General features: G+C 42.6%; 5 protein-coding genes across 12 annotated transcripts in view; 4 read left to right on the top strand and 1 right to left on the bottom strand.

The window, feature by feature from the left end:
• FRMD4B (FERM domain containing 4B) overlaps window positions 1-2,451 on the top strand; it is a 336,244-nt gene extending 333,793 nt beyond the window's left edge. For 4 of the 5 annotated variants that reach the window (XM_079795693.1, XM_079795691.1, XM_079795692.1 and 1 more), the window contains one exon: window positions 1,089-2,451. In XM_079795693.1, the coding sequence (XP_079651819.1) occupies window positions 1,089-1,209 (121 nt within the window). In that variant the 3' untranslated portion in view covers window positions 1,210-2,451. The other variant, XM_079795695.1, reaches the window with a different exon arrangement.
• A 31,362-nt stretch (window positions 2,452-33,813) lies between these two features.
• LMOD3 (leiomodin 3) lies at window positions 33,814-51,705 on the top strand (the record flags this gene model as incomplete). The annotated part of the gene is made up of 3 exons (XM_079795775.1): window positions 33,814-34,107; window positions 36,562-37,971; window positions 47,800-51,705. 3 exons carry the CDS (start codon window positions 33,814-33,816, stop codon window positions 47,824-47,826), a joined length of 1,731 nt encoding a protein of 576 aa, XP_079651901.1. The 3' UTR covers window positions 47,827-51,705.
• Window positions 51,706-52,671: 966 nt separating this feature from the next.
• On the bottom strand, window positions 52,672-70,992 carry ARL6IP5 (ARF like GTPase 6 interacting protein 5). The gene is made up of 3 exons (XM_079794845.1): window positions 70,509-70,992; window positions 55,924-56,141; window positions 52,672-53,560 (listed from the first exon to the last, which is right to left on the bottom strand). Exons 1-3 carry the CDS (start codon window positions 70,682-70,684, stop codon window positions 53,388-53,390), a joined length of 567 nt encoding a protein of 188 aa, XP_079650971.1. The 5' UTR covers window positions 70,685-70,992; the 3' UTR covers window positions 52,672-53,387.
• A 3,714-nt stretch (window positions 70,993-74,706) lies between these two features.
• Window positions 74,707-100,357, top strand: UBA3 (ubiquitin like modifier activating enzyme 3). Of its 4 annotated transcripts, XM_079794735.1 has the most exons (18): window positions 74,707-74,765; window positions 74,948-74,989; window positions 76,644-76,764; window positions 78,294-78,374; window positions 83,112-83,194; window positions 85,443-85,523; window positions 89,214-89,257; window positions 89,877-89,941; window positions 90,235-90,390; window positions 91,108-91,210; window positions 91,348-91,461; window positions 97,678-97,731; window positions 98,235-98,271; window positions 98,357-98,438; window positions 98,773-98,873; window positions 98,993-99,056; window positions 99,150-99,204; window positions 99,583-100,357. In XM_079794735.1, the coding sequence occupies exons 1-18, from the start codon at window positions 74,746-74,748 to the stop codon at window positions 99,669-99,671; spliced, it is 1,392 nt and encodes a 463-aa protein (XP_079650861.1). In that variant the 5' UTR covers window positions 74,707-74,745; the 3' UTR covers window positions 99,672-100,357. The 4 variants fall into 4 exon arrangements, with proteins under 4 accessions (XP_079650861.1, XP_079650858.1, XP_079650859.1 ...); XM_079794732.1 differs by lacking the exon at window positions 74,948-74,989 and having other exon boundaries at window positions 74,717-74,765; XM_079794733.1 differs by lacking the exons at window positions 74,707-74,765; window positions 74,948-74,989 and adding an exon at window positions 75,025-75,306.
• A 2,221-nt stretch (window positions 100,358-102,578) lies between these two features.
• TMF1 (TATA element modulatory factor 1) lies at window positions 102,579-137,242 on the top strand. Its single transcript, XM_079795690.1, has 17 exons — window positions 102,579-102,894; window positions 105,329-106,539; window positions 108,216-108,319; window positions 109,107-109,233; window positions 111,644-111,749; window positions 118,731-118,873; window positions 119,111-119,277; window positions 119,969-120,125; window positions 123,073-123,165; window positions 123,791-123,947; window positions 127,072-127,264; window positions 128,117-128,186; window positions 128,396-128,488; window positions 130,632-130,733; window positions 130,996-131,148; window positions 132,502-132,627; window positions 136,218-137,242. The coding sequence occupies exons 1-17, from the start codon at window positions 102,753-102,755 to the stop codon at window positions 136,359-136,361; spliced, it is 3,288 nt and encodes a 1,095-aa protein (XP_079651816.1). The 5' UTR covers window positions 102,579-102,752; the 3' UTR covers window positions 136,362-137,242.
• The last annotated feature ends 6,937 nt before the right edge of the window (window positions 137,243-144,179 follow it).

Genomic DNA, 144,179 nt, shown 5'->3' with positions numbered 1-144,179 from the left:
CTTCCCTTCCTCTTCCCTGTTTCACTCTGCCTGTCACTAGGCAAAACCAAGGGCTTCTGTCCCAGAGAGCAGCTGTGTCTGCAGACGTGAGAGCAGTGGTCAGTGCTCTCTTGCTAGGGGTAGCCAGCTGTAAGTACCGCCCGTCTGCACGTGCCTCTCGCATCACGGGCGTTCTGCTTGCTCTGGCTGATGTGTGGAGTTACGGAAACCCGACTTTGTTCTTGATTATATGAAACCACTAAATGCCTGGATTCGCATCGTATTTATATCCAAAGCTCTTTCTCCAAAGGTTTTTTATTCCCTTTAGTAAAAGGCATTGAGATTTCAGATAAAAGGAAATCTACTAACTACCTTGCCTCTTCTAACCTGCTACTACAGAATGAGGTTCTGCTTATTGGAATGGTTTGTGTAATAGGATGCTCTCATTTGGATATACCATCCAAATGTGCCTGTAATTTGTATATATGATGATGTTTCCAATTTACACTTGACCCATAAACCCTAGGGATCTAAAATATGTCCCAAGATGCTGCTGCCTCCCTCTAAATATATTCCTTTATCTTTGAGGAAAGCATCTGGTATATCCCTTAATTGGAAGAATACTTAAAATGTGGCTGTCAATACCTTTTAAAAAGTTTAAAATATGACTCTCACATAAATGGAAAATGGACATGTGTCAAAGATTTATTTAACTCATTACTGACAGAACTAACATAATGGTAAAGCTGGTTCCAAGAGAATTCAAGAGACTATTCAACACACGGAGAGAGAAAGCACCAGGCACAGACCAGTGGGCGGCCCACGGGCCGTTAGACAGGAGTCATTTCCATCTCCTCCAGGCAAATAGCTCTAAGTTGCCATGGAATTTAGCACCGTCTGGGTCTCAGTCGTGGTAAGTGTGAGTTAGACAAACGTGTGTGCTTCTAGAGAACTAACACTCCCGCATGGACTGCAGGACCACAGCCATCCTTATTTCCAAGTTGTGGGTACTTTTCTTAACAGCGCTTTCTTCTAACGGCTTTGAGTGGTGGTGTGTGTCCTGTGGGAACCAAGATGCCCGGTGGTGACTGTTGTGCTTTCCTCCCCAGGCAGTACGCAGAGGCCGGGGCCCTGGACGGCGCGGCCGGGGGCCGGCGGGCGGGCGGCCTGGAGGCGGCCGAGCAGGGGCTCCTCTGGCACGAAGACTCCAAGCCCGGGACCTTAGTCTGAGCTGAGCGGCTCCCCTGCCCGCGATCTCACTGTGTGCCTTGGAATGCGTTCCTCTTCCCAGAGGCTGTTTGGCATCAGAGGATGAAAAGAGGACTCCCCTCGCCCCAAAGTGGACCCCACCCTCCGCCGCACAAAGCCCCCGGACACCTGCCTTCCACGTCCAGGCCTCCCTGGCGGAGCGGCAGGGCCACCAGCCCTCCGTGGCCCAGGGCGGCTCGGCCTTCCCCAAAGCGAGCACTTGGAAAGGGAGAAAAGCTGCGAGGGCAACCCCAGAACTGTGAAAAGCGCTGCCAGCATCCCCCAGGGCAGCGAGGGGGGCTTGCAGGGCACAGTTCCCAATGGATGGCGGGAGCCGCGGCCAGCTGCCCCGGAGGCGGCTCCAGAGCCGCCGGGGAGGACGCTGCTCCCCCCAGGAACAAGGAGACAGTATTGGAGAATTACTTGAAGAGGAGCTGGGTTTTCATGAAGTTCTGAACGAGTGGACACGTCTTTAGATTTTATAGAGTGACGGTCTTCATAAGCACCAGACAGTGGGTTCCACACAGACTTGCTGCGTGGCGCCCTGCAATGACCCCAGGGCCCGGGACCGCAGCCCTGGGAGCTGGCCACCTGCTGGGGGGCATCCAGGTCCCAGCCCCCCTCTCCCCCCCTTTCCTTCCTGCACCAGTCCAGGAGGAGCTGTTATTCAGGCTGTTAACGCTCCAACGTGGCTGTCATTTGAAATGGCAGACTTGATATGGAAAGTTTATAATCAAGAATTTGAAATAGTATTTTGAGGTGATACAGAAAGGACCCAAAACAAAATAAAGAAAAAAAAAAGCACATCATGTTAGATGAATTGTGTGCCTTAAAATGGTGACTTGTTAGAAAAGTGAGCTATTGCCTGAATTCCACAGGGAGTTCTAAGTCACCAAGTGACACAAACCAGATTAGTCATTGAAAGTACAGAAACTCCAAGCTGCGGGAGATTTAATTATGAGGCTAAAACTACCTCATACTTTCCGTGGAAGAACTAATTAGCTATGGTTATGGTTGAGTTTTTTAAACAAGTATTTCCATATTCCAGATCTTTGTCGTCTTTACTCTGCTTCAGAATTCCCTAACAGGTGCTCCTCCCCCCTTTTATACAGGTTTCTTGTTCATATTGTGACTAGAGCAGTTTCTGAACAACTTTTTGGAACATTTTCTATCTATATTCCAAAGCATGTAGTATTTACATAAAGTGGATTTGTTAAACTGGTCCTTAGTCATTTGTATCATTAAAAATGAAGTTTGGGGGGGAGGGGCGTTGGAACAAAAAAAGACATGCAAAAAATAACATTCCTTTTGCATACTTGTATAGCCTTCTAGAAACAGGAATACCCTTTTGCATATTCTTTTACTGTTCTGACTTTTTAAGACCTATTATTTTTACATAGGTCAATAAACTGAAGTGTGCTACTGAAAATGTTTCCGTATCCCTCCATTTAAGTTCATGGCTCACACAAGCAGTTTAAGGTGCTCTACTTCAAGTAATCATGTTGGACAAGATTGCAGATTCTCAGTTACATAAGTATTACCGTATTTTATTGATTTCAAGATGCAAGTTTTTTATATTCACATCCATGAAAGCAAGGTGGCTCTTGATTGATGGCATGTTCTAGTTGAATTGGTAGTTTTTTCTTTCTTAGGATGCATAAAATAACGCTGTGTCTTACAAGAACTTGTTTTAGAATTGATGAAATACAGTAGTGTACTGCCTCACTGACGTGAATGCTTAGGCTTTTTAATCTTGAGGATGTTTTCTTATAACATGTAATTCATCCTAGTCTTGCTGACTAGCAAACCGGTCTTTAAAACTCAAGAAAACATTTCGCCTGACATTTTTTATCCTGCACAATGGGAAGAGGGAGTGGGAAATGAAATAAAGGGAGATGTTAATATTTCCAAGCAAGTGCCTTTCATGGAAATGACCTTTTCCTGTTCAAGACATGGTATACTCAGAATGGCCAGTGTACCTTGCAGGAACAAGTAGAACTTGGCTCCCAGATGGGCAAAGATGGTGTGGAAATGGGAGCAGAGTGGGCCCACTATATGATGACTCCCTCTGCCCCCGTCTTTTTTGAAAAACATCTCTAAATCACTTCATTGTTAGGTTTATTAGTAATCAAAAGTGAAAAGGTGGCAGGTAAGTTTTTCAACATGAAATTTCCTTTTCTATTACGAAATGTACTCATGGTAAAAATGTTAAATGCACACACAAAGCAGATATATAACAAAAACATAATTGTGCCCTATAAGCCGAACATTACCAGATATAACAATTATTTATTGTATTTTAATTCATATTTTTTTCATGCACATAGTTTTTTTGTTTAAAATACAGCATCATATTCCAAGTACAGTTTTACAACTTTTTTTTCACCTAACACATCGTGGTCCTCACTCTGTATCAATATATATCAATATATATGAAGATTTGTGCCGTGTTTCACAAGGTGGATTTAAAAATTGACTTACTTTCCTTGATGTTTAATTTTTCCCTATATTTGAGAAAATTCTTCAAAATTCTTCCTTCTATTTATAAAAGCTTAATATTATGCACAATAATAATTCCAGAATTTTCTCAAATGAGTAGTTTGGCCTGTTCTTAGGAACAGAGATTCGAACTAAAGAATGTCCTCAAATGCCTGCCTTGAAGGGCTGTCAGACTTAGAGCAATGGCTTCGTCCCGGAGGAAAGTCTGGGTCGGGTCGTTGTCTGGGCGGTGCTGTTCTCAGCTCAGTGGTGAATGACCACTGTTTTAATTTTCAACCATGTGGTCCATAGTTTCTTAAAGCAAAATAAAAGTGAGTCACTAAAGTAAAAGGTTAATTTTTTAAAAAAATTAATTGCTAAATAGGGGAAATAATAAACATACAAAAATACACATTTTTGCTTATTATTAGATTTATTTGACTTAAAAGTACTCGGTCAGGTTTCAATCAGTTCCTAACCGCTGACTCGCAGTTTCTGTGCTTACCTTGTCCCACGTCCCATAAGGAACTTGCTCGATGCCTGCTGAGCAGCCCTGGCCCGGGTTAGATCGGAGGAGGTGCTGTTACCCATGTTGGGAACGAGGCGAATCCCTGGTCGTCCCTGTGATCTCACAGGGCACAAAGACAGTCATTTCCAAAGAGAAAACTCTTAGAAGACGATGCAAAACTGCCATCTTTCCGCTCCAAGTTTGTGAGTCCCGGGCTCATGCGTCTCTCTCCATCCCTGCCCCTGAGTTCCCGTGGTCTTTCCGGGCATTCCGCCTTCTCTCCACCCCCCCCTGGGCCACCCGCAGGAGAAGAGAGGAGCACGCCCTGCGGAAGTGAGCCAGCACTTGTTGCCTTATGTCCGGTGTGGGCCCGGCCACCGCTGAAGGGCTTCACGTGTAATATTCATTTAATCCCCACAACAGCCCCATGAGGAATATAGTGCTACTAGAGGCCCAGTGCACGACATTCATGCACTGGTGGGGGGTCCCTCAGCCCGGCCTGCACCCTCTCACAGTCTGGGACCCCTTGGGGGATGTCCGCCTGCCAGCTTAGGCCCGGTCTCCCTGGGGAGCAGGCCTAAGCTGGCAGGCGGACTTCCCATGAGAGGTCCTTAGCACTGCTGCGGAGGCGGGAGAGGCTCCTGCCACCACCGTTGCGCTCGCTAGCCATGAGCCTGGCTCTGGCTGAGTGGTGCTCCCCCTGTGGGAGCACACTGACCACCAGGGGGTAGCTCCTGCATTGAGCGTCTGCCCCCTGGTGGTCAGTGCTCATCATAGCGACCGGTCATTCCACCATTTGGTTGATTTGTATATTAGATTTATTATATAGGATTATCTCCATTTTACAGATAAAGAATCTGAGAATTAGGCAGGTCAAGTAATTAGCCAAACGTCATAGGGCTATTAGGAGAAAAGCAGGAAACAGGTCCTAACTCCAAATTCTAAACTACCTTGCTCCGTAACCATTTTTCTGCAGTAAGGGTAGCAAACAGTACTTTTAAAGTATATTAATGAAAATTTGAGCGAATAAATGCCAAGTTCAGCTTCCCTTGCTCATTACTCCAAAGATAATGGACCTATTTGCTCCCATTACCAGAGGCAGAAAGGCCTCTGTCCAAACACAGGTCAGGATAACCCTTATTTAGGACACTGCCGAGTCTTGGGTGGCTGCCCACAAGGCCACACTATTTACTGCCACGTGGGCTCATCAGTGGACCAAGAACATTTTTTAACTGTTTCTCATCAATAAAATGTCTCACACCAGTGGCCATACTTGCCACGAGCACAGCCAGCAGAGAGGACTGAAGATCGGTCAGTGGCACGGACACTGTGATGCAGCCCCATTTCTGATTGCTCGGGGCGGTGTGACAGCACGAAGTCCAAAGGCCCTTCCCTGTGCCCTAAAGCTAGGAGACACTTAGCCAGTCTTAGAACTAAAAAAAAAAAAAAGGACAGCTTACACCAGGAGTGAAGAAAAACAGGGAATCAGAAAGAAGGGAGGGCGTCGTCTGTGAGCTCTCACTGCAGTCCCAACAATGGGGTACGTGCTGTCATCCGGCACTTCATTTCATCCTCCCCACAACTGTGCGCGGAGGTGGCCCTTGTCCCAGAAAAGAATCTCGGGAGAGAGGATCAAAGGCTCCCTGACCTCAGTTACCCGGCCTTGCAGTAAGGTGTAAAGCTAATATTCACGCCTCTGTCCGCCTGACTCCAAATCTCAGGCTTTTTATTAACCATGGCATTATAAAAGCAATTGCTCACCAAGCACCTCTTGGAAACCAGGGAAAACGCAAAGGGAAGAAGCAAACAAAAGGGTTGGCCTGGGAGGAAGGAAGAGGGAGGGCCGAGGGCGGTGGGAAACCACATTGGCCTGTGCAAACTCCCGGGGAAAGGCAGCCGAGCAGCCTGCGTCTGCGGCTCCGCTGAGCAGTTCGGCCTCTGGCCCGGGCCGTGGCTTGAAGGGCCGCCAGCAGCCGGCCAGGCCGTTACCTCTGCACGGAGGGAGGAGGAGCAGAGGCATCTGGGGAAGCGCTCTCCAGAGGGCAGGGCAGCTTCCCACCGACACATCCCTTTCCAGAAAACCCTTCTTTGTGGGGTCTTCTCCTCACGTCCAGAGGAAAATGGCTCCATAGGAAAGGAGATCAAAGAGGGGGGAGCCAGAGTGAGAAAGATCTCATTAAGGACACGGCCAGGCCAGGCCTGGGAAGGGCATCCCGCCCTTCAGGTACCCGGGAGGAGCCTTTGTGGGGCTGATGGTGTGTCTGGGCGGACACCACGGTCTCGTAACGCAGGGGTAAGCGTGTGGGCTTTGAAGTCAGGTCCGTCCGCCTGGAGACAGGCTGCCAGGCGGATCCCTCCCTGCCGCCCTGCTGTGGTTATATAGACTCCTCCCCTCCGGGCCTCAGTGTCCTCTCCAGTGCACGTCACACAAAGGTATTTTCTGGGCTAAACAAGAGAGTGCACACACACAGCTCAGCTCAGCATCGAGTCCCCAACATGTACTTCATTTCTTTCCATTTCCTGGAAAGAAAGCTGGTAAGGGACGTTGAATAGTGATGGAGACCTAGAAAGCTGGGGTTCTGAGTGGCACTGCCTTCGTTTAGCCACTGAAATGGCAACACTATGGAAACAGCTCGTCATTGTCACGGGCTGATTATGTCTCGGGCCCTGTTGTGGGCACTTGGAATTTGTTTTTGTTATTTAATCCTTACAGCAACTGGGCGATCATTCCCAGAGGAGAGCTCACGGAGGAGCAGCAGTTTGCTCAGGTTACATATCTGGAAGGGCCCCAGGTCTGGGGTGCAATTCACAAACGCATAACGCAGAAGTCCCATAAAGTATGAATTTGGCCACTCTGGGGTCCACTGTGGAGGGAGGCTGCACTGAGGTTTAACCTGAGGAGTCAAGCCAGCTAGGTGTGCTCCTGAGCTCTCCTGCAAGGCGGGGACTCAGGGCGAGGTGCACCCCAGAGCCCAAAAGTAGGCACCCCACTTGCTCCACCCTGAACTTGGCCCTAATGCTGGCCCAAAGCCTGGTATCTGCCTTGTTGTGTGCCTAAAAATGCAAGCCAGCCAGCCAGTAGGTGGCCAGATTTAGCAAATTAAAATTCAGAATGTCCAATTACATTTGTAAAATAGCTGCAATGTTACATTTTTGTAATTTCTTATACAGAACACTTAGGGCACCCTGGAAAAAAAAATCAGTAAGCACACCAAACACAATCCATAAATTCAAAACCTGTCCTATAGACACAGGACACCGGGCAGCCCTATTTGCTAGACCTCTGTCAGGGGCGCGTGGGGCATAGATGCTTGAGCCAGTCTTAGTCACAGCACTAGGGAGGGCCTGTCACACCCATTGCGTCCGAGGAGAGACTGGCCCTGCTCAGTCCAGAGCCTTCAAACCAGGAACCTGCCGGTCGGGCCCGTTTGGTCTGGAAGCGCGCACAGATGTTCCCGTTTGGTCTGGAAGCGCGCACAGATGTTCCAGTTTGGTCTGTAAGCACAGACGTGCGGGAGAGCTGGAAGAGCGTGCCTGCCTAAGCTTTCTTTCCTGAAACGTGGTTTTCTCTGGCCTGGAATCCGGTCTTTACAAAATTGGTCAACGAGGTCACCTAGAGGCCAGGTTGGGTTATTGCAGGCAGGAGGTTTCTGATACCGAGTTCAAATACCGTGTACAGCGAGCATGTCCAACTCAAAGGCTAACAACTCAAAGGCATGTCAAACTCAAAGGTTTATGTAGGCTGCAAAAAAACAAAAGCTTCAATTTTCATAGGTTTATTTCAATAGAGACATGCTGAATACAAAGGGCTGAAGTAAAATTAGTAATCGTTAACATAAAATAACAGAACATTTTAACAAAAATTAATATATTTTTCTTGAACATTAACTTATCAGACACTGAATAACCACACAAATTAATAAGCGTAACGCAAATAAACCTATTTTTCTTGTTCTCCGAAAGCGAAATATTTCCTGTTGTGCACACCAAACAAGTCAGTCCAAGACTAATGACGTGGCGATCGACTGCTAAAATATTCGCTGCTGGTATTAGTGGAGAGAAATGGTGCGCCTGCATGTAAGGTGCGTAAGGGAAATGAATGCAACACGATTGTAGTAATCAGCCATTAGCGAAGGTTGTAGTTTGTTATTAATAATTATGTATAGCAGGATATTGTAAAAATTAAGTTACGAAATTTTTATTAAAACATTTTTTACCGTTATATTGGCTGGGCCACAAAAATATTTGTTGTGGGCCGCATGCAGCCCGGGCCGTGAGTTTGGCACGCTTGGTGTACAGTTTCAAGAACCTGCAAAAAAAAAAAATTAATTTTGAATGCCAGATATCTTGATTGATGATTTGTGTCTTCTTGGGGAAGTTGTTTAAATTTTTTTAAATATCACTTTTCTATAAAATAGAAATATTAATTATAACAATCTCACAGAATCATAAAATCCAGCTGCACACTTACGGAGCTAGTACAATGCCTGGGAGACAGTAAGACCTTTAAATGTTGGTTGTCATTGTTGTTTCTAATGTGACACTGTGAAAATGTGGGATATGAGAGAGTTTTTATGAATAGTATTTAACATTATTACTAAATATGAATAACAGTAAAATAGTAATAATAATATTTAACACTCACTGAGTGCCAGGGTTGAAACTGGGGTGAAATGAGTGAGTTATTTATTCAGGTACAAAACTTAAGGGGACACCGGGAAACCCAGGTGACGAGTAATACTTTAGTGCAGTCTTCTAAACAATTAAACCTTACGCCAAAAAAGTCTATGATGAACAAAACATCAAAAATGTAAATGAAGACTGTATTGCTACCACGATATTTCCTTTTGCCTCAGACTGCAGTGTGGCTTGGCACGCACTGTGCTGACACTGACTCCCAACAGGCAGAGGGACAAGTGTCACGCACACCCGTTTCACAGACGCGCGAAAGGACGCTGAGAGGAACTGCTGAGCAGCACCGCCGGGGCCATCGGGATAGGACCGAGCTCTCCCCACCTGCAAACCATCCTAACACTATGTCCGGCCCTTTCTCTCCGCTCATGCTTCACATTCACCAAGTGCATAAGCTTCACTGTCCTGCCTCCGGGTGTAATTTAAACACTTGGGCTGTGTGTACAGTTGTCAGATTTACCAAGTAAGCGAAGAATACTCAATTAAGTTTGAAGTTGAGAAAACAACAAATAATGTTTAACACGTGCATGTCTCATGCATATTCTTCATTTTATCGGACCGTCCTCCTGCCCGTCCCATCACCAAGGCAACCAGACACTGTAATAACGAGAGCTCACAATTTCAAAACGAAACAGACCTGCTGGACTAAGCCTGCTGTTTCTGGCCTGAGCACAGACCAGGAAGAGTAAGTGGCTTTAGCAGAGTAACAAGGGCCAAGACCATACAGAAAACTGGCTTAGGTTTTAGGCTTAAAGGCAAAAGGACAGTGTGAGCTTCATCCTGAGAGGCTTTGGGATAACAAATTACAAGCCCGCGTTGGGATATAATGAAGAAAATGCTGTAGGTGTTCTGTGTTGCATGTCCTGCAACACCTACTTTGAGATCTCCAACTCTGGGCAATATAATTGTTTCCTTGGCAGAATAATATTCTGAACCTCACAGATTTGCTTTCATTCACAGTGCTATGAAAAAGATTGCGAGTATATGAAATTCATCCTTTAAAGTTACTGGTATCATGCTGCCCACCTAGAATTGAAACTTTAGCGAGTCTGAGCTCCTTGGAGCTGGGGAAATTAAATATATTGTCAGCAGTTATTTCTCCTAATAACGCTGCTGCCTGCAGATGAGAAGGGGAAATATTTCGAGGCTCACCCGGCTTCAAGTACTATGTGAGGAATTTGGTTTTTAATTATATGAGTGAATCACTAAAGCATGTCAATGGGTTTTTAGGAAATTGCATGATTTGAACAACCATTTCAATTTCAAATTCATACCCTACCTACCCAGTGAAACTTCTCTAGACCTCTCTGAGGCAAATGGATCTTTCTCAGAGTACTACCTGATACTTCCCAAAATCCCCCGTTTCTGGATTGCTGGTGTGTGTGTGTGTGTGTGTGTGTGTGTGTGTGTGTGTGCGCGCGCTTACTCCGCCTTAAGCTCTTAGAAATCAGGGAACATGTTTATTTAAATACTAGAGGCCCGTTGCATGAAATTCGTGCATGGGGGGGGGGGGGTGTCCCTCAGCCCAGCCTGCACCCTCTCCAATCTGGGATCCCCTTGAGGGATGTCCGACTGCCCGTTTAGGCCCGATCCTACCAGGACTGCTGGCTCCCAATTGCTCGCCTGCCTGCCTTCCTGATTGCCCCTAACCGCTTCTGCCTGCCAGCCTGATCACCCCCTAACCACTCCCCTGCCAGCCTGATTGATGCCTAAATGCTCCCCTGCCAGCCTGTTTGCCCCTAACTGCCCTTCCCAGCAGGCCTGGTCACACCTAACTGCCCTCCCCTGCAGGCTTGATTGCCCCCAACTGCCCTCCCTTGCAGGCCTGGTCCCTCCCAACTTCCCTCCCCTGCTGGCCTGATTGCCCACAACTGTCCTCCCTTTCAGACCTGGTTCCTCCCAACTGCCTTCCCCTGCTGGCAATCTTGTGGTGGCCATCTTGTGTCCACATGGGGGCAGGATCTTTGACCACATGGGGGCAGCCATCTTGTGTTGGAGTGATGGTCTATTTGCATATTACTCTTTTTTTAAAATATATTTTATTGATTTTTTACAGAGAGGAAGAGAGAGGGATAGAGAGTTAGAAACATCGATGAGAGAGAAACATTGATCAGCTGCCTCTTGCACACCCCCTACTGGGGATGTGTCCGCAACCAAGGTACATGCCCTTGACCGGAATCGAACCCGGGACCCTTGAGTCCGCAGGCCGATGCTCTATCCACTGAGCCAAACCGGTTTTGGCTGCATATTACTCTTTTATTAGATAGGATAGAGGCCTGGTGCACGGGTGGGAGCCGGCTGGTTTGCCCTGAAGGGTGTCCCAGATCAGGGTGGGGGTTCCCTTGGGGCATGGGTGGCCTGGGCAAGGGACCTGTGGTGGTTTGCAGGCCAGCCACACACCCCGGCGACCCAAGCGGAGGCCCTGGTATCTGGGATTTATTTATCTTCTATAATTGAAACTTTGTAGCCTTGAGCGAAGCCAAGCCTCCTGCTCGCTCCATGGCTGCAGCCATTTTTGTTGGGATTTATCTATCTTCTATAATTGAAACTTTGTAGCCTTGAGTGAAGTCCAGGGCCGGCCAGAATGTGCACAAAGCTTGGCTTCCTCCATTGCCAGGGATACCCAAGCCTCCTGCACGCTCTGTGGCTGCAGCCTTCTTAGTTGGGTTAATTTGCATACTTGCTCCTGATTGACTGGTGGGCGTGGCATGTTGGTGCAGTGGAAGTATGGCCAATTTGCATATTACTCTTTTATTAGATAGGATGTGTTCCATTTTCTATCTAAAACCAATTGCTTGTCTGGCAAGTGCTGGTGGAATTGCATAGCATATACACAGTGTGTTGGTTTTCTAGGGCAGCTGTAAAGAAAGAAAACACACACTATGTGACTCACACAGACATGGATTGTCTCAGTTCGGAGTCTGAGTGAGACAGAGTGACGCCTCCGAGGCTGAAGGAGTCTGTTCCCTGCCACCACCTGGCTTCCGCGTGGCCCCGGCTCCCTGGGCGTGCAGAGCATTGCCGGCCCTCTCCGGCCTCTCCAAGGGCACCTCCCCAGGTGCGCGGTGCTGTGTCCGCATCCCTTTCTTCTCGGGAGGCGAGCATGTTGACTTATCCCGCCTGAACCTGATTACACCTATACAGTGAAGATCTGACTTCCAAGCAAGGCTACACTCCCAGCTACTGCGGTTAGGATTTCAACATGCCTTTTTTGGGAGGCACAGTTCAACACATATAACACATACCAAATCAAGAAGAAGAATACCCAAATCCAAAAGAGGTGTTTTTGAGGTTCAAATAAAATTAAATTATAGACTAACAGACTCAAAAACCTCTACTCGGCAAAAATACATCAACCAGAACGGGATGTTGAGAACAGATTATTGATCAGCACAAATGTACGGAGTCCGGTCGGCTGGAGCCTCAGCTGCTGCTTAGGCACATGGGAGTGGGGGAGGCCTGCTCTGCTGTTTCGCCTTGTTTCACCCGAAACAGACAGTACTCGTTAAGAAGGCACCTCATTCCCACTCCCGATGTTCCCAGGGGAGTTGAGCTAGACTGAGTCAGCTACATCCACCCAGGGAGCTTTAAACACACAGACGCCTCAGGCCTAGTGGACCAGCTAAAGCAGAGCATCTCGGCTAAACCCATTGATTGTTTTAAGTCCTCAGCACGGGGAGTGAGAACCGCTGAACCAGATCTGGCCTCTTCCCGCTCTCCCCTTCCTTACCAGGGAGCCTCCCCCTCCTTCTGCAGGATGCCAGCCTGTGGGGGGGCCTGGGGTCAGCGCCCGGCCTGGGGGAGGAGCGTGGTTGTTCTACAAGCAAAATGCAGAGCGCCCTGCGCCTGTGCCGAGCTGCCTGAGCTCCCGCAGTGCGGGCCAGCCCAGCCTGTGCATCACCTTCCCCCGGGACGACATGGGGTTCTGACTCAGGAGGGCACCTGCCTGTGGAATAGATCCCAGGGCATGTCTATGATCGTGTCGGTGGCTCACACGTTAAGCAGCAAGGAGCTGGCATCTAAACCATCCCTCCGCCCCAGCTCTGTCCATGTACATGCCGTGCACTCGGCCTTCCTACGACATCTGAGTCCTTTCCTGAACTTGTGAAAAGAGGCATCTTACTTATTGGAGAAACGATAAAATCCCAGCACACAAGCTGGTCGCCACCTCTGTGCCGACACACAAATACTAGTGCAAGGCTGCGTAGTACATCTTCCTGGGCACAGCCGCCCAGGGGACAGCGATTCTTCCAGAAACTTCTCCCTCACAGTGACAAGGGCCCCAGTCTCCACGGCCAAATCTCAAGGCTGATGGGCCACAGGGGATCTGGAGTCCGTCCGTGTGGGCTCACATCCTGGCTCGGACCCCTCCTAGCCGTGTGACCTTGGGAAGGTCACTGGGGGCCTCCAAGCCTTCATTTTATCCTCTCACTTCAAAGGGTTGGTTTGCAGGTTAGAGGCGGTAATGTGTCTAGAATGCACAGCACAGCGAGTGACAGGTTCAGAGAAAACATTTGCTAAAACGCCAGTTGTGGTTTTGCAATTTCATGACCTGACCCATTAGGTATAGCTGAATCCAGGAATGTGTGTCTGACCCAAGCTAGGCAATCACACTGGCTCTGAAGACTTTGGAACTGGGAAGGGAGAGCTTCCGAGACCCGCAGGGCCCAAGTAGCAGCGTAGCTGTCAGGGGACAGCAGCATCAATGTGACCTGGGAGCTTGTTACACGAGACCATCTCAGGCTTCGTCCCAGACCCACTGAATAAGGTTGCGTTTCTTACAAGGTGCACGTTACAGCTTGAGAGACGTCAGAGGAAACGCTGCTGTCTTCTTAGACAGCACCCTAAGCATCTTCATACCTGCAGGTACAAATGCAGATTCTTATAAAATTTCCTCGACAAATGCCTTACGGCAAATTTTATGTAATACATCTTTTGCCACAATAAAAAACGTGGGGGGAAATGGTTCTCTACTGTCCAGGTCACCAGCCAGGTCTGAATACTTAAGATCTACCATATTCTAGCTCACCTCACTGTTTAATTCAGCTCCAAGGACCATTGTCCACTCTATTCAAAACTTTCCCCATTCTTTCCTCATTCTCTCCAATGCCACCATGCAAGCATGTACAAACACATATGTATTCATTCCTATTTCCTTGTTTTTGACATGCTCTTCATTTATTTATTAAATTACTTGTTTAAAAATTATTGCCTATAATGTGCTCGGCAATGGGAATACCACAGCCTCAGACAGGGGCTCCATCCCTTAGAAGTTTGCTAAATTTGAAGTCTGTCAAGCTCATAGATAATTGGAATGTAGTGCAAAGTGATGTGATCGGGGACCCAAAGGGAACTGGGTGAGGGCAGGCAGTCTCTGTGTGTGTGTGTGTGTGTGTGTGTGTGTGTGTGTGTGTGTATTCAAGATTGCTATTATCTTGTGAAACCAAAAGAAGAAGAAGGGGGCAGAGAGGAAGAGGAGATGTGTTACTTTTGTAGCCATCAAGGATCAGAAGATACTGAGTAGTCGCTGTCCAAGAGCAGAGTCAGCCGTGAGCAATTTGTGGTACTAACCAGCCAACTAATGGGTTTCTGTCCAGGAACCGTCGCTAAGAACCATCCTGACTGTAATGGATTCATTATCTTCCTGTAATCCATGCACACCAGGCTAAAGTAATCATGGTTTTCTCCAACTGGAAGGAAAGGCTACCTTAAGACTAGGGGAAAGCACTCACAAGTTGCTTGGTCTATGGGTTTTTTCCTTCTTTGGGGGAGGCTATGGTGGGAGGGGGTGTTCTGAGAAATGAATAATAACTTTAACTTATTATTATTATTTTCTGAGACAGAAAAAGGACCATTTCTCTAAGATTACATGTAAATAACTGAAAACATTGTGGCTCCTGTGATTTGGCGGTCATGTGGACAGAACAGACTTTGGGTCCACTTTCGTGCACTGTGCTCATATTAGTAGGAATAATAACAATAAGACCTAACAGTGGTTAAGCTCTTGTCATGTAGTTAGGTTCCACATGTTACCCAATTGAACCCTCACAACATACGCATGAAGTAAGGAGGATCACCACTCCCATTTTATAAATAAACAAGCTGATGCTTTACTAGGTTATATGCCCAAGGTCATTTTCCTCATCCCTCAAAGGGGAATGAGGAGGCTGGTCTGTTGTTGAGATGTGGATAGGAAATACACATGTACAGCACCTAACAGAGATGATGAGCTACACAGTGCCTCTCCCTGGGGTTTGACCACTTTAGATATCTGAGCTCTCTCTGTAAAGAGCCCATTTGCTTATTCAAGTAACCAATACCTTCTGGCTGCAGGCCCTTTTGGAAAAGCCTCATGGAATTCATGTCTTAATACGTTTAAAATTCTGGTTTCAGCTAACACAAGCTTCTCGATAATCAAGTGGTGATGTACACATTTGATGCATAAATAATGCTAGACGAGCAACGATGGTCCAATCTATCCTTCAGAAGCTGTTGGCTTGACATATACTGCAGACCGGGCACAGTCTCAACAAAGCAAGGTTGGGGCTGGAGATCTACCAAGAATCTCAAGGGATGCAGACATCTTGAGCCCGGTGTCTGTGTTGGGGCAGTATCAAGAGTTACTATGCCATGAGGCTAGTGAGGTAATCAGATAAACCCTGGAGGGGAAAGAAAATAGTTCCAAACTCAGAGCCCCTAGATTCTGATCAACAAGGTATTTTTAACAAGTGGAGCAATGCCCCAGCACGGGAGCTCAGAGCAGGTGGGTCCGTCAGTGAGTAAATCCATGCGCGGGCCCTTCGAGAGGAAGGCCTGGACCCCAGCAGCTCCATCTCCCTCAGCCACAATCCCAGCTGGCTTTCACAGTCAGAAGTTATGGGGACTTCTTTTCCCAGCCCGTGAACCTGGGCTGGGAGGCTCAGTGAGATATTCCTCCCAATTTTTATCCAACACTCGTGGGTGTGGGACCAGCCCATTCCACATCTCTGCTCCTCCGACCAGTCTCGAGGATGTGGTTTCTTCTTTATATCCTTTGTGGTAGGACTTCTGTTCAGCTAGACCTCATGTGGTTCTCCATGATGGTTGTTCTACACTGAGTGGCCAGATTATTATGATCTCTGAACGCATAATAATCTGGCCACTCAGTATTAGAGGCCCAGTGCATGAATTCGTGCATGGGTGGGGTCCGGCCAGCCTGGCCAGAGGGAGGGGACATGGGCGGTTGGCTGGCCTGCCTGCTGGTCGAACTCCTGGTCGAGGGGACAATTTGCATATTAGTCTTTTATTATATAGGATATACACTGAGTGGCCAGATTATTATACGTTCAGAGATAATAATCTGACCACTCAGTGTATAGTTTAATTGTAACTTTAATATGATCATGGAGGAGGCAAGCACAGCGCTTACCTACTCCACCGTCTTGTCTGGAAGTCTAATATTAACTTCTATGAAATAAGATTTGGAAAATTTTTTTTCCCATTTCATAGGTTGCCTCTTTATTTGTTGCTTGTTTCTTTTCCTGTGCATGACATTTTTAGTTTGATGTAGTTCCACTTGTTTGTTTTTGATGTTTGGTACCTGCGATTTTGGTGTCATATCCCAAAAATCGTTGGCAAGGCCAAAGTCAAGGAGCTCTTCCCTATGTTTTCTTCTTGGAGTTTTACAGTTTCAGTCATACACTAAGTCTTTAATACATTTCAAGTGACTTTTTGTGAGTGGTGTAAGATAGGGCTCCAATTTCTTTCTTTTGTATGTGAATTTATTCAGTTTTGCCAGAACCATATATTGAAGAGGCTATCTGTTCCCCATTGCATATTCTTGAATCCCCTGTCAAATATTAGTTAACCTTATAAATATATAAATTTATTTCTGGGCTCTCAATTCTGTCCATTGGTCTGTGTGTCTATTTTTATGCTAGTACCATATTGTTTTGATTACTATAGGTTCCAGGTTGTTTTGATTACTTATAGATTTGTCATATAGTTTGAAATCAGAAAGTATGATACCTTGAGCTTTGTTCTTCTTTCTCAAGATGTCTTTGCCTATTCAAGGTCTTTTATAGTTCTATACAAATTTTAGGATTGTTTTTTTTTTTATTTGTGTAAGAAATGCCATTGGAATTTTGGTAGGGATTGCATTGAGTCTATACAAGGCTTTGGATAATACAAACATGTTAACTACATTTATTCTTCTGATCTACAAACATGAGATATCTTTCCATTTATTTCTGTCTTAAATTTATTTTGTCAGTATCTTATAGTTTTCAGTGTATAGACCTTCCATTACCTTGGTTAAATTTATTCCTAAAAATTGTATTGTTTTTTATGGGATTTTTTAAAGATGTTTTTAAGTGTATAGAGACACAACTGATTTCTGTATGTTGAATTTGTATTCTGCAACAGTTTTTTTGTGGAATTTTTAAGGATTTTCTATGTATAAGTATATATTATCTGCAAACAGAGACAACTTTACTTCTACTTTCCAATTTGAATACCTTTTTTTTCCTTATCTAATTGTCTGGCTAAAACTTCCAGTTCTATGTTGAATAGGAGTAGTGAGAGAAGGCATCCTTGTCTTGTTCCTAATTTGGGAGGAAAAACTTTTAGCTTTTTACCACTGAGTATGATGTTAGAAGTGGTTTTGTCATATATGGACTTCATTATGTTGAGGTATGTACCCCATTTGTTTAGAGCTTTTACCATAAAAGGGGGTTGAATTTTGTCAGATGCTGTTTCCGTATCTATTGAGAGGATCATATAACTTTTATCCATTATTCTATGTGGTATATCACATTTATTGATTTGTATATGCTGAACCATCTGGTATCCCAGGAATAAATCCCATTTGATCATGGTATACGACCCTTTTAATGTTCTCTTAAATTGGGTTTTCTAATATTTTGTTGAGGAGTTTTACATTTTTATTCTTCAGGGCTAATCATCTATAGTTTTCTTTTCTTGTAGTGTCCTAATATGGCTTGGGTATCAGGGTAATGCAGGTCTTGTGAAATGAGTTTGAGAGTGGCTCCTTCTCCAGATTCATGGAAAAGTTTAAGAAGGATTGGTATTAATTCTTTAAAAGTTGAGTGGAATTCACCAGGCTTTTCTTTGATGGGAGGCTTTTGATTACTTATTCAATCTCCTTACTAGTTATTAATTTGTTCAGATTTTTTATTTCTTTATGATTCAGTCTTAGCAGGTTGTATGCTTCCATTTCTTTTAGGTTACCCAATTTGTTGGTGAACAATTGTTTATAGTAGTATCTTATGCTGCTTTGTATTTCTGTGCTATCACATAACGTAGCCGTCCTCTTTCATTTATCATGTTATTTGAGTCCTCATGTACAATTTTGCTTACTCTGGGCTTTGTTTGTTCTTATTTTTCTAACTCCTTGAGGTGTAAAGTTAGAATGTTTACTTGAGATCTTCCTTTTTTCTTGATGTACGTCTTTTTCACTAGCAACGTCCCTCTTAAAACTGTTTTTACTGCACCCAATAAGTTTTGATAAGCTGCATTTTCATTTTGATATGCTGCCTCAAGATACTTTCTGATTTCCTTCTTGATTTATTCTTTGACCCATCTGTTGGTGAGGTGTGTGTTGTTTAATTTACATGTATTTGTGATTTTTTTCAGTTTTCTCTTTGTTATTCATTTCTAATTTCATGCCATTGTGGTTAGAAAAGGTCTTTGATGTGACTTCAATATTCTTAAATTTGTGAAGATTTGCTTTGCAGCCCCACATATGTTCTGTCCCGAGGAGTGTTCCATGTGTGCTCGAGAGCAATGTGTACTCTGGCGCTGTTGGAGGAAATGTTCTCCGTACCTCTGAGGTCTCACAGGGTTTGTCAGGGTCACTTCCGGAGGCTCAAAGACTGCAGCCAAGAAAGGATGGAGCCAGGTCAGGGTGTACTGCATGGTCCACAGCTGGGATCAAAGTCTGTATGACTATTACCTGACATATGGGTCCCTTAGCATATGGTGCCAGCGATAGAACGAAAGCCAACTGGGGTTGTAGCTAAGTTCTCAGGGATATTGAGCAATTTCTGGCTCTGCAGCTGAGACCATGGTTAGCCACCTCAGGGTGAGCTTGCCTTCCAACTAGCTCTCCTCAGTCTCAAACTGTGGGCTTCACAATCTCCTACCTCAATTCCAAAGCTCCAACAACAGGACTTTTGTCCATGGATGGAGGCCAACTTATTGTTGTTGAGGGGGATACAAATGAGGGACATCTGAGGCTTTCCTGGGCTTAGAGAGTGCTGGGGTCTGGCCAGCAGCCCCTGTTACTCTAACACGTGTTTCTGGGAAAAACAGGGTTAAGGCACTACTTGGCTATGGCCGCCAAGTAGCCATGTTCTCCTGCCTTCTTAGGCTTTTATTGTCATAACAGCTTGAACTAAAATTAACCTCTAGATACAGTCAGCAGGTAAGCATGCTTGAGAAAGCACATGCTTCTACAAGGTCGGGTCTTTAAAGACCAAACATAGACATTCCAGTAAAACACCCGGGGCTCGGACTCGTTTGGAAAAGTTAAGGCAGGGGCTGCCGCCTTCCGCAAGGTCCCCCCAGAGGCCCCCGGCCTTTCGGGGAATCCTCCTTACAGACATTCCAACCAAGTCCCGTGCTTCCCCTCAGGAGAGAATGCCATGATCCATTAGCAATGTCTGCCATGGACATGACCCAGGGGGTTGGCACTGCAAGGGCCATGAACCTGCCTTCCCTGCCCTGTAACATGAGCCTGCGCCCGTGGGAACAGTTGTGATTTTCTGCGGGGTCATGCCCTGACATGGCCTCGACAAGCTGTTCAGGTGCCTTGGTAGCAATTGGGGAGTTTTGCTGTTTACTTATCTTGCCTAATATACAAGAACCAATTTTGCACTGATTAAAATTGTATTTTCATTTAAATTACTGCTTAATGAGCATATTATACACACATATTTGAGCTCTTGAGAGGTGTTTAAGCTTTCAAAATATATTCTGATGCCAAAAAGGATGGAAAATCTATTAGGATGAATGCAAAAATTAATTGGCTTTAGATCAAAATATTCTAGTGATCACCCAATTTTTATTTCTTCTTGAAACTTTGAAATGTTATTTCTCTTCATTCTAGAAATATACATTTTGGAAAGGGAGAAGATCGTGTTAATAGAAATTATACATGCCATGACATATAAAAAGCCTCACAATTATTTTAGTGAAAACAAGATAATTTCTTCCCAAAAATTAGTGCTACACTAACTGTTAGACATGCAAGCCCCACCTCTCCATGGCCTGCCTCTTCAGAGCCTTGCACTCAATTCCTCCGTTACTGGGCGGTTGTTATTTTAAAGGCACCATCTGACCCTCTCTAATCCCCAGATTGCATTTCAGTGGATTTCAGTTGGACAGAGGCAGATAAATATTTTTTTCAACTTTAGAAGCTTCCATCATACCTACAAGTATTTTTTAAAGTGATGTTAGTTTGTGTTACATGCAAACATTGGCTGAGCAAACTCAGGGCATGTCTAGCAATCAAAGACAGCGAGCCCTCGGTGGGATTTATCAGGGTGAAAGACTGGAGCCCACAATGCGAAGTTTGTTCTGAAGCATTTAGCACATGATACGGTTCATTAATTTTACAATAGAACCCATGAGACATGTGAAATAGGTGAAGCATGACGGTGGTCACAGGATTAGGGAGACAACCTCACTGTGCCTAAAAAAATGGTGGTCCTGGCCAGGTAGCTCAGTTGGTTAGAGCGTCGTCCTGATACGCCAAGGTTGCAGATTGGATCCCCTGTCAGGGCATGTGTACTAATCAACCAATGAATGCATCAATAAGTGGAACAACAAATCTCTCTTTCTCTCTCTCCCTCCCTCTTCCCTCTCAAATCTATGAACTAAGGGGGTACACACTTAGACAATGACTTGGTCTCCCTTCTGGTCGTCTACGGCACGTTCTCGCCTCTAATACCACGTTTCTATCTAAAACAACAAGAGCTCACCCAGTGAACAGATTGTGACTTTCAACTGCAAGTTGAAGACCAGCTACAGTATGGTTGGCTATTTTGAACTACTCTGGGTTATTTTTGGTTCAAGTTGCTGTAAAAGTTGTCACACAACCTCCAAGGCCTCACTATGTAAGCCGACACTCTGGTTGCTCTCCAGGCTGATACAATCGCAAGGTGGCAATGTCTGTGCTCTGACGGAGGAGGGGGCCAGGTCCCAGGGGTGCTCTCTCGCACAGTAGAAACCCTGATGGGAAGACCAGGTTCTAAACATCAGGGCAGAGAAGGCCACACATGAGTTATGGCTTCCTCTGTTCCTATTGACTTCATAAATTCATCGCATTATTTTTGACAAGTATTTTTGATACTTTTCTCCCCAACCATTTATTCATTCAACCGAAATACTAGATAACTTTTTGTGTGCACTGAACCATTGAGACATAGAAACAGATGTGCTCCCTGTCCTTACAAAGCTGTCTGATGTCTGAGACATTGGCAAACCTTTTGCTGTAAAGAATGCGAGGAATAACCAAGTAAACTTGAGATCATTTAGGCAATAGTTATCTTTTATATGTTAGAATGTCATCTCTTCTCCCTTTTACACAGTGAGGAAAGGGGGAAATACGTTAATTGAAAACACTTCCATTTGAAGAACTAGCTACATCCTGTTCAGCAGCAGGCCCCGCCCTTATTCGTAATCGCTGTAGTCTGGCTTGAGGGAGCAGATATTAGCATTCAGGACTGGCTAACAATTCACCTCAAATGCAAGGTGAGCGCCTACACACACACACACACACACACACACACACACACACACACACATCATCATCATCATCATCATCATCATCATCATCAAGCAGATGAAAAATCTGCCATCAGCGGAAGACAACCAGGCTGTGTCATAGAGGAGCAAGGCACCAGGAGGCAGAGGTAGTAAGAGGGCACCTCACATCCACAGAATGGCCATGTGACTGGAGGTGGGGCTTGGGGTGGGAGGGAATGGGGAGGGAGGGGGAGGGAGGGTTGTCCCAAGAGGAAGCCTCCTCCACAGCCAGGGGAAGAATGGATGAGGGCTGTTGGAAGAGGTGATATTTGAGCCGTTTTGGAAATTTAGGGTGAGGTCAGCTAGGAAAATAGGGCGCAGGTGATATTCCAAGTCAAATGTATAAGCAAGGGAGGCCAAGACAGAGGACTTGGTAGGAAGCACAAGCCCAGGATTCCTAGGCGGAACGGCCGGCAGTGATCATCACAAGGCGCATTTGTACCGCTCTCACGACTGCCTAAGCACCTCCACAGGCATCCTCAGGGGGTCCAAAGCCTGTCAGGTGCACATGTTTTGTAATGTCTCGCAGACTGTAAGCCTCACTAGAAGGGTACGTGATTCGCCCACAGGAAAGAGCTGATGAGACCGGCTGCAGCTTCGGACACCCAGCTCCGGTTTTCTCCTCCCTGCCAGCTGCCTGGGCTCCGAGTCCGGGGGAACACAGTGCCCTGCACCGCCTCAGCCAGCCCAGCAGCAAGCAGACAGCGAGCTAGGGACACGACTCCTGGGCCGCTCTCCACAGGGGAGTGTGTGCTGGTCCTGGAGTGTTCACCTGAGCTCCGGAAAGCGTATTAGAAGCCAAGTGCAATAGGGTTTGACTTCCACCAAGGGCACATGCCTGGGTTGCGGGCTTGATCCCCAGTAGGGGGCGTGCAGGAGGCAGCTGATCAATGATTCTCCCTCATCATATTTTTTTTTTCAGTCTTTATGGTTGAAAGTATTACATTTGTCCCCTTTTCCCCCACTGACCCCCCTCCAGCCTGCCTCCACCCCCCACCCCAGACCTTCACCACCCTATTGTCTGTTTCAATCTCTCTCTCTCTCCCTTCCTCTTGGAAATCAATAAAAATATTTTTAAGTGCAATGGGAAAAAATGCAATGGAAGGGACTTAAATTTTATGAATTAATATAGCAAAGTTTTGCCAGGTTGAACCTGATTTTGAGGCAGTTTAGGTATGGAGAAAATATTAGGGATAAATATCTTCAATTTTTATGCTGCTATTTTACTTATATAAATTTAATCTATTAACTAGTATTAACATGTTCAATAAAATGATACGCTATGATTTTTTTTCTACAAAAATCAATGATGTGATTATAAACTTGGCATGTAGGTAGGGGATATGCATTGTATCTTTACTAACCCAGCAACCATTTCTTCTTCTCCTGAGAGCAGCATCCCAACAATTCTTCCCACCGCAGGAGTGTGTGTGGGGCGGTCCTGGTGCCCGCCCTGCCCAGGCCACCCACGCTGAGGCCCAGCTGTTCTCCGCAGTTGGAATCTGAACCGAGCAATGTGGAGACCGAAATGGTGGGTGTGTGTCTGTCTCTGAGGCCTCACCGGATGCCCCCCTTAGCTCCTGCCGTTCCACTACCCAAACCCATTCAGAAACAATCCACCTTCACTGACTGAAACATAAACCTTAACACAAGAAAAAAGAAAGAAGCCAGACACTGGTCACCATTGCTGTTTGATCGCTCCATCCTCCCTCAGTGCTTCTGCAGCAGCTTCCTAAGTGTCCCCTGCTTCCACCGCTGTCCCCCTCCCCACCCCTCCCCACCCCCAAACCCGTTCTCCTCCTGCAGTCAGAGGGATCTTTTAACGCCACAAATTATCTTAGTCCCTTGCAACTCTTTTGCAGTGGCTTCCAATTGCATTTAAATTTAGAATAAAATATGGACCCCTTACCATCTGTACATTATCTGACCCGTGCCTATCCCTCAGACCTAACTTTCTGTCACTCTCACCCTCACTCATTAACCCCCAACCACGCTGGAAAGAGAGAGGGGAGGTGGGAGGGGCGCCAGGGGATAGTCATCCTGGAAACTCTAAGTATTTCAGCAATCAACTGACCCTCAGCACATGAAAATGTATAATCGTTCACTCCACACGTCAGTCCCAGCCCCGCTCCATCTCTTCTAGGCGCGGGGATCACAAAGTCCAGGGGACCGACGGGCTCCGATCTTGCGTTGCTCTTGTTCTAGAGGAGAATGGTCCAACTGAGAGACCTACCAGAACCCGCCGCCGCCCAGAGGCGCTCAGAGGCCTCACTGAGGTGCTTTCATGAATGGCAGAACCGGACACTACCGAGGGGAACAGGCTCGCTGGATTTGTCAACTCCGGTGTATTCGTTTATAAAAATCATGTTTACAGCCATTTGTAGCCATGTTTTCTACACAGGGTTAGGTAATGGTGTCACTACATTAGTAGGAAGAGATCATTCATGGAGAAATGTTACTACTTTGAAGTTACAGAACAAATTTCATAAATGCTAACATTTAAAAGACAAATTTAGCTCAGTGGATAGAGTGTCAGCCTACGGACCGAAGGGTCTCAGGTTCGATTCCGGTCAAGGGCACGTACCTCAGTTGCAGGCTCCTCCCCAGCCTGGGCCCTGCTCAGGGCACCTGCAGGAGGCAACCAGTTGATGTGTTTCTCTCTCGTCGATATTTCTCTGTCTTTCCCTCTCTCTCCCACTCTCTCTAAAAATCAATGGAAAAATATCCTTGGGGGAGGATTTTTTAAAAAGACAAATTTAAGTCTGGCCTGTGTGGTTCAGTGATTGAACGTCAACCCATGAACCAAGAGGTCACTGGTTCAATTCCCCATCAGGGCACATGCCCGGGTTGCGGGCAGGATCCCCAGGAGAGGGTGTGCAGGAGGCAGCTGATCAGTGTGTCTCCCATCGATGTTTCTCTCTATATATATCTCTCCTTCCTCTCTCTATAATCAATAAAAACATGTTTTTAAAAAAGACAAATTTAGGTGCCTGTACAATGGGACAGACGTCGCTCTCGAGGGTGTGTTAAAGGTCTCATTTTCACTATAAAAAGAAAAAAGAAAAATTTAATTTCTCTCATCTTTAGAAAAAGAGAAACTGAGGAAAGCATTTGAAGACCACCCCATGAGTCTGGGGTCAAACAGGATTAATTACATGATCAGCAAAGACAGCCACAGGTTTCTGCAAAGTGAGATTTGCAGAGTCGCACTAACGTAATAGAAAAGACTGAAACAGCCTTAAAAGGAAAAGTTACTGCATTGAACAAACACCTCGTGTTAGGAGTGGTTATAGTTTAACTGATTTCAATTTGTTCTTTCTGCTTAGCTGTAGTTTCTATTTTTTCTATAATAAACATTTACCATTTATATAAACTAAAATCAAGTCATTTTAAAGAGAGAAAAAGAATTAACTTATCTCCAGTGACCATGTTTTTCAGCCCTCTCTTTGGAAAGGCACCAAAGAGGCTTGCTCATACCTTCGTGAGATTTGATAAAATTCCTGAGACACCAGACATGGTTTCAGGTTATGCTTCTAACGTTTCTTGAAGCTCCGGCCTTTTCTCTGATGCCCTGATGCTTCTTGAGTAACAGGATTGTGATACCTACGTTTCTCCTAGCGTTTCAATCAGCTGCAGTGCCCTCGCCTCGTATCCTCAGGCAGTGGTGCCGCCCGCGCTGCGTGCTTTGGCCACTCCTGCGTTCCTTCCCAGCTTTACCTTCTGTTTCCAATTCCGTTCAGACAGTGAGGTGAAGCGTGCGTTGAGGGAAAGGCCGACGTCCGAGGTGTCCACACAGATGACTTGGGCACAGGCACCCACCTATGTAACCCACACCCCAATCAAGATACCGCTGTCACCCCAGAGGCCTCCCAGCGCCAGCTTTCCAGCCAATCCCACCCCGAGAAGCCAGTGCTCTTTGATTTCTATCTCCGGGCTTTCTGGGCCTGTTCTCGATCCTCGTTTAAATAGAATCTTGCTTCTCATATTCTTTTGTGTTTGGGTTCCTTCATTCAACCCCGTGTCCATGAGTTCAGTCCTGCTGCTGTGTCTCTCCGGGTTCGTTGTTACTGTTGAGCAGGCTTCCCTCGACGCCTCTCCCACAATTCTTTCACCCGTTCTTCTGTTGACTGAACCATCCATTTTTTTAAAGTGGCCTTTTATTCAGATAAATTAATAGAATCTCATATAGTAAATACTAGTGGGAACATCTTTATTATCTAATTATTTGCTTCTAATATTTTTATCCAACATTTTTCGAGTATTTTTAAATTGTGGTAAAAAGCATGTAACATAAAATTCATCATGTTGATCATTTTAAAGTGTACAATTCAGTAAAGTTAAGTATATTTACATTGCTGGGCAATGGATCTCCAGAACTTTCTCATCTTGCAAAACTGGAAGTCTGCACCCCCAAACAGCACCCCATATCTCCCTCCCCTCCCCGCTGGCAGCCACCATTCCTGACTGAATCTGACCACGGCAGGCACCTCCTGCAAGTGGAACCACACAGCGTTCGTCTTTCTGTGACTGGCTTACTCCACCTCACATAGCGTCCTCCAGCTTCGTTCCTGCTGTGCTCGTGACAGAACTGCCTTCTATTTTAAGGCTGAATAACATTCCACTGGGTGTGCACACCACGTGGTGCTTATCTATGTATTTGATGACGGATATTTGAGTTGCTTTCACCTCTTGGCTATTGTGAATAATGCTGCCATGAACACGGATGTACAAATATTTCTTTGAGATCCCACTTTTAACTATTTTGGATGTAAACCCAGAAGTGGGATTGCTGAATCATGAGGCAGCCACATTTTTAATGTTTTGAGAACCTGGCAGCCTTTCTCACAGTCGCTTGTGCCACTTTACATTCTCGCCAGCGGTGGTGCTTCGAGTGGTTTTTGAAGGAGCCAAGTATCAGAGTCACATTGGCGGCCCTGGGCCACCTTCTCCTTTCCTCCCTCTCTCTCTGCCCAGAGAGCCGCTGTCCTGCGTTTGCTCTCTGCTTCCCCGTCGTGTTTTTATGTCCTGCTCCTGACTTATTGCATCTGCCACTCAGAGAAATGTCTACAGCCAAGCAGGCTCTGACTTTGTCACTCTCTCGCTAATGCCTTTCCTCTCTCTGGTAGCTGCTTGGCGTCCTGCAGTGTTGCTACCAGTTCTCCAAGGGTGGCCAGGTATTCCGAATGGTTTTAAATGTCATAAACTTACATTGCTCAGTGGCAGAAAACACGTTCATTCCGAAGACCTGGGTCCTTCTTCAGTTCGGGAAAATCAGCACTAATTTCTCTTCGGAAATTGCTTCTTCGCCGTTCTCTGCACTCCTTATTCTGGAATCTCTATCCAGCAGAGCCGGGGCCTTGGAATCGCCCTGCGCACCTCCATCGCCCTCCCAGCCTCGGCTCCTCCGCCTGCCGACGCCTCGGTGCTGAGTCCCCGGCACACGCACTCCGCATCCAGCTCCACTTCATCCCGCTCACGCGTGGCTTATTTCCACAACTACACCATTTCTTTCCAAGGTTTTTAATTTACATTTTTACATTTTCCTGTTTAGTGATTTATAATTATTTCTTTTTAAAATCTTTATTACAGTTGACATACAATATTAGTTTCAGGTGTACAGCATATTATTACTGCTTAAAGGGAAGTTGTTTTTAATTTCTCTGAACGGCTTTAAATATTATTATGTTAAAGTCTATCAAAATCTATAAATTAATTTATTCCACGATGAACAAATATTCAAAATACTGATTCTGTTGGTTATGATTTTTCCACATAATTTGTCTCCCTGACCTATTTACTTGTCTTCTTTAAAGATATATTGTCTTAATTCTTATACTTTTATTTAAAAATAGTAAAACAGAGGGAAATGCTAGCCTCCCCTGATAATGCTATTATAAGTAGTACGCACAAGGATATTCCCTATATATTAACACACACTTAGAATATGGTTTCAGCCCAGCCAGTGTTGCTCAGTGGTTGAACATTGACCCATGAACCAAGAGGTCACAGTTCGATTCTTGGTCAGGGCACATGCCCAGGTTGCGGGCTCGACCCCCAGTAAGGGGCATGTAAGAGGCAGTCAATCAATTTTCTCTTCATTGATGTTTCTCTCTCTCCCTCTCTCTGAAATCAAATATATATATATATATATATATATATATATATATATATATATATATATATATTAAAGAATATGGATTTAGGCTTTTCTGCTTATAAAATTATATATACTAGTGAAATATTGAAATTATATATACTTGGAAATATTGAAAGAAGAAAAGAGGATCTGTTTCGTGTTGATATAGATGCTATCAGACTTTTTTTTGTGCTTATATACAAAAGAAATTATGTTTCAAAATTTTTTAACAAAATGTGCTATTTAATAAGAAGCAGTTTTGTGGTGTTAGTAGTAGGACTAGAATATAGTTTACCTTATTAATCCCCCATTGTTGAACATTTGGGTTGTTTCCAGGTCTCTGTAATAAACAACGCTATAAACACACTTTTAAATATCTAAAGTTGTGAGGAAATTTCAAAATAAAATACGCACCTAAATCTATTTCATTATCCCTGCTTTTTGTTATGTAGTAAAATATACATAACATAAACTTTACCAGATTAACCATTTTAAATGTACAGTTCGGTGGCATTAAGTACATTCACACAGCTGCGCGCTCACCCTTGCTTTAATTGTGAATTCACAGGTTAGTTAAAGAAATCTCTGTGACAAAACGCGCCGCTGACAACTCTCAAGAAACCTGAGGCTCGCTGTCAGTTTTTAAGCATTTTCCTATCTCTGCCTTTGAGACGTGGACTTTTGTCACAGTCGCTGGGAAATGTCCTCACTGTGAGGGATCCAAAAAGAAAGACTTGGCGTTTGCCTGTTACATTTACAAATGTCGTGGGAGATTATAAATTGGCTGTTGTTGATGCTGGACATTGAAGGGTAACGTGTCTTGTCCTGAAAACTGATCAGGCCTGTGTTTATTTTTCACCTGTTTTAGGGGGTCTGAGCCCATGCTAGTGAGGAGATTAAAGCAGCTATTCTAAAATTGACTTAAAAATCATCTGGAGTTATTGTCTCTGTTTTAAAAAGAAAGCAGCACTTACTTGCTTTTCTGGAACCAAAAAAACACACCCCTGGATAATGAATCAAAGTAAAAATCATTGGTAATCCCTCCACTTGGAGTTGTACCATTTTAGAGTATTTTCTTCCATTCTTCTTTTCTACGTTAACATATAATATATAGTTTGCTTTCTTTATTTTATTTGGCTTGCTTAGATCAACATTTCACAATATGTGTTCTGAGGAATATTAATCTTATAGTATGTACTAATGTAAAAGTTTTCTGTGCTCACCAGTTCAGAAAAAATGTTTTCTCAATTTAGACATTCACAATTCTCATTGGCATGTTCAAAGCTCTTGGGTTAAGAGACATCTCTAACTGCTGTAACCCAGCGTTCTCCAGACGGATTTTGATCCCGGAATCTTTCTCTCAATGTCTTCCTGTTCTCAGTGGGTGTTTGAAGATGACCGTGCTGCTGTTGCTGATTCCAGCACCTGCAACCTGCTGGTTTTTTCACCGTGTTTCACTCCCACCAGAAGCAGGCCTGGGACTGCTCTCTGCTGGCCTGGCGGGTGGGCGGGACACTGAGGGAGAGCCGCACGCAGGCCGCCAGCCGTGGGCTCAAAGGCCTGTCTCAGCTTTAATATCTGCAAAAGGAGGTCAATAGAAGTGATGAAGCATTGCAAGATTGCTGTGTGAAGAGACTGATATATCCTATTGGGCTCCAGGGGAGCGATTGCCTCATAAATCCGGAGGCCACGCCGCCACGGGCCAGGGGGTTGGAGGAGAGGGCCAGGCATTTGTTTCAAACTCACGAAGCCGTCTGGAAACTTGGAGCCAGTGAGCAGAGTCTTGGTGACCCAAGTGGAATGGCTAAGTGAGTAGGACGCCACAACCAGGACAGAACTGACTCCTGTGGGAACATTGGGGAAGCATTCGGAGAAACCCCGCCCAGGTCCAGCCCGGGCGCGGGCTGGAGAAGGTGGCAGAGCCAGGCTTGCCCACTGTGGCTGGGGTGGATCAGCGGAGCATGGAGGCAGCATTCCTCTCACCAGCGGGACTTCTCATAAACGTATCCAAGCTGCACACGCTTCTTTCACATGGATTCTACGTGCTCTTTGGAAAGAATGAAAAGCCATTTATTTTTTCAGTCTTGAACAATATTTGTTAGGAACCAGACACTTTCTAGGCAGAGAGTCACACAAATTATTTGTGCTGTTATAATAATAGCTAAGTGTTGACCATGGATTATGCCATTTGGATTTTTCAAAACTCCTATGAGGTAGGTCCCTTTATCATCCCACCTTCACCGATGAAGTAATGCAGCGAGAGGTTGACTTGCTCAACGCAGAGAAGGAAAACGTTCTTGTTCTTTTCCCTCCTGCTCTCCGCCCTTGTCCAGCTGGCCCGTAGATTGGACTCACTGAGACAGACCGGTGAGCGGAAAGCGTGCACATTCACTTCATGTACGTTTCTCACCACACGGAGCCTTCGTGAGGAACCGGAGACTCCCAGGAAGGTGAAACAGTTTTTATACGGCGTCACACGAAGAGCAAGTTATGGGAAAATGTGACAGGACCGGGGTGTGAGCGGCAGTAGAGGTCAGAGAGTCCTTCCTGCACCTGCTGTTTCTCAGATGCCTCCAGCCTGACATATTCGGTTGCCAGGTGCCATACCGGGGGCAGAGAGTCTCGTAAGCTCGGGCTGTAAAATCAGTGACCTGCACTAGCGCTGGGACTTTCACACCTATTTGCACCTCAGACTCACCTGAAGAGCTTTCAAAACTACAGATTCCTGGGCCCAAACCTGAGCATTCTGACTCTGTGGCCTCTGGGTGGGGCCCGGGGTGTCTATGCACTTCAGGGCCTCCGCTGGGGACTCTGACCTGTGATGCCCGTCGGGCCCTAACGGTGGTCAGTTACCCCCAGTTAGCTACGCCCGCCGCTGTGGTATCGGAGCAGCCTTCGGACGTGAGAAGCTGCTGAGGTGGCAGCCGCAGCAACTCCTTAAGAGAAAGCGCAGCTAGATCATCTGTGTGCCAAGTGAGGCTCATTACACCACGAAACCCTCCCTGTCAGCATGCGGGCAGATGCACAATGCAAGCAGCTGGGCGGATGTGCCCACTCCACAAACTGAGTCAGAAGATGGGGGGGGGGGGGGGCATTCACTGAAGGCGCGTCTCTTACAGATATTCCAAAATCTGCTTGATCATCCAACACATTTGGTCGCATCAAATCAAGTGGAATTCATCGGAATAGAATTTGAATCTGAAAGCTCACTAGCAACAGTTCAGATCATTTTCTGGGGAGAGCTTCATATTTATACATAAGATGTTTTTCTATTTTCTTTATAAACAATTTCTTCTAAAAGCCTCAGAGTTACTTTCTGTAAAAGCAAGATTTTTTTAAGTTCTTTTGTTTATTGTCATTAATATAATGGTTTCAATTGTGGAAATGGTTTATAAAATGCATTACATTTTACAATTGGCTTTGTTTCTCTTCAGATGTTTCTGTGGTTATCCATGCAATACAAGAATAGTAATACTTAACATTTATTGAAGATTTACTCTATTATGCACCATCCCACTTAATTTATATCTCTCTCTATATATAACCTCCTTTAGTTCTCCCAATAGTTGCATATATAAAATCTTATTCTCCGCCCCTTTTATATGATGAGAAAACTGGGATAGGTCGCCCAAGGTCACTCGGGTGGAGCTAAAGCTTGAATCTCTCAGACTGATTCCAGACCTTCCTCTCTCATATTTAGGTCAGTATTTTCCAAAGTATGAATTTTGGGAAATTAATTGCACAAGATATTATTAAGGAATTTTTGGAAGAAAAAAGCGTGGATTAACTAAATAAGGTTGGGGAATTTGGGCTAAACAAATGGGTTTCTTTCCTGTCTGATTTTTCAGAGTATCTAAAAGGTCATAAACTTTACAAATCTCTACAAGACAAATGCAGAATGTAACATTCCCCGGTCCTCCTTGAACACAAAACTCTTTTTGGCCGAGTCCTTTTAGACCCCCGGCCTGCAGACTGAGTCTATGGAATAATTGCCTGCAGATCAGTGATGGGCAAAGTGGTTCACAAATCTCCCCGCCCAGGCCAAGCTTCTACTTCCCTCTTACGGGGCATAGGGAAGACCTGACTGGTGTTCAACGCAAGTTGCCACTGTGTACCTGTGCGCTTCGCTTTAAAATGATTGTGCAGGTAAATTGGTAACACTTTTCTGGGGAATCATTTGCCTGTATAAATGAAAAGCCTTCCAACCTTGGGGAGTTCAAGGTCAACCACTGGGGTAGGAAGAAAATATTAAAACATCAATTTAAAACTCACTTTTGACTTTTTTCACATATGTTTTGCTAGATATGTGTGTGTATAAAACATGTGTCAAAATTATAAATTTTATTTATAATTGTTTATTATTATTATAACTATAATATTTAAGAATATATTATTTGAGCCCTGGCCAGTATGGTTCAGTTGGCTGAACATCATCCCATGTACAAGAGGTTACAGGTTCTATTCCTGGTCAGAGTACAAGCCCAGGTTACAGGCTCTATCCCCAGTATGGGGCAGGCAGGAAGCAGACAATCAACATTTCTCTCTCATTGATGTTTCTCTCTATCCCTTACTCTCTCTCAAAAATAAATAAAAAGCATATTTTAAAATATATACATTATTTGATTATGTATTATATTAAATATATATTACATACTATAAATATTTATAAATAATATATTAGAATAGTAAAATTTATATACTTTGCAAATAATTTTGTATCTATATATACATTTATATATGATGGGTTGCAATAATATTGTAATAGTAAAATATACAATAGCCTAGAGAAAAGCCCTGTAAGTAAAAAAAAAAAGTACAAAAGATGTTGAGTTTATATGCCTAGCAGAAAGGACTACAATGACAAACAAAAATGTTAATAGTGATGGCCCTTAGTAGAGGGATAAGGGGAAATTTCCATTTTCTTTGTGCTTCCTTGTATTGTCCTAGTGTTTGTACAATAAATGTATATTTTTAATAAGTATTATACTCACAGAGTTCAAGTTTTTAAAGGACACACAGAAACAAAGTCTTTTCCCAGACAGCCCGTTGCCTTACAATTATCCAAGGGTGTTGGTGTCTCGTGCATCTTTCTAAGGATGCATTATGTTGACAAAATGTGTTCAATTACATATATTCTTTTTACCTTTCATCACACACACAACACAGTGTTTCACTGCGGTGTTAAATAATCTTAAAGTAGAATGGCTAGTTCAAAAACACACCTTTGCTACTTCCATGTTCGGGCTTTTGGTTGTTGTTTTTACACTTCAGTTTAGATCCCTTTACATTTATCCTGGCTTCACGGCCGCTCGAGAAAAACAAATTACTTAAAGCGTTCCAAGTGCCCCTCACAGTGGCAATTCAAGGGCTGTCCGTCCCACCTGTCAGGTCACAGGATCCGGCCGCAGATGAGAGCGAGCGCTGTCGCTGAGGCTCGGCTTACACCCAGAGGGACAGCGGCCCGGCCCCCGCGGGTCACCTGCGTCCGGGGCCACGTCGCAGTGAAGAGGCGCGCTTCACTTCAGTAGACCCCAAGGCGCTGGCTGGATTTGCATCCCCAAATACTGTAAGTTGCTTTAACCGTTTAAATAAAAAGAAGGGCTGGGGGGCGGGGGGGGGGGGGGCGGTCAGCGTGAGAGGCTGGAAAGGAGCTCCCACTCCCCCAGCCGTTCTGCAGACGAGCCTTGCCTCCGGGCCCAGCAGCTGCTGAAATGTCAGACGGATTTGCACAGCTGACTCAAGCTGCCGAAAAGAGAGCAGCTCGGTGGCTCCGTAAACTGCGCTCCAGCCAAGCCCGGCTTAATATAGCCGCTGCGGCCCAGCCAGCCTGGTCCTCGCGGGGAATCTCTCCGAGGGTGTTGACCTGGGACGCTTGTCAACCAGGGAGACTTCTTGAGAGCTTTTTAAATCCTCTCTGATTGTTTCTCCTTTCCTAGGAAGATAGAAAAAAACACAGAAGAGAATCATGTCCGAGCACAGCAGGAATTCAGATCCAGAAGAACTCTTGGATGAAGAGATTGATGAAGATAAAATCTTGGCCAACTTGTCCCCCGAAGAGCTGTTAGAGCTGCAATCGGAAATCGAAGTCATGGCCCCGGACCCCAGGCTTCCCGTGGGAATGATTCAGAAAGATCAAACCGACAAGCCGCCCACGGGCACCTTCGACCACAAGTCCCTGGTGGATTACATGTACTGGCAGAAGGCGTCCCAGCGCCTGCTGGAGGACGAGCGGGTCCCTGTCACCTTCGTGCCCTCCCAGGTAACCAGGCGCTGTGTGCCCAGCAGTGGCGCTGGCCTGCCAGGGGTCCGCGTGGCAACCGTTATTTCTCAAGATTTCATGTCTTGAGTTGTTTTGTTGCCACTTAAAGATTAAATCATACTCTTTAAGGTTGGAACTCTCTGAAACACTTATATGGTATAGCTGTGAGGGGAAAGTTGGTCATTTCTTATAATTGCCTCTCTTTTTAAAAAATGGCTATTGAGTTTGCTGTATAGGAAAGCTTGTAGTCTATAGGCATGATATTTAATGAATTAACTCACAGCCCAGGAAGAGTTGTTTTTAGTCATTTTTTGGCTCACAAGCCCCTTTAAGATGCTGATGAAAGTTCGGTGCCTTCACTTCAGGCACGTACACACACACGCCGTCTTCCACATACAGCTTCCAGGGCACAGACCCCTGAAGTCCATCCCATACCCTGCAACTGGACCAGTCAAGTAACTGAGAGTATCCAATATTCCCACAGGCCACTGATAACAGTGATTAGTTTAGAGATTAATTCCTATTAAGCTGTTTTAAATGTTTTCCTATGAAAAGTAGAATTGTGGTTGAATCTATAAACGGATTGTATTTAGCAGATTTTTTCTAATAGAGATCCCCCAAGTAAAGTCTCTTTTCATTATCCCTAATAATACCGATAGACTTTGTCACAATAACTGTCACACAGGCCGCAGGTGGACAAGTTATAAACTGTTCGGGTCAGGAGAATGTAAACATGTTCTGAACTCAAGAAAACAAATTGCTGGCTTGATAAGGTTAGAAGTTTAAGATTCAATTTTCATACATTTTACAATTGGAGTAAAAGCCAATTCTATATGAATTATTCCAGAAGAAAACTGGATACCTTTCCCATCCTTCCTTCTCTTGATAGAATGTAAACAGCTTGATGGCTGCTCCCCCTGCTGGGGAAGGTGACAATTGCTAAGGGACTGTCAACTGTCACTCCCAACCTACCGTTTGTTAAGTGCAAAAAGATCAAGTTCTTGTTCGGATGAACCTGTGACTCAAACTGCTAAAACCGGCTTTCAAAATGATACCTATGAGACCTACTGGGCAACAATCTAATAGACAGTATTGATAAAGACGGCCACGTTCCTTCCCAGACTAAGCGATTTTTCCTAAAGCTCTGCATAATCCTGCCCCCTCTGCAGCTGGAAATATTTGGTTTCTCCTAGAGACCTCCTTCGAAAGGAATGGGACCGGTGAACCTGTTCTGGAGTGGCCAGGGCAGTTTTCACAGAGCCAAGGGGACAAAGCCGAGGCTTTCGGTATATTCCACAATATCAAACTGCTCCCATTGCCCCCACAATATGTTATTTTTAGGGAAACTTGTTTAGTAGATTAGCAAGCATATGAGGAATGTAAATATTGGTTATGATAATAAGGAAATTATTGTGTAACTCTGGGTTATTGAATACAAAGATATCTATTCAGCTATATACAAAACAGTGTGTTGGTAGATAACTCCATAAGGTTTCAAAAGAAATAATTGTTAGCTGCTTCTGAAATTGTTCAGCATTTTAAAAACAATACAGAGTCTGAACACTAAATCTACTAGGTTTCATTTTAATATATGGAATGAAGTAAAACACAGCCCCCCAAAATGTGTGTTTATCCTAACTAATAAAGAGGGAATATGCAAATTGACCGTCGCACCATCACAAATATGGTGGCACCCATAGCCACAAGATGGCGGCACCCAGTCCCCTCAGCCCTGCCGGAGTCCCACAGTCCTTTCAGCCTAGCCGAGGGGTGGGGGGCAGCAGGTGCATGGTGCAGCCAGATCCTCCCTCAAACCCCAGCCCCCCAGGGCTGGACCAAGGCACAGGCAAGCCTCAGATGATGGCTGCCCAACCGCCCAGGGCTGCCCGAGGCTCAGGTAACCAGGGCCAGCTGAGGCTTGTGCTGCCGGCAGTGGCAGCAGCAGAGGTGTGATGGGGGCATCACCTTCCCCTGATCGCCGGGTCACCTCCCGCCCGTGAGGGCTCCCGGACTGTGAGAGGGGGCAGGCCGGGCTGAGGGACCCCCTCCAGTGCATGAATTTTCATGCACCAGGCCTCTAGTGTGTCTATAAAAAATTAAACTTTATTTTGGTTGTATTTGTGTTTTAAACTTTGATTAAAACACACAAACACTCCTGAATGACACACTGTAACAAGTGAATAAGCCCCAAATGCTTCCCCTCCTCACTTACCTTAATGGTTACCTCTCTTCCTAAAAGATAACTACTAATTTGGTGAACAATACAACAGACTTTTTTCCTATACATTTATAAACTTTTCTATGCTGTGTGTGACCCACAAATGGAATACTATACATAGTTTGTTAGCTTAGTTTTTCTCAATAATAAATCTTTTTATTATCTCCAGTAGATATTGCTCTACTTCATATTTCTGCACTTCTATGTATTCTAACCCTTATAAACCTCTCTTTCAGGAAAACACTCAAGAGCAGAATGAAGAAATGGACAAAGGTAATAAAAAAGTGACCCAGTATTTAAGGGAAAATCTCAATAATGAAATCGCTGCATGTAAAAGAGAATCAAAGGGCAGCAACAATGTCCAAGAAACAGATAGTGAGGATAACAATGACGAGGAGGATGAGGAGGAGGAGGGTGATGAAGAGGAGGAGGAAGACGAAGATGACGAAGAGGAGGAGGATGAAGGAGAAGATGAGAGTGAAGGGAGTGATGAAGAAACAAAAAGAGAAGAGAAAGGCAAAATAAAGGAGCCAATCAGAAATGGCGAGAGCAACTGCCAGCAGAAAACTAGCAAAGCCTTTGAAGAACAGAAAGACAGACCAGAGGCCCAAGAAAAAAGTGAGAAAAAAATATCAAAATTAGACCCTAAAAAGTTAGCTCTAGATACCAGTTTCTTGAAGGTAAGTGCAAGGCCTTCAGGAAACCAAACCGACCTAGACATTAGCTTGAGGCGAGTCAGACAAAACGATCCTGACATGAAGGAACTCAACCTGAACAACATTGAAAACATCCCCAAAGAAATGTTACTGGACTTTGTCAACGCGATGAAGAAAAACAAGCACATCAAGACCTTCAGCTTAGCCAACGTGGGTGCGGATGAGAACGTGGCCTTCGCCTTGGCGAACATGCTGCGTGAAAACAGGAGCATCACCACGCTCAACATCGAGTCCAACTTCATCACCGGCAAAGGGATCGTGGCCATCATGAGGTGCCTCCAGTTTAATGAGACGCTCACCGAATTGCGGTTCCACAATCAAAGGCACATGCTGGGCCACCAGGCCGAAATGGAAATATCCAGGCTTTTGAAGGCAAACAACACTCTCCTGAAGATGGGCTACCATTTCGAGCTCCCGGGCCCCAGGATGGTGGTGACCAATCTGCTCACCAGAAATCAAGATAAACAAAGGCAGAAAAGGCAAGAAGAACAAAAGCAGCAGCAGCTCAAAGAGCAGAGGAGGTTGATAGCCATGTTGGAGAACGGGCTGGGACTGCCGCCAGGGATGTGGGAGATGCTGGGAGGACCGATGCCAGACTCCAGTCTGCAGGAGCTCCTCCAGCCTCCTTCTCGTCCTCCCAACCCCCCAGCAGTCCCCTTCGGTCGGCGAAATGAAGCGATGAGAAAGCCGTCGCAGTCCCCTCCATACAGGACGGACCCTGACTCCTTCCGGGGCGTGAAGCTCAAGAGGACCCAGCGCAAATCTCGGATGCCAGAAGCCAGAGAAAGCCCTGAGAAAACCAACCTCAAAGATGTGATCAAGACACTGAAACCCGTGCCCAAAAACAGGCCACCCCCGTTGGTGGAAATCACTCCCAGAGATCAGCTCTTGAACGACATTCGTCACAGCAACGTGGCCTACCTTAAACCTGTAAGTAGAAGGAGGGAGAAGCGGTGAACCAGCGCCACGCCGCGTCTCAGCTGGTCCTGCCCATTTAGCGTCAGGACGGTCTCACTAGCTGTGGCTCCCGGGAGGTCAGGATTGCTGGTTACCCCCAAGGACATACACCTGCGTAGCTTCTGTAACAATAATACTAACATCTAACACGCACTAGCACTTACTATAGGTGAGATTCATTATATGAACCAACTCACACGATCACCTTAACACCCCCATAAGGTAGGTATCAGGATTCTCCCCATTTCATTGAAAGGAAGCTGAGGCTTAGAGAAGTTAAGTCACTCACCTGGGAGGTACAGGTAGGAAGCGCTACACTTGACATTGAAATTCAGCTCTGAGTCCAGGGTCAGGCTTTAATTCACGCCAGCGGCTCCGAGCTGACATGGAGGTCTGGGGGAGCCTGCTGCGGGAATCAGAATGGCGCCCCGCGAGGCCAGTCCTTTGTGGATGCCTGGTGTGGATGCCCGCGGAAAGCTGGGTTCATTGTCCGTAGACGATTTCTGCGTTTGTCCTCCTCACTGTGTAGCAAACGGTAAACTTCAGGTTAGTGTCACCACAAATTAGTAGTTTTAAGTATTTTACTACTATTTCCGTTTGAATATTTACTATGATTCACTATTACTGCTGCTGATATATGAAAATGTTCTATTATTTGCAGTTCAGTTACAGGAGTAAAATTCTTCTGTCATTACTAAGATAGCTTTTATGGAGGCAGAAAGGTGTATGTCCAAGGGTCCCGGGTGGGCGATAATTCGCTATTATTTTAAATCTAGTGTGTAATTTTAGTCAAGAGATGACATTGACAAAACAGTTAATATATTATTCATCACAGAGAGTCACCATTTTGTTGTTGTTAATCCTCACCAGGGAATATTTTTCCATTGATTTTTTTTTAGAGAGAGTGGAGGGGAGAAGGAGAGACAGAGAGAGAAACATCGATGTGAGAGAGACACATCTATTGGTTGCCTCCCTCATGCGCCCTGACCAGAGCTAGGGATTGAACCTGCCACCGAGGTCATACCCTTGACTGGAATTGAACCTGGGACCCTTCAGTCCATAAGCCGATGCTCCATCTACTGAGCCAAACTGGCTAGAGCTGGAGAATCACCATTTTTTCAAGGTGCTTTAAACAAATTTTCATGTAAGCTTGTGCTTTTTCTGCTTCAAAAAGCTATACATTGTCAATGAAGATAGCTGTTACTTATTCACACACACACACACACACACACACACACACACACACACACACCCCTAGATCCCTACTCTCATTCACCCCAATGCCTGGGCAGGGCCCGCCCAAATGATTTCACAGGCCTCATACCGCCTGTAGGCCGGCCACTCCCCACCCTGACCTGCCTTGGGGGACTCTGACTCTTGCTGGAGGTCACATGAGGTCAGGTGGGAGTTCTTTGCCCACGCTTGGGCACAACATCAAGATTCCCTGCACCTGCTCTCCTGGCAGCCAGCCCTCTGAGGGGGTGGTGAGGGGTTGTTTTGAGAGAAACTATCACTTCTGTAACCAGTCACCAGTAAAGCATAGCCAAGCTGCCTTGGTGGTGATACGGTCTGGAAATAACATGAGTCTGAAAAGAATGAAGAGAACTCTTTTTAAAACAGAAGAGAGAATGAAGTTCCAATGATCATCTGACCCAGCTCCCTGCCTTTTGCGGGAATATTCTACTGAGCAAACCTGCCTCCCCAAATCTGTTCCACTCCAACTGACCACGCACTCGTTAATGCAACAAATATTTACATGGTGCCCCCCACCCTGTCAGGCCCCCTCCGAGGGGTCAGGGATGCCACAAGGGGTAAGACAGGTCCAGTCTCAACGGCATGGAGCATACAGTGCAGGTGTTGCCATCTTCAGAGTCAAAACACTGCCTTTTAGTCAACTGAGAGCACTTGTTTTAAGTCTAGATCCTCAAGCACAGGCACCCTCCATGTACCATCCCCTAAGTACTACATTTTACATTCCCACTCAATTCTACAAGGTGGTCACTTTTAAGTTGTGTTTTTTTCATGTCGACTAAGAAAGAAAAGCCTGCTTCAAAGTGCACTCAAGGGCCTCTGCTTGGAAATGCCTTTCATGTGTGCAAGGCGTGCAATTCCCGCTGCTGTCAGGGCCGGCTTGGCCTGCGGTAGGCGCCTCTGCATGTGCCGCAGGGACAACATGTCCCGCAGCTTCGTCTGCGGGATCCTGTAAGACGCCGCTGGGGGGGAGGGGGGGACATGCATCGCCCCTGATGAAAATGCCCGTGGCTGCTGTCTGTCTGCTCCCGCTGCCCTGTTTTGTGCCCGCTACACACACAATAAATGTCTGCTTTAATGCCGAATCATGGTGTAATCTGTAAAAGACTTTTTAAATCTATTTATTCTGAAATCATTGTAGACTTACAGAAGCTCAAAAATAGTACAAAGAATTCCTACAGACGCATCACATTTCGCCACATTTGCCTTATTGTTGTTTAAAAGGTGTTTTAAGTGGCCGTACACCTGCGCATGTGCAGTCAGCAGGGCCTGCGGCTCCATGGAGGCGGCGAACAGTAAGAGAGTCTCTGGCGTGTGTGTGGGCACACGCAGCCGACCATGGTGAACCCCACAACTCTATTCAGGGCGCTTCAACCGTCACAAAATGTGCATCTTGGACTCGATGAAAAGCTGTAGATGCCATCAGCGAGGCTATCTCAGGCCCCTGCACGAAGGGTTGCCTCTGGCAGTCCGAGGAGGCGTGCCTGCGCTCACTTGGAGAGGTGAAACTAAAGGCTTTGGGGTCCCCCCTCTTGTGCTGGAGGACAGAGATGCCCTCCTAACCCCTGGATTTTCAAGGATGCGGTTAAAATTGAAATACAATTTTGAAGTTCTGTGATTTTTCTTTTTACTGAGGTTCCTAACTAGATTACTGAATACCAAAAATGTACTTAGAAATTACTTACTCCTAGAAAACTTAAAAAAAGAAAAAGATTATTTTCCTCTCAAGGACTTAGAAATATGATTTTTGTATTTTCTAGAATATATCTTAAGTAGTCCATTTATATCTTAAGATTGTATTTTTTCATTTTAATGTTTACTCTCTATCCCATGCTTCTGGCCCAAGACCCTGAAACGAAGTTGGCAGCAGAGAATAAAAGAAAATCTGTTCAACTTGCTGGGCTAAAGGTTACCTCCTCCGAGGAACTGCCCTTGTAACCAGCTTAAAGGAGAGCTAGTGTGAAGGCCAGGTATTGAAAACTGCAGGACTGCAGGCCAGCTCTGAAAGCCTGTTTTATCTGGCTCACATAGCCTACATAATAAAAGCCTAATATGCTAAGTGTCGCTGGTTCAACCAATCAAAGCACAATATGCTAATGATATGCTAAGGCTGCTCAACCGCTTGCTATGACGTGCACTGACCACCAGGGGGCAGATGCTCTGACTGGTAGGTTAGCTTGCTGCTGGGGTCTGGCCGATCGGGACTGAGTGAGACGGGCCGGACACACCCTGGAGCCCTCCCACGGTCCCTCCCCGGCTGGCCAACCTCCCATGTCCTTCCCGGGCCCCAATTGTGTGCTGGCGGGGTCCCTTGGCCTGGCCTGCACCCTCTCGCAATCTGTGACCCCTCGTGGGATGTTGGACTGCGGGTTTCAGCCTGATCCTCCGAGGGATATAGCAGTGCACCAAGTGACAGGCAGCCGGGAAGGAGCTTTCCCACTCATCCCGGCCCTGCTGTGCCTGCCACAGCCACCGCTTGGTAGCACTGCTGCAGAGGTGGGAGAGGCTCCCGCCACCGCTGCTGCACTAGCCAGCCGTGAGCCTGGCTTCTGGCTGAGCAGCGCTCCCACTGTGGGAGCGCACTGACCACCAGGGGGCAGCTCCTGTGTTGAGCGTCTGCCCCCTGGTGGTCAGTGCGCATCATAGCGACCAGTCGAGTGGTCGGCTGGTTGTTAAGGTCACTTAGGGTTTTATATATATACAGATAGTAGTCCAAAACAAAGACATTAGGCTTGTACAGACTTATCCCTCAAAGCAAATGCATGGTTTCCTTTCGTTAGAAAGTTCTGTGGTCCGTTTACTGCTCACCATCTGAGATGAGTATTTACACTCTTCTTGGAGGCCACCTGCGCGTAAGTTACATGCAAGCTGCTGAGCCAAACAAGGCACCTTCAACATTCTCTCATCCCCTTCGGGCTTGCCTCTGTGCGTCCCTGCGCTGCTTCCAGCCGGCCGGCGCCTGCAGACACTGCCCAGTGTCTCCTTGGGAAAGACTTGGTGTAACCGTGTGAGCAGCTGCCGTAGTCAAAACAGTCCTTATGATCACAGAATGTAAGATTCTAGACTCTCGAGCCTCATCGCCATCTCTGGCCATTTCTCCCATGTCTCATTTATAAGACCTTCTCTCTCTATAACACGGCTCTCCAGATCCTCTCCTTCTGTGATTTTTCTCCTCTTTCCCATCTTACCTTCTCCCCTTGTTTCAATGACCACATAATCCAGGACAACCCCCGAGTCCCCTTTCCCTTAGATCACCCAGGGTTTTCTTGGTCCTTCATTCGGCCTGTCCCCCAGGTCAAGCTCTTTCTAGGTAGGCCTGTCATTGTTCCTGCTCCCATTTCCCCGCTGTCTCCATTCCTGCACACCTTCAGGTCTAAGGCACAGAGTTCTCTTTTTTAAAGTTTAATATATTTTTATTGGTTACAGAGAGGACAGGAGAGGGAAAGCGAGATAGAAACATCAATGATGAGGGAGAATCATTGATCGGCTGCCTCCTGCATGCCCAACACTAGGGATGGAGCCTGCAACCCGGGCATGTGTCCTGACCGGGAATCGAACCGTGACCTCCTGGTTCAGAAGTCGACACTCAGGCACTGAGCCCACACCGGCTGGGCAACCCCAGTTTTGTTTTTAACTCCTTTTTTTCGGCTCCTTTTTCTTGCCTCCAAAAAAAAAAAAAAAAAAAACCCAGGAGAATCTACAAGCCCCAACACCTACCCTGGGTCATTGCTTTGGAAATGTTAGGCTCTTGTACAGGGAATCTCCATGGAAGAAAGCAAGGTAATGTTTCAAACTCATCTCACAAGAGCAAATAGTCACCAGAAATTAAGTAGACCATAAATTGCCTTTCCCTAATAGCTAGAGGGAAAAAGAGTTTTTTATACAGGGTGAGGCTACAGAAGGTCTAGAGTTGTGAGTATGAGAGACAGAGTTTATTCTTGTATTATTATGTATTAACTAGAGGCCCAGTGCATGAATTCATGCTCTGGTGGGGTCCAGCTGGCCCAGCCCCAATCAGGGTGGATCAGGGGCCAGGCCTGTGGGGAGGAGGAGATGGCGGGAGGTTGGCCAACCGGCCCGCCCCGATGGGGCCTGATCAGGGCTGGGCCAGCTAGAGGGAGGGGCCGCGGGCGATTGGCCAGCGGGCCCCACCCCTAATTGGAGTGGGAGGGCCAATTGGGGGAGGGGCTGTGGGTGGTGGGCCAGCCAGCCCTGCCCTCAAATGCGGTGGGCGGGGTCGATTGGGGGTCAATGGCTGGGGGAGGGGCTGGGGGAGGTTGGCCAGCCAGCCCCACCCCTGATTGGTGTGGGGGGAGACGATCCTGGGTGGAGCTGGCTGGGGGAGGGGCTGCAGGCTGATCGGGATGGTGGAGGCCCATCAAGGGCGGAGCCGGCGAGGGAGAGGAGCCTCAGGCAGTTGGGCGGCCAGCCCTGCCCCTGATCGGGGTGGGGGGGCCCATCTGAGGTGGGGCCAGGCAGGGGGAGGGGCTGCAGGAGGTTGGCCGGCCTACCCCATCCCCTATTGGGGTAGGGGGGACGATCAGGGGCGGGGCCAATTGGGGGCGGTGCCGCCCAGGGGGAAGGGCTGCTGGGGGGTTGGCTGGCTACCCTGCCCTCGATTGGGGTTGGAGAGGCCAATCAGGGGCAGGGCTGCTTTGGGGGAGGGGCCGCAGGAGGCTGGCCAGCCAGCCCCACCTCCTAGGTTCGCTGGCCTGGGCATCATAGCAACCGGTCATTCCAGTCATTCTGGCGTTCCAGTTGCTGGCTTTTTATATATATAGACTAGAGGCCCGGTGCACAAAATTCATGCATGGGGGGGTCCTCAGCCTGGCCTGCACCCTCTCGCAATCCAGGACCCCTTGGGGGATGTCTGACTGCCAGTTTAGGCCCAATCCCACAGTTGGACATCCCTCTCACAATCTGGGACTGCTGGCTCCTAACTGCTCAACTGCCTGCCTGCCTGATCATCCCTAACCACTCTGCTGCCTGCCTGATCACCCCTAATTGCTCACCTGCCTGCCTGATCGCCCCTAACTGCTTCTGCCTCGGCCCCCGCCACAGCAGCTTCATCTAGATTCTAGGCGACCCTACTAGTGGTTCTCAACCTGTGGGTCGCGATCCACAAATTGAGAACTGCTGCTGTAGAGCCTAAGACCATCGGAAAACACAGATATTTACATTACAATTCATAACAGTAGCAAAATTACAGTTATGAAGTAGCAACGAAAATAATTTTATGGTTGGGGGTCACCACAACATGAGGAACTGTATTAAAGGGTCATGGCATTAGAAAGGTTGAGAACCACTGATCTAGAAGGACATCCAGAATGACGTCCAGAAGGTCATATGGCTTTCTGGACTGATTAGCATATTATGCTTTTATTATTATAGATTATTGTATTATCTTCCTATGTAAACCTCCTTTTGCCCCTCCCGGTACTTTGCTTTTCTAACGTCCATGGGAGTGATTCTCACATTTTAGCATGCCTCAACACCACCCAGAAGCCCACAGGCAGAGGCCTGAGCCCACCCCAGAGCTTCTGAGCCAGTAGGTCTCAGAGGGGCCTGAGAATGCATGTCTGACAGGTTTTTGGGTGCTGCTGCTTAATTGGTGTCTATACTTTGACCACCACGGTTCTGTGACATCCAATGGAATCCATATTCCTGAGAATTCCCCTGAGAGGCATCTTTCCTATCTCCACATCTATATTCAAATTGACCCAACAGGTCTGGTTCGAAGAAAGCACATGGCATATCAGGAATGAGTGTTCTCCCTTCTTGGTCCACTGTCCACTATCTGCATCTTTCCCCCTCTCTCTCCCTTTCTCCCTCTCTCTCTCTCTCCCCCTTCCTCTCTCTCCCCGCTCTCTTTCTCTCTCTCTCTCCATTCCCTCTCTCTCTCTCTTCCTTTCTCTCTCTCTCTCTTTTCTTTTCTCTCTCTCTCTCTCTCTCTCTCTCTCTCTCTCTCTCTCTTCTTTTTTCTCTCTCTCTCTCTTTCTTTCTCTCTCACTGTCCCCCTCCCTTTCTCTCTCTCTTTATCCCTTCCCCACATTCCACTTCAGGGTGAGAGCCCTATGGACACTGTAGGTCTCCTGGTGGATTCCAGTTCCTCCAGCAGGTCTTCCCCTCCTCCATCCTGGACACCCCCCGAGGTGCCGGCAGGAGCAGGAACTCGCCCAGGTGTGAGGAATTTAAGAGCCTCCCGCCCTGCCCAGCCAGGCTGTGTGCACTGGTGAGGCACTGCACACACGTGTGCATGCAACACGCTGTTCTTAGACGGATTTTAAACAAGTGAAGGGAGAACAGAGCCTAACAATACTGCAGGTTGCTTCTCAGCTGTTTATAAGTTGTATATCTTTATAACTGCACATCTAGCTGTCTCTTCCTTTATGGTTTCTGTCTTCTATCTTCTGCTTAGAATGTCTTCTATGGAAGATTATTAAAATACTAGAGGCCTGGTGCACGAAATTCATGCACGGGTAGGGTCCCTAGGCCTAGCTGGCAGTCAGGGCTGATCAGGCCTTCTGGCTGCTGGCTGGGGCCTCCTTCCCTGGCTGTCAGCTGCTGGCCAGGGCCTTCCTTCATTCCACGCCACCCCCTAGTGGTCAGCACACGTCATAGCGAGCGATCCAACTCCCAGCACCCCGATTGAACTCCCAAGGGGACACTTTGCATATTAGCCGTTTACAGATATATATAGATTTGCCTATATTTTCTTGCTGCTTTTATAGTTTTTAATATCCCATATCACAGGCAAATCAAAGGGGCAGTGTTGAAGTAGGAAGTAAGAAGTTTGCTTTGCTATTTCTTCCCCAAGCAGCCAGCCACCGGTCGTGTCGTGGCTCGCTCCCGCTGTTGTCAGGACCTGGACCGCCAGCCTGGTCCTATTTTAAAGTCAATGGCTCTGGCTTACTACTGGGTTGGTGCCACATTTTGCTTTTTAAAATATTTTTTATTAATTTGGAGCCCTGTTGTGCATATGAACAGATATTGAGAATAGTGCTGTATAAAATGTGTTCTTATTTCCACTCAACAATACAGAGAACACACTGTCTTGCTCGTTTATTGCAGCTTTGCGGCTATTCTTGCTCCTTGGCTCCTCACTGTTGGTGTTCTCCCCGTAAGCCCTGCCGAGTGCAGTCACGGCTCCCTCCACAAGCCGGGCGCTGGGAGGGAGAGGCCAGGCCACAGAAGGGGCCGCGGTCTCAAGGTTGCGAGACAGCAGCACATCAGAGTCCTCTCTGCGGGCAGGATGTGGGGAAACTTTTCTAGTCAAAGGTCCTGGGCGAGAACCAGCTGCAAGAGGGGCCCTAGCCGATGGCCAAGATGGGTCATCACCTGGGCAGGTGGGCATGGGCAACACAGGAGAAACAGCCTCGGTCGTTATTATTCAAACTCTGTGGGTCCCCTGGACCCCTCCAGCATCCTCTGGAAGGTGGCGTGTGCGTGATGGGTGAGTCACCCTCTGAAGATATAACTCCACATGGAGCCCCTGAAGAACTGGCCTTAAGTCATTCCTATGAAGCAAAGCTACAAGTTCACTTGCAGCCAGACTTAAGCTTCTCTTTTGTGAATAACATTTTGTTTTTAAACTTTAGTGAGCACCAAAGTAGGAACATGCTTCACACAGAAAAGATGGGTTGTTATTGCTGTGGTGGTATTTTTTGGTGGTTGACACATAAGTACTGAAATCAGACTGACCTGGGTTCAAACCCTGCTCTGCCGCTTCCCGCTGTGTGACCTGAAGCAAACTGTAGCACTTACCCTGTCTGAGCCTGTACCTCTTTACAAGGAAGAAATGAGAAAATGTTTTAAAAATAAGTGTTACAAAATAAACAAACAAGCAAAATGGAAACAGACTCGTAGATACAGAGAAGAGGGGAGGGTTGAGGGACTGGGTGGAAAAAGTGAAGGGATTAGGAAGTACAAATTGGTGGTTACAGAACAGTCACAGGGATGAGAAGTCCACAGAGGGAATGTGGTCAATAACATCTTAATAGCTGTGTTCAGGTGGGCACTTGAAATATCCAGGGGGAAACACTCTGTCAAGTCCTTGATTGTCTAACCACTCTGCTGGACATCTGAAACTAACGCAGAGTAATATTGAATGTAAACTGCAATTAATAAGAAAGGGGGGAAATAACTGTGAGCATTAATTACTAATCTGTAGTATATTGTTCGATCCTTAAAATAGCCTTGTGAGTTAGATGCTGCTATCGTCATCTTACACCTGAGAAAGCTGATGCCCAGGCCACACAGCCACTAAGCGCTGGTCCCGGGGCTGACCCAGGTGACGCCGGCACGTGGCCTCGTTTCCATGCTGTCTCCACGGTGTGCTCAGAGCCCCTGGATCGGCTCCCAGCATCAGCAAATGTCCAGTGGAGGGTGCCTGTGGTCGTTGTTTTGTCATGATTCAGGGGCTCGCTGGCCAGAATTTCTACTCCATTACTATCATACATCCTTTGAGGCATGCAAATGTCATTTTTGCTGTAAAGCTCTTGAATTTCCAGGACTAATTCTTCCCCTTTCCTTCAAATGCTTAAATCACAGGTGCAACTGCCAAAAGAACTGGAATAAGAGGCCACAGACGAACCTAGAAGAACAGGAATTGGAATAGGACTTGGACTAGAGCTTGAGGCTGTATGAGCAGCATGGTTCTGGATCCAGGTGGAACTGGGAACAACGCTCACGTCTGATGGGAGAATTTTATAAAAGGCAAAATGCTTGGCACATGGCAATATGTGGCTGACGAGGAAGAGGAAGGAGATTAAATAGTAATATTCGGGGGCAACATTTTCTACTTCCCATCAGTTTAAGTAACTATGGTGAAATTTAGTCATGCTCCCAGCACAAAAGTTAAAAAAAAAAAAAACGCACACATTTTTTGTAAACATTTGCTTTACTATTGCTTTCTTCTGCTAAGTAACAATAAATACTATAGAAGTGTTAACTAGTATAGTTCCGTTTTTTTCACCTTCCATTTCCTGTGCTGTAATTCACCACACAGTATCTTAAAGGAACAGCTCACGTTTCATCTCCGGAAATGTGAGGGTGACTTGAGCTCCAGGCCCTTCTGCTGCTTTGAAACGGAAGGAAGAATGGTTAATTAGCTCCCCTCTCGGATCCACTGAGGGTTCCAGTTTCCAGCCCTGCCTGGCGCTCTCCCGTGGCCATCCTCCTGGGACTTTGGGATACACTTCTGACAGAAGTATCTGTGAGGAGCAGAACAGTTAAGCCACAGGACCCGGAGAAAACCAAGTGTTCCCAGAAAAACTAATGGAGAAAGTAAACCCTTTACGTACACAAAAACTTCCCTATTTCCAAACACACAGGGACAGCTATTGTCTCAATGCACAGGTTTTGTCGAGAGACGGATGAAATTGTTCACATTATGCTTTTTTCTATTGACCCATTCCCTTGCTAAAAATCTCTAAATTGAAGATTTTAATTTGTTTTTAAAATGTAATAATTTCTCCCAAAATGTTTGTTTCTTGCCTGATTGAGAGGGGGGTCATGAGGTATCACCCTGCCTGTTTAGATAGGTGATGTGAAGTGGGCATGGAGGCCCCGGGGCTACTACTCGCCACCCGTGGGTCCAGCCTTAACGTTTTATGACATGTTAGTGATAGCAGACCCTGCAGAAAGTGGGTAGCCAAGCTACTACTGTGAAGAGACAAAATACTGAGAATAGTTTTTCCAAAGATAATAATCACATGGTGCCTGCATTTTACCATGGATCTGAATGCATCCTCAAAAAATGGAATGTAACAAAAACCCAGGGCATTTTTAGAAATTGTATGCTATCTAGCAACTTTGTGTACTTACAGAAAATGTTATAAAAATAGAAAAAAAATGTTAATAGTTTAGAGCATTCACATGCTACTTTTCTAGAATTGACACTGTTACTAATTAAAATGAGTACATTTTCAAATTTCAACTCGTCACTTTCTCCAAGTTTATTGTGTTTGGTCAGCAGAAAACATCATGTAGAAAATGGAAGTGGCTAAAATGTGTATAAACCCATGTCAAGTTTTAAAAAGGACCTCATTGGGACATCAAAATTATAACTAAACTATAGAACAACCATCATTCAGAACCACCTGAAATCGAGCTGAATGGAAGTCCTCCAAGTAAGGATATATAGAAGAAGCCACATCAAGACTGGTAGGAGAGATGGAAACATGGACTAAACTGGGCCCATGTCCACATGTGGCAGATAAAAATCGGGAGGGATATCTCAGCTGCAAAAGTCCCATATCAGGCTCCCCGGCCCAGGGTTCCAATGCCAGGAAGAAAAGTCCCCATAACTTCTGGCTGTAAAAACCAGCAGGGATTGTGGCTGAGGGAGACAGAGGGCTGCTGGAGTCCCAGATGTTCCTCTTAAAGGGCCCACACACAGACTTACTCAGACTCACTCATTCTGAGCTCCAGCACTGGGGCAGCAGCTTGATGGGTACCCAGGTACAGACAGGGAGGAACTGAATTCTCTGGCTTCAGGGCCAGGGCTGGAGGGGTGGCTTTCTCAGACAAAAGTGCAGGCAGAGGCCATTGTTCCTTTGATGGGCCCTTTCTCCACAGAGCTGGTGGGCAGCTGCCATATCTGAGACTCCATCAACCTGGCTCACACTGTTTGCCTCACCCTGGTGATTCCCCAATACCCAGCCCCAGCCAACTTGTGGGCCCACTCAAGCTGTTTCCAGTGGCTTTTCCATACGAATGGACTGTCTTGGCTCATGCCTCAGACGTTCCTAAAATCTCTCAAACAAGAAACATCTGGCCTGAGAGTACCTCTCACTAAGTGGCTCCAGGCCCAGCACTAGCAGCAGCCAGCCTTGGTTCACAGCTTGGCCTCTCCTGGGCACCTCTAAGCCCAGCAGAAGTAGCAGCCATCTGCAGATCGCTTTGTAGTTCATGCCAGGAGGCCCCAGGCAGAACACAGGCAGTGACTAAACTTGGCCTGCACCTCCCAGGAGGCCCCAAAGCCATTGCATCTGGTTAACAGCTTCAGACCACATCAAAGCACCACCCAACTACCTCCACAAGAGAACGCTCAAGGGTGGACTCGTGGACTCAGCAGTCACCAGAGCCCAGCTGAAGTAGGTCCTGCTCCTTGGGGTGGGCCCCTGCACTGCTGATCCTCCACAGTGCTCACAGCCAGTGCTCTAAGCCAGTCCTTGCAACTTATTGGCCTGGGGCTAAATCCCTGCTATTGACATGCCAACAGCAATCAAGGCTTAACTACGACAGGAGGGTATACACAGCCCCCACAGGGGTTGGGACACACACCTGGAGTGTCCAGCTCAGATGAACAGGGAGGCCCTGCCACTGGGCCCTACAGGACACCTACTACATTAGGCCAGTCTACCAAGCCAGGGAGACTGAGCAGCTCTACCTAACACATAGAAGCAAACTAGGGAGGCTGCCAAATGAGGAGACGAAGAGCCACCAAATGAAAGGACAGAACAAAACTCCAAAAAAGAACTAAACAAAATGGAAACAAGCAATCTACTGGATGCAGAGTTCAAAACACTGGTTATAAGGATGCTCAGTGAACTTAGTGAGAACTTCAACAGCATAAAAAAGGATATGGAACCATAAAAAAGAACGAGTCAGAAATAAAGGATATACTAACTGAAATAAAGAGTAATTTATAGGGAGTTGATGAAACCGAGAATCAAATCAGTGATTTGGAATATGAGGAAGCAAAAAATATCCAATCAGAACAGCAAATAGGAAAAAGAATCTCCCCAAAAATGAGGATACTGAAAGGAGACTCTGGGACAACTTCAAGCGCACCAACATTCACATCATGGGGGTGCCAGAGGAGAAGAGAGCAAGAAATTGAAAAACTATTTGAAAACATAATGACAGAAAACTTTCCTAAACTGGTGAAGGAAACAGACATACAAGTCCAGGAAGCACAGAGAGTTCCAGTCAAAGAGGCCACACCAAGACACATCATAATTAAAATGCAAAAAGTTACAAAGAATTTTTAAAAATATGAACAATAAAATGACAATAAATACATATCTACCAACAATTGAATCTGAAAAACAGGATAAATGAACAAGCAGAACAGAAACAGACTCATAGATACAGAGAACATTTGGACGGTTGCTAGATGAGAGGGTTGGGGGATGGGTAAAAAGGTGAAGGGATGAAAAAGTATAAATTGGTAGTTACAGAATGTCATAGGGATGTGAAGTACAGCATAGGGAATATAGCAATAATATTATAATAACTATGTATGGTGTCGGATGGGTATGAGATATATCAGAATGATCACTTAATAAATTATGGAATGTCTAATCACTGGGGTGTACACCTAAAATAATATAATGTAAACTTTAATTGAAAAATGAAAAAATTATTAAAAAATTTTAAAAGGATCCCATTGGAATTCAATTTTATTCAGACTGGAAATTTATAATAAAGTACTAAGGTTTTATTAAATAGTATTTGAGGCCGAAACCGGTTTGGCACAGTGGATAGAGCGTCGGCCTGCGGACTGAAAGGTCCCAGGTTCGATTCCGGTCAAGGGCATGTACCTTGGTTGCGGGCACATCCCCAGTAGAGGGTGTGCAAGAGGCAGCTGGTCGATGTTTCTCTCTCATCGATGTTTCTAACTCTCTATCCCTCTCTCTTCCTCACTGTAATAAATCAATAAAATATATTTTAAAAAAAACAAAAAACAGTATTTGAAATGCAATATGAGTGTTTACTGTGTAGTATATCATTTATAAAACCAAGTTGTCACCGAGTTTCTTAGACATTTAACATAGATGTGCATTAAATAAAGTCTCACAAAGAAACCTTTGAAACATTTTATTCTTCATATTCGGGTCAGGGTACAATTCCTAGACCATGTCTGTGAAGGCGGGATGCCGTCACTGTGCTAGAGATGAAGGCTGCAGGCTGGCTGACAAATTAAAGTGCAAGGGAAGTCAGGAGCACGTGCTGTGGCCTCTTATTCTGGGTCACAGCGCCCCCTCATGGAGCGCTGCTCCACTGTCTTCCCGATTCAGCCGGAGGGAAAACAAAGTGTCCTATTCACCTATGAAATCACTTTGTATCATCTATTTCTAAACACAACACATGGGAAAGGAGAGGAAGAAAGGAACAGAATATATGAACACATGCTATCTTAATTCGATGTCTATCTATAAAAATACATGGTTGTAACAATTGCTGCTTAAAGTTTCTATGAACTGCCAATGCTGGTGATCACTCCCACTTTCATTCCCATTTTAAAGTCTTTTCCTGGATCATCTAAAGATGCTTTTCAGATTTCAGACAACCAGCTGTTAAGTGTCCTCGCTGTGCCCCTAAGAAATTAAAACACACATTCCTTTTAAAGTTGAAACGAAAAATATAGGAAACGTTATCTTAGACACCTTTCTGTTATTATGACAACAAAAAATGTGGGATATAAACATGTTTTGTTTATTACTTTTTAAAGAAGAAGACGGTACACAGCTGTGAGTGCCTTAAGGAAGATGACATTCAGTTTGCAGCAAATACCTGCTAGTAAAAACACATGACTAGCATTTCAAAAATTACAAAAATTCGACAAAATATTCTCCTAAACAGCTATCTTTATATTTGTAAACAAAATATAAACAACTGGTTTGTCCAGTTTCCTCTGCATGTCAAACAGGAGGCAAAGTGATAGAGATCATTTTTTATTTTAAAACAATAAACACTAAACTAATTTATAGCCCACATATGATCCTGGGGAATACATTTGGAGGATGCTGGGGGACTGAACAGGCTAATGCATGACATTATCTACATGAACAGTCTTTCCATTACTCATTGCCTTAAACTCTACCGTTACTTTTTTTCCTATGACTGTATTGTGGCTGTATAATCAATTCCTATATTTTCTTTTATTCCCCTACAGACATAAGTGTGCTCCATTTCCTATCAGTTTTCATAAACATAGTTGAAAGTTCAGACAGACGGTTCCTGGGCCTTCTCTCTGTAACATCAGAGGTGTTAACAGTTTGGCCTACAGATGCATGCGGCCATCGACTGTTGGGTGGTATGTCCCCCTCATCTCAAAAATACAAACAGAAAGTGGGTCTGGACGAGCAACTGCACCTGGCGCTCTGCGGCAGCCCTGGCCAGGCGCCGGCTCACTCCTTCGCTTTGCTGAGATAGTCAGTGAGCTTGCCCAGGCTTTCCTCCTGCTGCTCCAGGGCGTCCAGCACGATGCCCATGGGCGTCCTCTTCAGGCCGATTCCCTCCATCTTATTCTCCAGCTTGTTCTTGAGGTTCCGAAGTCTGAGCGAGGCATGGATGAACATCACTGCGGAGAGGGGAGACATGGAGACACGGTGAGCTGCCTCCCTCCCATCCACAGCACACCCTCTCCTCCCCTCAGTCCCCGCCTTCCTTAGCTGGAGTCCACCCGGTTCTCTAACCGGTCCAAACCCTCACTTGCCACTCGGACCGCACAGAGGCCTTATAGGCGTTTTCTTTTCGTGAGAAGGAATTGCCTTCAGCAGGAAGGATGCGGCCCAGTAGCCACTCTTCCCACCTGCACGGATGCCGCCACCTTCTAGCTGCTACTGCAATGCCGACGTTCAAAGCCACCAACATGCTCCGGCCACAGCCGAGCCCGCCTCGCACTGGGTGTCCAGAGAGGAACTCGAGCTCAGCTCTGAGAAAACCAGGGGCGTGTGGCGAAGCCCAGCCAACAGGCAGCTTTCTGAAGTGTTGGATATAGATTTATAGACAGAAACTAACAGTTCTGTCGATTTTTAAAAATAGCTTATTGATTTTTAGAGAGAGGAAGGAGAAGAGAGAAACATCCATGTGAGAGCATAACATTGATGGGCTGCCTCCTGCACGCCCCGAATGGGATAGAGCCCATAACCTTTCGGTGCATGGATGCCCAACCACCTGAGCTGACAGCTTTATAGATTTAATGTGCCTCATGTTCCCCAAATTTGCTTCATCGTTGAGAATTACCAAAGTTTGTTTATTAAGAAAGAGATTTGCCCGACCAGCATGGCTTAGTGGCTGAACCAGGAGGCTAAACCTATGAACCAGGAGGTCAGGGCACATGCCTGGGTTGTAGGCTCAATCCCCAGTTGGAGCATGCAGGAGGCAGCTGATTAGTGATTCTCTCTCATCATTGATGTTTCTCTCTCTCTCTCTCTCTCTCTCTCTCTCTCTCTCTCTCCCTCTTCCTCTCTGAAATCAATAAAAATATATATTTTTTTTAAATATATGGTTGGAAATTTTATATTTTTATTTCTATAAGCATCCTGGGTGATCCTCACAATCATCGAAGTTTGGGAATCACTTATCTTGTGTAATTTTCCATGGTTTCTAGAATGTGTGAACTATGGCCCATATAGTGTACCTGGTCCAAATCACATGGCTGCTTTCCATAAGGTCCAGGAATAGAAATCAGACCCTTTGTGACTCCCTACCTGTGATGCCCCTCGCTACACTGCCTGTCTCGGGCTCTGAGGTGAAAAGGTGCTCAAGGTAACAAGCCGTGTGCCAAGCAGAATCACTGAACTACTGACCAAGCCGCTAGCACACAAGGACAGCTTGAAGAATACTTCAAAAAGTCTGAATGTGCTGGCTTAAGTATTTTGTCAAATATTGTGTGGGATTCATCTATAAATATTCTTAATCTAACGCAACACCAATTGGTTTTTACTTAATGGAATACTGCACATGTGAAATGCTATTAAAAGTTAAAGGGGCCCTAACTGGTTTGGCTCAGTGGATAGAGCATCGGCCTGCGGACTCAAGGGTCCCAGGTTTGATTCCAGTCAAGGGCATGTACCTTGGTTGTGGGCACATACCCAGTAGGGAGTGTGCAGGAGGCAGCCGATCGATGTTTCTAACTCTCTATCCCTCTCCCTTCCTTTCTGTAAAAAATCAATAAAATATATATTTTTTAAAAAAGTTAAAGGGATGTTCCTGCCACGTAATACACTAGGATTTTAATCAGATTTCTGCCAGTGAGACTGAATTTGATATATTCTCTATTTCAGGCTTCCTGTGCCTGGAATCTCAGTTTAAAAAAAAAACAAAGCATGTAAAACTTACAAACTATCTGCTCCTCACAAGAACCGGAGGACTTGGTATCGATTTCTGGGCCAATTATTTCTATAGGCTTATAAAACTTTTGACAGCAATAACGATCTTCTTTGTGTCCCTCTTGCTAGAAAAAATTAATTGAGAAAGTACACTCGAGGAGAAACTTGCCGTGGGCAGCTCCAGGCGCTGCCTCGTGGTCTCCTGAGCAGCACAGAGTAAGTGGTTGCTTCCCAATGACATGCACTCGCCCCGGAGTGAGGACTGTGAGTGGCACGTGAAGACTGACCGCAGACCCACTCTCAGACGGAGCTGCACCCAGTGCGGCTGGGCCCCTGGCCGGCCGTGGCTGGGGAGCCGTATTTCTTTTGTTCACCTTGTGTCCCCAGAAGAGGGCTGGCACTGAGCAGGTGCCCAGTACATATTTGTAGAATGAATGTACTACGGGCCTGGATCTGCTATTTCAGAACATTCTGGTAATTTTGCAGACATGCCAACACACATAAGAAACAGGTGATGATGTAATACCTTCAACAATAAATAATTTAAATTTAAAAAAGAAACAGGTTATGTAATTCCCACTGAACAATCACTCCCACGTGGCTTACTTACACAACAAAGGGAACGTGATGCCAAACACGAAGACCATGACGCCCCCGAACATGGATATGAGGAAGTAGCTCGCCACCATGACCACCATGACGAAGGTCGTGGGGTACCGCTTCTTCATGCGGCGGAGGACGTCCTTGTTGTGGGCGGCCCACACAAACCCTGTGAACACGAGCACCACCACAATCCCCCCGAGGATCATGTTGAAGGGGCTCAGGAACCTGGAACGTGAGAAAAGGGGGGCTGGGTCAGCAGTGGCAGCAGCGGGAAGAGGAAGATGAGGACAGGAGGCTCAAAACAAGTGGGCAGCATTTACTGAGCATTTGATCTGAATTGCTTCATGTAATCCTTAGAACCGGAGAGAGTGGACACCACTCAGCATTTCTCGAAAGAAGAAACTTAGGTGCAGAGGTGAGAAATGGTGGAGGTAAGAGTCACTCCCACCACACTCGTCATGACGTTCATCTCATTAGAGGCCCACGGGGTTGAGCCTTGTCAAATCTAGGAGACCCCTTGTTTGGAGGGGCTGTGTTTAGCGTTCATTCTTTGGGCTCTAGGACATGAAATCGTATTTTCTGAGGGCTTACTTAAATCCTTATAGAAATGGCCATGACAGGCGGATGTAGCATGAGCAGTGGTCACCAACGGCGGTCCGCGGACCACTGTGGTCCGTGAGGTCCGAAAGGCTGGCGACCGCCGGCATAGAGGCCACACAATAGCCTCCACGGGCCAGATCTAGTCTGCAGTCAAATTTGTGTCTGAAATGGACAGTGCATTAAAAAAAACTTTTACTCAAGTCCCAGAGTTTAAAAAGTCCATAAAACTTGGGATTTCTTGCTTCTCAGGAAACATGAAAATCTAACAAGACCGGGTCCACTTTCCCACATGTCCACAAGGGCTGGAGTTGCCTCCCTGCTCAGAGAGAACAAATATCTCCCTCGTGCCCGGTCTCCACACCACCGCCGGCATCTCTGACACAGAGGCCCCAGGCAGCCGGCATTACTCATCGTTCACCTAACAGTTAGCCTGCATCGTCCTCTTACGTGACCAGCCCAGCCATGGAGGCATTATGATTCCTGGCACAGAGAGTCCATTGTAGTTCTTTAAAAGGGCCCAGAGCCTCACTGGGAGATGGGAAATCAACTGGAATTTCCAAATACAGAGCTCGGATTCACTGGCCCCTGAGTCAGAGGTTACACTACTGTTGATAACGGGAGAACGCACTGTGCAGAGGAAATTTAGACCAAGTAAAATGACTGGGCGCTGCACCCCACCTCCACCCCACCCACTGTGCATACAAAGCCCTAACAAGGCAGTGTGGTCAGCAAGTGCACAGTCATTAGCATTTTACCCTCCCAAGAGGCTAAGAGCATTTCACTGGGGAAGGGCACAGAGGGCCAGTGTGTTTTCATCACGCTCTGGACGACCCCAGGAGGGACTGCGGAGGACCGGGGAGACAGGAGAATGACAGGTGAGGCCAGCAGCTTCCTCCCTCTGAAACAGAGGAGGCTTCATATTCGTGCTGGGACTCATATGTAGGATAACTAAGAAACTTTTAAAAAATCCCTTTCAACTTTAGCTCCGATTCTACCTCTTAAAACACAAAAGAAAAGCTATTTTAAATAGTTTCAAATAGGAGTGAACAAAATGCATACCTTAATGGGTGAAATCAAGGACATAATCAATGTCAAAATGTTTAAGAAGGTATTCTATTAAAAGGTATGGAATTAAACAGTGGTACCTAATTTAAAATTAAACCCTACAATAATAAATTGCTCATTTCATTCAAAACTCTTGCAAATACTTAAATCCCTCCCTAGAATAGAGTCTAAAGAAATAAATAAAAATGCAAAGATTGAGTTGTAATTTGAGTGGTATTTATGATTAAAAACTTTTAGAAATAACCTATAGGGACCAAAACGTACTAGATGGTGATAATACAGCAGTTTTTTAAAAGTTGAAGTATAATTAATAATATGGAAGATATTAATAATATATTGCGTGGGTAAAATCAACTGGAACACAGTCTCTCTGTTAGGTAGATTTATCGTATTTGTTATACAGCTCAGAAGTAGAAATTATTACAATTAGTATATTATTTTGTGATCAGAAATAATATGAACAGATAAAAAAAGAAAATACAAAAATATATAATCAGCTGCTCCCAGCTCCACACCCAGGCGTGGCACAGCCAATGCCCATGAACTTCCACTCCTATGCACAGTGAGGCGTCCCTTCTCTCACTCCAACCGTGGCTCCTGCCCCCAAGCTTCCCCGCATCCAGCCCACGCGCTAGTCTGTCTGTCCTCTTCTCTAGTTTTACCTGGATTTAACTAGTCTCTGTACTTTTTTCATTTCTTTTCTTTTTAGAATTTTATGTGGTTTTACCCTACCTCCTGACTTAACCTGGTAACTGGTCTGAGAAAGACACACATTTCCTTATAGGCCTCAGGAAGAAAAGAAATGGACAGGGCAAAAGCAAAATCCTCTTTAGCAGGCGGTGGGGAGACTCCGTGGAGAGGCCCAGAGACGCTCACGGGTCAGTAGATCTCACCCTAACACCAAAAGGAATCGGAGAGAAATTACACTCAAGACTATAGTCGTTACACTGGGTACTAGGATCATGGGCAGTTTATTTCCACTTGCTTATTTCTATTCTCATGTTTTTCTCAATAGCCAAGTATTACTTAAATATTTTTTTTAAAAATTGATATTTAAAAACAAACAAATGAAAGCGAGAAAAGGTACCTGAGAGAAACAAACCCTTTTACGTAGCCTTGACGTGGACCTAGAACTCACCCAAATGTTTCTGAGCTGTAAAGAGGAGACCAACACTAACGCAAAGAACTAGAGTGGAGGGTTCAAGTTTCGGGAGGTGCTTTGCATGAAATGTAAATTGAAGATGGCTGGTTGGCAGTAAAGTGTCAAAGGTCTCTTACTCAGTTCTTTCTAGAATACCTATTAGAATAATTCATGAAGCGAGCACGTAATAAAATGCATGCCGAGCTTTTTTTATTTTCCTCTGGACAAGTGAAGTAGATACCGGGGTTGAATGTCTAAATAAAGCCAAGGACAAAAGAACAATGAACAATCCAGGCCTGACTCCGGCAACTCCAGATCTGCTCTCCACCTGTTCCCGTTGCTCATGTTCAAGGGGAAGGGACAGAGCAAACAGACAGAACTGATGGGAGTTTACAACATGCCCAGCCACAATCTATAATTAGAAAGTAACGAAGTTTCTAAGCTGGAAAAAATGAACAAAATTACTCAGAGCAGAAATGACTTCCTGCTTTATTCGGATTACAGGCAACTCCCTTCTAAGAAACGTGAAATGCACACCACTTCCAGTAGAGCAAGTAAGTGCACACACCAGCCAGAGGGAGAGAGAGGGAGAGCAGCAGAGAGGGAGGGAGAGAACGTGGATTTTCTGTCTTTGGCGGAAACAGTACATAGTTTCACAAATCAAAAGCAGAACAAAATCTTCAAAGAGGAATCATTTCAGTCCCATTACACAGATGAATAAGCTGAGGCCCAGAGAAGTGAAGAAATATATTCAGAGGGATACAGGGGAGAAAAAGGGTGTAAATTGATGTAATTGTGATAGCAACTCACAATATAAGCCATTCTGTGTTGCTAACCAGCCTCAGAAATCTCTCCCCCAGCCCAACATCCTAAGAAACCCCATTCTTCTAGTTGGGATAAGCAACTCCGGATCATTCTGGGAAGTCCCTAGCACTCTCATTCCCTCTGAAGGAAGGCAGCTATTACTAGGTGTGGACACATGCCTTGAACACGCAATGTGATTCTGCTAACTGTAGCCACAGTGCCAGCACAGCTGCTGAAGGGGAAAATCTTGGCCAATCGCAGAATTTGAGAGCTGGGGGACCTTGAAAACTCACCTCATTCTACATAAAATAAAAGCAAGCTAAGGAACAGACCAGTTACTGAAACGGAGACCCTCAGATCAGTTCAAGGGCATACTGAGTCACTTGTTTCAGGCTGCAACGCCAAGAACCAAAGAGGCAGCGGACTGTCTCCTGAGCAGTAGAAGCAGCTTTTATAACGAATCACAACGTTCTAACCCAAAAGCTATCTTTGCAGTTTGGCTCCTGCGGAAGCCTGACTCACCAGGAAGGGGAACAGTCCTCACAGTGAACTTCTCTAAACTGCTAACGTGTTTTCACAGCCCTCAACAGCCAGAGGGATCATGGCAACTATGTAGCCACCCCTCCCTCTCCTTGCTCCTCACTGCTTTCAGAGTAGGAACAGAACTCCTCCCACATCTACCAGGCCTGCAGAGTCCGGCCGCCTGCCTCCAGGGCCAAGGCCACGGCTGCTGATACCGGCACCGGCTGCTGATACCGGCACCGACACCGCTGTGTAGTTGTACCCCCAACAGGCGACCTCGGCTGGAGGAGGAAGAGGAGCCTGAAATCCGGCCACACGGCCATGGCCGAGCCTCCGTTTGGCTGAGGCTGCATCTGCAAGCCGCAGGTTAGGGGCTCTTCATACAGCAGGAGGGAGCCAAGGCCACAGCCTTCTGGCAGGCGCCTTCACACACCACCTCCTCCGGCTTCGGCCCCACCCGCTTCCGGAGCTCACCGGGCGCTGGCCTTGCCCTGGCACAGCCGTCCGCCCCCTGACTCCTCCCGCCCTCACATCTCCGCTCAGTCCCTCTGACCGGGCCCAGCACGGCACCTGGCAGGGGCTTTATCTGCGTGAGTACTTTGCACTGGTGAGTACTGGATGAGTACTTTGTCTCCCACTGCAGACCGGGCTCCATCAGGGCAAGCACCATGACATTTTCTCCCCAGCACCTAGCACAGAGCAAGTACTATTCAATAAATATTTGCGGAAAGAAAGAAAGAAAAAAGCTAAGTAAGAATCTAGCATACATTCATGTTATTGAAACAAGCCCAGCCCTTTCTATGGCCACAGATGAATGGACGTGCGTTGGATCTTGGAGAAATCACTGTTGTTCTCATTGGACACCGTTACCGGAGAAACAGTCCCTGTCTCTGTGCCTTCACTGAGCTGTGATGAAAAAACAAAGAAAGAAGCAAAAGTAAGAAAAATCACCCAACCTCCCATGCGAACGTAAGCAACAATGAGGTCTGATGAGTGAGGTTTGGAAGCGCTATCACCCGTGCAGGTGGGGCCAGGGGAGGTCCAGCCCCCGACCTGCCCAGATGGGCCCGCTGGCTCTGATCGCGCCCATAGCCCCCGCCGCCTCCTGTGGTGACGTGCGTTTCTTTCTTTCTTTCTTTTTAAGAAGTGGGGCAAGCAGAAGTGTTTTCTCTTTCAATCCTCACCTGAGGATATGCTTATTGATTTTTAAAAAAATTTTTTTTTGCCGAAGCTGGTTTGGCTCAGTGGATGGAGCGTCGGTCTGCAGACTGAAAGGTCCCAGATTCGATTCCGGTCAAGGGCATGTACATTGGTTGCGGGCACATCCCCCGGTGGGGGGTGTGCAGAAGGCAGCTGGTTGATGTCTCTCTCTCATCGATGTTTCTAGCTCTCTATCCCTCTTCCTTCCTCTCTGTGAAAAATCAATAAAATATATTTTTAAAAAAATTAAAAAAAAAATTTTTTTTGGAGAAAGGGAGGGAGAGAGAGAGAGAGAGAGAGAGAAACTCAATGTGAGAGAGAAACATTGATCCCCTGCCTCCTCCGGTATGAGCCCCAATAGGGCACTGAACCTGAAACCTTTCGGTTTACCGGACGATGCTCCAACCAACTGAGCCACACTGGCCAGGGCAATGTTGGTTTCACACGGGCTTCCGTCCTGGCAAGAACTATTTCCACTGTAAAGTATAAATGTAAATACACAAGCCGCTTTGAGTAATGGGAGCAGACTTTCCTGGCCCAATGGCCAGAGCAGTTAAGACAAGACTGGAGCCTGTCTCTTTGGTCCCAGTAACCTGCCCGGGAGATGTTCCCACCAGTGACTGGGAAGCCCATGGTGCTCACTGCACACTCGCCGTGTACTGAAATGTGTTGCAACCCTGGTAACCGGCAGCCACTGGCAGGCTAAAGGTATTCACAGTGAGACACCTGATGAACCGCCATGTTTGTTTGTTTGTTTGTTTGTGTTTGCACTTATCCAACGAATTGCTTGTTTTATTTCTAACATACAGCGGGTTGGATCTGTTAGAAGTCACTATCTCCTACTCCCCTCCGCAGGGAGCTTCCAATAACCGTCAGTTAAAGGCTCGGATCAGACTGCAACAAACCCTTTAGGAACTTTTTATTCCGGCAAATGTCTAACTAACACAGAGGTAGAGAGAATGGTACAATGAAGCCTCACGCACGTGCCTTCAACAATAAGGAACAAATGTTCACTCACAACAAGTAACGCTTTAGAACTGAAGTGGGAAGATACTCGTTTATAAACTGTTCTTTCCGAATGCTTTTAGTAGAATAAATTAAGTTGTCACACGGCACATTCTTACAGAGTGGGAGCGAGGACAGGTTGGCCAAATGCTAAAGAGCCCAGTGACACATGAGTTCCCTTCGGGTGAGCGTTTCCTGCCTGTTGCCGCCCACCCTTCCGCTCCTCGGGGGCGAGGGGCCGCTGCGTGAGGACATGAAGTAGGCGCTGGAGAACCAGAGCCCCCGTTTGCCGCCTCAGATGGGCTTTCTGCCGTGTGCTCCGGGGCCGGAGGGCCGGGAGACCTTACACATTTGTGGTCAAAGCCCACAGGATGGAGAAGCGCCTGCAGGTTTTGTCTCAGATCACGGCATGGAGGTGCTCCCTGAAACAAAGAGCCACCCTCTGCAGGAGACAGGGGAGGGTGTTCTGGGTAAATAGTCTGAAGCCGCGTGATCAACAGCAGAATTCATCTGTCCAAAAGCAGCATAGTAAGAAATTTCCAACAGTGCTACTCCATTTGGTGTTAAATGGATAGGTCAAGTTTATCTTTTAGAATTGGATTTCCTGTACAGAGATCTCGTCCTCTAATAAGTTGAGAGCTTTTGCCCTCTAAAAAATCCAACACATGCTCACTTATTTTGCACACTTACCCGGAACCACTGTTAATCCTTATGGAAATAAATGGATAGAAACTACCAACCGTGCTGACAGTGGCAGGGGACATTAAAAAAAAAGTGTGTGGAGAGATGTCAAGAAGAACAAGGTTACATAGTGTCAGAAGATGATTTAGAGAAAGACAATCCTTATTAGATGACACATTTTGCAAATTATTTGAGGTCAAAATTGTAGTGTGTATAGACCTTTTAAAGTCCTGTGATCAGAAGAAACACACAATGCACTGGGAAGACAGGCCAGCATGCCGGGCTCTGCCTCACCAGCATGAGGGCTCTGCGAGCGAGGACAGGAAGAGGAATTCTGGGAGGACTCGGGAGGGCTGTGTGGACTTGTATTCCTGCCTGTATCCGCAGGGCTCACATGGTGTCTGGCACAAAGTAAGTGCTTAGTAAAAGGTCTCTTTTTTGTTTATAAATATTTTTTTATTGATTTCAAAGAGGAAGAGAGAGGGAAATATAGAAATATCAATGATGAGAGAGAATCATTGATCAGCTGCCTCCTGCACGGCCCCTACTGGGGATCAAGCCCACAACCCAGGCATGTGCCCTGACCAGGAATCGAACAGTAACCTCCTGGTTCATAGGTCAAGGCTCAACCACTGAACCACACCGGCCAGAGAGTAAAATATTTCTTGAACCAAATAGAAGGGGAAGGATGAATAAAATTTAATAACCCTTTCGCCTGTCCACATACTAAATGCCTCTCCCATTTTCAACATCTGCGAGTTTGGGAATTTAGAATCATAATGTACAGAGGAAATAAAATAAGGCAGACTGAAAGCGATGTATGTTTACGGAGATGTGTGTTTCTGAATGCTTGCTTTGCCTGAACTTGCAGAGTGATGAATTCGTACGTGTTCAGTGTTGTCCAGTTGCCCCTCTAGATTCTAAACACAGCGAAGGCAGGAGCACAGCTGTTTCACTCTCCACGGTATCTCCTGGCAGTGTCTGAGCAGTTGGTAAGGCTTCATCCACTTTGTGGAGTAAACGAATGAAGCGACACAAATAATAGTAATATCATACAATTGGTGTTGAAGCTGATTAATCTTCAAAAACATTTCTACTACGTGTTAGCATGAACAGGCTGCAATCAATTTCATATGCGAACGTTTTAATACATTCCTATCCTAAGCATCCCCAGGCTCTCTTATTGCTTTCTTCCTCTACTAACTGGAAACTTGGTTTTCCATTCCTGTGGCATTGAAAGGTCCAAATAACCAAACCATTTCTTAATACCAGATGCTGGTAGCCACAGTCCTAGATCATTTTATGGGACCGCACTCATTCTGAAAAGATTATAGCAATGCTCTTTTAAATTGAATTACCAACCCTCCAAAAAGTCCTTTACATTTCAAGCAACTGAAAGCATGAAGGGGTAACTCTAGTTTTCACCTGGTAACAGGCCACAAGGTGATGACATACTTTCTACGAAAATAATGGGCTTTTCCATTTATCAGCTGCATTGTGCTTTCTTAAAGGGAAGGCGTGAATGTACACAATTGACCATAAATGTGCCTTTCTAATTGGAGGTGCAGTGGAGGCACTTATGTGTTTGAAACTCTGTGTGTGGTTGATCTTCTGATACACCAGGAAATACGGTTCTGCTAGCAGGGCGGAATTTGTGAGAATAAGACTTGCAAATAGTCTTGGCCTGCTTGGCTCAGTGGTTGAGCATGGTCCCATGCCCCAAGAGGTTGCAGGTTTGATTCCCAGTCAGGGCACATGCCCAGGTTGCGGGCTCGATCCCCAGTAGAGGGCATGCAGGAGGCAGCCGATGAATGTTGTTCTCTCCCTCTTCTTCTCTCTGTCTTTAAAAATCAATAAAAACCTTTTAAAAAAAAGACTTGCAAAAATACAGATGTTGTGAAAATCATGTAACTATTCAGGAGGAATTGGTTAATCAGGAGCTTTAGGATATCTGCAATATGATTAAATGGGAAAAGCATTTCACTTTCTATCAATAAAAGCAGCTGCTATTGGCAGCTTTGGTTCCGATTAGCCACATGACCTCAAGCGTTTATATTTGTGAATGCTGGGGAGTTGGAGGGGGTCAGTAGCTCTCAACTTCAACTTGGTGGTGTATACCAGAATAACTTGGGGAGTTCAGATAAGACTACGGTTGCTTGGATCCAGTCAAGAAGTATATATTGAGAATCTCTGAAGGTGACACCGGGGCATATAGGTATAGTTATTTAAATTTTCTCAATGTTTCTTTTGAACCAGACCAGACTTATCCTTCTTAAATTTTCATGTGCCTGTGAGTCATCTGAGAGTCTTGTTAGAATGCAGATTCTGCCCCAATAGGTCTGGGCCTGAGATTCTGCGTCTCTCACAAGCTCCCAGAGTGAAAGATGCAGTTCCATGGTAGAGTTCTCGGGCTCGAAGCTTCTGACATTCTACTAAGCACATAGACATTCCTGTTCACAACCAGAATGGCTCACATGCTTAGTGCTTCCACTGCAAGTGCTATTAGATGCTGCCTTCGCTTTTCACTTTAAACATAGAGGCATAGGCTTCTATCGCTGCGTGTGTGCTCAAAAGAATATCCAGTGCCGAGCTGTCTCCTGACAAGGGTGGAGAAGATAAGCCATGTCCTCTTCATCTTAGACATCTTTCCTTTCTGGATTTAAAGGAACACAGCCATTTTCAGCAACACACACTTTTCCCAGCTCATGGTTCATGTTTTTCCTTTAAGTCATTTAGTCTCTTCTGAAGTGACGCCTGAATCTCAAAAGGAAACTCAAGTCTTCAAGGGAAGCAAAGTTCTATAAGAAACACAAGCTGCAATTATGACAAAACCACTAAAGTTTCCATCCAGTACTTCTGCCTAAAGAACAAACAAGTTGTGAGAATTTTAAATATGCCTGTAACCTAGGATTCACTAGAATAAACTCCTAACATTTCAGTGTTGGCATTTGCGAGGCCTTGATGAGCTTTGTTTTAAGTCATTTAATTCCTATTTTATAACAGTAGAACTCAAGAGAAAGTGAACTTTCAATCAGAAAGCTAATAAAAGCAACTGCCAGAATTCTGTTAAAAAATAAATAAAAAGAACAAGACTGTGGAACTAGTAGTCTTCTAGGCAGATGGAGAACGATAGCATAACAATTGAATAAATTAAGGAAAATGATCAAAGCTATGTAAAGCTTCAAATACACTCCACTCTTATATTTGAAAAGTCAGGAGCTAAGTCAAAATGCTTCCCTCTGTAATTGCCAAGAACTCATTTTGTAACTTGTTATAAAGCCACTTGCCTTTAGTGATGATGTTGAAGAATCATCACCATTTTCTTGGCAGTGCAGCAGAGGTTCTCAGGCTGGGGGGGGAGGGGGGTGCGGGGAGGGCGGGGGGTGCTCCCCAGGGCACATGGGCAACGTCTGGAGACAGATCTGATTGTCACAGCCTAAGCGGAGGGTGCTACTGACAGCCAGTGAGTCGAGAGCAGGGATGCTGCTCAGCGCCCTACGACACATAGGACAGCCCCACAACAGAGCCGCGCGAGCCAAATCCAGCAGTGCCGAGGACAGACACCGTGCAGGAGAGTCGTTCATCAAAAGACGACAAGGGCAGCATGCATTAGTCTGAATTATAACGCTTTTTAAAATTGAGTTTTTACACGATAGTAGTCCTAACCAATATGTAGCAAGTGCTGTCAGCAATGAGCCAGTTAGGATCACTTTAGGGCATGTTGTTGTTATGAACTGGCATGCTGCCATGTGTTTCATGATCATTTGTTCCATTAAGGAGGTTAAAAGTGACCCTGTGATCATGTTGAGGCCTTACGTTCATTATTTACTCCGTGCACTTACCAACTAAGCATCCGCTATAGAGTAGGTCTCAGAGATACAGAGAATAAAAGTAAAGATAACTACAATAACAAGAAAAAAATAACAGTCACAAATAAAACCCATAGTCTCTGGCCTCGAGAAGTCCACAGTCCAAGAGTGGAGGCAACTTAAAAGCCAGGAAAGATACAGGCAAAGGTGAGGGACCCAACTCACACAGGGAGTGAGGGACAAAACACAATATTTCTTCACAGAATGGTACCAAAGTTGAGTCTTGTGGGAGAAGCAGGAGGAGGTGAGTAAGATGGGGACTAGAGTTTGGATGGAGAGAGCTGCTGGGAAAAAGAAGCTGTCTATATTTCTCAGTAATCTCTATGATAACACCAACAATGATGAAAATTAAGAAGTAACATTTGTAGCCCTAGCCAGTTTGGCTCAGTGAATAGTCAGCCTGTGGACTGAAGGGTCCCAGGTTCCATTCCAGTCAAGGTCATATACCTTGGTTGCAGGCCCGATTCCAGGCCCTGGTTGGGGTGCATACGGGAGGCAACCAATCGATGTGTCTCTCTCACACCAATGTTTCTCTCCCTCTGTCTCTCCCCCTCCCTTCCACTGTCTCTAAAAATCAGTGGAAAAATATCCTCAAGTGAGGATTAAGAAAAACAAAACAAAACAGAAGTAACATTTGTGGACCAAAAACTCAGAGCACTGTTCTAGACTTGCCTGTATTAACTCAGGAATCCTCCTAGAAGGCCTGGGAGGCAGGTCTACACTTAGCCTCACTGCACAGAGGAGGGTGCTGAGGCACAGGGTGGCTCAGGTGACCTGCCCAGGGTCACATGGCTGCCGACTGGCAGTTGGGATTCAAAATGTTCTTAATCTGGCTCTGGCGCCTAAACTCTCCCCCACTCCCTTCTACTACGTGAAGACTCAGGAGGTCTGACGATGTCTTCCACAAGGGCTATCAGGTAAGAGACTTAGAGTTAACGTAAGCGGCATAGGAGACCTAGTGAGTGGAAGTCACGTGGCTGGTAAACGATGCTTTTAGGAAGACCAAGTTTGTAAACATGGTTCCCAGGCCCTGTCTGATCAGGCCCTAATCCCTCTTAACTTTACCTTGGCATAGGCAGTCCTTTCCAGTGCTTTTGGAGCTAGATGATATCCTCTTAGTCTTCCCTCCCCCTTCCTGCAAAATTGAAGAGCGGGCCCTCTCTATCCTCATTCAAGTGGGTTCCAACCCAAGAGCATTCAGAGCTGAGACTAGAACCCTCCCCAATGCCCTGGAAGCCCTTCCTCCCAGCAGGGATGGAACCCGGCAGGACACCCTGGGAAGAGTCTGTCCCCCAGGGAGCAGACAGGCCACATTCCATACAGCTCGCCCAGGGTATCCAGAACTATCAGATGCCAGCAGAGGATCCAGATCACAGCCTCCAGCACTGCTCTGGCCCCGCCCATCTACTGACTTCATCAAGAGAGTTCTCTGTAGGAGAAATGTTCCAGAATCACCTTAGCTCCCTGACCCTGAAGATATTTGGTTCCTTCCAGCTTTAAGAGACTATAATTCTAAACCTCATGACTAACAGGAAGATGGCACAGTAGCTAAGAGTACAACTCTGGGGCTGAGACTTTGAGCAAGTCATTTAAGCTCTTGGAGCCTCAAGTACAGTAACAGTAATATCACATCTCATTGGGTTGTATGAGGGAATGCAGGTAAATTACTTTATTATAGACCAGAGGCCCGATGCACGAAATTCGTGCAAGAGTAGGCCTTCCTTCCCCCGGCTGCCAGCACTGGCTTCCCTCTGGCACCCGGGAACTGGGCTTCCCTCCTGTGCCGCCAGCAGGTATCTGGGTCCCCGGCTTCCCTCGCAGCCCCAGCTTCGTCCAGAAGGACATCTGGTCTAATTAGCATATTACACTTTTATTATTATAGATTATAAAGAAAAAAAAGGGCAATTTGTGGGGAAAAAACTATAGGCTGTGTATGTTTGTAGACATACAGAAAACAGTTGAAGATCATACAGTAAGTTTTTACTGGGCTACAAAGGAAATCTCACATTTTCTACAGTTTCGAAACAGCTTACAGCCTATATATTTTCTACGTTTTTAAAAATAAGAATAATAAAAAATAAACATGGCTATTTTTTATCTTCAAAAATTTCACTGCCAACCGACATCTCCCACTTGAAAAGGGAATGAGAAGGGCAACCGCTCAAACTGTCTGAGTTAGTGAGCTCAGACACCACAAGGAGGGAGCTTCCTTCAGTCAAGGAAGGACCTGCCTCCCAGGGAGAAGGAATTCCAGCCAGGCTGCCTGGCGTGTCAAGCCTGGGCAGTGCATCTCTTTGAAAAGCAATGTTTTTGTTTTTGTTTTGGGAGGGGGCACTGTTACATTTGCTTGGTCTGTGTCAAGCCGTGCCCCAAATCTAAGTTTGTGAGATTATCTCAAAACAAACAACAACAAAAATCCATAACTGGATCACCCGATAACATGCCTCGCTCGCTTCTTTACAAAAAGAAACAAAGATGAAATCAAAACGACAGATACAATCCTACTTACTACTTTGTTTTTTAAAGCATTTTGAGTGTTCTAGGAAATACGCCTCAAGCATCAAGACCGGGCAGCTGCCTCAGGCCTGCTCTACCCCAACTAACGTTAACGTGGCTGCCGCTGACTCAGCCTTGGCGGGGCGCCGGCCCCCGCACCCAGCCCTTCTCGGAGGGCAGGTCCTTAGGCAACGCGGGAGGACCCAGGTCACTGTCCACCGAACCCACAAACGAGCGTTCGCTTCTGCGTCGGGGTGCCTGTTCCGCACCACCCCCGGGGACCGTGGGCTCCCCGCCGTGCGGTTTGGCCCCACAGCTGGGCACGACGCCCGGCCCCGGGGCCAGCATTCCCGCGGCCGGTCTCGCTGGCTCCGAGCTTGGCACAGAGGAGCGCCCGATCCCGCGGCCGGTCTCGCTGGCTCCGAGCTTGGCACAGAGGAGCGCCCCGATGAGTAAGTCAAAGAGCAGCAGGCGGCTGAAGAGACCGCCCGGCGCCCTTCCCACCCCGCCTGGCCTGCCCCTTCCCCGGGCCGGCGTGCTCTCCCTCCGCGCCCCGGACAGCCGGGCTCCCTTCGCGGCCGTGACTCCCTCTGGTTCCCGGGAGCGCACGGGGCCCGCGGAGCCCGCGGAGGGAGAGACGCCCCTTCCAGGGCGACCCCGCGGAAAGCAGGGCTCCAGCCGCCCCGGCGAGTGCGTGTGTGAACCTGCAGGTGACACGGGGCACTTCTGGGCCTCCATACAGACCGCGGGCTGGCAGGGGAGACCGAGATGGGGGCCACGCCTGGACCCCAACGAAAGGGCCCCATTCCTGGAGGCGGGGAGGTCGGCCGTCACCCCGCGCTGGGCGATGCGACCCCAGGGAGCAACCCCAACCCCCACCCGCACCCGCACCCGCGCCCCAAGTTCGGCTTCGGAGCAGAGCGCAGGCGCGGCAGACACGTCCACGGCGCGTCGCCCCCTCCGTGCCCTTCCGACACCTGCCGCCCCCGGGCCGGGCCGGGCCGGGTCCAGCCCGGGTCGGGCTTCCACCACCTTCCTCCCTCTAGTTCTTAAAAGACGGGGGCACTACGCCATCACCCCAGCGAGATCCTAATCGGAGCCCCGGAGAGAAGCCTTTGCTCTGGCCCGAGGCTGGCAGCGTTTCCGCCCGCCCCGGCCCCCGCCTGGCCCCGGCCGGCCCCCGCGAGCGGCCCGAGCGGACCCACTTACCCCACCACGGAAATCATCATGGCAGCCACCACCAGGTAGTTGGTCTGGTAGTAGAGCAGGTTGCTCACCACGCGGTTGTTCCATTTGGAAATGTCCCTGAAGTCCGGCCGGGCGAAGCGGTCGGAGCCCGGGAAGAAGTCGTCCCAGGCTCGGAGCGGGGCGAGGTTCACGTCCATGTCTGCTCGGGGCCGGGGCTCTCCGCCTCTGGAATCCGGAGGCGGCGGCGACGGCAAGCGCCCCCGAGCGGTGCGCGGTGGCTCTGCGGTTGGCGGCGGCAGAACCGGGGGAGTCGGAGGCGGGCGGGCGTTTTTCCTCCGCTCACTTCCTGCTGGCGCTGCTTGGTCGGTCGGTCACCGGACGACTGGGATCCTGCGGCGGAGCCCGCGGCAGCGTTCCGGAGAGAGACGAAAGGACCGGAAGGAGCCCGCGGGAATCCCGGCTGGGCGAGGTGGCAGCACCTTCCCCGGAAGTCCAAGCACAGCTCCGTTAACACACCCCTTGGGCGTGTGAGGAATGCGTGGCCTTTGGGGGAAGGTTTTGCAGCTGTTCCGACGCCAGCCTAAGTGAAACGGAATGGAGGCAACTGTAGTGTTACTGGAGGCTGAGCTGGTTTTGGAAGCGAAGTCCTTACTAACTTCTGCACATCTGAATGTGATGATCGTGTTTCCTCACGCGTCACTAGGAGTGAAATCAGATGGGCAAAATCGGGAAGAAGACTGTAGAACTGAAGGGTTGGTGCGTTCTCTTCTTTGTTCTCCATGTCTGTTCTCTCCGGGCAAAATTATTCCACGACTGTGCCATTCTGATCAAGTGGGCACTCTGGGCACTCCAGCCCGATCTGGGCACGCTGTTTGCCTTTGGAAGCAAACAACGGTTTGCAGTGAACTATTGTTCTGCACTCAGTACTTACTGGGCAGAAACATGGATTCCTCTCAAAAAGACCTTTCTTGGTTTTATCCTAATATTTGGGGACAACTTTCACTAAGGGAGCAAGCACAGTGCTTCTGATGCCGGACATAACCGGTCCAAGGCCACCTGTCACTACTTGAGCCAAATTAATCAGAGACCGGGTTGAATCATGTATGAGTGTTTACTTATTTTTTAAAAATATATTTTATTGATTTTTTACAGAGAGAAACATTGATGAGAGAGAAACATCGATCAGCTGCCTCCTGCACACTCCCCACTGGGGATGTGCCCGCAACCAAGGTACATGCCCTTGACCGGGATCGAACCTGGAACCCTTGAGTCCGCAGGCTGACGCTCTATCCACTGAGCCAAACCGGTTAGGGCCATGTATGAGTGTTTATTCCAATAATGCTGGCAGTATGGGAGAGCAGCAGGTCATCCTGGAAATTCTGCTCTAACCTCTCCTACTAATTCTCTATGATGTTAAAACCCAGCTCAGTCCGTTCCAGGACCGGAGAATGGTCAGCATTGCGGAGGCAAACTCCCGGAGGGGGTCAGGGGTCCAGGCACAGCAACCAAATCAAAGCTTGTGCTGTTCTTCCTTTGTTCTCAAAAGGTATTTTCCTTTCTGAGTCATGGACTAACCGGGCTTAGAGGTGTCTCTTATCTTTTTAAAGCCCTGATTTTCCCCTTGCAGAATGTCCTCCAGAGTCCCAGGGTCTGTAAGAAAACCTCTTATCTATAGGTAGTAAGGTGAGTAATCATAAACACCTGTGGTCCTATTCTTATTACATGCCTTCCCCCTATCGCTTTAATAGATAATGGTAGTTTTGTATCCCAGCCCAAACAATTTAGTTGTACATTCCCTGCTACAGCTTCCAAAGGGTCCCCCCCCCCCCCCCCGCCCCCAGTTAAGGGGCTGGTTGATATAGTAAACCTCCTTTTATCTCAAATGCATGAGGAAAAGTATTTTAGTTAACTTCATGGTGTGGTAGGGAAAATTCTAAGATTCTAGTGTATGAGGATAACAGTCTCTAAACATGCAAATGGTGCTGTTACTAAAAGCTGAATTCACTATCCACATGCCACCACTTTTCAAAAAAGTCAGAAAACAATAAAATATACCTAAAGCAAAGTCTAGAAGGCATAATTTGATTTTCCTTGATGATTTACAAGGAAGTTAAGGAACCTACAATGACTCTTAAGGAATACTCCAGCCCGACCGGTGTGGCTCAGTGGTTGAGCATCGACCTATGAACCGCGAGGTCACAGGTTTGATTCTTGGTCAGGGCACATGCCCAGGTTTCGGCTTCGATCCTCAGTGAGGGACGTGCAGAAGGCAGCTGATCAATGATTCTCTCTCATCATTGAAGTTTCTATCTCTCTCTTCCTCTCCCTCCCCCTCTAAAATCAATAAAAATATTATTTAAAAAAAGAAAAGAGCCCTAGCTGGTTTGGCTCAGTGGATAGAGCATCGGCCTGCGGACTAAGGGGTCCCGGGTTCGATTCCAGTCAAGGGCATATACCTTGGTTTCGAGCACATCCCCAATGGGAGGTGTGCAGGAGGCAGCTGATCGATGTTTCTCTCCCATCGATGTTTCTAACTCTCTATCCCTCTCCCTTTCTCTCTGTAAAAAATCAATAAAATATAATTAAAAAAAGAAAATACTGCTGTCATTGGTGTTAAATAAAGTTTAAAATGTGAAAATACTAGTATTCCTGAGCTCTCACATTTTCTTGATTCTAGAAAAATGGGAAGATTTAAAATCAGAGCAAAATTAGTCCCAACTCCTCCATTTCTTGCTGGTGACTTTGAGAACTTACTTAGTTTCATTCAGCCTCAGTTTCTTCATGTGTAAAGTGGCTATACTAAGAACTTCTGCCATGAAGTTGAGTAAGAGTGAATGGGAAGTGTATTAGTAATTGCTCACAGTTAGATATTACTGTTATTGCTATTAATAACAACACAGCCCATGGTTCATTTGGTATCATGGTATTAATAGTGCTTTAACCTGATTTGTTTTCTATGATTTCAAAATGAACACCCACTGACTTTGCTCTGTTTTGTTGCACTTTTATTGTTGTAGTTGTAGCTGGTAGACTTGGTAGGGTACAAGAGGTGGAAAATTTTTAGTGTGATGTCAAAGGTATTTTGTATCCCTTCAAGTCTCCACGAAAACATTCTGAGAGACAAACAAGTTGAGAAGAATGCAGCCTTGCCCTGCTTTCAAGAATCTTGCAATGTAGTGAACACACTAACTTAAATACCAAAGACTGAGAGGACTACTATCTATAGATGTGCCAGGCCTTGGTGCTGAGTTACAGGAAGTCAGAGGGTGTGGAAGAGTTCCCTGGGGTTTACAAATTTCAAGAAGCTGCACTGTGGGTAAGCTGAATAAATGATCTTGGTCAAGACCAACATAGCAGCCCCAGTAGGGCCCACATTTGTTGGAGAGATCAGTGACCTTTAGGAACTGTGATCAAGAACTGTTACCTTTCAATTGCTCAGTATCGCATGACCATAAGCCATCAGTGCGTGTTAATAATAATGTGATTACTCATTGATCATAAGTAATTAATATTCAGTAAACATTTGTTCAGTGTAATTTTATTTATTTGTCCAAACACCCAAAAAGGTTTAAAAATAACAAAAGAGCTCTGGCCAGTGTGGCTCAATCATGGAAAGGTCGCTGGTTCAATTCCTGGTCAGGGCACATACCCAGGTTGCAGGTTCGATCCCCAGTTAGAGTGAGAGTAGGGGGCAACTGATGGATGTTTCTCTCTCTCTCTTCTCCCTCTCCCTTCCTCTCTCTCTAAAATAATCAATAAAGACATATTTTAAAAATAATGTAAAGATAACAAAAGAAATGGGGAAAAAAGCCAGGTATAGTGGTACAGAGCAAGAACTGCTTCTCCCTCTCCCAAAACGTTAAATACGCTTCTCTTTCTAGTTGGATTATAATTACAAAGCCCACTGGGGTATCAGCGAAGTCGGCCCCGCCCACCCCGCCCTCCGGCCCAGCCAACCCCGCTGTCCGGCCCCACGCATTGCCCGCCTCTGCCCCACAGGCCCCGCCCTCAGCCCCGCCCACCCCCGCCCATGCCAGCCCCGCCCTCTGGCTCCCACCGACCCCGCCCTCCGGCCTCCGCCCCCACGCATTGCCCGCCGCTGCCCCACAGGCCCCGCCCTCCGGCCCCCATCAAACCCCGTTGTCCGCTCCGCCCCCACGCATTGCCCGCCTCTATCAGGCAGGCCCCGCCCTCCGGCCCCGCCCCCACGCCTGGCCCCGCCCGCCGTGGGGGTACCTGGGAAGAGGCGGAGAACAATATGGCGGATGGCGAGGAGCCGTAAGTACCCGGGCAATTCGGGCACCGGCCGGGCTGGGTTGTGACCGAGCGCGGCGGTGGGCGGTCGCCGCCGCCACCCGGGGTCCCCCCACCCCCCGCTCCGTCTCCTCGCCCCCCGTCCTCTCGCGGCGCCCAGTGTGTAGCGTGATGCTGACCCTTCTTTTATTCTCTCTTTCTTTTAGGGAGAAGAAAAGAAGGAGAATAGAGGAGCTGCTGGCTGAGAAGTTAGTGCTGCCGGGAGGCCGGGGCCCTCTCCGGGGACCCCCGCCTCCCCTCTCCCCAGGCCTAGGGGACCAGCCGCAGCGGGCCCGGGGGGCTGGGAGGGGGGCACCCGGAGCACAGGCCGCGCGGTCTCGGTCCCCGCCCGGGCCCGGCCGGTGCTTGACCGCAGGTCTGGGGACCACCTGGCGCCCCTCTTCCAGCGTCCCCGTGGTCAGAGACGTGACCTTGGGAAAGGGGATCTTACTTGCACACGAAACGAATACTGGCCGTTCGTAAACATGGAGACAGTCTTAATTGCAGACTTTGAGAACTTTCTATGGTATCGGACTAAGCACTCGTGTCATTTTTGCAGAATAATTGGCTCCTAAAGGGGTGCTGACTCCAGAGAACTTGCTTTGCCCGTTTACCACACGCCCTGCTGCTTGTCAGGTGCTCAGTTTTGTCGGTGAGACGGGGTAAACAGCGCCCACCTGGCCCGCGCTGCCCGGCGCCGCTCCTGCTGCGCGGCGGTGGGTGTGGCGAGGCCGGCCTGTCGGGGCCAGTCCCCCGGCGGAGCTTTAGGCTGCGGGTGTCGCCCTCGAGGTGGAATTGCGATTGCAAGGGGACAGGCCTGGCAAGCTTCTGTTCACTCTTCTTCCCGCCTTTCCTTCCCACTTTTGCTTAAAACGATAAAGTTTGAATCCTTACACTGTTATATGCCAAGTATTGTACTAAGGCCTTTTATGTGGATTCCCTCATTCTTACCCTAAGTAGCTATAAAAATCTATAGGTGAGTTTTATGGCTGTTAAGTAATCTGCTCAAGGTCACAATGCTATTAATTATGGAACCAAATGAGCTGTAATATCAAAACCCAAGGTCTTTATTGCCAGGCCATACTTATTGGTCCCTTTTGTAAAAATTGGATATAAATAATATATTTGAATGTAGAAGTTGTGGAGTTACAGGAAATTAGAAAACTAAAAATCATTACAAAGTAGATAGAGGAGTCCAGTCTTAGAACACACCCAGTTGTGTGATATAAAAGATTTCAAATGCTTATATGTGGCGTAATTGTAACCTAAAACTTTTTGTGTTCAGTGGCAACAAAAACCATCTCATAGTTTTAAAAGAGATTCTTTTTTTGAAAATTGGGACCTCTGTTTCAGATAAAAATGTATGAAAAATTCCTTTCATCAAAGATCTTTAAATCACATCTTTCAAACTTGGAAAGGACACAGGAGTTATATTAGATATGAACCATCACAATTCTGAAAGTGGAGTTACATATTTATTTTCCTCTTATAACATATTTCCTGACCCAAGTGTGTTGAAGGAACAGATTGGGGAAGTTTGCATTGACCTTTTATAAATTCTAAATGTATAAAAGCCCATTTCTCACTGATTAAACAATATCCTACATTTGATTTTTGGCTTGCTTTAGGAACCCAGAAACAGGTAGACTGATTTATTTAATCAAACACATGCAGTTCTTACCTTTAAATAAATTATAATAGCCAAGAAAAAAATTAAAAGCATAAGCATAATCTCATTAAATAATTCCTTTTTTATTTGAGCAGGTCTGGTGTTACCTTTTCTCTTGGGGAAGCCATAATAGTTGTAGGTGTGGTTTTTTTTCATACTGATCTATGCAGCTGAATTTACTGTGTTCTGTGCAGAATGGCTGTTGATGGTGGGTGTGGGGACACTGGAGACTGGGAAGGTCGCTGGAACCATGTAAAGAAGTTCCTCGAGCGATCTGGACCCTTCACACACCCTGATTTCGAACCGAGCACTGAAGTGAGAAACATTTATTTTTATTTTTAAATAACTCCTCTAATAGTTTTGTTTGAAAAATAAGATGCTTTCTTTTTCACTTGCTCTAATAGTAAAAATACTAATAAAATTGTGTAAGTTATCTTGAAATACTAAGTTGAATATTTGCAACTGATTTTATTTGAGTGGCTAATATTTAAGTCATTTTTACATTTTTCATGTAATACGTTGATTTTTTTTTAGTAAAATAACTATAATCTCATTTAAAATTCTAACTTATACTTCGCTTTAAATTTTAGTTTAAAATGATTTCTGAGACATACTCCCCTTTTTAGTTTTGCTCTTAGAAATTGCTTTTGATAGGAAGATAGGTATGCTTGTTTAAATTTTGGAATTTAATTCAACTGAGCATCTTTACTTAGGATTGAGTATAACTAATTGCATGTTAAAAATTATATGAGTTCTGTAAAACAGGAATGGAATTTTGGACAGATGGTGTCTGACTTAAAGCAAATGTTCAATTAGATAAGACTTTTTTTTATTACAAGGTAGAAAAAGTATCCTTTTTAGTAAACTTTTATGTCATTTCGTGTGTGTAAAGGGGATACTGTTTTGAAATAAAAATATTGTGCTCCTCCTAGAATTAAGGTACAAACTCTTGGATTTGACCAGTGTCTCATCTGAATTACTTTTCTCTCCTATAGTCTTTGGACAGAATTGACAGTGTTCTGCCTTTTGTTGGATCTATCTTTCCTGTGCTTTTTATTTTTATTTATTTATTTTTTGCCTAATTATTTAAGATACTTTCGTTAAGTGATTGTTTCGAATTGTATTTCTGTTGATATACAACTTTCTAAGAATTTTATCTGTTTTTGTTTTTTTTTTAATTCCTGAGACCTTTAAACACCTTGTGCAGTGTTTGATCCCAGTTCTTAAGATTTTTATAATTTTCTCTTTTTAGGAAGCCAGTTAAATAATGAATTTGATGCTTTCCATCCCCTTTCAAGATGAAAAAAAAAAAAAAGATAACCTTTAACTAGCCATAGTTTTTCTTTTTTCTTTTATTTTTATTATTATTTAATATATTTTTATTGATTTCAGAGAAGAAGGAAGAGAGAGATAGAAACATCAATGATGAGAGAGAATCATTGATCGGCTGCCTCTTGTATGCCGCCTACTGGGGATCAAGCCTGCAGCCTGGGACATGCACTTGGCTGGAATTTAACCTGGGACCCATCAGTCCCCAGGCTGACGCTCTATCCACTGAGCCAAACCGGCTAAGGCCATAGTTTTTCTTTTTAGAAATAACCTTTAATTTCAAACAATAAGAGTCAATGTAAACACATTGAAGTTGAAATGCTCTGAAATCATTAGGGTTATAGAATTTCTGATTCTACCTTGCTCATAAATTTAAAAGAGTTTATTAAATAGAAAGTCTCCTCTTGATCCTCATTTGCATTTTTCATGGGAACATCAGAAATTATGGCTTGTTGTGTTAATGGTACTTATGTTTTTTATAACTAGGTTTTAATATGCCTTTTCATTCTTTACAGTCTCTCCAGTTTTTGTTAGATACATGTAAAGTTCTAGTCATTGGAGCTGGCGGCTTAGGATGTGAGCTCCTGAAAAATCTGGTAATATATATATGTAAATATATATATACATGCATGTGTATATAATATGTGTTTTTTCTCCTTCGTGGTAATTTTCCTTTTCTGTCATACTAGGAAATTTATTTATTACGATTATTAACCTCTGTCTTGAGCCTTTGTTAGATAAGTTTAGCAAGTCAGCTTCCAGACAGTCTTAAATTATAAAGTGCTCAACATAAAGTCATGGATAGACATTCTTCTGTTTTCTTCTCTGCTCTTTATCAAAGAAATCTTTGTGCATCCTCTTGCAAAGCACTCATTAATTTCAAATAACAAAACTGGAAATTCATATTTTAACATGCAATTTGCAAGTATTGATTATTTCTTTTGCTCTTTAAGATAACCCACTTAGATAGATAGGGCATTGGCTCATGTTATATACTAGTAGATGGAGATGTGGTTCTGAGAGGTTACATGGTTTACCTTGCTGTTTTGGATGATAGTGATGGGCCTGGAATCTAATCCAGATGATCAGTTCTTAGGTGTTCACTGAACCATGTTTAATTTGTTTTTAACGACTATCATTTTAAGAGAGGGTACTGTTTAGTAAACTATTTCGTATACTGGTTTGGAATCCATAATTTGTGATTTAATTAATTAGTTTCATTGACTTCCGATAACCACAAAGTAGCTTTTTTTTTTTTTTTTGACAAGTATCAGTTTATTTAACAAAGATGGATAGTAGTAGAATTGAGAGCTGACATATGCCAGGCTTCTACTGATGTGTAGAAAAGTGGAAATACTTGAGTAGACTCCTTAGAAAATGAAGTGAGTAAAAGAACCAGATAAAATACCTAAAAAGTCAGCCATGTTGCTAAAGTTTAAATATAAACAGCCATGTTAATTTTGCTAGGAAGCACTAACATCACTCCTAGCGAAACTGCCAAAAACTTAATACACTTCATGGTACTTAGTGCTGTGCTGGTTCTGTGGGGATTGTAGATCATCATGGTCTCTGTCCTTAATGAATATGAAGTTTCATTGGGGAGACAACTCACACAAAATAAATAGCAATATGTATGATGTACTCTGTGGGGTACCCAAATGTCAGTACCTTATCAGATATAAATACTCGAGCAGTGTGAGAACCAGAGTTCTAGAAGGGAAGGGTGGGTAGTGGTTTTGATAGGCATTGCATGCACATATTCCCTAATTTTTAACCTTTTCCATTTTGAAGCTGTTATTTGAAAAGGAGATATATACTCATTTTAAATGTAAAGTAATTGGAGATTAGATCTGAAGACTAGTCATCAAGCAACTTTAGGTGGCCATGTTATTTATTGCATTGTAATACACTCTTACACAAAAGAAGAAAATAGGATTTTTAATTTTACCACTTGTTACTTTGCTTATTTCAGTACGTAAGAGATACACATTTTTTTTTAATACATTTTATTGATTTTTTACAGAGAGGAAGGGAGAGGGAGAGAGAGTTAGAAACACTGATGAGAGAGAAACATCAATCAGCTGCCTCCTGCACACCCCCTACTGGGGATGTGCCCGCAACCAAGGTACATGCCCTTGGCCGGAATCGAACCCGGGACCCCTGAGTCCGCAGGCCGACACTCTGTCCACTGAGCCAAACCGGTCAGGGCATATCTTTTTATAAATTGATTGTAAGCCCCCCAAGGCTCATTGTTAAAAAAAGAGTATGACAATATTAATATTATTTAATTGCTACTTAGAGAGGAAGAGGGAGAGAGAGAGAGAGAGAGAGAGAGAGAGAGAGAGAGAGAAACATCTATGTGAGAGTGAAACATCAGTCTTCTGCCTCTTGCATGCCGTCTACCGGGATCAAGCCCACAAACCAGGCAGGTATAGCATTGAACAATATAGACAGGTATTTGTGGGGCTTACATTTTAATGGAAGGAGAAAGATAAGTAAAATACATAGTATGTCAGATGATAATAAATGTTTTGGAGCAAGGAAAGATGAAATATAGGTAGCCTGGTAGAAAGGGAAAGGGTTTATGAGGTGCTATTTGAGCAAAGAGGTGAACAAGAACATTCTAGACAGAGGGAACAGCAGGTGCAAAAGCAGTGAAGTGGGAGCATGACTGTCCTGTTCAAGGACAGCAAGGAGGTCCTTATAGCTAAAGCAGAAGTAGGTAAGGGAAGTATTTTCGGAGAGGATATAGAGGTAATGGGAGATGGAGATGTTTGAAATTAATACCACAAGAGGCATTGGAGGTTACTATAAGAACTTAGTCTTTTACTCTGAGTCAGAATGTCATTGGGGAGAGATTTAGGCAGATGAGTTGACTTGATCTGACTTTTAACCTGGATCACTGTGGCTGATGTATTTAGAAAAGACTGAAGGAAGAATAGAGGAGGAAGCTGAGAGGCTAGGTAAAAGGTGGTCGCAGTCATCTAGGCCAGAGATGACTGACTTAGGACAGGGTGGTAGCGTTGGAGGTAGTGAGAGGCAGTCAGAAGATGAGTCAACAGGATTTGCTAATGGTTTGGTTGTGGGACAGGAGAGAAAGGGAGGAGTCAAGGATGACACAAGGGTTTTGCCCTGAGCAACTGGAAAGATGGATTTAGCATTCACTGACATGAGGCTGGGAGAAGGACAGATTTGGTGGGGTTGGTGAAAAAGATGGTTGAGTTTGGAAACTGTTAAGTTGAGATGTCTGTTGGATATGCTTATATGATTGTCTGAAGAAGAAGAAGAAAAAAAAGATTGTCTGAGATCACCAGAACTAAGCACAAGGGCTCTCAAGAATCTAGCCAGTAAAGCAGGAGGAAAACTGAATGCGGTAAAGTGTACAAATTCTCATGCGTGTAGTGACCAAGTGAAGAATGTGTTCTTAGGAATTGATCCACACAGTGCCAAATACTAGTACTTGACAGGTCAGGTCACTGGAGGTGGCAACATGTTTAACCAAATATAGCAGGCTAATTTTTAAAATAAATATATTTTTATTGATTTCAGAGAGGAAGGGAAAGGGAGAGAGAGAAACATCAATGATGAGAGAGAATCATTGACTGGCTGCCTCCTGCACGCCCCACACTGGGGATTGAGCCCGCAACCTGGGCATGTACCCAGACTGGGAATTGAACTGCAACCTCCTGGTTCATAGGTCAACACTCAACCACCGAGCTACGCTGGCTGGGCTAGCAGGCTAATTTTTAAGTTGATAATTTTGTATGGCCTGCAAATGATGTTGTAAATATCCAAACGGCCCTTGGCAGAAAAACGGTTCCTCACCCCTGGTTAGAGTATAAGCACCAGAGGGAGTTTGAGAAAGCAAGTATAGACTTGTTTGGTTATAGACTAAAACAACTCTTTTGAGGACTTCTTGTAACCATAGGGGAAGAAAAATGGGAAAATTATTAACAAGTGATTTAATTCGATCACTTACACTGACCAAGACCAGAAAAGTATAATTAATTAATGAAACTTATTTTTTTTCCATCTTTTGCTTCTGGTAAATTTGAGCAGTGGTTGTACTGTTAGAATGCAGGACATTATCACTGACACACAAAAGTTTTTTTCTAGCTGTTTTGATTGCTTATTCTTTTTAAAAATATATATTTTTATTGATTTCAGAGAGGAAGGAAGAGGGATAGAGAAATAGAAACATCAATGGTGAGAATCATTGATTGGCTGCCTCCTGCATGCCCCCTACTGGGGATCGAACCTGAAACCTAGGCATGTGCCCTTGGCTGGAATCGAACCTAGGACCCTTCAGTCCGCAGGCCAACGCTCTATCCACTGAGCCAAACCGGCTAGGGCTGATTGCTTATTCTTGACTTAATACTTTTGTTGTTGTTAATCCTTATCCAAGGATTTTTTTTAAATTGAATTTTAGAGAAGAAGGGAGAGAGTGAGGGGTGGGGAGAGAGAGAAACATTGATTGGTTGCCTCTCACACCCGAGCAGGGCAGATCAAACCTGCAATTCAGGTACATGCCCTTGATCAGGAATAGAGCCCGAGACCCTTTGGTGTGCGGGATGACGCTCTAACCCTGGAGCCACAGTGGCCAGAGCTTGACTCAATACTTTTAAGATGTTTCTTTTACATGTGCAATGTATCTGTGTGTGTGTGTATGACCTATGTACCTTATAATAGTTATTTCTGAATGGTGCATGCTTAATGTTATGTAAACTAAGATAAAGCTTATATGAATTGCTTATAACAATATTCTGAAAAAAGACTAGTAAGTGCAATTAATTAGTAAGATTAGTAAAATTAAAGTATTGAGCAGTAGCAAAGCAATAAACTTTACAGATGTGTTTATGAGATTATAAAACAACTGTAGAAATTTTGAATTGTTCTCTTTTGGTTATAGACCAGTGTTCGGCAAACTCATTAGTCAACAAGAGCCAAATACCAACAGTACAACGATTGAAATTTCTTTTGAGAGCCAAATTTTTTAAACTTAAACTTCTTCAAATACCACTTCTTCAAAATAGACTCGCCCAGGCCGTGGTATTTTGTGGAAGAGCCACACTCAAGGGGCCAAAGAGCCGCATGTGGCTCGTGAGCCGCAGTTTGCCGACCACGGTTATAGACTAAAACTGAGCAGTTACACATTTTGACATTTCCAAGAACATAAATGTTATATATACTTTGCAAGTCTATTTAACAATTGAATATGATTATGCAGAATTTATTATTGAGAATTTGTAGATTTAGGACTACCTTGAAAATAAATGTCAAATTTTTCAAATGTGAGGGAATTTCTGCTTAATTGGATTTTTTTATTCCCACAGGCTTTGTCTGGTTTTAGACAGATTCATGTTATAGACATGGACACTATAGATGTTTCCAATTTAAATAGGCAGTTTTTATTTAGGTAAGTTTTAATGTCCTAACAGAAATTTCCAACAGGTTTATGTGATTTGGGGGTGATTGTGCTCTGAAGACACCAAGTTCAGCCTCCTCCTACTGGTGATTTCATAAGAGAACAGCAGCTGGAATATTAGGCCCTAGTGAGATACATTGGTGGGGACACCGAGCCAAAATCTGAGTGGTGACTCTGGGACAATGAAGTTGTGATGGAATTGGAACTTTTTACAGAAGGGGAAAGGAAATGAAGAATGAAGTAGAAAAGGCCAGGAGCAATTGAAATGGAAGAAAGGGATAATTACCTTAGAGTCTAAGGCTTGGACATACATGAAATACAGAATCCTCTAGGAATGGTTTGTTAGAGATAATTTTGAGAACTGGAAGTGGCACACACATGTAGTTCTGAGGAAAAGTTCATTAATAAATTTTAGTATGTAACATTTAGGGGTTTGAGTGGCTAGATAAAAGTGTCTGTTAACTAAAGAAGTATAGATGTGGAGAGATAATGAGCTACTTTTCTTTCTCCAGTGATTAGGTTACTGACAGAAAGCAATCACTTAGTCCTGGGTATACAGGGTGAAGTTAGGTTAGCAGAAAAGATAAAGATTTAGGATAGGCATAAAACCTCTAACTTACCTTTGTGGAAGTTCTTAAAGAGATTGAAGAATGGGTTAAACTAAGTCAAGTTATTGAAATGTTGTTACAATGTGAACTCTTCATTTAACTTTTATTTCTTTATATTTTAACCCTTGAAATTTCCCTTCACTATAGAAAAGTGTTTTTTTTTTAATAAATATGTTACTCACCTCTTTGATGCATATTATTTTATTTTCTAAATATATTTTATTGTTTGTTTTTTTTTTAATTAAAAAAATCTTTTACAGAGAGGAAGGGAGAGGGATAGAGAGTTAGAAACATCAATGAGAGAGAAACATCGATCAGCTGCCTCCTGCACACTCCCTACTGGGGATGTGCCCGCAACCAAGGTACATGCCCTTGACCGAAATCGAACCTGGGACCCTTCAGTCCGCAGGCTGACTCTCTATCCACTGAGCCAAACCAATCAGGGCTCTATAGAAAAGTTCTGGTGTCCTTGCCAGTCTAACTAACTTTGGTGTATAAATGTTCTAAAAAAAACTACTATTGAATTAATTGGTTATCATAATAATGGCCATGCCCGTCAATTTGTGGCTAAAATAATGAATGAAGATTTTTAAAAATGTATATATGAGAGAAACATCAACGATGAGAGAGAATCATTGATCAGCTGCCTCTTGCATGCCGTACACTGGGGATCGAGCTGTAACCTGGGCATGTGCCCTGACCGGGAATTAAACCATGACCTCCTGGTTATAGGTCGACGCTCAACCACTGAGCCTGCTGGCCGGGTTCTTTAATATTCCAATTTTAAATAAAATATTTCTAATCACATTGATTTTTAAAAATTTTTATTATTTTTAAAGTGTTTATTCTGTACTTACATATGAAGGAGATAAGAATATGGTCATTTTTTCCCAGGTGTTCAGTCCAGTGGGTATGATAGACCTATGTATATAACAAAAATAGGTTGTAAAAAAGTAGTAACGAAGCACTTACTATGTATATATTTGGGAATGATTTCTGTGAGGAGAATGAGGAAGTACTAGGAAAGAATATGTCATATGCATTGAGATTAGAAGAGAGATTGTGGTTATTATCTAGGAGTGATCTTTTGAGGCCTTGTATTTTTAGCTTCATGAAAATATTAGTGACATTTAAATTTTAGATAATGCCTTCGGAATTATTACTTTTTCAAAAATGGGATTTCAGCTTATTACAGGACACAAAATTTATTACTTACTTGTGGTAAGTGAAGGTTCCTGCATCCCTAGAATGAATCTCATTATGTATATTTCAGCCAAGACCTGCATAGTAACATCTTGAAGTTCTGGGATTCAGGGTAGATACTTAGAAGGCCCTAGGCCTGGGATAATTATTTTTTTACTTTGAGAAATGGCCAGGAAACATGCCATTATTATGCTTTACCTGAGGGAATAAAACTCTCTTTTTCATCTAAATTCTTAGACTTGTCAGTACTTAATTTGGAACATTAACAAGGTTTGACATTTTGATTGTTCATCCCAAATACTTAGATACAAATATTTCTTCTAAATGTCCTCTAATTAAACTCAACATGGATATTTTTATGTTTGAAATTATGTAGCTCATCTAGATTTATATCATGAATAATAATTGAAATATAATTTTTCCTATAGGCCTAAAGATGTTGGAAGACCTAAAGCTGAAGTTGCTGCAGAATTTCTAAATGACAGAGTTCCTAATTGCACTGTAGTTCCGTATCCTTTTCACACACAAAAAAATTACTTGATTTTGTGAAGCTTTTGTGAGTTTTTCTGTACTATGAAAGACATATGTAACACAGAGAATACAGATAAGCAAGAAGAATATCAGTAGCAGTAAGTTATTACCGAGCTATCTGCTGATAACATTTTGCTCTATCTTCCAGTGTTTTTTGTAAGGTTGTATACATTTTTTATACTAATTTTTAAATTAAGCTTCTTTTAACCAGTTCTGTTGTTTATTCTGCATTATTGTCCTTATGTTCAGTATCAGCTCCATATCTCCTCTCCTAGACTCTAAGCCCCTAGGCTGGATCCAATTAATCTTTGTGTCTCCTTAAAGTAGCAGACAAAAGAGAGAGTCAGTATATTATTAACCAAATGGAAGTGTGTCAGAGTCAGTTTATTTTTATAAGAAGTATGTTTTTAAAAAGTATTCACTCTCTTGGTTTTCATACCTTTAGATCGGGAATTTTTAGTATTTTATAGAAATTCAGGAGATGGGATTTGCTGTATAGAAAATCCTACAGGATACAAAGTCAGCATACAAAATTCAATTATATTTCTGTGAACTAGCGGTGAACATGTGAAAACTGAAATTTAAAATACAATGCCATTTATAACCACATAAAGAAAAACACCTTAGTTGTGAATATAGTAAGTATATGATTTATATGCTGAAAACAATGAAATGCTGATGAAAGAAATCAAAGAAGATCTAAATAAATAAAGATTTCATGTTTAGGAATTGGACAGTTCAACATAGTAAAGATGTCACTTATCCCCAAATTTGTATCTAAGTTTAACACAATCTGCCAAAATCCCAGGAAAATTTTTGTCAGTACAAACCAGATTATTCTAAAATTGATATAGAAAGACAAAGGAATACCTAAAATGCTGGGGGGAAAAAGTGGGAGGGGTTACTATCTAATTTTAAGACTTATTATGTAGTTACAATAATCAAGACTGTAGAATTGCCAGAGAGACACAGATCAGTAAAACAGAGTAGACAAGATAGACATAGCCCTATGCAAGTATGGCCAATTGATATTTGACAAAGGCTCAAAAACAATTTAACAGAAGAAGGATAATCTCTAACAAATTGTGGGCCAGTGGATAGCCATAGATAAAAAAAATGAATCTCGACCTAACCTCAAAAAGTAACTCAAAATGGATTAAAGGTTTAAGTGTCAAACGTAAAACTGCAAAACTTTGGAAGATAACAGGAGAAAATCTTTGGGATCTAGGGTTTGGTGACATGTTCTTTGACCACATGAAAGGCATGATACATAAAAAATTTGATAAATTGAACATCAAAATTAAAAACTTTTACTTTGTGAAGGAGGATGAAAAGACAAGCTGCAGATTGGAGGATACTTATGAAGCAGGTATCTGACAAAGGACTCTTGGATTTGTAAAGAAGTTTCAAAACTCAACAGTAAAAATAATGCAATTAGAAAATAGACAACAAAGAAAGATGTTACACTAAAGATGGTAAAAAGCACATGAAAAGATGTTCAACATCACTACCTATGAGAAATCCAAATTATGGCCAAATTGAAATATTACCATTCAACTATGAGACTATCTAAAATTAAAAATTATAATAATTTTAATTATTTAAATATTGAATAATTTAAAAAATGCTGGCAAAAGTACAGAAGAACTGGATTGCTCGTTGCTGGTGGGAAATGTAAAATACTGTAGCCATCTGGAAAGTAGTTTGTTTCTGAAAAATCTAAACATACACTTTCCATATCACCCAGCAGTTTCATTCCTGGGCATTTAGCCTGCATAAAAACTTGTTCTCGATTGTTCAAAACAGCTTTATTTGTAGTAGCCCAAAACTGTAAACACCAAAACATCCGTCAATAAATGAATTGTTTAATGTGATACAGCCATACTATGGAATAATACTCAATATAAAAATATACCAACTATGAAACATAATAGTTTGGATGGATATCAAGGCCATTATGCGGTATGAAAAATGCCAATCTCAAAAGGTCATCTGTTGTATGATTCTATTTATATAACACTTCAAATGACAAAATTATAGAGATGTAATAAATGGGTGATTGTCAGAGGTTAGGCATGGTGGGGGCAGGGAAGGTGTGACTCCGAACAGGTAGCAGGAGGGAGATCTTTGTGCTGATTGATTGTGTGTCTAGACTGGTGGTTACACAAGTCTACACATGACAGAATGATACACACTTGTACCAATGTCCCATTCACGGTTTTGAGGTTGTACTAATGTAAGAAATAACCGGTGGGGGAAACCTGGTGAAAGATGCAGGTTGTACTCTTTACAAATCCCTGTGAATCTGTTATTTCTAAGTAAAAGGTATAAAGATGCAAATACAGGCCCCGGTTAAGGAGAAAGAAAAAAACATGTACACTTTGTTACCCCCATTATTTAGATCTGGGAAACGGGGCATTTTCTAGAAATCCAGGAGATGGGCTTTTTTGGTCTGGCTCCTTGGGTCCCTCCCTCATTGCTGCTCCTCCAGTGTTTGCTCGGGTACTCTTGATCTTTCTGTTCTAGTGGTCACTTATGTCCTGTTTGCCTAGCTTCAAGAAACAGATCTGAATGGGTGAGGGCTTGTATTGAATTTATTTTTTATAGCTTTGTTTGTAGGCCACATTTTTATTCCTCTTTTTCCATTTTGCTTTAAAAACATGAATAATGAATTACTATAATTTTAGAGAAGTATAACATATATTATTAAACAAAATTGCTCCATTAGGACAGTTAAATGCTTTGCATGCATATGGGTTGTTACAATGGTAAGTGCTATGATTGGTTGATGCCCAGCCAGTTTTGAAGGGGTTCCTATTGCACCCCCAGGCAGGAGGAGACTGCTGGTAGGGTTTTGTTGGATTAAAGAAAGAGACTTAGAAAACTAGTAAACTGAGAGAGGAAGAAAGAATTCTCTCTCCCCACCCCCCACCTCCACTCCCCCAAAAAACAATAATAACAAATCATTGACAACTGAAAAAGTTGTTTTTTGGGATCTTCTGTGTGTTTTTTTAAAATATTTTTTTATTAATTTCAGAGAGAAAGGGGGAGAGAGATAGAAACATCAGTGATGAGAGAATCATTGATCAGCTGCCTCCTGCACCCCCCCCCCCCCCCCCCCTTGGAGACTGAGTCAGGCATGTGCTCTGACTAGAAAACAAACCATGACCTCCTGGTTCATAGGTTGACACTCAACCACAGAGCCACACCAGCCGGGGTGTGTGTTTGTTTTTTATTAGTTTTGCAGTAACTCTTAAAACCACCCAGTTAAATAGGAACTATGATGTGCTTGATCCCATCGCTAAATGTTTATGGTTTCTTGGCTTGATGCTGATGGTTGAGGATACACACATTCTGCTTTCCCAGGGCTCAGGATTTGATATAAAAACAAGTAGAACATATTACAGAGTCATAAATATAATTAAATGTTATAGGGGTTCAGGGATGTGAGGGAGACTAAGTAGTTAGGGAGAGGAGTGTTATAAAAGCGGTTTTGTCAGGAAGTGGCTTGTGTTCATTTTGTCATCTTCCTTGAATTCCAATACTTTGAACATTTATGATCTATTTCTTGTTTTAAATATACATTTATAAGTTTTTCCTTATGGTATTTTCAAATTCACTTTATAAATTACAAACTTAGCAGTTCAAGTTCCTTTACTTATATTCAGACATTTTAACAAGATCCAGGATTTTAATGACACTTTCTATCGACGTAAGTTGTTCTCTTTGAAATTCATCTCTCACTAAATTCTAACTATTACTTGGTTGGTAGCTATTTGAAGGCTATTTAGTTGTTTTCATCTCTTGGTGTTGCTTTTCAGTAAAGTTGTTGGCTGGTTGAAAAGAGCACAGTGCCATTGTTTTAATTCTTACTTGACACCATTAACTGCATTTTGCTGCACTGACTTGAGTAAGGATTATTCAAGGATTAGGAGATGTTTGTATATGTGTGTGTTATAATAAAAAGTGGATTTTGTTTTTTTGTTGTTGCTGTTAATCCTCACCTGAGGATGTTTTTTCCATTGATTTTTTTTTTTTTTTTTTTAGATAGAGTGAAGGAAGGGGGAGAGACAGAGAAACATTGATGTGAGAGAGACACATCGATTGGTTGCCTCCTGCATGTGCCCCAACCAGGGCTGGGGATTGAGCCTACAACCAAGGTACGTGTCCTTGACTGGAATGGAACCTGCCCTCAGGCCTGTGCTCTAACCACTGAACAACCCAGCGAGGGCTAAAAGTGATTTTTGTGTGTGTGTGTGTTTTCTTAGAAGGTGTAAATTATGTTGTACCTTGGCACTTTTAAAAACTAAACTTGCATTTTTTTCTTACAGAATTTCATATAATTGTATGTGGACTGGACTCTATCATAGCCAGAAGATGGATAAATGGCATGCTGGTAAAGACTTCAGTGTTGCAGTTCTCTGAAGTTCTTGCTATTGCTCTTAACACACTGAAAATTAGAATTGCATATCATATTTTTTAAAAATCAGAGTTTAATTTCAGTTAAGTTTATGTACTTGTTTACTGCTATCATTAATTTTTAGGTGAGGACCAATATTGCTAATATCCCTTGATTTGATATATTAATATTCAGTCATGCTATTAATTTGTGGAATTACTTGACAGCATGTTCTATCTTTTGAATTCTTATCCCCTTCTCCTTTTAAACCCTTCAAATAATTTTCCTAGATATCGCTTCTCAATTATGAAGATGGTGTATTAGATCCAAGCTCCATTGTCCCTTTGATAGATGGGGGGACAGAAGGTTTTAAAGGAAATGCCCGGGTAATTCTGCCTGGAATGACTGCTTGTATTGAATGCACACTGGAGCTGTATCCACCACAGGTAACCCTAAAAAGCACCTGCATTTGTTTTACAGTATCTTGGGATGGAATTATGTTGAAATATTAAGTCTATTCAATATTTAGGATTTTTAATTAGGGGTAACCATATTTTCAAAATCATGCTGAGAAGAAAAATGATAAAATATGAAACTTGCTCTATTTGAGGGAAAAATATAGCTTTGATACTATTGTTTTCATAATTTATTTGTATTAATTTTTTATTTGGGAAGTAGGGATTAAGGGATCAGTTTTAAAATTGTATGTTGGATAGAGCTACCATCTATTTTCCTTGCCTATGATTGTTTCTGGGAAATAAAGATTCCAGGGATGAGAATGATCTTTCCAAAGATGAGGCTCTTTCATCTATATATCCACTTTAGAGGACAGTTAGAATTTTGATCTATTTATGAGTATTCACTTGGAATTAATTTCATTCTGTGAATTTGCTTCTGTTTTATACCTTCAGATTTAGATCATAACAAATTTGAGAATTTATTCAGCATATTTTTTACACAGTCTAACAAAGTTAAATTTACATAGGGAAAACCTGAGTGAAGTGACTCAGATAATTTTAGAAATCTTAATGGTATAAAAGTTTTGTTTCTGTAAGTGGAGGGTTAAGGTGAATTAAAACAAACTGTTACAAATAAATCATGTACAAGTTAAATTTTAAAATAAGTCATTGTTTTAAATCCACTAAAAAGGGCTTGGTTTTTAGGTTAATTTTCCCATGTGCACCATTGCATCTATGCCCAGGCTACCAGAACACTGTATTGAGTATGTAAGGCTATTGCAGTGGCCTAAGGAGCATCCTTTTGGAGGTAAGGAACCTAATTTCATAATCCAGAGTTACATGAAGTATTTATTCGTCTATATTATTCATTTGGATAATGACATAAAAACCAAGTTGATTCATGTTTATGTTTCTGTTTTTCTCTCCTCTGTTTTCCCCTAACAGAAGGGGTTCCATTAGATGGAGATGATCCTGATCATATTCAGTGGATTTTCCAAAAATCCCTAGAGAGAGCATCACACTATAACATTAGGGGTGTTACATATAGACTCACTCAAGGTAAGTTAGCAAATTGCCATGAATAATGATTTGGGACGATCCTTTTTTACTGGCTGGGGATACTTTGGAGGAAATAAATGATAAGTTATTTGAGACTCTACCACGCATTTGAAGTTCAGTAAAGGTACCGTGGGAATAAAGTTTTCAGATGCCCCACAGTTGGAAATGAGTTCAGCAGAATCCATACTACTACTTAGCTAGAAGACTTTGATAAAATCATTGGATCTTATCTACTTAGTATTGGAAATTGACTCATTCACTTTATCATTCAGTGAAGAGCAATTTATCACCTCCTGGGGCAGTCTGTTTCACACTTGGACAAGACTGTTAGAAAATCACTCTATATATTGAGCAGAAATCTCCATCTTTAGTTTGGTCTGAGTATTGTCCCAGTGTATACCATATATGTATAAACCTAGCTCCCTTAAGTAATAGCACTTAACACATTGAGAACCGTGGTCACATTCCCTCCAAATCTTTATCACTGCCATGAACCTCCCTAGTTCCTTTAACCCTTTGATATGCGCCTGACTTTTAAGTCCCCATCATGTTGTTTTTCTATAACCATATTTCAGTTATCCATAGTTCTCTTAACTAGGTTAGAATCTACATAGAATATATAAAATATTCTTATTTAAGATAACAGCCTTCTGATAATTCTGATAATTGATGTAGCCTTAGAGGAGAGTAGGGTTTTCTGTTGTTTACATTGGTCCTATATTTTCAACTTTTTGAGGTAATTGCCCACTAAAATCTAGAAGTTTTTTCATATATGCAATTGCTAAGCCTCATCTATAAGACTAAATTGGCAGAGAATTGACGTCTGAATTACACTTCTGATCTGGCCCTAGATTTTAGGTTTTATCTCATTCTATTGGTCAGGCCTTCTTGAGTACTTCCTATTTCTTTGTCTTGTTCACAAGGATGTCATGAAAGACCTTTCCAGATGTTCTAAGCTAGTCAGAGTGACTAAATGAGACTAGTCCAAGAAGACTTGTCTCAGTGAACAATCATAGTGTTCAATCTTAGGGATCAATGCTTCCTGATCTAGGAACTCACAGTTCATCCTTTATAGAATTTTTCCAAGGTCATTTGAAAATTCCATTCTTACTGCTTTTTGCTTCCTGAACTCCCCCTATTCTGACCTGCTTTGTGTTCCTTGACCACAGCAAGCTTATTCCTATGTTAGAGCTCTGATATCCTCCTGATCCTTATGCCTGCACTGCTCTTCCTTGGACCCCCTCGAGCCTGGCTGCTTATCCCTCAGGTACCAACCAGTTCTCCTGATCATTCAACTGAAAATGACTTCTTAACCATTCAGTATTTTACCTTTCTGTAATTGCTCAGAACTAATGCTAATCTCATTTTCCTGCAAAGAATATTGCATACTCGCACACTCATATACATCCCTGCTCTGGGGCCTTTGCCCTTGCTGTTTACTCTACAGAAATGCTCTTTCCCTAGGTCATTGTATGGCGTCTTTCTCAGGGTTTAGGTTTCAGCTCAAACTATCACCTCCTGAAAAAGGTCTTACCTGATCATCCCAACTATAACATATACCTCATTTTACTTTTCTTCATAGAACTCTTCAGTATCTGAACTTTGCTAATGTACTTACTTGAATGTTAATCCCCCACATCAGCATGAGAGCTCTATGAGAGCAGGTGTTTTTTTTGTTTTGTTTTGTTTTTTTGTGTAACACCTAGAACAGTGTCTGGCATATGGTACACATTTGGTAATGGTCTGAATTAATAAATGAATTCAGTTAGTCCTGATGAGGAACTGGAAACTCTTTTTCATATGTATTCTCATTCATCCCTCTGTACCTTTGAGCAGGGTGCATGCTTTGCAGCCTGGTGATTAAGGTTCTTCACAAGGAGTACAAAGTAAAATGAGAAGTGAAGTCCAGCTTTTTTGAGGGGTAGAGGGTACGGGGTGTCCTTATCATTTTGGCAGTTAGGGGCGACCAGGCCGGCAGAGGGGGGCAATTGGGGGCGACCAGGCCGGCGGGGGGGGGGGGGCGCAGCAGTAAGGGGTGACCAGGCCGGCGGGGGGGGGGGGGGGCAGTTGGGGGCAACCTGGCCGGCAGCAAGGGGCAGTTAGGGGTGATCAGGCCAGCAGGGTGGGGCAGTTAGGGGCGACCAGGCAGGCAGGCAGGTGAGCGATTAGGAGCCAGCAGTCCAGGATTGTGAGAGGGATCCTGGATTGGAGAGGGTCCAGGCTGGGCTGAGGGGAATTTCGTGCACTGGGTCTCTAGTATGCATATAAGATTTTTGGCTAATCTCTTCTTGGCCCCCTTCCCTCCTACCCTCTGAGATTTGTCTATTCCATGTTTCCATGCCTCAGGTTCTATTTTATTCATCAGTTTATTTTATTCATTAGGATCCTTGTTCATTTATTTTGATTTTTAGATGCAATTGTTGATAGATATGTATTTATTGCCTTTTCATTGTTCATATTTTTGGCCTTTTTTTACTTTTCTTCTTCCTCTTAAAGAAAATCCTTCAACATTTCAAGTAATGCTGGTTTGGTGGTGATGAACTCCTTTAACTTTTCCTTATCTGTGAAGCTCTTTATCTGACCTTCAATTCTAAATGATAGCTTTGCTGGGTAGAGTAATCTTGGTTGTAGGTCCTTGCTATTCATCACTTTGAATATTACTTGCCACTCCTTTCTGGCCTGCATAGTTTCTGTTGAGAAATCAGCTGACAGTCATATGGGCGCCCCCCTGTAGGTAACTAACTGCTTTTCTCTTGCTGCTTTTAAGATTCTCTCTTTGTTGGGTGTGAAGAGAGCAGAGCGCCTGAAGAATGGCTCCTCTGTGAATAACACATCCAACAGCAACTTGGGCTTATTCTTCACAGGTGGCTGGATACTATGACTTTCCTGTGACATTACGCCCTATATATGAAAAAAAAAAAAAAAAGATTCTCTCTTTGTCTCTAACCTTTGGCATTTTAATTATGATGTGTCTTGGTGTGGGCCTCTTTGGGTTCCTCTTGTTTGGGACTCTGCACTTCCTGGACTTGTAAGTCTATTTCTTTCACCAGGTAGGGTAAGTTTTCTGTCATTATTTCTTCAAATAGGTTTTCAGTATCTTGCTCTCTTCTTCTGGCATCTCCATAATGCAAATGTTGGTACCCTTGAAGTTGTCTGAGAGGCTCCTTACACTATCTTCATATTTTGGGATTCTTTTTTTTTTTTGCTCTTCTGATTGGGTTTTTTACTTCCTCATATTCCAAATCGTTGATTTGATTCTTAGCATCCTCAACTCTACTGTTGAGTTCCTGTAAATTATTCTTTATTTCAGTTAGTGTATCCTTTATTTCTGACTGGACCTTTTTCATGTCTTTGAAATTCTCAATAACATCCTTGAAAGTCTCACTAAGTCCATTGAAGCTCTCATTAAGTCATTAAGCAATGTTATAACCATTGTTTTGAACTTTGTATCTAATAGTTTGCTTGCTTCCATTTCATTTAGGTCTTTTTCTGGAGATTTCTTCTGTTCTTTCATTTGTGATATGTTTCTTTTTGTCTCTGCATTTTGGCTACTTCCCTGTGTTTGTTTCTATGTACTGGTAAAGCTGGTATGTCTCCTGGAATTGGTAGAGTGGCCTTGTATAGTAGGTGTCCTGTAGGGCCAGTGACTCAGCCTCCCCAGTCACCTGAGCTGGACAATTTAGGTGCGCCCCTGTGTGGGCTGTGTGCACACTCTTTATGTAGTTGAACCTTGATTGCTGTTGGCGTCACTGGGAGGAATTGACCTCCCTGCCAATTGGCTGTGAGGACCAGCTATGACTACAGCGTGAGAGCTGCTGTGCAGGAAACACCCCTATGGAGCAGGACTTGCTTAAGTGGGGTGTTTGTGATCACTGGGTCTGCTCCTTGAGTGTGTCACTTGTGAATGTATAGAGTTGTAATCTGGTATGGTCTGATGCTGTCCACCGGGTGCAGTGGCTCTGGAGCCTCCCAGGAGGTGCAGAGTCAGCCACTACCTGGGTCTGCCCGGCAAGAGTTACAGAGAGATCCAGATTTCTCCTATTTGTATTGGGCTTGGAGGTGCCCAGGTGAGGCCAAGCTGTGAAGCAAGGCAGGCTGTTCCTAATGCTGAGTCTTGTGCCTCTTATTAATAGGTTTGGGGCACGCTGATGGCAGTTGCTGCTTGTTTGAGAGATTTTAGGAAAGTCTGAAGCCTGAGCCAGGATAGGCCATTCATATGGAAAAGCCACTGCAAACAGCCTGGGTGGGCCTGCAAGTTGGTTGGGGTGGGGTCTCAGGAAATCACCAGCGTGGAGCCAACAGTGTGAGCCATGCTGATGGGAACTCAGATATGGCTGCCAGTCAGCTCTGTGACGGGTAGGGGAGGGAGGTTTCAGCATAGGAACAATGACCCCTTTGAGTACCCTTGCTTGGGAGAAAGCTGCCCCTGAGTTCTTGCTCCAATGACAATCCAGTTCCTCCCTGTATGTCCCGGAATCCCTCCTGAGTTGTTGCCCCAGGGCTGGAGCTCAGTGGAAGCAGGACTGTGTAAGTTTGTGTGGTGGCCCTTTAAGAGGAGTTGCCTGGGTCTCCAGCATCTTCCCTGTCACTCAGCATCAATCCCGACTGTTTTTTACAGTCCAAAGTTTTGGGGATTTCTCTTCCCATCTCTGGAACCCTGGGCTGGGGCGTCTGGTGTAGGCCTAGGAACCATGGCTTCTCATGTAATGCCTCTGCAGGGGAGATATCCCAATTGAAAACACACCACACTGCCCGGCTGGTGTGGCTCAGTGGTTGAGCATCGACCTATGAACCAGGAGGTCATGGGTTCGATTCCTGGTCAGGGCACATGCCCAGGTTGTGGGCTTGATCCCCAGTGCAGGAGGCAGCCAATCGATGTTTCTCGCTCATCATTGATGTTTCTGTCTTTCTCCCTCTCCCTTCCTTTCTGAAATCAATAAAAATATTTTAAAACAACAACAAAAAACCACACCACACATTGGTGTAGGACCAGCTCGTTCTGCGCCTCTGCCCCTCCTACTAGTCTTGATATACTTTCTTTATTTCTCTAGTTGTAAGACTTCCATTTAGCCAGATTTCAGGTGGTTCTGACTGATGATTGTACTGCATTTTAAATGTAATTTTGATGTGGTTATGGGAGGCGGCGAGTACTGGTGTTTACCTATGCTGCCATTCTGGTTCTTGCTGGGCAATGTCTCTTCTTCTTACTGTTTGTGACTACCTGCTCTTCCTTTCACTACGTCCTGCTATATGTGGCTCACTGGAGAATATCCAGTTTAACTGTCATCAGGTTAGCTTCTCCCTACTTCTGCCTGGAATTATACGTAATCATATGGTCAGAATTAACTTTTTAGAAACAGTTTTCCAGACTTAACTGACTTCGTGTCTTCTAAGAAATTTGCCTTTTTTTGAAGTTTTTGAATCCTGCCTACACCAGAAGTCCCAATTTCAGGACTCCCTCATACTCTAATTAACATAGGTACTTGCCTTTGTGGGTTTTTTTTCTAAAGTGAACAATTCAAATGTCATAAAATAGAATATTTTCTACTTAAAAAATTGTTTAAGGTAGAGCTTTGTTCATTGCTAATCTGAGTGTTGATATAAAAAGTAGGGTAGAAATAGAGAACTATGCAATAGAGGAGTGCAAGCTGTAGAGTTAAATGAAGATAAGGTAATTCCTGTTCTTCATAGTTTACCCAAACCTTCCTGAGTATAGTGTTATTTCATGTATCAGTTAAGATTATGCCCTTTGGGGTGATCTGGGTTTCATATACCACCCCAATCACTTACTAGGTGTATAGCTGTAGATGTGATATAATTTCTCTCAACCTCGTTTTCCTTGTCCTTAAAATCAGAGTAAGAAGATTAACATAAGGATGTTAGGAAAAATCAGTAATATCTATTTAATTTTCACAATGTTCTTGGAACAAAATAAACACCCTAATTGTTAGCTGTTATATCATGGTCTCATCTATGAAGCTTAGTGAAGAGTTAACTTTTCTTTGCTACTGTAACTTCCTTAAGAATCTGAACATGCTACAAAATGATGGGAATGTGGAAGAAGATTGCTTCATGCTTCAACTTAAGTCTATTTTGTCACTTGAAAGCCTGACACATCAAGTTGTGGAAAATGTTATTTAATAAATCGTATTGCCTAACTTAAGATACCTACTTTTTGAAAGAAATGATCGTGTTTTAATCCGTATGTTTTTTCAGGGGTAGTAAAACGAATCATTCCTGCAGTAGCTTCCACAAATGCAGTCATTGCAGGTGAGGAAAAAAGGCCATCACTTACTGTTTTCTTGCCTTTAGTTTTTGATTCGATATCTAAATTGACATTTCTGCAGCTTCTTGATCTCAGAAAACTGGTGTGATAGGAATGTGATATCTTTTAGGGTGGGTGGTATAATTAAGCTGTCCAAAAAAGAATTAGCTATTAGGCCTTGCATATAATTTGTTTTACATTATATCACATAGTGGTCTGTAGTAAGCAGACATTTTCATACCATTTCTGTTTAATCATTATAACAGGCTGCTCATTAATCTGAAGAGGAAGGAAAACATTACTCTATTACTTGGACTGTCCAAAACAAATATAAAATGTTACTTTTTCAGTGTTTTAAAAATAAGAGCATATAAATTTTAATCTATTTTTAATCAATAGCCTTGTAAATTTATCTGTTCTGATTTACAACTTACTTTCTAAAAAACATCTAATTTTAAATGTTTAATTTTCATTGAGTTAAAGCAACTTTATTTTCTCCCCTTTTCAGCTGTGTGTGCCACTGAAGTTTTTAAAATAGCCACAAGGTAATGAGTTTTATTTTTAATATGGATGTAAATTTCTGTTTTGATCTGGTTCAGTTATATAAATGTGGACATCTTTTCATTACAGCGCATATATTCCCCTTAATAATTACTTGGTGTTCAATGATGTAGATGGACTGTACACATACACATTTGAAGCAGAGAGAAAGGTTAGTAGTATTATACTAATGGGAACTTTTTTTGATCATGCATACTTTGATTTTTAAATATTAATAAATGAAATTGCCCATACTCTAAGTATTATCTAGCTTTTAGAACCTTAGTTACTATATATCTTTTGTAGTGTAGCCTGAAAGAAATAGTATATAGCAAAGTAATTTAGGAAAAATGGCCTATTATGAAAAGCATAGATTTTTCAAGCATAAACATTCGCTCATAGGAAATATGCATGGTTATAAAACAGCTTCATTTTTATTTCATTATTATAAAGAGACTATTATTGGTGCATGTGCCACTGTGATTTATTGTGTTTCATATATGTAGGAAAACTGTCCAGCTTGTAGCCAGCTTCCGCAAAATATTCAGTTTTCTTCATCAGCAAAACTACAGGAGGTTTTGGACTATCTAACCAATAGTGCTTCTCTGTAAGTGTTCTGGACTTCTGTTATGTTGTAGAAATAATTTTTGAGATTTTAAAACTTTAAAACTAGAATTGTTTTTTAAAAAGTGATCTTTGATTTTTTCCCCTCACACTTATATTTAGACAGATGAAATCTCCAGCCATCACAGCAACATTAGAGGGAAAAAATAGAACCCTTTACTTACAGGTGAGAAGTGTTCAGTTTTTATTTCTTTCACAATTACATTAAAAGTCTAATTTCATTTAATGTGTTTTACATTAAAATAATTTTGTTTTCTAGTCAGTAACCTCTATTGAAGAACGAACAAGGCCAAATCTCTCCAAGACATTGAAAGGTATTTTAAATGAGTATATTTAATAATCAACTTCTTTTTTTGGTAAAAGTAACAATTCCTTTTAGATTTGCTGTTAATACCTTCATATAATGATATCATCTTAAATACTTATATCTTTAGAAATAATAGATTTAATTGCTCTTTTAGTAGAATACACGAAAATTTCTAAAGAAATCAAATATATTACTTCCTTTAAACAATATATTTTACTGATGTTTATCTTAACCATAATATTCTATAGTTTGTGTTCCTTTAAACAATATATTTTACTGATGTTTATCTCAACCATAATATTCTATAGTTTGTGTATCTGTGTGTCGTTATCGTTTTTGTTGAGTTTTTTTCCCCCTTGGGTTAATGATGCTTTTTCCGTTTTAGAATTGGGACTTGTTGATGGACAAGAACTGGCAGTTGCTGATGTCACCACACCACAGACAGTACTATTCAAACTTCATTTTACTTCTTAAGGAAAATAAATCTGCACATAATATAAAATGTATGGAAATACTGTACTTTGTGGATGCTAAGAAATTTATTTTTAGCATTAGTATTGCTGAAATTTGACCTTTTTTCCTTTTTAAATGTAATGAGCCACTCTTTTTTAATAACGTTCCCTTGAAGACAGAATTTGGGGTTGGTGCTTGTAAGCATTTTCATTAATAATATGGGAAATGATGCTTAGAGATTATGAGCAAAAAATGTATTGCTTCTTTTAGAGGAGACAAACACCCTCTTGTGTGTGAATTTTGTTATTATGGTCAAAGAGTGCATTCCTCAGTTTTCATTTGAGCACCCACATATACAAAAGATGTCCCTTTAAAGAAAATAAGAAAATTATTTAATGTTACAACTTGACATCTGGTGCATATGGAACATAGTCTGTATCTTGCTTGTTTTAATATTCATTTAATCGTGGCTGTTCAAATGAATATTAACTTTTGCAAAGGTTACCTTGCCCATGATAATTTGTAAATGGTGTTAGAGCTGTGCATGGAAATGAGAAATATTTTCATGTGTTTATTTGAGGTGCCATAGAGGCCAGTATATGCAACATTAAAGTCAAGATATGGTTGTTTAAAAGAAAAGTTATCATTGATGCTTTCACACTATTTATTAATAAAATCATATGTTGTCTACTTTTTTCACTGAATCTTTTAAAAATATATTAAGGGTAATAAGTAGTTCTGTAGTATTGTAGGAATAATTTTTAAATGTATAGCAGAATTACTAATATAGAATTTTTATGGCACCTGCATTAATATTTTTGCCACAGTAAATATCTACTGTTTTAATTTAATTTGCTCTCACATAAATATTGTAATGAAGTAGAATAACTATATTTTTATATTAAGGTTTCTTAAAATGCTCCTCCTAACCCCCCCCCCCAAAAAATACTGAGGCTTAAAACAAAATCAAGCATAAGTTCTGAAAAATGAGTTTTAGTATCTCAGTGTGGAAACATGTATATGTTCTCACTGTGTCTTTGACTTAGATGGCAATCTTCTCTTCACAAGCTTTGTGACTAATTATCACTGGGCTAAATATTCACTTTTTTTTTTTTAGCTCCACATTGACAAATAATTTGTTTCATTATAAAATCATACGGGATAGACTTCTTCTACTTAAAAAGTTACAGGGTTAGTATAAATGTTTGAAAGTGAAGGAACTAACATTTAGCACTTCTTTTATACAGGTGCAATAATAATTCTCAAAGTAGACATGTAAGGGCTCACCTGGGAGCATGCCCCTACCTTTTTCTTTTCCTTCCCCACCTCCCTGCCCCAGGCACATTACCATTGGCTTCGTCACTCCCAAGCTCCAGGGGCCCTTCCTTTACCTCCGTAACATGCAAATAAATGTTCTCTCACAGAAAAAAGTAGACTTGTAAGACGGTGACAATATCTCCATCTAAGAGCTCAATAGTTTTAGAGAGTTTAGGTCATTTATCCAAAAATGTACAATTAGAGGTATTGGAAGGGATTTTCAAAGAAAAATAGTTCCTTGTAGTGGGGTAAAATCCTCAAATATAGGGAAGGGGAAGGTAAGGTAAAGAACCACAGCAAGGGAGGGTGTAATAGAATACAATAAGATTAGTTAGGGTCTGTGGCAAACTGGAGTGAAAAGTATTTTTCTATAATCCTATATAATAAAAGGCTAATAGTCAAATTGACCAAATGGCAAAACGACCGGTCGCTATGACACACACTGACCACCAGGGAGCAGACACTCAACGCAGGAGCTGCCCCTTGGTGGTCAGTGCGCTCCCACAGGGGGAGCGCCAGCCGGGCTCACAGCTGGCCTGCGCAGTGGCGGTGGCAGGAACCTCTCCCGCCTCCGTGGCAGTGCTAAGGATGTCCGACTGACGGCTTAGGCCCGCTCCCCCAAGGGCTCCTGGACTGCAAGAGGGCGCAGGCCGGGCTGAGGGACCTCCACCGCCCCCCACACCAGTGCACAAATTTTGTGCACCGGGCCTCTGGTACATTCTATAATACATCATCTGTATATTGTATTGTGTGTTCATTGACCCAAGTCAAGTTTCCTTACATAAACACATCTCACCGCCACCCTCTCTCACCTCCCCCAACCCCGGAGTGAAAAGCACTTGTTAAAAGGGTTATTTATTTGAGTTTTCCATGTTGGAATACTTATTTTTCAACTGGAAATTTGGAATTTTGTATGAAATCTGGCTTTTAAATGTTGGTAGAATTTTACCTTTAACTACACTATAGGGGCCAAACCAAACAGCCTGGTTAGATTAGGAAGGGCACCAATTAGATTTCTTCATATAGCTAGATGTTTGAGGAGTGCTTGCAGAAAAAAGTGGCATTTTAAATAATATGCACAGTACACAACAGAGGAATAAGCTTAGTGCTTCCCAGGTTTGTTTTGACAGGGGCGGCGGGAGGATCTGTATTTAAGGGAGAGATGGTGTCTTCTATACCCTTGTTCCAGCCTGTAATTCATTGTGGAAGATGGCTTTTTCTCTCAGGTGGGCTGGGTCAGGTTTTTTAATAGAAAGCCCAGTATTTCTAGGTATACCCCCAAACCCAGGGTTTCTTCTTACGACCAAGTGACACAGAAAGAAGTAAATATTTGAGACAAAGCGCTAAGTAGAAGTGCGCTTCCCAAACTTCATTTGTTTGCAATTATTGTTGGCAGGGCGCTAGTTCTTAGTATAGCGAGCGATTTTCCAGGAAGGAACTCAACGGGAAAACACGTGAATTCCTGCTCTACCCCTGGAATCGCTGTCAATGGAAACCGTTCCGCGATCCTCGGTAACTAATGGCAACTCTGGGCTCCGGATGTGACGTCAGCGTTCCTCCGCTTCCGCCCACCGTCGGAACTCCGAGGTCTGGTTGTTGTGGACGTGGAAGTAGCCGGCGCATGCGCAGTGCGCCCCGTCGGCTGCGGTGGGAAGGGCTGAGGGGAGCCCGCGGGTCGGGAGCCGGTCATGGGCGCCCGCTGACGGCCCGCCGAGTGCCGGAGGGGCGAGGCCGGTCCCGCACGCTGCCGGGCCCGCGCCTGTGGGCTGGCCGGCCGGCGGGAGGATGAGCTGGTTCAACGCGTCGCAGCTCTCCAGCTTCGCCAAGCAGGCCCTGTCCCAGGCGCAGAAGTCCATCGACAGGGTCCTGGACATCCAGGAGGAGGAGCCGGGCGCCTGGGCCGAGACCATTCCCTACGGGGAGCCGGGTACGGCGGGCCGGGTCGGGTCGGGTCGGCTCTGCCCCTTCCCGCGGGAGCGCCGCCCGCCGGCCTCCCCGCCGCGGCCTGGGGGCGGGCCTGCGGGCCTGGTCCCCGCGCTCCGAGCTCGGCCTCCGGGGAAAGCGGGGGCGCCCCGGTCCGCGGTCCTGTTTCCCCCGGGAAACCGGCTCAGACAGGCCGCTGGGCGGCGGGCGGGCGGCGGGTCTGTCCCAGGGAGCCCTCCCGCACTCGGCGGGGTCTTTGGTTGCTCTGGGTTCCTATTCTCCGAAACGTTTCGCCTGTGTTGGGGGTAAAGATGTGCAGATTTGGGGGGTGTGGCCTCTGTGGGAAGGATAAGTTATTCTTAACGACTCCGTTCTGGGTTTTGTTCGTAATTTTACATCGTTGAAAAGTCAGGACCTGAATTTGAGGTACCACATTTTGAGATTTTTTTGGCCCATGTCTGCCGTCATGATCCTGTTACTTTTTTACAGGATGTTAGACCTTGTTGGAGTAGCCCAACTACCCTTTTCATAGGTACCCCACATTTTTAATTACTGAACTTTAAAGGAGGCAATAAGTTTTAAATATAAGAATACTCGTTTTATGAAACCTGGGGCTTGAATTGTGCTTTATAATTCGTTTTAATTTTTTATTGTTTTAAAAATATTTTTTTATTGAGTTTTAGAGAGAAAGGAAGGGAAAGAGAGAAAAAAACATCCATGTGAGAGAAAAACAATTAATTGGTTGCCTCCTGCGCACACCCGGACCAGGGATCGAACCTGCAACCTGGGCACGTGCCCTGACCAGGATTGGAACTGGCAACCTTTTGGTGCACGGGATGCAGCCCAACCAAGTGAGCTACACCAGCCAGAGCTATATAATCATTTTAAAAAAAATGTTATCCAGAATAGACTCAGATTTTAGTGAAATGCCATTAATGTTTATTGATCACCTATTTTTATTTTACATTGCCATGATTACAATATGACCAGTCTTCAGAAAGTAGTATTTAAAAATATATTTTTATTCATTTCAGAGAGGAGGGGAGAAGGAGAGAGAGAGAGAAACATCAATGAAGATAGAATCATTGATCTGCTGCCTCCCGCAGGCTCCACACTGGTATTGAGCTGCAACCTGGGCATGTGCCCTGGCCGGAATCGAACCGTGAGCCATGCTGGCTGGGCCAGAAAGGAGTACTTTAAATGGATATCAGATAACCTGGGCTTTATATAAAACATTTTCCAAGAGGCAAATTTTACTTCTATAATTCATTAAGATGACTTAATAAACTAATTAGACTTATTCTTGCTTGTTCATTTGCATCTTAAATTTTGGTTTTCACCTTTTTACATTGTTTTCATATGCTGAACAAGTGGATATAAACTATGTCCTTAAACTGAAGTTTTCTATATGCCGCCAAAGTCATATTAAAGGATAGACTTTAATATAGGACTTGGCAGTTTGTAGGAGTTTTTAGGTATTTGTGTTCTGGCCACCAACTTCTAATTGTGCATAATTTGTGATAATTCTCAGCCACTTTTGAATATAGAAAAGGCATAATTAAAAAAAATTCTTTAAACATTGGAATATGCCATTTTTGATTTATCACTAGTCATACATGTCTTTGACTAATACAATTACCTCTTTTTTACCCAGCGATATTTTCTCCTGTTTTTAAAAAATTCTAGTAAGTTACCATCTATATCAAAGAGCAGTAATTTTAATAAAAATGCACATTTATGAAATTCATATGACCTAATTGCTGACATAATTTAGAAATTAGAACAAAACTTTCTCATGGAGTGGATTTGGAAAGTGGGACTTGGAGAATGAGCTTGTTATTAAGTGAATGAAAATGAATTTCAAGTTACTGTCCCCATCAGTTTACTTTGATCTTTTGAAAAAAGGACATCTGTCACCAGTATTTTGGTTTAGTTTTTTAGTGTTGCTCTCTTGTCTAGCTCATAACTATGTTTTATTCTTGATATTACAAGAATAAAATTAATATGAAGCTAACTTAGTAGAAGGTAAAATCAATTTGCCATGACTGCATATGACCTAAAAGTGAAGATACTGCCAATTATCATGAAATACATCATATGTGTCTTGGTCTTAGCATCTTTTAGAACATACCATTATTTTCTTGATTTCTTGTGGGAGGGGATAATATATTTGCTTCGGTAGTCCAGGCCCCGTCTAGTCTTTTATCTTTGTTCTTAGTTTCTCTTGGGCAGATGCACATCATTTTTCCCCTTTAAAGTCCAAAGTTAACCCACTAACTAATTAATTATATAGTAGGCAAGGAGTTTAACAGACAAATTATAGATTGTATTCCATTGACTTTCTTTTTTTAACATATTAATATTGACTAACAATAATGATTATTGTATAATATATATAATTTTTATTTTTAAATATGTATATATATTTTTTGTCAAAGGAATAAATCCCCCTGTCAGTGGAGGATGGGATACTTCAACCTGGGGAATGAAATCAAATGCAGAGCCTCAGAGTCAACCAGCAGCCTCTCCTAAAGCAATTACAAAGCCAGTTCGGAGAACGGTGGTAGATGAGTCTGAAAGTTTCTTCAGTGCCTTTCTCTCGCCAGCGGATGTCCAGACCATTCAGAAGAGTCCAGTGGTCTCCAAACCGCCAGCTAAATCCCAGAGACCAGAAGAAGAAGTGAAAAGCACCTTACAGGAAACCGTGCACACTGGAGGGTCAAGAACACCTGAAACAACTGAGTCAAAAGTGACAGGCTCTTTTCCCTGTGCATCCCCAGGGGAAACTCTGGCAGTAGCCACTCTGTCACCTCAAACTGAAGGCGAGCATGGAGAAACCGTTAATAAAGATTCTGATATGAAGGTGTCCACCATAAGTTTGAAAGTATCTGAGAGTGTAATTAATGTGAAAACAACTAGGGAAAGTGTATCTAACGTGTCTATGCAGTCTCCCACAGCAGAAACAAAGGACGTAGCTTCAGAAGCAAAGGAACAGAAACACGAAGACAGACAGAGCAATACACCTTCTCCTCCCGTTAGTACCTTCTCATCAGGTACTTCTACTACCAGTGATATTGAAGTTTTAGATCATGAAAGTGTAATAAGTGAGAGCTCAGCAAGTTCGAGACAAGAGACTACAGATTCCAAATCAAGTCTTCACTTGATGCAGACATCTTTTCAGCTTCTCTCAGCATCTACTTGTCCTGAGTATAATCGTTTAGATGACTTCCCCAAACTCACTGAGAGTTGCTGCTCATCTGATGCTTTTGAAAGAATAGACTCATTTAGTGTACAGTCATTAGATAGCCGAAGTGTAAGTGAAATCAATTCAGACGATGAATTGTCAGGCAAGGGTTATGCTTTAGTACCTATTATAGTTAATCCTTCCACCCCAAAGACTAAAATAGTTGAACCTGTTGAAGGAAAATCTGAGGAAGAAGTAAATGAAACATTAATTATACCCACTGAGGAAACAGAAATGGAAGAAAGTGGACGGAGTGCAACTCCTGTGAACTGTGAACAGCCTGATACCTTGGTTTCTTCCACACCAATAAATGAAGGACACACTGTCTTAGACAAGGTGGCTGAGCAGTGTGAAGCTGCAGGAAGTCAACCAGAAGCACTTTCTGAAAAGGAGGATATTTGCAAGGTAACTAACTAGAAAGTGCAAGAGGGTTTTTGGATACTCTTCAGAGATTAAATCGTGTTTAGTCTGTTTATTTAATTATTTATTTAATATATTTTTATTGACTTTAGAGAGGAAAGGAGAGGAGAGAGATAGAAACATCAATGATGAAAGAGAATCATTGATTGGCTGCCTCCTGTACAAACAACACTAGGGATCAAGCCCGCAACCCGGCATGTGCCCTGACCAGGAATTGAACCATGACCTCCTGGTTCATAGGTCGGCACTCAACCACTGAGCCACGCCAGCCAGGCTGCATATGGCATCTTTGATAGATTCCTCTGAGAAACATAGGCTGTCTTGAAGAACGGCCTGTAAATGCCATGTACTGAATTACTTAGTGTAAAAAGTGCCAGCCTCTACCTGGGTCTAATATTCACAAACGAAATGCCTTGCTGCAGCAGTTTGAATTCCTAGAAACCAATACTATTTATTTCAGTAAGATATTTTGAAATGTTTTCAGAAGGTAAATGATTTCTAAATCTAGACTTAAATCAAGTAAGAGTTAATTTTTTTAGTACAAAAGGCACCATTTTTCCCCCTTCATAAGTGTATCACTGCTCCAGCAGGACCTAAGAAATCAGATATTCTAACCATTTCTTTTTGCTTAGCTTTTTTTATTCCAATATATTCTGGAGATTTTAAAATTGCAGGCCTATAGATTTTCTAAAGTTACTTTTTAAGTGCAGTGTATTATATTTAAAAGGTTACATGTTATATGTTTGGATTAAAGAATAATATGGAAAAAAATACACTTGTATACCCACTGCCTTGCTAAGATATAGAACGTTATTAGAGGCTTTGAAGCCCTTCTTTGATTTATTTACTAGAGGCCTGGTGCACCAGTGGGGTCCCTCGGCCTGGCCTGCAGGATCAGGCTGAAACCGGCTCTCTGACATCCCCCGAGGGGTCCTGGATTGTGAGAGGGAGCAGGCCAGGCTGAGGGACCCCACCAGTGCACAATCGGGGCCAGGGAGGGACGTGGAAGGTTGACCAGCTGGGGAGGGACCTCAGGAGGGCTCCAGGGCATGTCTGGCCCATCTCGCTCAGTCCCTATTGGCTGGACCCCAGCAGCAAACTAACCTGTCAGAGCGCCTGCCCCCTGGTGGTCAGTGCACGTCATAGCGAGCGGTTGAGCAGCCTTAGCATATCATTAGCATATTATACTTTTATTGGTTGAACAGAGGACCGGACGACTGGACACTTAGCATATTAAGCTTTTATTATATAGGATTTTTTTTTATCACATCTATCTCTCTTCCTCTCTTGGTGAAATATGCACACTCTTCCCAAGTTTCGCTGTTACTAACTGCTGTAGGTGTTCTTATATAACACATGCATGCCGCAAGTTTCTCCTCTAAGGTAGACCTAAAAGTAGAATTTTCTATATCTTCAGTTAGATATTGCCTGATGGTTTTTCAAAGTGGTTTACTAATTTATACTCCCACCTGCTAAGTGCTTGTACTACTTTATACTCTCCTACTAGCTGTATATGAATTCGTCTTGTGCTGTATTCATTTTATTCTCAATATTTAATTCTTTTTATGAGATAATGCTGTTTTATTGATTATAGTGGTTAGTTACTTTTCAACTTGTCACTGCATGTTAAATGTTTGACTTTTGTTATGCTCCTTATCTAGAAAGTTGAATTTCTGAATGAGAAACTGGACAAAAGGGAGGCTCAGTTATTATCTCTTAGTAAAGAAAAAGCACTTCTAGAAGAAGCTTATGATAATCTGAAAGAGTAAGTATTTTACAAATGTGAGTAATTTTTTACATTTTGTAGAAGCCCATACACTTGGTTATTATTTAAGAAAATGGTTTATAATTTAACTTGTTTATAATTCTTAAAATTTGAATAGCATTTCAATTCTAACCTTAGAGATTACTTTTCTCCTCACATTATCTTGAGCATATTACCTTTGGCATTGAAGAGAGGTATTTTGCAAAACAAAAACAAAAACCTTTTTTCCCTTATTAACTAGAGGCCCAGTGCATGAAATTCGTGCATGGGGCAGTGGGGGGCGGGGGTTGGATTCCCTCAGCCCAGCCTGCACCCTCTCCAATCCGGGACCCCTTGGGGGATGTCGGACTGCCGGTTTAGGCCCGATCCCGGGATTGGGTTTAAACCGGCAGTCGGACATCCCTCTCACAATCCAGGACCGTTGGCTCCTAATTGCTCACCTGCTTGCCTGCCTGGTCGCCCTAACTGCCCCCCTCTCCCCCCCGCCAGCCTGATTGCCCCTCACTGCCTGTGTGTGCCAGCCAGGTTGCCCCCAACTGCCCCCCGTCCCCTGCTGGCCTGGTCACCACCTCTTACTGCCCACCCCCCCGCTGGCCTTGTCACCCCTAACCCCCCCCACCCCCCCCGCTGACCTGATTGCCCCACACAGCCTGCTGTTCGGTCGTTCGGTCGTTCGGTCGTTTGGATGTGAAGACAATGTCATTTTCCTTTTGCAAACTGAACTCATTTTGTTAACTTTGGAATATTTAAACAAGTATCCTCAGTCTCAGTATTATTTTAAATTTAGTGAAATGTTCAGAGTGAAAGAAGAAAGCAGCAGCATTTCTTCCTTGAAAGATGAGTTTGCTCAAAGAATTGCAGAAGCAGAAAAGAAAGTTCAGCTAGCCTGCAAAGAGAGAGATGCTGCTAAAAAGGTAATGGAAGTTTAAAATATTAATTAAACTCTATAGGAACATAGATTTTTGAGCAGTGCCTTCATTGTATTTTGGTATTAGAAAAAAGAAAGGTAAGAGTAAAGGGATACTATAGAATATTAACACTTAATTTGTAAATTTTTCAATACCTTTAAATGATAAATTTTGATACTTTAAAAAATTCTAAGCAAATACTTGTCTGTGCAGTTTATAAGTCCTTGCAAGATATATAGCAAGGATCACTAGAATAATTTTTGTAAATGATAATTTCATCAAAGTAAATAACACAAGTTATTTAAATAAAATTTATCATTACTCTTGTTAATTTTCTACCACTTCAAACATATATACTTCTTCAAGTCAAAGTAATTTTAAAATATATTAACTCTTGGGAGGCATAACATTTATTCTAATGTAGGATTTCTCAACCTTAGCACTGTTGACATTTTGGGCTATATAATTTTATGTTGTATAGAACTGTCCTGTGCATTGTAGGGTGTTGACCAGCATCCCAGGCCCCTACGTACAAGGTGACAGTGTCACCCTTCCCTGTTGCCGTCCTCCTCTTCCCCTCAGCGGTGCTAATTGAAAATGTTAGCAGACATTGCCAAATGTTCCCCTTGGAGTCAAATCACTCCTAGTTGGGGACCATTGTTTTGAGTCTTATTATTTGGAACAGTTGGTTATTTCAGAAATTGGTAACCAACTAAGGTCAGTAATTATTGCTTGTATTCTAACTGTGAGTAATCACATTTCTTAGCATTTGCCATTCTCAGTTAGGTTGCCTTCCCCCTTCTTGACCACTGTTAATGTTAATATAATTTTTCTGCATATACTCTTACGGAAAAGAAATATGTCATATGCCTCCATTTGCTTGATTGTTTTAACTAGCTAGTTCATTTCAGACACTAGTAATAACCTGAGACTACCTAACCAACTTACCTCTTCTTGTCCCTACTGTATTTCATCTGGACCAGTTTAATCAAGAAATTGGATTTTAAGTAATGTTTGTTTCCTATAGTGCACTTTGAATTATAGATCTAAAATAGATTGAAACCATTAACTGTAGAGGAAAAAACTTAGGCCCTAAAGTTTAACGCATTTTTATATGTATTGCCATGTATGACCTGCTTAAGAGGCATAGGCCATTCAAAGGTAAATTGAATTACCTTAAGTGACGAATTTGCTTTTCTAGTCATAGAAGACAATGTCAACAAGTGTAAAGTATGAGGCAGAATTAAATAAGTTACACAGGTGAATAAGCAGCTTGGAATGGTATTATAGAGGATGAATTCTGACCAGGGTAATGGAGGAAGGTTTCATGGAAGACATGATGTTCTTACTGGACCTTGATGTGTGAATCAAAATTTTGACAGCTGAAAATGAATAGTAATGTTATGGGTGGTTCAGAGCATGGGCTTTGGAGTTCCACAGACCTGGTTTCAAGTCTTAACTCTACCACTTTAATAGCTTTCTGACCTTGAAAGTTTACTCAGTCTGAGTCTTAGTTTTCTTGTTTGTGTAGTTGAATCATACAGTAGTTGCCTCCCTCCTAGGATTGCTGTCAGGATTAAAAGATAATGGATACAAAGTATGCTTTACATACCTAATAAATGTTAGCTGTTTTTAGCTATTTTTAATTCCAGAGCATCTCTTAAAACCAGATTTTAAATTATAGCAGACTTTTCATCTCATCGTACTAAAGATAAACTATCTTGACATATTTCTGCTGAATCTCTGCTTTATTAAAGTAGATCAGACTTTATATAATCATGTTTTTCCTTTCATTTCACAGCACGCTAGTAAGTGTAAGAGAGTTTTAATAAGGAAAAGAAATACAGTAAAAATGGAGATATGTACTGTTTGAAATGTTGTTCCAATTATAATGCTTGTAGAAAATGTAGGTAGAGAAACTCAAGAAGAGTATTGAAATTTAACTTATTCTCATTTCCATTTCCATATTAAAACCTGTGTATATTGCCCTGACTGGTTTGGCTCAGTGGATAGAGCGTCGGCCTGTGGACTGAAGGGTCCCAGGTTCGATTCCGGTCGAGGGCATGTACCTTGGTTGCGGGCACATCCCCATTAGGGGGTGTGCAGGAGGCAGCTGATCGGTGTTTCTCTCTCATCGATGTTTCTGACTCTCTGTCCCTCTCCCTTCCTTTCTGTAAAAAATCAATAAAATTAAAACAAAAACAAAAACCTGTGTATATCTGAATTCAGGTTTTCTATATCATTTTCAAAGCTGTTTTCTTAGTCTTAATTAACCAAGGTAATAAATTCAGGGTAACAGAACAAAACTTAAGTGATTATTGATGACTTTTGGGAATATGGAAAATAATTGAAAAATATGCCCAGAATGGGAAAGTAATTCTTTATGGTATTTACATTATTATTTTTTTAAAATTAGGAAATCAAAACTATGAAAGAAGAACTTGCGACTAGATTAAATTGTAGTGAAACTTCAGACCTTTTGAAAGAGAAAGATGAGCAGATCCGAGGATTATTGGAAGAAGGTGCGTATTTAATCGATTATGAAAAATCTGGTAAAGACAGGAAAAATACTTGCCACATAACTAGCTGCTGCTTCCTAATAAAAAACATTGGAAGCAAGTAAGGTTTGCACTTAAATCTCAGAAATGGTAAGTTATAATTTATGGAAGAATGAGGAGCAAGATGTACAGAGGCAGATATACACATAATGTAGCTTTTTGTTTCTAGAGAGGGAAATAAGTAATTCTCTGAAAAATAGAAGTTTGTGTTTCCTAAAGCAAGCTTGTAACAGGTCTTACAGCCTGTCATTTATTTATTTATTTAAAAAATATTTTTATTCTCCTAGTTTGTTTGGCTCAGTGGATAGAGCATCAGCCTGTGGACTGAAGGGTCCCAGGTTCAATTCCGGTTAAGGACACATGCCAGGGTTGTGGGCTCAATCCCCATTGGATTTCAGAGAGGAAAGGAGAGGGAGAGAGAGAAACAAACATCCATGATGAGAGAGAATCATTGATCAGCTGCCTCCTGCACGCCCCTCAATGGGGATCGAGCCCGAAACCGAGGCATGTCCCCTGACCTGGAATTGAACCGTGACCTCTGGTTCATAGATTGACACTCAGCCACTGAGCCACGCCCATTGGGCACAGCCTATCATTTAAACCAAGATGCTCAACGCAGGAGCTGCCCCTGGTGGTCAGTGCGCTCCCACAGGAGGAGTGCCGCTCAGCCACAAGCCAGGCTGAGGGCTGGCGAGCACAGCGACCCGCCTCAGCGGCAGCGCTAAGGATGTCCGCCTGCGGCTTAGGCCTGCTCCCGGCAGTCAGTCGGACATTCCCGGAGGGCTCCCAGACTGCAAAAGGGCGCAGGCCAGGCTGAAGGACCCCCCTCCCCCAAGTGCACAAATGTCGTGCACCCGACCTCTAGTATTGAATAAGAGTAGTGAAAGCGATATCCCTGATCTTAAGGGAAATGCTTTTAGTTTTTGCCCATTGAGTATTATGTTGACTGTAGGTTTGTCATATGGCCTTTATTTTGTTGAGGTATGATTCCTCTGTTCCCACTTTACTGAAAGTTTTTATCATAAATGGATACTGGATTTTGTCAAATGCTTTTTCTGTGTCTATTGATATGATCATATGATTTTTATCCTTCATTTTTATTTATGTGGTGTATCACATTTATTGATTTTCAAATATTGAACCATCCTTGCATCCCCGGAATAAATCCCACTTGGTCATGGTGTATGATCTTTTTAATGTATTGCTTGATCCTATTTGCTAATATTTTGTTGAGGATTTTAGCATCTGTGTTCATCAGGGATATTGGCCTATAATTTTCTTTCTTTATAGTGTCTTTATCTGGTTTTGGGATTAGGAGAATGCTGGCCTCATAAAAAGAACTTGGATACCTTCCCTCCTCTTGAATTTTTTGGAATAGTTTGAGGAGGATTGGTATTAATTTTTCTTTACCATGAAGCCATCTGGTCCAGGGCTTTTGTTTGCTGGGAGTGTTTTGATTACTGCTACAATTTCATCAGTTGTTATTGCCTATTGAGGTTTTCTGATTCTTCCTGATTGAGTTTTGGAAGATTGTATGTTTCTAGGAATTTGTCCATTTCACCCAGGTTGTCCAGATCTTCAAAGTATTTTCTTACAATCCATTGTGTTTCTATGATCTTAGTTGTGTTCTTGCCTCTTTCATTTCTGATTTTATTTATTTGGGTCCTCTCTCTTTGTTTTCTTGATGAGTCCGGCTAAAGTTCTATCAACCTTGTTTATCTTGTCAACGAGCCAGCTCTTGGTTTCATTGATTATTTCTATTGTTTTTTGTTTTTTTTTAAGTCTTTTTGTCATTTATTTCTGCTCTGACCATTATTACTTCCTTCCTTTTACTTACTCTGGGCTTTTGTTGTTGTTTTCTTTCTAATTATTTTATTATGCTATTATTTAACAGCATATTAGATGTTATATTTGATGTACAACACACCTTGGTGTCTTTTAGAAGAGTGAAATATAGGTACAAAGATAATTATCAAACACAGTTTAAGCACTGAAATAGAAAAATGAAGGAAGACTTTATTAAAACACCTTGAAGTCTCTAACTGCCTTATGCTACAATGTTAGAGATTGAGGGGAAGGCTAAAAGTACACGGTTTTATTATTAAAAATATTAATATCGCCCTCGCTGGTTTGGCTCAGTGGATGGAGCATCTACCTGCAGACTGAAGGGTCCCAGGTTCGATTCCAGTCGGGGGCACATGCCTGGGTTATGGGCTTGATCCCCAGTGGGGGGCGTGCAGGAGGCAGCCAATCAATGATTCTCTCTCATTGTTGATGTTTCTATCTCCTTCCTCTCTGAAATCAATAAAAATATATTTTAAAAAAATTAATATCGCCCTAGCCAGTTTTTCTCAGTGGATAGAGTGTTGGCCCACAGTCTGAAGGCTCTTGGGTTTGATTCTAGTCAAAGGCACGATCCTTGGCCCTGGTCAGGGCTGATGCGGGAGGCAACCAATCAATGTCTCTCTCTCTCTCTCACACACACACACACACACACACACACACACACACACACATCGATGTTTCTCTCTCTCTGTCTCTCCCCCTCCCTTCCACTCTTTCTAAAAATTAATGGAAAAATATCAGGTTAGGATTAACAAAAGAAAATTTTAATATCTAATGATGAGAGAGAATCATTTATCAGCTGCCTCCTACATGCCCCCTACTGGGGATCAAGCCTCCAACCTGGGCATGTGCCCTGACCTGGAATCGAACTGTGACCTCCTGGTTCATACATAGGTTCTGCTCAACCACTGAGCCACACTGGCTGGGCTAGCACGATTTTTTTATGGGAGTACTCACATACTGCTCCTGTATCTTCCAGAGGTATTTGTAAACTCACAATTGAAAAACTAAAAGACTTAAAGCTGAAAACATGCTACAGTGAGATTTCCTTGGTTCATCAACTATTAACGTTTAGCAACACCTCAATATCTTTCTGTACACACTAACTACACTTTTGCCAAGCATTTTTTGTGTATGTTTTTTTAAAATATATATTTTTGTTCAGAGAGGAAGGGAGAGGGAGAGAGAGATAGAAACATCAATTATGAGAGAGAATCATTGATTGGCTGCCTCCTGCACACCCCACACTGGGGATTGAGCCCGCAACCCGGGCATGTGCCCTTTTCTGGAATTGAACCCGGGACCCTTCAGTCTGCAGGCCGATGCTCTACCCACTGAGCCAAAGCAGGTAGGGCTATGAACTCAACTTTTTAGATTCTAGATATAAGTGATATCATGCAGTATCTGTGCCTGGCTTATTTTATTTCTTCCTCTAGGTTTATCCATGTTGTTGCAAATGGCAGGATTTCCTTATTTTTTAAGGCTAAATAATATTACATTTACACACACACTCACCACGCTTCCTTTTTAAAAAAATCCTTACTTGAGGACATGGTTATTGATTTGAGAAAAAGAGAGAGAGGAGCATCGATTGGTTGCCTCCTGTACACATCCCAACTAGGGACTTCGACTGGGGATCAAACCCACAACCTTTCAGTCAGGACGATGCTCCAACCAGCTGAGCCACACAGGCCGAGGCCATACCACATTTCCTTTGTACACCACATGCATTCATCCATTGACAGACAGACACTTTGGGTGTTTCCATATCGTGGCTATTGTGAATAGTATTACAGTGAACATGGGAATGCAGATAGCTCTTTGAGATGGTGATTTCATTTCTTTGGTTATATACTTACAAGTGGGATTGCTAGATCATAAGGTAGTTCTATTTTTAATTTTTTGAGGAATCTCCATATTGTTTCCCATAATGGCTTCACCAATTTACATTCCCACTGGTAATGTACAAGCTTTCCCTTTTTTTTACATTCTTGCCAATACGTATTTTTTGTCTTTTAAAAAATATATATTTTTATTGATTTCAAAGAAGAAGGGAGAGAAACATTGATGAGGGAGAAACATTGATTGGCTGCCTCCTGCATGCCCCCTACTGGGGATCAAGACTGCAACCTGGGCATGTGCCCTGACCAGGAATCGAATGGTGACCTCTGGTTCATAGGTTGACATTCAACCACTAAGCCACACCAGCGATGCTATTTTTTGTCGTTTAGATAATAACTATTCTAACAGGTCTGAGGTGATATTTCATTGTAGTTTTGATTTGTATTTCCCTGAGGATTAGTGATGTTGATCACTTTTTCATATACCTGCTGGCCATTTTTATCTTTTAAGAAATGTCTATTAATATCTTTTGCCCATTTTAAAATTTTGTTGTTGTTATTGTTGTTGAGTAGTATGAGTTCTTTATATATTTTGGATGTTAATCTCTTATCAGATATATGACTTACAAATATTTTCTTCCATTCTGTAGATTGTCTTTTATTTTTCATTACATTTGACATTCAATATTATATTAGTTTTAGGTGGATATCATAGAGGTTAGACATTGATGTACTTTGTGACGTGATTCCCCCAGTAAGTCTAATACCCACCTGATACCATGCATAGTTATTACAGTATATAGTTTGCCCATTTAAAGTGTACAATTCAAAGGTTTTTGGTATGTTATGTTATTTTTAATTTTGATAAAGTATAACAAAAACTGCCATTGTAATGATTTTTAGGTGTACAGTTCAGTGGCATTAATTACATTCACCATGTTGTGCAACCATCACCATTTCCAAAACTTTTTCATCACCTCAAAGAGAAACTCTGTAACCGTTAAGCAATACATCCCCATTTTTTCTTCCCTCTAGTCCCTGGTAACCTCTAATCTGTTTTTTGTGTCTAATAATATGCATATTCTAGATATTGAAATATTGATTTCACTTATATGTAGAATCTAATGAACAAAATAAACTAACAAATAAAATAGAAACAGACCTACAGAAACAGACTGACAACTTGTTGTCAGAGGGGAGAGGGTTGTGGGGCTGCGTAGAAAGGATGAAGGGATTAAAAAAAAACACCACAACCTCAGAGACTCAGCAAGAGTATGGTGATTACTAGATGGAAAGGGGGAACAGGTGGGGGAGGTAGAAGATGGTAAAGAAGGAATAAATGGTGATGAAAGGAGACATGACTTGGGGTGGTAAACATACAGTACAATATACAGATGATGTATTATAGAATTGTGTACCTGAAACCTATATAATTTTATTAACCAATGCCACCCCCCAATAAGTTCAATTAAAAAAAAATTTAAAAACCAGAAAATAAGTATTGGGGAGGATATGGAAAAATTGGAACCCTCATAACATTGCTGGTGCAGCCACTATGGAAAGATTTGGAGGTTCCTAAAAAGCTAAAAATATAATTGCCATGTGATTCAGCAATTCTACTCCTAAGTATATACCCAAAGGAATTGTCCCTAGTCAGATGCTTGTACACCAGTGCTCACTAAAACATTACTCATAATAGCCAATAGGTGTAAACAACCTCTAATGTTCATTAACAGATGAATGGATAAACCAAATGTGGTATATCCATACAATGGAATATTACTGGGCCAAAAGTAGAATGACGTTTTGATACATTCTATAACATGGATGAATTTTGAAAACAAGAAGCCAGACACAAAAGGACAAATATTTTAATATATAGATTGTCTTTTTACTCTATTGATTGTTGTCTTTGCTGTGCACTAGTTTTTAGTTTGATGTAATCACATTTGTTTATTATTGCTTTTGTAGTCTATGTTTTTGGTATCATATCCAAAAAATTATTGCCAAAACCAATGTCAAGCTTTTTTCCTGTGTTTTCTTCTAGTAGTTTTACAGTTTTAGGCCTTAACTAAGTCTTGAACCTATTTTCAAATGATTTTTATATGTGGTATATGATAAGGCCCAGTTTCATTCTTCTGCATGGGAAATTCAATTTCCCAGTAGCATTTATTAATCAGACTATCCTTTTCCCATGTGTGTTCTTGGCATCCTTGTTAAAGATCAGTTGGCTATAAATGTGTGGATTTATTTCTAAGCTCTCTCTTCTGTTCTTTTGGTCCATATGTCTGGTTTTATGTATGTACCATATTGTTTGGATTGCCGTAGCTTTGTAATATGTTGTGATACCTCTGACTTTGTACTTATCCAGGATTGCTTTTGCTATTTGAGGTCTTCCGTGGTTTCAGATGAATTTTAGGATTTATTTTTTGTGTGTGTGTGTGTGTGTGTGTGTGTGTGAAGTATGCCCTTGGAATTTTGATAGGATTGCATTGAATCTGTAGTCCACTCCTGAATTCTTCTGTCTGCATCTCCTAAGGGCAAGTAGTTTTCCTTCACAAGCACATCATAATCACACATAAGAAAATCAGCATTAATTCAGAAGTGTATTCCAGCATATATTTCATCATTTATTCCAATTGCCTCTAAAAATGACCTTTATAGCTGGTCATTTGTCCTGCCCCAAGATCCATTCAAAGTTTGTACATTGCATTTGGCCATTATTTCATCAATCTAGGATAGTTCTATCTTCTTCATGACATTGAAGACTTTGTAGAGTCCCAGCCAGTTGTCCTACAGAGTGCCCCAGGTTTAGGAATTTTTCACTTTCTTCATGAAAATTATATTTAGATCAAATTTCTAATAAGAAATACTATAAGTGATATTGTGCACCTGCCACTTTATCACTTTAGTAGACACATAATGTCAGGCTGTACCACAATCATTGATGCCAAAACTAGATGTTTAGTTAAGGTAGTGACTGCCAGATTTTTCCATTGTAAAAGCACATCTTTGCTTTTGGAACTCATAAGTAATATGTGGGAATACTTCTTTAAGACTGTATATATCCTGTTTCCCACCATCCTTCCACCTACTAATTCTAGCATTCATTAATGATTCTTACCCAAAACATTGGTGCTTACAGTATTGTGATTTTTAAAAATATTCTATCATTTTATATCACTGGTTAGAGAAACATTCAATTTAGATTCGTAGGGAATCATTGTTATTTGAACTTACACATTTTTGCCATTGCCAGGAGAAAAACTTTCAAAACAGCAGCTGCAGAGTTCTAACATCATTAAGAAATTAAGAGCTAAAGACAAAGAAAATGAAAATATTATTGCAAAGCTGAAGAAAAAAGGTAAAGAGCTAGAAGAAGAGTTGCAACATTTGAAACAGGTGAATGTTAATTATTTTCTATATAAATAGTTATTCCTATATGAACAGTTCACTGTGGCTTATAAAATATTTGGAATGATTTATTGGGATATATCATGTATGAAGTATTTTTCAACAATTTAATAGACAAATGTTAAGATTATTATTTATTGTTATAATACGTGAGATTCCTGGAATATACTTACTTACCTTAGTGTTACTTATTGAGGAATACTTTTGCCTGTTTTTATAATATAGGTCCTTGATGGTAAAGAAGAAGTTGAGAAACAACATAGAGAAAATATTAAAAAACTAAATTCTGTGGTCGAACGTCAAGAGAAAGATCTTGGCCAACTTCAAGTGGATATGAATGAACTTGAAGAAAAGAACCGAAGTATTCAGGCTGCTCTTGACAGTGCATACAAGTAAGAAAATGAATAAATATGCAACTCATTCACAATCTGTTAAATGCAGGATGTTGAAGAAATCCTTTTTCTATTATCTGATCACTGACAACACGTAAATTTAGCTGTGAATGAACTTGTAACTTTTCAAAGCAAGTTCATCAGCAAGTACTTACTGCTGTGAACTCTCCCTCATTCTATAAATCTAATGGAAATCTACATGGAACCTTCATGTCCTTGGCCATGTAATTACTGTAAATTATTTTATTTTATTTTTTTTTCCTTAATCCTCACCCGAGAGAGAGAAACACTGATGAGAAAGAAACATCATTGATAGGTTGCTTCCTGCACGCCTAATGGGGTTTGAGCCAGCAACCCGGGCATGTGACCTGACTGGGAATCAAACCTATGACCTCTTGGTTCCTGGATCAATGCACAGTCGCTGAGCCACACCTGCCAGGATCCATTGATTTTTAGAGAGTGGGAAGGAGGAAGGGGAGAGAGAGAAATATCGATGTGAGACACATCGATTGACTGCCTTCCACATGTACCCTGACTGGCCAGGGATCGAGCCTGCAACCAAGGTACATGCCCTTGTCTGAAATCGAACCCGAGACCCTTTTGTCTGTGGGCTGACACTCTAATCACTGAGCAACCAGCCAGGACTACTGCATATTATTTTAAATAAAACTTACAATCTAATTTTTTTAAGAGAACTTACTGATCTCCATAAAGCCAATGCTGCAAAGGCTAGTGAGGCGCAGGAAGCTGCTCTGAGTCACGAAATTAAAGCTAAAGAAGAGCTTTCTGCAGCACTAGAGAAGGTCCAAGAAGAAACCCGTCAGCAGCAAGAAGCATTAGCCATTCAGGTAAGCAGTGGAGGGTGAGTTACACCCACTTTTTAGATCTGGGTGCTTCAGTGAATTAAAATATCTGTTAGTTTGCGTCAAACCTTCTTTAGTCGTACATTGTTATATTTCCTTTATAATGCTTGTAGGCAAACTTAATTGTGTGTTTTTTAACTGTTGTTAAAGTGATGCTTAAATTATACGAGTATTACTTAATTTTTTGTGAATTTCAGACTTATTTGAGAATATTATGGAAGCTAAGGACCTATTACCAGAGAAATGCATGTATTTAGAAAAATACTAAACATTCATATAATTTAAGGAGAATCTATGTAACTCCATGAAACCCAGATGAATGAGGAACCCCAAAATTTGTCAGACTTTGTCTTATAAAATCATCAGTTGATGGATAGTTGGATTTTTTACACTCTTTGTTAATATGAAAAGTGCTGTTTTAAACCTTCATTTATAATTTTTTGTGTGAACATATATTTTAATTTCTCTTAGATATGTACCCTCGAGTCATATGGTAGCTCTATATTTAACACTAGAGGCCTGGTGCACGAAATTCATGCACGGGGCGGGCGGGGGGGGGGGGGGCGGTTTGTCCCTCAGCCTAGCCTGCACCCTCTCCAATCTGGGATCCCTCTCACAATCCAGGACTGCTGGCTCCTAACTGCTCGCCTGCCTGCCTTCCTGATTGCCCCTAACCGCTTCTGCCTGCCAGCCTGATCACCCCCTAACCACTCCCATGCCAGCCTGATTGATGCCTAACTGCTCTCCTGCCAGCCTGTTTGCCCCTAACTGCCGTCCTCTACAGGCCTAGTCACCCCTAACTGCTGTCCCCTGCAGGCCTGGACCTCCCCAACTGCTCTCCCCTGCAGGCCTTGGTCCCCCCCAACTACCCTTCCCTACAGGCCCGGTCACCCCCAACTTCCCTCCTCTGCTGGCCTGGTGACCCCTAACTGCCCTCCCCTGCAGGCCTGGTCCCCCCAACTGCTCTCCACTGCAGGCCTGGGTCCCACCCAACTGCCCTTCCCTGCTGGCCATCTTGTGGTGGCCATCTTGTGTCCACATGGGGGCAGGATCTTTGACCACATGGGGGCAGCCATCTTGTGTGTTGGAGTGCTGGTCAATCTGCATATTACTCTTTTATTAGATAGGATAGAGGCCTGGTGCACGGGTGGGGGTTGGCTAGTTTGCCCTGAAGGATATCCCAGATCAGGGTGGGGGTTCCCTTGGGGCGTGGGGCGGCCTGAGCAAGGGGCCTGTGGTGGTTTGCAGGCCAGCCACGCCCCCTGGCAACCCAAGCGGAGGCCCTGGTATCTGGGGTTTATTTATCTTCTACAATTGAAACTTTGTAGCCTGGAGCGGAGCCAAGCCTTCTGCTCACTCGGTAGCGGCAGCCATTTCTGTTGGAATTTATGTATCTTCTATAATTGAAACTTTGTAGCCTTAAGCAGAGGCCTGGGCTGGCCAGGGTGTGTGTAAAGCTTGGCTTCCTCCATTGTCGGGGGCAACCCTAGCCTCTTGCTCTTACAGCTCCGTGGCTGCCGCAATTTCTGTTTGGATTTGTTTACCTTCTATAATTGAAACTTTGTAGCCTTGAGTGGAGGCCTAGGCCAGCAAGGGCAAGCAGAAAGCTTGGCTTCCTCCATTGCCTGGGAAACCCAAGCCTCCCTCCTGCTCTCTGTGGCTGTAGCCATCTCGGTTGGGTTTATTTGCATATTCGCTCCTGATTGGCTTGTGGGCGTGGCTTATGGGTGTAGTGGAGTGATGGTTAATTTGCATATTACTCTTTTATTAGATAGGATTGTAGACCCTTGTCAGATACAGGATTTGAAAATATTTTATCCCATTCTATATAAGTTGTCTCACTTTCTTGATAGTGTCCTTTGATGCACAGAAGTTTTTTAATTTTGATGAAGTAAAGAGGCAAGGAAGATAAAAAGAAAACATATATATAGTTTACTATTTATACTGTTGACAGCTTGCTTTATTTACAAAATAAAGTATCTTTGTGATCATTCCATAGTAGAACATAGAACTTTTGTTTTAACCTAGAGCTTTTTAAACAATTATGTTTACAGTTACAATGCTTCATTGTATTCAGTCAGTTCTTAATAATGGATATTTGGGTTAAGTCATGCGATGGTCCATATACCCCTTGTGTTTCTGCGACTCTATCACTGGGATAGAGAAATTATTAATGCCTTACATTAAAAATACACTAGAAAAAATAAAATAATAAAGAACAATTGGAGGAATGGAATTAGAGTGTAGGGCACTGCCATTCATAAAATCATCACCTTTAGGAGGACTGTCAATTTTGTGTATTACCTTCTTGTTCTTATTTCCATGTATATATTTTTATACTTTATATATTAATTTACAGTGGCTTTTTTCATTTAAGATTAAATCATACACTTTTACATGTACCATAATTTTTCATGAGTATGCTTATGTTGTATTAAGACTGGTAAAAATAGATGACTACTGATGGATATTTAGAATATTTCATGATTTGTGTGTTATTGCTGATGTAGCTGATGGTATAGGGAACATGTCTGTGTTTATAGAGATCAGCTTCCATAGAGTGAATTCTCAGGACTATCTCTCATAGCTCATGTAGCTGTCATATGCAGCCTGCACTGCAGACATATGTGGATGCGTCATCTCTCTTATCTTATGGGGCAGTGGCTGTGCCTTGTGCACACACACACACATTTATTTATTTATTTATTTTGCCTAACAGCCTAACAGTACTTTCCTTAGTACAAAGTGAACATACATATAGTTTCAGAATTGCTTGATGAATGGGATGTGTGATAATCATATGTTAAAACTCATTGGATAGTATAGAGTATTATACATGAAGAGTAAGTCAACAGAACACAGAATATGTAGTTAGCATGCAGTTACAGACAGTGTTCGAGACGGTGATAGTGTATTGGTTTTCCTCATGCAGGTGGGGGACCTGAGGCTGGCCCTGCAGCGTGCAGAACAAGCAGCTGCCAGAAAAGAGGATTATTTGCGCCATGAGATCAGTGAACTCCAGCAGGTGCTGCCACAGTTCTTTTAGAAATAAAAAAGTGACTCAGCGGGTAATGTTTGTGGAATTGGGAGGATTACTACCATATGTATCATTTGCTATTTTTTTGTGGCTTGTGTGAATAAAATCCGAGTTGGAACCTTAAAAATATATAAGAAAGTCCTAATTCTGTTTTAGAGCAAATCATTTTATGACAGATTTATTCAGTATTGTTTTCATTTGTAATAGCTGTTTTATTAATTATTATCAGTCTGAGCACTGCCCAGTTTTTATGTTACCCGCTATTCAGTTCCAGTCAGTGAGCATGCATAGGAAAAGGGAGAGGCAATGCAACTTCGATCGACTTGCCTGTTGATAAATTCTTAGAAATTGGGAGGTTTGGACGATACTGGTGTTTACCTTTTGATGGTCAAAGGCTCTCTTTATCTTAGAAAATGCTTTCTAAAAGAGCACTTATTTAGATACTCAATCATGCAACGTAACTCTAACTTAAGGATTGAATAATTATAAAATAATTTAATTTAAAAAGTAATTCTATCTTGGAGAAGTAAATTTTTCCAGAAATCCCATAAAGTTTGTTTGCTAGTGTTTTTATTGTTGTCAGTGGTAATAACTTAAGAATTTCATGATTCAGAGACTCCAGGAAGCAGAGAATCGAAACCAGGAACTGAGTCAAAGTGTTTCATCAACGACAAGACCATTGCTTCGACAGATAGAAAATCTGCAGGCAACACTAGGGTCCCAGACATCGTCGTGGGAGAAGCTAGAGAAGAATCTCTCTGACAGGCTGGGTAACTGCTTTAGTTCTTAAGCCCAATGCAGAAGCCCTTTCATCTTGTCTATGGAATTAGGGTAATGGTCTGAAATTGAAATTCACTTGATCTGATAGTTGTATTTTGTGTCTGACTTGTAGATTTTTACCTCTTTTCCTGTTTTACGTTTATTTTCTAATATCTTAATTGGTTCTCAGATCATTTGTTTTCCCTAACACAATATATCAGATACTGTCTAAATTACTTTCATGTCATTTTTTCATTCATATTTACAGACTGCTGCACTCAGTTTTCCCCTTGTTTGTTGCTAAATCTGACCTTTTTCTAGCTTGTCTGCAATAGTGTGAAAGGTACAGAACAGATATGTTCTCGTCAGTGGAGGAACTTCAAGAGCAGAGCCAGGTCTGTGGAGGATCAGGGTTAAATAAATCTAGTGTTCAGGTGCTATGCAGTCCTAAGATTTCATATTCTGCTTCTGTACAGGAATGCCCCAGTTTACCCGTCTGTGCTGTTAATAAAAAGAAAATTATTTTTCCAAGATGTTTATTCAAGCACAGACAGGTGATAGATGTATATACTAGACATCCCAGAAGCTAGCAAATTCATGAAAAGTCCATGGAATTGGAGAGACATCATGGTGTAGTGACCAAAGCAGACCTGGACTCAGGGCTTTGCTTTGTTTTGTTTTGAATCGTCCAGCTAGACAGTCTGAAGCAAGTCACTTCCCTTTTCTGGGCTATTTGCTGGAAGTCCTGAGCAGTGAACTAAGTTAGTGGCTTTCAGGCGGCCCTCGGCAGGCTCCTCAGGGCTGGCTGTCATGGTGCCGGAGAAGCTCAGTGACGTGCTGGGCCCTCCAGCTGCTTCAGTGGAAGTAGTGCCTCCGTTGTCTCTCTTTTTTTGAGTTCCATGTTGGATTTTGTCTCAAAAAAGACTTAACTGGTTAAAAAGAAAATCACTGAACTAGATGACCCTTCATATATTGTTTAATTTATATGTATACATTTTAGATCTGTCATTTATCTCTGTTAGTTTGAGACCAATTTGTTATGAAATGTGAAGTATCTGAAAATGACCCCTGAAACAAATACCTGTCTAGCAATACGTGGAGGCTAGAAGCCCCATGTTGTTGGTTTACACTGGGGGCTGCATACTCTCGGGGATATGTGCATTGTGGTGGAATAGAGGCAAAGCCACAGGACACACATAGCTTGTGTTGCTATTAATAGGACCATAGATGCAGTATAGTTGAAAAGTTTTATTGAGGTAATCGTAGATATACATGCTGTAATAATTCTCACTTTCTCTAGTATATCCAAATGCTAACATTTTGCAGAATTATAATATTACAACCAGGGTATTGACACTGATACAGTTTATTGATTTTATTCAGATTTCCCCAGTTTTGCTGGTACTCATTAGTGTGTGTGCGCTTCTGTTGTATATTAAGTTCTACACAATTTAATAAAGATATGAAGCCCGGCCAGCATGGCTCAGTGATTGAGCATTGATCTGTGAACCAGGAGGTCACGGTTAGATTCTCAGTCAGGACACATACCCAAGTTATGGGCTGGATCCCCAGATGGGGGGGTTGTGCAGGAGGCAGCCAATCAATGACTCTCTCTCATCAAGTGTCCCTTCCTCTCTGAAATCAATGTGTGTGTGTGTGTGTGTGTGTGTGTGTGTGTGTGTGTGTACATATATATATAGAGAGAGGGCGGGGGAGAGAGATCAAGCAGTTCCAACACTGCAAAGACCCCTCACGTCCTTTTATAGCCACACTCACCACCTTCGTGCCCTCTCTTCCTGTCCCAAATCCTGGGCAACCACTAATCTGTCCTGTGTTTTGAAAATTTTGGAATTTCAAAATGTCATATGAATAGAATTGTATAATATATGACATTTGGGGATTGGCTTTTTTGCTCAGCATAATTCCTTGGAGATGCATCCAAATTATTGTGTGTGTCAATGATTAGGTTTTTTATTACTAGGTGTTTTTTCATATATATGTACCATGTTTTGTTTACCTGATGATGGCTGTATGGGTTGATTCTAGATTTTGTCTGTACAGATAAGCTGCTCTGATGAACATTCACATACAAGTTTTAGTGTGAACATAAGTTTTTTATTTCTCTGGATAAATGCCCAAGTATGCAATTGCTGAGTTGTTTGGGTAGTTGTATGTTTCGTTTTTAAAGAAAATGCCACACTGTTTTTCCAAAATGGCTGTATGTGAGTAATTCAGTTTCTCCATATCTTATTTTAAAATCTATCTTCATTGTTGAAAATATTATAGATGTGCCCCCCCCTTTTCTTCCCCTATTGACCCCCTTTAACCTGCACTTGCCCCTTCCAGGCCTTCACCACACTATTATCTGTGTCCATGGACAGTTTTTCCATATCTTTGCCAGGATTTTGTGTCTCCCTGTTTTTTTGTTTTTCATATGTTTTTATTTATTTTAGAGAGAGTGGAAGGGAGAGTGTGAGAGAGAGAGGGAGAGAGAAACATTGACCAGCTGCCTCCTACATGGTCCCTACTGGGGATTGAGCCCGCAACCTGGACATGTGCCCTGACCAGGTATGGAACCAACAACCTTTTGGTGCTGGGACAATGCTCAACCAACTGAGCCTCACCGGCCAGGGCCCTGTTTTTTATATAGTCATCCAGACAGGTGTGCAGTGATATCTATTACGATTTTAATGTGCATTTCCCTGATGACTAATCATGTTAAACATTATTTCATGTGCTGCTTTTATTTTTCTTTTAATTTATTTTTATTGCTGATATGTTTATTTTCTATTTGTGCATTCTCTTTGGTGAAATGTCTGTTCAAGTCTTCTGCCCATTTTCTAAACGGATTGTTTGTATTTTCACTGCTGAGTTTTGAAACTTGTTTATATATTGCAGATACTAGTCTTCGGTAGATAGTGTGGTTTGCATTTGTTTTCTCCAAGTCTGTAGCTTGTCTTTTCATCCTGTTCACATAGAGCAAAAGTTTAAAATTGGGAAAAAGTCCTGCCTTGGGCAATAAGCAGTTAGAGTTTTAACTGTGGCTACTTGCATCATTGGAAGTCAGAACTACTTGGTGTCTTGGCCTCTTGGGTATATGTATATGTGAATTTTCTCTCTTTATCCTTCATTCAGGTGAATCTCAGACCTTGTTGGCTGCAGCCGTTGAAAGAGAACGTGCAGCTACAGAAGAACTCCTTGCCAACAAAATTCAGCTGTCTTCCATGGAGTCACAGAATTCTCTCTTAAGACAGGAAAACAGTAGATTTCAGGCCCAGCTAGAATCAGAGAAAAATAGGCTAAGAAAACTGGAAGATGAAAAAAATAGGTGAGCATATTTCTTGAGTTATTTTTGGTACTTGATGACATTTTAAAGCACTTAAAAACATGTGCTGTTGGCTTTGAGCTACATGGCCCTGAGAACTGGAAATACATACTCTAGTGTTTAAAGTTAGGGTCATTAGTAATAGGATATTACATCAAGACATATTACTGGGATTCATTGACTCTAACTCGTATTCTGAAAAATGTGTTGCATGTTCTATATGCGCATTTTCTAGAGAAAAGATTCATTGCTTTAATCAGATTTGTTAAAGGAGTCTGTGACCAGAAAATAGTTTGGAAACCTATTGGAGTTATTTTTATATTACAAGGGTTTTAGCAGTGTTTCAGTCTTTCTAAATAAATGTACTGGTTCTTTGGAAACCACAAGCTATAAAATACATCCACCTGAAATTATATAAGGCTATCTTTATATAAAGGCTATGATTAGTGCATTTATACCCTCAGTTCTTTCTTGGAAATTTTACTTTTAAAAAATGTAGTCAAGTAAAAATTATTTATAAAGTAAAATACCTGAACTTTTGCAAACATTTTCATTGGACCCCCTAATAAGCTTTTGCAGAATCTGAACATATTATGGAATGGTTGCATTCAAAATTCTTTTTAGGAAATCTCTTTTTAAATGAAATCTTAACCCAAAGCACCAATAAATACAATGCACAAAAGTAGTAGTTTGGCTTCTGAGTAAAACCCAAGTCATCTGGAAAAAAGCAGTAGGAAAATCAGTCTGGTAATAAAAATGACTATATATATGCAGCTGGAGTTAATAAAGTAGTGAGTTTTTAATAGTCTGTACTATCATCTTTTTTGTTTTGTTTCATTCCCTCTGGCTTAATAGGTACCAGGTTGAATTAGAAAACCTAAAAGATGATTATGTGAGAACACTTGAAGAGACCAGGAAAGAAAAGGTATTTCTGTTAGTTGTTGCTCACCTCTTAGGGCTAGGGGATGGTAGCAAACTAATGCCCAGATGAAGTGAGTGAGCTTACTGCTTTTGGGACTGACTCTTTAGTAGTAAGACAGATAGGGTCTATACTTCATGCTCCTAATTTTGAGATTGACTTTTGGGGATGACTTAGTATCATAGGAATTATCTAACTGTATTTCTCTCCATTAGACACTGTTGAACAGTCAGTTAGAAATGGAGAAAATGAAAGTTGAACAAGAAAGGAAGAAAGCCATTTTTACTCAAGAAGCAATAAAAGAAAAGGTATTGAATTTTTTGGTGTAACCGGTTAGTAGCTGTTGTGATTAATCATTGTTTTGTAATTTTAGTTGCACTTTATAAATAACATTTCTTATGTTTAAAATCAGTAGGATCCAGATCCTCAGATCCCCCAAAATAACCATTGTTACTACCTCCTTATCTACCCTTCTGAGATATTGTAGGCATATGCAAGCAAAAATATGGCACACATGTATATTTCCTTGCACAAAACTGTAATATATTATGTACTCTGTTTTTGTAATTTGTTTCACTTTGACATGTGTTAGATAAATAACCCCATATCCATAGTTACAGAGTTGTCTCTTAGATCTATGTTGCAATACTAGCCCACTAACCTTTTTATTATAGCCTTATATTTATGGTAAGAAGACCATAGGTTTGCCACAATAAATGTAACAAATAAGTGAAAAAATAAATAAATAAATAAATAAAATCAGTAGGATGATGAACTGTAGTAATGTAATCAGTGTCTTGTTCAGAGTAGATCCAAAATAATTTGAGTTTATCCAAACAGATCTGTGATTTCTAGGATTTGAATTGTAGAACCTCTTTTTGAAAGTGAGTTTCCTATATTTAAAGGATTGGCATGTACTTGGTAGTTAGCATAATATATAGAAACTTCCTGTAACAACATTGAAATTACCTTTTAAATTTATTTGGAATTTTTTTTTTTAATATATATTTTATTGATTTTTTACAGAGAGGAAGAGAGAGTGATAGAGAGTTAGAAACATCGATGAGAGAGAAACATCGATCAGCTGCCTCCTGCACACCCCCTACTGGGGATGTGCCCGCAACCAAGGTACATGCCCTTGACCGGAATCGAACCTGGGACCCTTGAGTCCGCAGGCCGACGCTCTATCCACTGAGCCAAACCGGTTTTGGCAATTTATTTGGAATTTTAAAAAATACACCAAAAATAAAGTGGATAAGCCAGAAACTTTTTATGGTTTATAAAACTCATTGGTATCTTATTCTAAAGAAATAGGCTTACCCCACCAGCATGGCTCAGTGGTTGAGCGTCAACCTATGAACCAGGAGGTCACAGTTCGATTCCCGGTCAGGGCACAGGCCCAGGTTGCGGGCTCGATCCCTGGTGTGTGGATCATGCAGGAGCAGCCGATCAATGATTCTCTCTCATCATTGATCTCTCTCTCTCTCTCTCTCTCTCTCTCTCTCTCTCTCTCCCTCTCCCCCTCCCTCCCTCCTTCCCTCCCTCCCTCCCTCCCTCCCTCCCTCCCTCCCTCCCTTCCTCTCTTTCCCTCTTCTTCTCCCTTCCTCTCTGAAATCAAAAAAGAAAGAAAGAAAATGGTTTAGTCCGCCCTGGCTGTTGTGTCTCAGTGGTTATAGCATCAGCTCACGCATTGAAGGTTCAATTCCCAGTCAAGGGCAGGTACCTGGGTTGCAGGTTAAATCCCTAGTCCTAATTGGGCTGCATGCTGGGGGCAGCCAGTTGATGTGTCTCTCTCACATTGATGTTTCTCTGTCTCTTTCATTCTCTCCCTCTCCCCTTTCCTCCCTCCCTTCTACTCTCTCTAAAAATCAGTGGAAAAAATATCCTCGGGTGACGATTAATAACAACAAAAGAAGAAATAGGCTATATACTACGAAGCAGTGAGTTCATAAAATAAAAGAACATTTTAGCCCTAGCTGGTTTGGCTCAGTGGATAGAGCGTTGGCCTGCGGACTGAAGGGTCCTGGGTTCAATTCCAGCCAAGGGCACATGCCTGGGTTGCGGGCTCAATCCCCAGTGGGGGCGTGCAGGAGGCAGCTGATCAATGACTCTCTCTCATCATTGATGTTTCTATTTCTCTCTCCCTCTCCCTTCCTCTCTGAAATCAATAAAAGAAAAATATTTAAAAAATACATTTTCATTCCATTAAAAATCAAATTATGTTGTTGCAATATACATGAGTCCCTAGATGATTTGACCAAGTCTGTCTATACTTTTAGATTACCAAATATTGTGCCTTGCAAGGATAAGACTTCAGAAATTATATCTGTAACATTTTATGAGGAAGTTAGAATGGGTCTTTGTTGTCATTAATCCTAGAAAAGTTTCTTGTTTTTTTATTTATCACTTTGCTCTTTAATCCAAACTGAATTTTTTTCTTACTCCTTAAAGGAACGGAAACCATTTTCTGTTTCTAGCACGCCCACAATGTCCCGATCAAGTTCAATAAGTGGAGTTGAGATGGCAGGGCTGCAAACATCTCTTCTGTCTCAGGTGATGTTTTATTTAGTATATGTGCTTATTCCTAAACTGAATAATGATGAAAGGAATGTGCAGGTAGCAGTTAGCCTGTCACCGTGATCTTGCCATTCCATAAGCAATTCATCTGAATATTTGTGAAACTGAGGAAGTATAGATGATTTCTGTCTTTGAGAGTTAGACATTTTAAAGCAAGAATTGACAGAATCATTTGTTTGAACCTTATAAGGGCATACAGTCTATACTATCTGAATAACTATGTGTTTTCTTAACATAGGATGAGCCTCATGATCTCTCACTTGGACCAATGTCTGTATCAGCAAATGGAAGCAATCTTTATGAGGCTGTAAGGATGGGGGCAGGATCCAGCATTATTGAAAATCTACAGTCTCAGCTACAACTAAGGGAAGGAGAAATTACTCATTTACAGGTATTGGAAAATTAAATATGCTATAGAAGTAAGTGAAAATTTCAGGGCCAATAAGTAAACCTGAATTTATATTCACCTGAATTCTGAGCAAGTTTAAAAATAAAATGAAATAGTAACATGTGAAGACCAAAATGTATCACATGTATTAATGATAAGGGCTAGTTGGAGGAATTCACCCAGGATAAGAGCGAAGTGAGCCTGCTGAGGGCCAGAATTGGGGAGACTTGCTTAACTCCGTCAAATGCTGGGCTGGAGTAGGCCTCCCCAGGTGGGGTAGCTGCCCAGGTAAGATGTAGGCATCAGAGCAGAGCGCTCCTTTCAAGATGCTTTCCACACATTAAAAATAAAAGCTGTTGCTCTAACCGGTTTGGCTCAGTGGATGGAGCGCTGGCCTTCGGACTGAAGGGCCCCAGGTTCAATTCCGGTCAGGGGCATGTACCTTGGTTGCGGGCACATGCCCAGTAGGAGGTGTGCAGGAGGCAGCTGATCGATGTTTCTCTCTCATGGATGTTTCTAACTCTCTGTCCCTTTCCCTTGCTCTCTGTAAATAATCAATAAAATATATTAAAAAAGAAATAAAGAAATAAATAATAAAAAAATAAAAGCTGTTGCCCAGCTGGCATGGCTCAGTGATTGATCGTCAACCCAGGGACCAAGAGGTCACTGTTTTGATTACTGGTCATTGTGCACATGAAAGTAAACATTGTAAGTGGGAAGGGAGGAGCCGCTCATTATATCTTGACTTTTAAAATATAATTTAGTGAGAAATGTTAATACGTTTAACCCATTTTTTGTTAAACTTGATACACTCATAAGTAAAACTTTCCTCATTTATTCCCATTGTGTAACTTTAGTAAGTTGAAAATATTACTCTATTAAAGAAGATCTTGAATTGGGAAAAAATAGGTTAGAATAATCTTAATACTTATGTTTATATAGCCCAGAATGCTATGCTTGAGGGACCAAATGAACATTTTTGGTAGTCTGTCAATATGATCTACACAGTTGGAGATACACGAAAGTATGGTTTTATTTCTCAGGGATTTTGTAGTAATTTGGAATAACTGAAATATATGCTATTTCCTTAGGTTAGAGAAAAATGTAAGGTTGCATAGTTCAAACAGATGATTGAATTCTCTTTAGTTCTTTGTCTTTCATGGTAACCCTATCAATGGTACACCTCTGAAGAAAGTTGAAACCCTTTTTTTGTCACTATTTCCTTTTAAGAGCTACCTCATGGTTATATGCTGTTATATTTTTCTTTAAAAATAGCACATTAAATATGTTTACATTAGTAGGAACGTTAAACGAGATATATTTTTATTTAAATTTCTTTCTGATAATGTTTCTCAGGTAGAAATTGGCAGTCTAGAAAAAACACGCTCCATAATGGCTGAAGAGCTAGTTAAATTAACAAATCAAAATGACGAACTGGAAGAGAAAGTAAAGGAGATACCCAAACTTCGAACTCAGCTACGAGTAAGTATTCTTCACTTAAGGCCGTGGTTGGCAAACTGCGGCTCGCGAGCCACATGCAGCTCTTTGGCCCCTTGAGTGTGGCTCTTCCACAAAATACCATGGCCTGGGCGAGTCTATTTTGAAGAAGTGGCATTAGAAGAAGTTTAAGTTTAAAAAATTTGGCTCTCAAAAGCAATTTCAATCGTTGTACTGTTGATATTTGGCTCTGCTGACTAATGAGTTTGCCGACCACTGACTTAAGGTAAACCTAAGATATTTTAATCCCGTTACATTAAATCACATATTTTTAATTTATGTAAAGTGTATATATGTTAATGATTTATTTGAAAATTAGAGTATTAGTATTTCAGTAAATAACTTTAAAGGTAAATCTTTTATCTTGCTTGTCTCATTATACAGTGAAAGCATTTTTCACAATCATGTTTAATCTCATTTGGAAAATAACTAAATTTTACTTGGCCAAGGATCATTTATAAAACACTTTCATATTATCTCCATACTACTTGTTTATTGATATATATATGTCACAATTAGGATATTTGGTGTTAGTAGTCACTATTAAGCCATATTTAATTTGGGTAAATGCCAGGTAATACTTAAACCACAATGAACCAAAGAGACTAAAATATCATCAGATGTGCTTCAATTAATTGGAGAAATCACTGATTAGGCTATATATGGGGGAAATTGTAGATTTAGTGGCGAGATGTGGTAAGATTGATAGCCATTTGCCCAGCCAGTGTGGCTCAGTAGTTGAACTATGAACCAGGAGGTCACAGTTCAGTTCCTGGTCAGGGCACATGCCCAGGTGGTGGGCTTGATCCCCAGTGGGGTGCATGCAGGAGACAGCTGATCAGTGATTCTCTCTCATCGTTGGTATTTCTATTCCTCTCTCCCTCTCCCTTCCTCTCTGAAATCAATAAAAATAGATTTTAAAAACCCTAAAATAGGTGGGGTTTTTTTAGCATTTGTAAACATTTAATTAGCATCTGTTGCATTAAAAATATTAAACACCTACATATTCAGGATTATCTTGTTTTTGTTGAAGGTTTTCATTGAAAAATGTGAATACTCCATATGTTTCTTTTCTGGATAGATAATGATTTATTCTAAAAATCTAAAGATCTTTGGGTTTGTGCTATTATTCCTGTATAAAGCTTAACAATTTTATTTGGAGACAATGAAGAATAAATATGAGAGGCCCAGTACCATTCTGACTAGGAATAATAGCCCTGGGTGATCATAGAACACCAGACAAGAAATGCAATTCAGATAAAAAATTAACAGAATGAAATGAAAATGTATTTCTCATTGCCTTTGGACATCTCTATGTACATTTGACACACTGATGCTTTTGTCTTAGGGTAATCTACTCCATGTCCTTATAGGACATGAGAACACAGTTTTAACAAGAAGCTGTGAATTGATCCCCAGGCACTAATGGGAGAATTTGCTATGGAATTAGGAATGGGGTGGTTTATTCTTGTACTAGAGGCTCATTGCACGAATTCGTGCACCAGTGGGGTCCCTAGGCCTGGCCTGTGGGATCAGCCAAAACCGGCTCTCCGACATCCCCCAAAGGGTCCCGGATTGGGAGAGGGCAACAGGCCAGGCCGAGGGACCCCACCAGTGCACGATCGGGGCTGGAGAGGGACGGGGCTGGAGAGGGACGTGGGGTGTTGGCCTGCTGGAGAGCGACCACAGGAGGGCTCCAGGGCCTGTCCAGCCCATCTCGCTCAGTCCCGATAAGCCAGATCCCAGCAGCAAGCTAACCTACGGGTCAGAGCGTCTGCCCCCTGGTGGTCAGTGCACGTCGTCATAGTGAGCAATTGAGCGGCTTTAGCATAACATTAGCATATTAGGCTTTTATTATATAGGAATTTGGTCTTCCATTATTTTCATTTCTGTATGTCTTGTGTTGTTTCTGGCTCTGCTCCAATGCTTTCCATGCTGTCTGGCATCCATGAAAGGGAGGGTTGTTTTCTGCATTTGGAAACACCTTCCGAGTGGTGGGGGCACTAACTATCAGCAGTGTGAGCATGAGAGTCCCATGCCTGTGCTGAAGCAGCAATTGAAATACTGATCTGGAATGGGCTAATTTATTTATTTTGAAAAATAACTGACTAATTCCATGGCATGTGTTCAGATTTGGCTAACATTTGTTCATGCCTATTTTGTACTAGAATCATATTTTACGCTTAACATTTGTTATTTTAATTAAATTGTTCCATGTAAGCCCAACTCCACAAAGGGGCATATATTAATACCTGAAATTCAGAAATGAGCAATGAACTTGTTTCTGTTAATACAAGCATACGTGATTTTCAAGTTTCAATGTTCTAAGCCTCATATGGACACTTCATTTTATTTTTTATTTAAATAATTTATTTATAAGCTTTATTTAAATAATTTTATTTAAATATACTATTTTTATTGTTTTAATGAAGCTACATGTGCTTGTTGTAGAGTAATTTCAATGGTATAAATAGTAAAATTAAGATGTGTTTCTGCCACCCAGAGGCAACTATTATTAGCTTTCAGCCTCTTATTGGGCGCGCGCGTGTGTATGTGCGTGTGCGTGTGTGTGTGTGCGCGCGCGCATGCATGTGCTATTTTAACGTATTTGGGTTCATACTGTAAATACATTTTATATTCTACTCTTAATCACTTGATATTGTATTGTGAAAATGTTCCCATATTGTTAAATTTTCCCAAAGCATAGGTTTTATGAGTAATCCTATGGCTATATCATAATTTATTTAATTCCCTTGCTGGTGGCTGTTGAGGTGGTTGTGAGTTTTTTAACTTGATTTTTAAAAGGTGCTACAAACAACTTTATGCATAAATCTCTGTCAAAACCTCTGGCTCTTCGTTTAGACATGGGGTTACTGGGCCCGCGTGTGGTTTTGTTTGATGCACCTGGAGAAATGGCTTTCCATACCAGATGCTTCTTTGAGTCAGGACACAGGGTGTGAATGACCTGGTGTTTTCACACCTTTGGGGTTGACAGTGCTTGATTGTATGTTTGTATGTGTAGGGGACATACGTAGTAGTGAATACTACATTCTAATTCTTTTCAGATTTGCCTTTTTCTTAGCAGAAATTCTTGTTAGACCCAAGCCATAAGCTGACCAGCTCTGAGTCTTAGTTTTGTTGGAAGTGGGAATTTCACCTTTAAGATGGTCTTTACAGGTATTTTAATAAGATGTCGGGAGCAGCTAAAAAATGCTAGCCAGAAAAACCCCTATCCTCCCAGGGCACTTTAAAGATACTTTTGAAGGTAATCTTTTAAGTTTCTATAGAACTAAGCATTTTCCTAAAAAGTAAAGAAATATGGCATGACAAATATGCAAAATAAGTCTGTAGGGGGACAGAAGAGTGATTGCCATGTGGATGGTTTATTTTTTAAGTTCTTTTACTTGCTATTTATTCCAACAGACTGGAGTATGAATTTAATTTTCATAAGAGCTGACTATATACTTTTATTTAGATTGTAATGTATTTATTGGTGACTTGTTTATGATAATATAAATATAATCAAGATGTTCTGTACAGTTCCTTTACAAATTGTAAACAAATCTGTTTTGTAGGATTTGGATCAGAGATACAACACTATTCTGCAGATGTATGGAGAAAAAGCGGAAGAGGCAGAAGAACTTCGATTAGATCTTGAAGATGTAAAAAATATGTATAAGACTCAAATAGACGAACTTTTAAGACAGAGGCTCAGTTAACTTCTGAAAATTACATTCCCATCAAACTGAATGTAATCATTTAATAACAAAATGCAGACTTTCAATAAATTCTCTTATAGAATTAGAAAGTGGAATTTATTATAGAGTTAAAAAATTGAAGAAAGTTTTATAGTATATAGTAATATTTGCAGTTAAATTATTTTGTGCAATATTTGAACTTTATTTTTGAAACTATCTTTAAAGATTTATTTTTTAAAGCATCTTTTTTTTTTTCCCCCATGAATAGCACCGAGATTTATTACTTTATCCTTATATCAGTATGGTTAGGGAAGAAGAATGGTGTTCATACATTGTATTATAGATAAAAACTAATTATATCTATAATTTATATGTGTTTGTATATATTGAGAACATTTAATGAGTGATATTGACATATTGAAACTTTGAAATCTTTCACATTTAAATCTTCAACATTTCTAGTTACTGCTCATGAAAATGGACATTAAGTGTCCAATTAAAAAATATATTAAACTTCCTGTTATTAAATTTTGAACTGAATATTTTTCCTTTAAAGTAGAAGTCACACTGACACAGAAGATTAAAGGATGAATAAATTAAAAACCTTTTTGTGGCCCCAGCCTGTTTGGCTCAGTGGATAGAGTCTGCAGACCAAAGGGTCCCGGGTTCGATTCCAGTCAAGGTCACGTACCTTGATTGCAGGCTCCTCCTGGCCCAGGCCCTGGTCGGGGCTTGTGCAGGAGGCAACCAATCGATGGGTTTCTCTCACATCAATGTTTCTCTCTGTCTTTCCCTCTCTCTCCCACTCTCCCTAAAAATCAATAAAAAATATCTTCAGGTGAGGATTAACAACAAAAAAAAAACAACCAAAAAACTAAAAACATTTTTGTGGTCTGAAGATTTATTTTACCCAGATTCCACAATTAAGTCTGTACAAATTGTGTTACTATCTGGAGAAAGCTAAGCTATGCAGTTATCTAGGCATGGTTGGATAATGGGGAAAATGTGCTCATAGTGATTTGTGATGGTATCAGTAACAATTTAAGCGATTTTGAAGAGGTTTTGTTTTTACTATCCTATGAAATGAATCAACATAATAAAATTGTTAACATAATTTTCTCTTGAAAATTTTTTCACATTTTGTAAAACCTTATTTGTAGCACATTAAAAGTGAATGTTTCATATTACAGAACATTCATAACAAAAATAGAGAAACTGTAGGAATCAATTTAAATTTGGCATTTGCAGTTCTGTGTAATTTATCATTTTATTTTTTTTCTTGAACCTTTAAACACAAAAATAGTGCAAATAGCTTTAAAAATAGCTATGCCTTCTTCCCAATGTTATTTTATTCAGAAGTTAACCAGTCTGTGTTGTATACTTATGAAATATTTTAATACCTTTTATTACTGAAAGTCATTTCGCTGCCTTTACTTACAAATAAAAAATCTCAATTGTGAGTTAAATTTTAAACACTAGAACTTTGGAGTATTAACTATAAGTAAGCCATGTTAAGGAATTGAATACTTTTCAGGGTAATTCAAGTGACATTTTTTTCTTTCCTTTTTGTATTCCAGACCCTATTTCTGGCACTGGATTTCTGGTGTTTATTTAGCATTAGTAAATATTCTTTCAGAGTGAGCCAAATTCATAAAATTATATTTCTATATTTTAGTGGTAAGATCAATGTAATCGCTTTTTGTCACCTTGATTTTTTTTTTTTTTAATTCAGGGGCTGACAGGAAATGGCAAGACTGATAGCAATAAGAAATATACAGAATTAGAAGATATAGGAAACTTAAGTTGCAAAATTCTGACAAATGTTTGAAATTAGAAGTTTAGGAATTATGAAATTGTTTTTAAAATATTCATTAGTGAGAGAAAATTTAGTTGTGGGGAAAATTTAAATAAAACGATATCTTCTATTTTCATATTAAACATTCTCTTCTCTTAATCCTTCTTAACATTAATAAAACCAGTTCAACTTAAAACTTTAAAGTGTTTTCAATTTATTTAATTAAAAAATTCAAAGCAGCTAATTTCGTCTCTGGCTGTATATTACCATATGTTGTTCTTTATCTGCAAATGAATAGTTGATATTCATACTGATCCTGTTTTACTGTAAACTTAGATATCTCAATACATTTATAAGTTGAGAAGTATACTAAATCAATTTCTTGAAAGACTCCACTAAGTAAAAGAATATGTATTGAATATTGGTTGCCATATTTTTGTCATTAAAGCTTCTCTATCCATATTCTAATAATATTTTAATGGATAAGAATATAGTTTGCAGTTAGATGTTTCTATTCTTGGAAGAAAACAAAGATACTACAAATCTTAATTTCAAGAATATGAAAGGAGTAAAAGAGGTACGGACATTATTTTTTATGTATAGACATCTAAGCACAGATGCTAGGCATCCTTCCAACTCTGGGGAAACTAAATTGAGAATACCATTCCTTTTCCCCCTTTGCTTCTGTTTTGAGAACTTCCAGTGTTACAGTACTTAGCACATGGAGGAATGTATCTATATTGTGATTTAAGATATTCTAAGTATGGGTAATTTCTGACCTAAAGAAACATTAGTTTTTGTAGTTAAATGAAAAGAATGTTCAGCCTCGTTGGTGTGGTTTAGTGGTTGAGCAGTCGACCTCTATGGTCCAGGAGGTCATGGTTCAATTCCTGATCAGGGCATATGCCTGGGTTGCGGGCTTGATTGCCAGTGTGGGGCTTGCAGGAGGCAGCTGGTCAATGATGCTTATCATTGATGTTTCTATCTCTCTCTTTCTTTCTGAAATCAATGAAAATACATTAAAAGAAAAAGAATATTCAGGAAAAATTTGTTCTCACGATCCCTCAATTGGCATTTGATTTATTAATTGAATTAATAAATTAGCCATAGGAAAACAAATGAATATTAGAAGTATATGATTTATAGTATTTAGAAAGTAGCCATAAGAAAACAAAATGACTGTAGGTACTTTATCTTGTTTTACTTCTGTTAGTTTAGTATGTATACATTTGTACTATTATACCATAATTTTTCATTTTTATTTAAAAAATTAATTCTCACTTCATTTTTAAATTATAAAATTTTGTAAAGGGCTGAAAGTATGATTTAAGTAAATTGATATAAACATTTTAATTTTAAATGAAATAATCCTATCTAATAAAGGGAATATGCTAATTGACCATCACTGTCACAAATATGGATGCACCCACAGCTGAGGCCAAGTTCCCATAAGGAGCCTTAACGAGCAATCAGCAGGGACCTGAGGCTATGCCCGCCCCTGCCCCTGTGCGGCTTGATAGGGGACCTCAGGCCATGCCCCCCACCCAGCGGGGCTTGACAGGGCATCTCAGGCTGTGTCCCCCACCTGGCAGATCTTGATGGAGGACCTCAAGGCACACCCCCTGTCCCAGTCTGGGCTGGGGGACCTCAGGCCACGCCCCCCATCCTGGCGCCAGGCCAGGGTACCTGAGGCTATGCCCCCTGCCTGGCAGGGCTTGACAAGGGTAGGACTGGCCGGGTCTGGATCTAGCCCAGTGGTGGGGGGGCGGGCGGTCGGGTCGGGGTCTTCCGCGATTTTGAGGTGCATGTGGGTGGGCAGGGACTTGATTCTGGGTCCCATGGTGTGCCCCAGACTCTAACAGGAGGAAGGTTTTCATATACATTTTACTAATTTTCTTTCATCTCTGACACTTCTATTATAGAGAAAGGGCAAATAGCAATATTAAATTATTTCCTCTTTTAATCCCCTTTTAATGTGCACGAATTTCGTGCACCAGGTCACTAGTGTAAATAATAAGCATGGATCTAATTTGAATAAAATTTTTAAAATAGTAATAATGTATTTCATTTTTGACTTAATTTAAAGTGGTCAATACCAATGAATGGAGCTGGTACTGTTTTATGAATATAACTTGTATAAGTTTGGAATTAATATTTTAAGAAAATGAGGATAAGCCATAATTTTTTTAGGCATTATTAAGACTATTAGTATTAAGCATACTTTTTCTAATTAAGATGTATTTTTGGAAAATAATTTTAAGACTTACTGATTGTTTATAACTGGCAATTACTGTAAGGATGATTTTTGTGTCTTTTAAAAATCTTAGTATCAAAATATTATCCTAAATGTCTTATAATATTTCTATATTCAGATAACAGATATGCTACCCTCTGTTTTTGAGTTTATATTGGGGCTTATACTTTTGAACTTTGCAACTTAATCCCTTAAAGTTCTTGTAAGCTATTGCTTTTACACATATCCATGTGTGATCTTTTAGCAAACAAAGATCTTTTAACAAGATAGGATGGAAATTAAAAGTATCTTCTTAATACTTACTTTTTTTCAAAACAAACAGAACACACACAAAAACCCCAAATGCTTCAGTATTTCAATTGCAATGCAGAGAATTTACTCTAGTGCTGTCCAGAATTTATTCATCATACGGTCCTACTCCCTAATAAGATACCTTTAATTTTAGAATCCTCAAGTAATCTATGTATATAAAAGCCTAAGCAACCAAACAACTGAATGACCAGTCACTATGATGTGCACTGACCACCAGGGGGCAGACACTCAACGCAGGAGCTGCCCCCTGGTGGTTAGTGCGCTCCCACAGCCAACCTCCCCACTCTCCCCACCTCCCCGCACCTCCATCAGCCCCAATTGCTGGCCAGGCTAAGGGATCCCACCTGTGCATGAATTCGTGCACCAGGCTTCTAGTAGTGAATAAGAGGTGTGAACGAAAAAGGGACTATGTAGAAAACTGGACAAGCTCAGGGGCTACTCGGCATGCCTGACGAGCCCGGTAACTGAGTAACCACACTGTGGTGTGGTCGTAAATTCTTAACTGGGTTGGTTATAATGGTAGTTTCCTTAGCAAAGGGGTTATCTTTGCCTTAAGTGAGCCCTGTGCATTGGTGTTTTTTAAATTGAATTAGTTGGGATAACATTGGTTAATATACGTTTCAGTTGTACATCATTATAATACATCATCTGTATATTGTGTACTCAACTTAAAGTTTAGTCTCTTTCCATTACCATATAGTTGACCCGTTTGGCCTCTTCATCCTCTCATTGTTGCAGAAAACCAGAGAAGAACCAAGCAATACTTAGAGAGATGGAGTTACATTTATTACATGCGGGTCCAGATGAAAATGTCTCTCAAATTCTGGGCCCCAGCATGGAGGAACTTTCCCTATTTATATGTTTTTACCTTCTTTGTCCCCCAAATATGGGGTGTTTCCGGCCCCTTTTGCAAGTTCTTAAAGAGCCCCTATGTGCTGGGGCCTTGAGACCTCAACCAGAGGCCTGGCCTGGTGCCAGCACGGATAATTTTGTCCTGGGAAGGTTTAATGGCCTCTCTGAAGTGGGAGTAGTCTTATTTTCCTTATTATTTAAGCAAGCAAGCATCTACAGAAGCCAAATAGCAGGGTTAAATTTCAAACAGTTTTTATATAAGATGGATGCTTCATCATCACTGCCTTCCCCTCTGGTAACTACCATACTGTGTCTGTGTCTGTGAGTTTGTTTTGTTTGTTCATTTGTTGCTGACCCAGGGCACATTGAGGGGGTTGGTTAGTAAATGTTTGCATATACCCTATTCCATACAAAATTCAGGAATACATAGGATCCCAAAGAATTTGAAAAGGCATTGTATACCTGCACTTAATCTTTATTTTTTAAAATATATTTTATTGATTTTTTTACAGAGAGGAAGGGAGAGGGATAGAGAGTTAGAAACATCGATGAGAGAGAAACATCGATCAGCTGCCTCCTGCACACCCCCTACTAGGGATGTGCCCGCAACCATGGTACATGCCCTTGACCAGAATCGAACCTGGGACCCTTGAGTCCACAGGCTGATGCTCTATCCACTGAGCCAAACCGGTTAGGACTGCACTTAATCTTTAAATCAATATTTTGAAGTTGATGCCATTATCAGCTTCATTTATTTTTTATTTTTATTGATTTCAGAGAGGAAGGGAGAGGGAGAGAGAGATAGAAACATCAATGATGAGAGAGAATCATTGATTGGCTGCCTCCTGCATGCTCCCTACTGGGGACCAAGCCCACAACCTGGGCATGTGCCCTTGACTGGACTTGAACCCAGGACCCTTCCGTCCACAGGCTGATGCTCTATCCACTGAGCAAAACTGGCTAGGGATATATATATACTAGAGGCCCAGTACACGAGATTCATACACTCAGGGGGAGCAGGGAGCCCTCAGCCCGGCCTGCACCCTCTCATAGTCTGGGAGCCCTTGGGGGATGTCCAACTGGCCAGCAGTCCATCCTTAGTGCTGCCGAAGAGGCGGGAGAGGCTCCCGCCACAGCTGCTACACTCACTACACTCACCAGCCATGAGCCCGGCTTCTGGCTGAGCGGCACTCCCCCTGTGGGAGTGCACTGACCACCAGGGGGCAGCTCCTGCATTGAGAGTCTGCGCCCTGGTGGTCAGTGCACATCATAGCGACCGGTCACTCTGCCGTTTGGTCAATTTGCATATTAGCCTTTTATTATATAGGATATCTTTATTGTGGCAAACCAGCTTGTTAAAAAAAATGATTTTAAATGACTGCAATTAATTTGAATCAACTAACAGGAAAGCTACACTTCCTGTACATAACAAAAGGCAAGTAAGCTCAGAAAAGCATTTTCAAAAATTACTATCCTGCCTGGCAAGCATGGCTCAGTCGTTGAGCATCAACCTATGACCCAGGAGGTCACCGTTGTGGGTTCGATCCCCAGTGTAGGGCGTGCAGGAGGCCACTAATCAATGATTCTCATCATTGATGTTTCTATTGCTCCCTCTCCCTTCCTCTCTGAAATCAATAAAATGCTAAAAAGAAATTACTGTCCTTATTGGTATGGGGTGGGCAAAGTGTGAAATAGGCCAAGTCCTTTACATAAAGAGTAAATGAGTTAATACTGTAAAGTGATTCGGAACAATTACTGGCACATGTCAAATACCATGTGTTTTTGTGTTATTTGAAAAAAAATCCAGATGACATTCCTAATTTAGCAGGTTATTAACGGAACTTGTAGCACCTAAAAACTTATTTTAAGAGCATGTAAGCCTTTGGAGATGTGGTAGGCAATTAGACATGAGCAGAGCAAGAACAATGGGCCAGGTACAGGTCACCAGGTGGAAAGCCCTGGGTGCCTAGCAAAGGACAGTGGTAGGGTGGGACCTCGCCCTCAGGGTGACCTTTCCTCCCCTAGCATTTGCTGGTCATGCCTTTTGGACCCCTGACCTTTCTCCCTAGAGATAACATTTAGGCCTCAGTTATATTTCAGCTCCAGGCCCAGGAAAGCAGCCAAACCAGACAAGTGACCCCATGGCTGACCTCAGGACCAGCTGCATTGAATAATGACCCCTCTCCAGGCTCGGACCCATTAATCAGTGGAGACCTAGACCCTGAAAGAACACCCCTGGAAAGCTGCGAATATTCCATTGAGATCTTCCCCCGGGACTTCCCCTAAAATCTCACCCTAAAACCATTAGGATGGAGGGCTCAGTGCCTCTCCCGCCCAGGAGCACAGGGAGCCTATAACCCCCCCCTCCCCCAAACTGGTTTCCTAAGCCCATCTCTTCTAGGGATTACTTCTCCCCCCTATGTGATTTACCAAATAAATGTCTCTTATTTGGGTCTTGGCTCTGATTTCTTGCTTGGCCAGAATTCAGGTTACCGAGGTTGCTGAGCCCAGGTCCGGTCAGACCCCACCCGACTAATACCTGCTGCCCACAACAGAAATAAACTGTTGTGTTTCCTCATGATCGTATCACTTAATACTGGTGACTTTCTGTGTCTGAGCATAAGTT

Source organism: Cnephaeus nilssonii (genome assembly GCF_951640355.1).
Source record: "Cnephaeus nilssonii genome assembly, chromosome: 17".
In the NCBI taxonomy this organism is placed as follows: Eukaryota; Metazoa; Chordata; class Mammalia; order Chiroptera; family Vespertilionidae; genus Cnephaeus; species Cnephaeus nilssonii.
Note: the sequence above shows the minus strand (reverse complement) of the source record. Positions and strands in the feature narration are given on the sequence as shown.

Bases quoted from the DNA above. Each gene is read 5' to 3' on its own strand.
- ARL6IP5 (XM_079794845.1), bottom strand. From the start codon at position 70,684: ATGGACGTGAACCTCGCCCCGCTCCGAGCCTGGGACGACTTCTTCCCG. The intron at 56,142-70,508 runs GTAAGTGGGTCC...CTCACGTTCCAG, and splicing joins ATGATGATTTCCGTGGTGGG to GTTCCTGAGCCCCTTCAACA. The intron at 53,561-55,923 runs GTAAGTAAGCCA...CCCTCTCCGCAG, and splicing joins CATCACGTTCCCTTTGTTGT to TGATGTTCATCCATGCCTCG.
- UBA3 (XM_079794735.1), top strand. From the start codon at position 74,746: ATGGCGGATGGCGAGGAGCC. The intron at 78,375-83,111 runs GTAATATATATA...TTATTCCCACAG, and splicing joins GTGAGCTCCTGAAAAATCTG to GCTTTGTCTGGTTTTAGACA. The intron at 98,272-98,356 runs GTAATGAGTTTT...TTTTCATTACAG, and splicing joins GTTTTTAAAATAGCCACAAG to CGCATATATTCCCCTTAATA.
- TMF1 (XM_079795690.1), top strand. From the start codon at position 102,753: ATGAGCTGGTTCAACGCGTCGCAGCTCTCCAGCTTCGCCAAGCAGGCC. The intron at 108,320-109,106 runs GTAAGTATTTTA...TTTTAAATTTAG, and splicing joins GCTTATGATAATCTGAAAGA to TGAAATGTTCAGAGTGAAAG. The intron at 130,734-130,995 runs GTGATGTTTTAT...TTCTTAACATAG, and splicing joins AAACATCTCTTCTGTCTCAG to GATGAGCCTCATGATCTCTC.